At 42.8% G+C, this 144179-nt stretch overlaps 4 protein-coding genes and 2 long non-coding RNA genes across 8 annotated transcripts; 4 read left to right on the top strand and 2 right to left on the bottom strand.

The window, feature by feature from the left end:
- Positions 1-2945: 2945 nt before the first annotated feature.
- Positions 2946-6309, top strand: s100b (S100 calcium binding protein, beta (neural)). 2 transcript variants are annotated; one of them, XM_084154960.1, is made up of 3 exons: positions 2946-3091; positions 3669-3824; positions 4195-6309. In XM_084154960.1, the coding sequence occupies exons 2-3, from the start codon at positions 3687-3689 to the stop codon at positions 4342-4344; spliced, it is 288 nt and encodes a 95-aa protein (XP_084011086.1). In that variant the 5' UTR covers positions 2946-3091; positions 3669-3686; the 3' UTR covers positions 4345-6309. The 2 variants fall into 2 exon arrangements, with proteins under 2 accessions (XP_084011086.1, XP_084011087.1); XM_084154961.1 differs by having other exon boundaries at positions 2948-3091; positions 3656-3824; positions 4195-6303.
- Positions 6310-19786: 13477 nt separating this feature from the next.
- On the bottom strand, positions 19787-20193 carry LOC311112431. Its single transcript, XR_014610875.1, has 2 exons — positions 20095-20193; positions 19787-20010 (listed from the first exon to the last, which is right to left on the bottom strand). It is a non-coding gene; the product is annotated as an uncharacterized lncRNA (long non-coding RNA).
- A 4538-nt stretch (positions 20194-24731) lies between these two features.
- Positions 24732-25138, bottom strand: LOC311112430. The gene is made up of 2 exons (XR_014610874.1): positions 25040-25138; positions 24732-24955 (listed from the first exon to the last, which is right to left on the bottom strand). It is a non-coding gene; the product is annotated as an uncharacterized lncRNA (long non-coding RNA).
- A 9685-nt stretch (positions 25139-34823) lies between these two features.
- On the top strand, positions 34824-52959 carry LOC311112494 (contactin-associated protein-like 5; the record flags this gene model as incomplete). The annotated part of the gene is made up of 23 exons (XM_084155628.1): positions 34824-34902; positions 35324-35434; positions 36006-36199; positions 37908-38055; positions 41248-41451; positions 41680-41864; positions 42067-42210; positions 43827-44091; positions 44256-44399; positions 44582-44747; positions 45696-45802; positions 47569-47688; positions 48066-48266; positions 48815-48971; positions 49134-49261; positions 49484-49654; positions 49936-50154; positions 50309-50548; positions 51163-51423; positions 51529-51662; positions 51796-52093; positions 52427-52489; positions 52727-52959. 23 exons carry the CDS (start codon positions 34824-34826, stop codon positions 52957-52959), a joined length of 3972 nt encoding a protein of 1323 aa, XP_084011754.1.
- A 7345-nt stretch (positions 52960-60304) lies between these two features.
- On the top strand, positions 60305-88985 carry LOC311112407 (uncharacterized protein). Of its 2 annotated transcripts, none has more exons than XM_084155518.1 (5): positions 60305-60436; positions 60827-60970; positions 71549-71605; positions 73139-73186; positions 88808-88985. In XM_084155518.1, exons 2-5 carry the CDS (start codon positions 60844-60846, stop codon positions 88864-88866), a joined length of 291 nt encoding a protein of 96 aa, XP_084011644.1. In that variant the 5' UTR covers positions 60305-60436; positions 60827-60843; the 3' UTR covers positions 88867-88985. The 2 variants fall into 2 exon arrangements, with proteins under 2 accessions (XP_084011644.1, XP_084011643.1); XM_084155517.1 differs by lacking the exon at positions 88808-88985 and adding an exon at positions 73758-74156.
- Positions 88986-105970: 16985 nt separating this feature from the next.
- Positions 105971-134811, top strand: LOC311112493 (aryl hydrocarbon receptor-like; the record flags this gene model as incomplete). The annotated part of the gene is made up of 3 exons (XM_084155627.1): positions 105971-106387; positions 114298-114485; positions 134798-134811. The coding sequence occupies exons 1-3, from the start codon at positions 106329-106331 to the stop codon at positions 134809-134811; spliced, it is 261 nt and encodes an 86-aa protein (XP_084011753.1). The 5' UTR covers positions 105971-106328.
- Between the last annotated feature and the right edge of the window lie 9368 nt (positions 134812-144179).

Genomic DNA, 144179 nt, shown 5'->3' with positions numbered 1-144179 from the left:
AAGAGGAGAGAATGGTAGAGAAAGGGAGGGAAGGAGAGAGAAGGAGAGAGATGGAGAGAGATGAGAACATACTGTATGTCCTCAGATGATCAAACCTCAGTGTTGTTTTCTTAGTTTTACCCCTGGTTACTCCCCCAGTCATTGTCCAGACCACTAGAGCTCCTTGCACTCTGCCAGGGATGAGTCAGCCACTTGGCAAACCTTTTCAATTTAGTGAGAGGCTCTGACCTGTAGCCATGGTTACATCAAAACACAGGGAGACCACATTATCTCACACTACAAAAGGTGACATGTCTCTTTTGGAGAGTTACAGCGAGATAAAAAAATGTCTTCAACATTTTAAAGGGGGATATTTAACTTGTAAGATGTCAAATACAATTTCAAAAAAGGTAGAATCCTGAACTAGAATTTGCTATATCCATTTTGGACTTATAAATTAATGATATACCCATTGATTCTTGAAGAATATAACGTATAAATGCCTCATGAGCTTAGTTCAACTGTCGTACCCCATCAGATCCCAAAATATGAGCATGTTTTTTTACTATAATGTTTGTAAACAATTTAAAAGTAAACAAACACTTTATAGCCTCAAAACATGGTTAAAACAATGGTATCATGGATGGTCAGTCCTTGCATCCAAAGCTCTGTCTCTGAATTTCAGAGTGATTACATTTCTCCAGGCCCATCCCTCAGCTTTTTACCAAAATAGAGGCGGGGTTGGGCACTTTCTTATTGTTTCAATTAAGGACTCTTGCTTTAAGCCACAATTATAACAAATCTGTCTACCAACATCTCCAAGCCATATAATCCCGTTTTTGGGTTGGGTTAACACCAGTATCAATGGCAATATTAAAGACACTGATGGATAGCTAGCTGATGTGGCCAAGGAGTGACAGTCACACTCACATCCCGGTAATACAACTCCTGCCCTGAGATGACTAGTCAATGGGAGCACGTGATTGGTTGCTTGGCTGGTCTTTACAGAGCCCTGTCTGTTGTGTCTTCACTACTGTCCCAGCATCCCCCACCACTGTGACTCATTATATGCATCCCTTAAAGATGGGAAGTCACAAGTCCACCAGACCCATCAGAGCCATCAGACACAATACAAACACAATGCTTTATTCTCTTCATCTTGCACTGTATGAACCCTTTTACTTGATACGTGATACACTGAAATAATGATTATTTCACCATAACACCGATTTGTTTGTTCTCAAACCATCATCATTGATCGGAGAGAGAGAAAGAGAAAGAGAGAGAGAGAGAGAGAGAGAGAGAGAGAGAGAGAGAGAGAGAGAGAGAGAGAGAGAGAGAGAGAGAGAGAGAGAGAGAGAGAGAGAGAGAGATAGAGATAGAGATAGAGAAAGAGAGAGAGAGAGAGAGAGAGAGAGAGAGAGAGAGAGAGAGAGAGAGAGAGAGAGAGAGAGAGAGAGAGAGAGAGAGAGAGAGAGAGAGAGAGAGAGAGAGAGAGAGAGAGAGAGAGAGAGAGAGAGAGGAATTGATTTATTCTCAGCTCGGAGTCCCGTCGTCAACTCTTTCACCTTCTTTCACCCCCCAACAGTCCTGTCAGGACATTGGATAGAGTGTATGTGATATGATCAGATGATTGTTTGGGATTGGTGGATCTTTCTCTGAGCTCAGCTGAAATCATCTAGAAAAACTCAAGCTCAAACTCCTACCAATAATATTTTCCAGAGTGTAGTTTGTTTTATGCTTCATGAGTTATAGAGAGAAGGGGTATGGAAAATGATAGATTATGGATTTGACTGGATCTGTTTATATAGTCATCTGACTACAAAGCTGATTTCTTCACACAAGAACAACTGTTTTCACTGGACAATGGTCAACTGTTGTCCGAAGTATGTGAAATATATTTCGGAAGAGACAAAGAAACATTTATCATGCAGTAAAAAGCACTTTCTCCCAACTGCTGCCTGAGCAGAATGCAAAACAGATGCTGGCCAGAGAGTTGAGGGAGTTCGTGGGAGGGTGAAGTCAGTAGAACAGGAATTCAATGTATTCTGGAACTTGATCACTTTTTTTCAACCTCTTTTTAATTAAACAGTAAGGGATCATGTTGCTACTGTAGGTTAAGCTTTTTGTAGCTTATGCATACCTAGACTTTAGCCACCTCAAATTTGGAAGTCTTAGCTCAATAGTTCAAGTAAATAAACTAATTCTGAGCCCTCTCCATTTCTGTTCTAGTTAACTGTAACACTTATCATTCCTACAGTTCAGGCATCTATTCATAATGGTGAAACATCACAACATATTTAACTTTTGTAACATGAGTTTGACATGGATGGCTGTGCCTACTTAGTAGTCTGGGGGTGCAGAGGGCACACGTCTGGCGAACTCGACAAGTGAAAAGAAATGTGTTCATTAACATGCACAACCATCCATTTCCTCTGAAACAGGCCATTGTCTCGGACAAAATGCTGGTGGGGATTGTGGCAACCAGAAGGTCCAAAGTCTGAGAGATCAATACAAATGGCCATGCATAGAAAATCCTCTTTACAATTACAGGTAAAGTGGTTTAAGGGTGGAGGTTACGAAGACGTATAGGGGGAGAGGGTAAAAGTCTTGTTTGTTTGTTTTGCCTAATTCGGTTGGCAATACTTTAAAGGGGGTATAGAGTTCGTAACTGTAAATTGTCCAACCTTTTTAAGGACAAAATAAAAATCTATTGGCTGTACAATCATGTGAACATTAGATAGCCTATTATGATATAATGCAATCTAGTGATATCCCTTTCTTAGACATCAGCTGTAAACCTGGAAGCCCAAATCAACAAATTCAGCTCAGTCATACTGTCATTCAAAACAATGGGATTCAAACAATACTGTAAATTGACCATTATAACATGGTAAAAGACTGGCATAGCCATCAATGGTGAATTCTGTGTGAGAATACAGTGGAGTGAGAGGGTGAAACAGAGCCTATTGGTCAGTGTGCTGGACTGGCAGGGTGGTTGACCAGAGGCACTAGGCCCTCCCCACACCAACTATAAAATACTCTTTGTCCCTCCACAGCCACTACTCACTCTCATCTGCAAATAACCTTTGTTCCAGTCCGAGACACTCTGGTAAGTCAAGATATTCTACTGTATCTGCTGTTTCTTATTGCGTTGATCTTAAACTGGAGGTATTCGTTCATAGACTTTGATTTGGGGATTTGTATAGTGTAATGACAGGCTTAAAAACATTTTTTAATTTGTATGAGTATCTTGATTACTCCCCGCTAATCACTGTGCTGCGGGTTTTTTTGAGAGAGAGGTCTGAGAGATAGAATGTCATCATCCGATGTATTGTAGCTACTTGCCTGCTTACAGGTGTAGGATCTTAATGTTTTATCACCCTGTTGCAGGTTCCTTCAATGCAGGAAATGTAAAACTTGTAGTGTATTTGAGCTTTAAAAATACTTCTGAAGTTTGTTATTTCCACTTTGAAATTTCAGACTTGATTTTCCCTTATGAGAAATGTATCAAGCCCTACAAAAATGTCCATTAATTATAATCCACACAATAATTCACATTTCCTGTTGCTGCAGGATTATTTTTCCTGCTGTAGCAACCTGGCTCAAATTAAGATCCTACATCTGTACATGTTGTTTATGTCACATACTAGGCCTACAGATTAAATGTTTTTAGCTATGCTTTGTAGATCACATTACAAACCACAATGACTGATCTGGAGAATTCACTGGCCACCATCATGGAGGTGTTCCATAAGTACGCAGAGAAAGAAGGGGACAAGCACAAACTGAAGAAAAGTGAACTAAAAGACTTGATCAATGAGGAACTACCAGCCCTTACAGGGGTAAGTATATCACTATCATATTTCACTACAATATTTCATACTTTATTGTTTCAACTGAAAATTCAGTTTGAATCCAGGCTATGGTTACAGCGTAATGTACATTTATCAATAAGTCATGAATAATTCTACAGACTTTGGGGTTGCACTAATGTTGCACTAAGCTCATGAGGCATTTAAACATTATTATTCTAGAATCAATGGGTGAAATAACCATAAACCAGCCGTAAATATTGCAGAATGCACCTTTAGTCAATCAAATATAATAATATAATAATATAATAAATATAATATGCCATTTAGCAGACGCTTTTATCCAAAGCGACTTACAGTCATAAATATGACCATATCTATCTCCTGTTTTTGCCCTCAGCAAGTGAAGGACCAGGCCACTATGGACAGTTTGATGGAGAGCCTGGACACGGACGGAGACTCGGAATTGGACTTCCAAGAGTTCATGACATTTATCACCATGGTAACTGTCTGTTGCCATGATTTCTGCGAGCACCATGAGGACGAGTAGCTAGGTAACAGTTAAACAACAGAGAGAGAGAGAAAGCCAGTAAATTATAAAGTAGGAACTTTAGTTTGATAAAGAACTGAAATGTCAATGCAAACTTTGTATTTTTCCTGTTGGTCCCATTTAGTTTCAATAGGTTTCTTATACCCTGTTTGTCTACAAAGGGTTAACGCACTTTGCTTCATTGCCAGTGTTTTGTCAGAGTTGACAAAGCCAAATTGGTTTAGTCCTGAAACTTCATAGAATAGTTTTTGCCAACAAAGCATAGAGCACTTTTCTTGTTATACTGTAAAGCTAAAAACCAATGTAATAGATTCATGCATTACTGCGTCTCTAAATTGGTTAAATTGTTATCACTAACAATGCATGTATAATCAGCTACCCCACTCATTGGACATGGTTTGGCAAGTAAAACAAGTATTCTCCAGTTTGACTTTGACAAAAAAAATGTTTGTTGAATTCCAGACAATATGTTGAATTTAATTCTGTTTTTATGGAAGTGGAAGTGGTTTTCAAATTGAACTGTGCTTTGTGAGATGCTATTAAAAGTATAACATAGATAATCAATAAAGATGATCAAATTAATACAAGGACATACTCTTCACCAGTTACACCATGTCCTTTTTACTTGAGATTCATACAATTCATATTTCTGTCTCCTGTAGAAAAGTTGTGATGTGTACCCCTAGGTGGCAGTGTTGCTACATGACAAAAGCATTGGCGCCGACTGGATGTAGGTACTACGTAAAAAATATATTGAATCAGTGACACAGAGAATGTATAAATCTACCTGATGCATCTTCAGTAAACATCTCTATACTATCATAACTACATGCCGTATGTGCTACCTCTTGTTGTCTGTTGCCAATTCTGTGTTTTAACTGTATTGGTAATGAAGAGAGTGAAAGCAATAAATGGAGTGGTCTACTGAGCCAATGGCAACACTCTCCTGGGAGGCCATGTTCTCAGAAAGTATATACACAAGGGCTGACACAAGATTAGATTTTTCTCTCAGAAATCTTTCAGAAACCATCTCTCAGAGGACAACAGAGGAGGGCAGGAGGCACAAAGTACGTGAGGATAGCTGGGGGGTGGTTCGCCGGGGTGCTAGGCCCCCCGTCCGTAAGTTGGAGAATTTCACATTTTTCAAACACCTGAAACAACCTTTTCATGCAATCTAGAGCTATAATCATTATGCTTGATTCTATGTAAAAATAGTACAGTGCCTTGCAAAAGTATTCATCCCCCTTGGTGTTTTTCATATTTTGTTGCATTACAACCTGTAATTTAAATGGATTTTTATTTGGATTTCATGTAATGGACATACAAAATAGTCCAAATTGGTGAAGTGAAATGAAAAAAATAACTTGTTTCAAAAAATTATACAATATAAATCACGGAAAAGTGGTGCGTGCATATGTATTCACCCCCTTTGCTATGAAGCCCCTAAATAAGATCTGGTGCAACCAATTACCTTCAGAAGTCACATAATTAGTTAAATAAAGTCCACCTGTGTGCAATCTAAGTGTCACATGATCTGTCACATGATCTCAGTATATATACACCTGTTCTGAAAGGCCCCAGAGTCTGCAACACCACTAAGCAAGCGGCACCATGAAGACCAAGGAGCTCTCCAAACAGGTCAGGGACAAAGTTGTGGAGAAGTACAGATCAGGATCGGGTTATAAAAAAATATCAGAAACTTTGAACATCCCACGGAGCACCATTAAATACATTATTAAAAAATTGAAAGAATATGGCACCACAACAAACCTGCCAAGAGAGGGCTGCCCACCAAAACTCACGGACCAGGCAAGGAGAGCATTAATCAGAGAGGCAACAAAGAGACCAAAGATAACCCTGAAGGTATTGACTTTGGGGGGGTGATAAGTTATGCACGCTCAAGTTTTCTGTTTTTTTTTGTCTTATTACTTGTTTGTTTCACAATAAAAAATATTTTGCATCTTCAAAGTGGTAGGCATGTTGTGTAAATCAAATGATACAAACCCCCCAAAAATCTATTTTTATTCCAGGTTGTAAGGCAACAAAATAAGAAAAATTCCAAGGGGGGTGAATACTTTCGCAAGCCACTGCATGTGTTTAGTTTTCTGCATATCTAAGCATACCTCTTGAGCTGTCTGTATCCCTCTAAATTGTGGTTCTTTTTTAAAAGAAACAAAATATGCTTTTCTGCATCTCTGCTCAAATCTGAGTAAAAGATTGAAAGGAATGTAAGTCTTATTCAGTACATTTAGTTATTGCTTGCTTTTCTAAAGTCTACCAACCTTGCCAGCTAAGATAGTTAAACGAGCTAGCTACTCTAACTTGAGAGCCTGAAATTGCTTCTTGGTAGCTAGTTATGAGGTTGGTAAGATTGGGAACCTATGGCATCGCTGGGTACTGTATACTTATTTTGGATATAAAATTTATGCAAGCAGGACACAAAAGCCTCATTTCAACACAGGCTGCTGCATCTGGTACTGAACATAATATAATGGTATAGAGAGCTGCCTCAGCCCCAGTGTGAGACCAGGAAATACAGTGGATGGGCAGCGCGCCAAAACTCTGAGGGAACATTGTGAGTCTGCAAATAACTTGTTTTTACTCAATAGAGACAGACAGTAATGGCATTTGCTCAAGTCAGACATTGGACTAGGGAAAAGTTTAACTAGACTATCAATCTCTGACACATTTACTTGATGGATTTCGGGTCATTTTGACACGACTAGGCAAGATGTATATGTTTATGAGAATAAACAGCAGAATGTTATTATGCACACGGTGCATCTGTTAAAACATGCATGCACTTGTTGAGTGAGCGCGTGATCACAAAATGCATCCTTCTTATTGGTTGTAACCATCTTAATTGGCAGGTCCTCATTGGATGATGGCCTGTGGTATATCCCTGCTACCCTTTGAGGGGGCGCAGATGGAGAGATCTATGGATGTAGTCATGTCGTCTCCTCTGTCAGAGGCTTAATAAACTGCCTATTGGAGATGCTATCCTGTACACTGTCGTGTTCCTTATTCAAGAGCAAAATAACCCTTTAACCAGGGATGCAACAGTATGTGTGCGCCTACGTCGTTCAGATATTCTTGTGGTGGTCACACCAAAAAAAAACGACTGTTTGGCCATGGTGTCTAATGAATCAATACAATTTGGAAGATATTGTGCAGTATAGATGCCGATAATAACACATTATGAAGCTACTCATCAGTCCCATGATACCCCTTAACACCTCCCAAGGAGCTGCAGGTAACAGGTGGGCTTGAATATTGTATGGTGTGGAAATGACTTGTTGAGACACCAACAGATGGTCCAAAAATTACTCCAGCTGTTTCATTACCTGAGTGGACTGTAATAGACGTATTCATGTGGGATATTCCAACTGTAATTAGGTCATATATATTGGCTCCATCTCCATACACACCTCATTACCTAGAGATAGATCTCGTATCCATCCACTTAGACATTAGCTGGAAAGTAGAGCTGGGACCTCCTTTTACTCTCTTCAGTGATGATTTGCAGTCTAGATTACATTGTGCTACTGTTGGTAAACAAAGGGTTTATTAACTGTACAGGTGTTTTTGCGCTTGACAGGATCATTATACGCCTTCAATTCCTGTTCTATTCAAAAATGACAAAGGATAATAAATTATTTTTGGTTTGTTTACAATATATGAACTGCTGGTGCATTTTGTGTTTGTGTTGAGCACTGCTTTTCCTGATCCAACAAAGCACCTAGCCGGACAATATATTAAGTTTCACTGCAATTCATTCTGGGAGTTGATCTAGGAGGGCTGTGATAGGGATTCTGTGGGGTAAATTGTATGCCACTGAAATTCCCATCAACCCATCTGTTCTGTTTATTACCCCCTGTTGAAGTTTGGACATTGGACGTGACGTTTCAACGCTGAAATACTCTGGAAAACCCATCTCTGTAGAGGCTACCTGTGAATATGACAATATGACATGCTGTGGGATCAAATGATACAATGACGATATTCCCTGTGTTAATAGGTTGTTAATGGGCTATCAGCATGTCGCAGTGTCACAGTCTTCTCTCAATAGTTTCGTCCCAAAGAGCACCCTATTCCCTATTTAGTGCACTGATTTTGAACAGGGCCCATAGGGTAGGGCACAAAAGAAGTGCACTATGTTGGGACTAGGGTACCATTTGGGACGCAGGCATTGTGTCTCTGCGAAACATTGTCGTGGCATGACAGTGCATCTCCCCTGCTGGGACCAGCAAGGTCTAAAGTGGAAATGGGGAGCATTGTCACTCTGGTGGGTCGATTGCGTGTCCCTTTTCCCATAGTCACCAACTGAGGAACCATCTGTTTCATGGAACTAGATTGGTTACCACAATGGGACTCAATGGCAATTACTGACAGACTGACTGAATGGTTAAGGGCTTGTAAGTAAGTATTTCACGGTAAGGTCTACACCTGTTGTATTCGTCGCATGTGACAAATACAATTTTATCTTATTTGATTTGACTGGCTGACTGTGGGACTTTTAATGACAGTCAGGCACCAATGGTGACTTTCCTTTCACGACGTACAGTAAATGTAAACATTTTTTATAATGTTTAACCTCTCCAATGCGAGAAATGGTAACAGCAATGCTAAGGAACCAAGGGTATTTAAAAAAATTAATAATCCTCAACATCTCTATTGGGTGATGGTATTGTCAGCCAGTGGTGGTTTTCGGCTGACTATAGCCCCTGTGTGTGGTATTTATTGTCATGAATCTTGACCTGGAGGCAGCTTTGTAGAGTGGTCACTAGCTAGCACAGCCACAAAGTCATAAAATCCAATTTTAAACCTAACCCTAACCTTAAATGAAGACCAAAACGCAAATGTTTTGCTTTCATTCATTTTTGATACAGCCAATTTTGAATTTGCAGCTGGCCCATCTAGCGTAAATCGCTCAGGTCTGCCTCCAGGACAAGATTCATGACATTTAAACGTCAACCTGCCTGTGTGGCCCTTGAGGATTAGGAAATTGTCAGTGACAACGTGTTACTTTTTGACTCTGAACAAGTCCTCCCACTTTATCATCACCACAAAAGTAAAGATTTGTGTTCAGTGTGTTGCAGGTAAGCCGACTGATTAATTGAATTAATGAGTGACTGAGAGATTGAGAAAACATAGCCTCTGGGCTCCACATATGTTTCAATTATCTTTAAGATTTGTCCTAGAGGGAAAAGAACACAAATCTAAATCTATTAAATCAAGTGAACATGAACTCTGTTCCCTGTGGGCAAAACTGGTTGGAATTACATCAGTTCGACCAGGCTGGTATTAGCTTTTCAGCCACAGAAAGTGAAGCTTTTGCGAAAAGATAAGCATTACGGTTAATGACACCTAATCAATTGCATTCAATGTACAGAGCAATTGCGTCAACATCGATACGCATTTGAAAGCATTTTGATATACCCACAATAACATTGGCTAAACATGTGTATGTGACCAATAACATTTGATTTGATTTGAAATGCATCAACAGGTTTCTGGTCGTATTGAGGTTGACTAGTTTTACACACTGGTTTGGAGGAAATATTTCCCTTTCAGCCTCAATTGGTGTTTGTTTTCTAGTAGGGGAGAAAATGAAGTTTCATTCCAAAACGCTATATATCCATTTTAAGAAATGTTGGTAAATTAGCTTTTATTGTTTAAAGAAATTATGAAAGAGATTGGTGTGTTTTTTCACTATCTAGTCATGGCATGGGGCTGTTCAATGACAGACTTGATGGTTTAATTTTAGTACTGCTAGGTTTTACACAGTCAAATGTAACAAATAACTACATGATCTGGATGTAAACATTTAGCAGATGCTCTTATCCAGCGTGACTTACAGTCAGTGCATTCATTTTACGATAGCTAGGTGAGACAGAGAACATTCCATTCCAGCTAATTAATGGATATATAGCATTTTGCAAAATAAAAAATAAAAAATTAATGAATAAAACATCTGAGAACAGTAATATTTTACACACATGAAGCAATAATTTCTGATGAAAAAAACACAAATTTGAAAAATTGGTGAATATAGTGTTTAGGAAATAAACTTGGTAAATATACTATAAATCCCACTGGTCCAGTGATAAATTACCTGTATCATCTATCAGCCATGCAGATAGATATCCAGTGATCTGCAGTGGCCTTGTAAACAGTGCAGCAGATGCAGATGAGGGCCAGAGGACAGCGATAGCCCCAGGTATGTAAGCCACATGGACATGTAAATCCATAACCCTCTAAATCCCTCTATAGGGAGAGACTTCCACAGCAGGGTGGGACTCAAGGATGATCTATCTTCTTTTGTTTCCAAAGTACTAAGCCTGGCCGAGGTACAAGGATAAACATACGATAAACATACATAAGGCCGATCTGCACCAGATAAGACTACTACTGGGGTGAAAATGTTTTCTTTTGGTTCAGGGATATGCTTAATCTGGGTCTGGTAAACTCCTAACCAACATTGTTTTCCTGGTGTTTCTGGTAACATTAGTGCTGTTTTGAGAATGATGATAGCCCCTGACAGTAGAGCTATATTTATGTCATTATATGAATACCATAAAATCATGTATGTGGGTCAGGTTTGTCATCTGGGGACTATGAAGACTCTAATCATCAAGTTATCGCTACATTTACTGTAAAGCACATTTTTCTGACGATAAACCTTTGCTTAAAGGAGTCTTCATGATTTCATAGTCATTATGTTGGCATGGCCAGATGTCTCTTGGCTTCTGGAATAATCTACCTTTAACAACATTTTTGTAATGACATTTTGATTCACCCCATCCATTTACGCTGCTGCTACTCTGTTAATTATTTATGCATAGTCACTTTAACTCTGCCCACATGTACATATTACTTCAACTACCTCAACTAGCCGGTGCCCCCGCACATTGACTCTGCACCGGTACCCCCCTGTATATATAGCCTCCCTACTGTTATTTTATTTTACTTCTGCTCTTTTTTTCTCAACACTTTTTTTGTTGTTTTATTTTTACTTTTTTGTTAAAAATAAATGCACTGTTGGTTAAGGGCTGTAAGTAAGCATTTCACTGTAATGTCTGCACCTGTTGTATTCGGCGCATGTGGCCAATAAAATTTGATTTGATTTGATGACAGCTGCAGCAACATGGGTCATTGTTGTAGTTGTGGATCATTAAGATAATATCACTATCATGATGCCATTACAGGCATACACATCTACAGATCTTGGACTGTTTTTGTACAGGTGAGAATACTATATTTTATTTGTTAAACTCAGATTGTATGTCATCCTTGAACAAATATCGATCTATAATCTGAGATCTTGAATTTGAAGTGCACACTGGGAAGCTTCCAAAGTCTGTGTTTAGCCCCAGAAACACTTGCTTTAAAGTTAAAACTCTGTAGACACATCAACTAATAACTTACATATCTGAGAGCACAGTTGTACCCTTGGAATTCTAACAGCAACTACATAGAAAAACTAGGTAGACTTTACCCTTACATAATGCAATCTGCTAAAATGTTCCTGTGAAGTTTCAGAGCAGGTGGAATGTTGAGAGTTATGGGGATAGCTTGGCTTCTCTGTGACATTCTCTAATGTAACTGCCGTCCCCTGGGTTTACATCCAATCTGCAGGTACCAGCCTGAGGCAATAAAGTCAATTTACTTGACTAAAAGTAGGCTAAAGTTATCTGGACTGAAATTTCAAATTAATAAAACATTAATGACAATATGATTTATCCAAGGTTGGATGTTCAGACTTTAATCAGATAGCAGGCCATACAAAGGGTCATATTACATATTATTAATAGATTGTCTATTGAATGGCATGTGTAATGATGATATCGGGGATATGACCTGCCATGATATGATATCCATGCCTAGCATGAAATCAGGCTATTTGACATCTATAATAAAAGTTTCTTTATATCAAAAAAAATTAATTGAATGCTTGGGCAGTGAATGAAGTCACAAGTCTTTGCCACCAGTCCATCAACAGGTTCTTGTACATCTCCAATATTTGGAGCAACTGTTAGAGGGCCTGGTTTTTGGTTGTACCGTCTCATGTATAACCGACCCATTGGCACATCATGCCTGGCTGTGTTTAAAGGAAGGCAACCAAACTGAATGATCAACAGTCCAAATTAGATAACTTGGTGATTAGTCTGCTGCTGCTGCTGAGCAGGGTAGTTGTCAGCTGGGTACTGCAGCTGTCTCATGCCCAAAGCAGATGATCACTCATGGCCAGCTCCAGATTGTTTCCCCCCTTGCCTCAACGGACAGCTTTTTAGGAACCCAGCCATATTTCACATTACAGCAATGAAATAGTGAAATAGAAATGATCATCTGACATAGACATGTAGACATGTACGGGAAGCACACACACACACACACCTAAAGCTAATACCCACACCCACATTTGTTTGAGGACACAATCGTGGTGTTGCTGGAACGCTGTATCCTGCCCTCCCCTGGGCATCCCCTTCCATCATGCTCTCTCAGTCCTTGGATAAACAGACATCCGCCAGGACCGCCTGAAATTGATTGTGCGTTTGCTGAGATTAAAGTGCTGTCTGTCTGGGAACAAGACGTGAGGAGGCTATTGAAAAATGGTAATGAAATTAAATGAAGTATGAACATGCACTGTAACAGAAAACTGTAATTTATACAGTAATTTAAGGTATTATCAATAGTAAAGAACTCTTAAACGTTTTACTGTGGCATACTGTAAATGATGGTGCATTGTGGGGAATTTGCTGTATTTCGAATGGTACTGTAATTCCTCCCGAAAAAGAAAAGGAGACCCGCACACTCTAGGAGCTCAGATGCACTAAACTAATAACCAATGTTTCCATAGCCAAGCTGTCTTCATCAGGGTATAATGGCAAACACTGCGGGTCGCTAGTTTATATAGTTTCAAAGGACACACAGGTGTCTGTAATCATGGCCAGTGTGGCTTGATTTCATTGGTTAATTTACAGATATAAATAGAACATATGAAAAGCATGAGTGGATAACATACTATCATCGGTACAATTTGGCTACATAGGCCTACAAACATTTACAATGAATAGCAAAATCACAATAATCACATGAATGGCTTCAGAGCAAAGTCTACGTTGAGACCAAAGGGAGCAAGGGTCTTTAAATTAAAGATCCAGGTAGTCTCTCGTTTTAACAATAAATTGTCAAGGTCACCCCCTCTCCTAGGGAGGATGACGTGTTTAATGCCTATATAACGAAGGAACGAAATAGAGTGGTTTGCTTCCAAAAGGTGAGCCACAACTGGATACATCAAATTTTTGCACCTAATGGTGCTATGATGCTTACTTTTAATTTACGCTTCGTTTTACCCATGTAATTTTTACCACAAGGACAAGTTATAAGATAAATGACTGCCTTAGTGGAGCACGTGATAACACCTTTGATTGGGATCTGTTTCCCTGTTTGGGGGTGTTTGAAGGATCTACATTTATAAGTGCCATTGCATTGAGAACAGCCATTACACTTGTAGTTTCCATCCGGTAGAGGCGCAAATAGACGTTGTGCGGGGATATTTTGGGGTGGTAAATCAGAGTTTACCAATTGATCTCTGAGATTTCTGCCCCACGAGAATACGACCAAGGGAGGGTCCAAAAACACATTGTAGATACTGTCATCGGATCTTAGAATATGCCAATGTTTGTGAACGATTCCCTTAATTTGTTCAGGGCACTTTGAATAGCGCATAGTAACAACGCAACAATGCATATTTTTGAGAGACTGTCCTTGAAAGAGATCATGTCTCTATTTGTTTAGGATTTTCTCAATGGCAGTATTAATATGACCATTTTTGTACCCCCTCTCCATTAATTTTCTTTGCATCTCATCCATATTTCTGTCGAAATCTGATAGTTTTTTGCAAATTATTTTGATTCGAGAGAATTTGCTGTAGGGCAAACTGTTTTTCAAGGGAAGCGGGTGACAGCTATCAGCCCTCAACAAACTCTTACGATCAGTAGGTTTCCTGTAAAGATCAGTGTATAGAACATTATCCTTACACAAATCAAAAGACTATAATTCCACCCAACAGAATACAGTACCGTACCATATCTTTAGAGGGCCAAAACCTTTTGACCACTAGTGGGTGCATGGTATTGTTGAGGCATGCTTTGTAAGAGGCTATATTTGTTGCACATGTGCGTGAGAATGCTGTACCAATTTAACTCCTATGTGGTTATAGTGGACAGATTGGAGTGGCAGCAAGTCATTAAATGGTTAAGCATTATGCCATGTCCTTTTGGTCTGTAGTTGCTGCCTGTTTACATTTTAGTAATTTAGCAGACGCTCTTATCCAGAGCGATTCACAGGAGCAATTAGGGTTAAGTGCCTTGCTCAAGGGGACATCGACAGATTTTTCACCTAGTCGGCTCAGGGATAAGAACTAGAGACCTTTCGGTTACTGGCACAACGCTCTTAACCACTAAACTACCTGCCGCCCAGTTTGGAAGCCTTTGTTAAGGCCACTAGAAGTGCAAGTGATATAAAACACAAAATATTAATTAATATACTGTAATGTGTAAACACTTTACCTAGCAGCCAACCTGCTTGCACCAATCCCTTGTAATTACAGTCAAATACTGTGAAATACAAACCCCTCCCCTCAATGAATTTCATCCATCCATTCATTCATTCATTCTGATTACGGTAGCATTTACTTTTTTAGAGTATAATACAGTCAATTGTACGGTATTGTAGTGTGTCATTACACAGTCCTTGCTTTGGTACCGTATTTATAATACAGTAGGTGTACTGTAATATGAAATACAGAATTTTACTTGCCACCGAGCTGCATGTAAGTTACTTTCAAATTCATGCCAATCCCTTTACAGTGTGGGTTCAGCTTTTGTCACTAGAGAACATGAGAAATAAATGCTTTGGACTAAAGCAATTCTTGGTCAGAGAACTCACATGGTCTGTCTCTACTGAGACTATGACGTCTAATATATTAGCAAGTGTCGACTCTAATTCACTCAGAAAAGTCATGTTATATCAGTAACAAAATAGATGTAGATTGGAAATGAAGATGTGGAGCTATATGCTGATAAACTCCCATTAAATCATTTTTTATGGACAGACAAATAGGCCAATAGTCAATGGTTTCATGTATTGACATGTTGAACCATACATTGATCACTATAGACAGTCATTGCTATAAGAATAACAATCATCATTTTTGGGGCATCTTTCTTTACTAATCTGTAATGTTGGACCTGGGCTTACAGTAAATGCTTCCTATTGGCATATTCTGCTCTCCTTGAGATCTGTGGGAGGAGAGAGGGAAAGAGAGGTTGCGGAAGGATTCATTTCTCTGGTCATCATTTATACCGTATGAAGTATGGGCAGGATGCAGAGCCCTGAGGCAAGGGCAGAACACGGCTAATATGAGGAAGGAGGTGGGGAATACAAGCTGACAGTAGAGGCCGTGGGAGAATGGAGGAGTGGTGGATGGAGGCTCTCATCTGGTTCAGCGGCTGAGCCGATTCACCTACTGACTACTGACTTCCACAGGGCCAATGCCTCTTGTCAGACTCCCTGTAGTCTTGGAACGCTGAATCAAACAGTCAGTCACGAGAGACTTGGCTCCCACAAACATACATCTGTAACCTAACTGTACTGTCCTAAAGTTGACACTACACTGATAAACCTTTCAAATATCCTGTATATTTCAAAGTTAAAGACTACAGTACTGCTGGTTTAGAAATTCGGAGAGTGCTACTTCAGAGTGGCTGGGTGCACATTTCTGCTGGAGTAATTCTACGTTCTAGTGAGGGGGTTCACCATCCGAGATAGTTTCTGAACCTTGACTGAAAGGGAATATAACAATAGATTCATTCATTAATCTTTCCTGCCCTCTGCTCCCTCCTTCCACTCCTCTGTCTTGCCTTCGTCTTTCCTGATACCCAGATGTCAACAGTGTTGGAGGCTCGAAGGGAGGGGACAGGTGCCTGTCGCGGTTGGGGCTGAGAAATGAGATGACCCCCTGGATGAGATCACAAAGATGGCAATTCATCACTCCTCCAAACCGATAGATACCTTCCCCCCCTGGACACTGTCTGCCTGAGTGGAGGGAGACGGAGGCAGATATCTGTGCAGGGTTTAAGTCCTCGCTGCCTTTCTTAATTAAGGAATTCAGACCTTTGTCGTTGTTGAAAAAGATGGTTGTATAGACCCCTTTCTGTGTTTGCAAACATTGCCACACGAGGGCGATGCACGCAAGTTGGTAGCAGAACAAGGGGGAGTTCTTATAGAACGCCAGCAAAAAAAATACTATATTTACATGTTGCTTATGAGTGCATTTCACACTACTTTTAAGGCTCGTATGAATGTCCTGCTTAATATAATGTTTGTGTCATCATCGAAAATCAACTGCATTACACTTTCGCTAGCTTTTGCTGCAGTAAATGTTGTTACAGTAAATGTTGTCAGCCTATGTCAATAAATGTTAGCATTCTAGCTAACAACTGCTGCAGTTATTTTGCAAAGACCACAACCAAATATAATCTTAGCGACTGTTCAAGCAATAATCAAAACATTATTGTAAGTGTATGAGAACCCCAAAAAGTTATTTTGTAATAAAAATGTAAATCTAGATTATGTTGAATGGATGGCTTTCTTACTGCATCTGCATCTGTGCGTGACTTCAGTGTGTTGTGTACTGAAAAGGGGCCTATAGATCCTTTTTCACCTTTTTAAGGGTTTTATTTTTCAAAATAGCCTGGAGATTGTGGAGACACTCAGAGAGGGTAGGACAATGTGATAATCAGGAAGTCAGGTGCTTGGTTTCTCTTTTATCCCAAACCATTGTTTAAATGACAGTCAGAGACACATTGACAGATCTAAATAGCAAATGAGGTGCAGGACACATACCTAAACGAAGGTAATTTGTTGAAGCAGCGTTAGGCATAACCAATAATTGCGTCTGTGCACCAATGTTTACCATTAATATTAAGGTGGGACCTTACCTTACCTAACTTCAAGCATAGTCGTCCCTGGTTATATATAAGATTAAACTCTATGCAAATGGGGAATGTAAAGTTTTGATGAAAATAAACAAACTGATTGATAGGCATTAACCTTTAAAAAAAATTACATTCCAATACTATTTGCAGCTCTTGCAGCTCTTAGTTCAGTCTTTTCTTTGAGCGAAAGGGTCATCCACATTTTTTACAAGGATAACGTATTTGGTTTAAATATTTTGCAACAGTGAATTGCTGTTGGTGCTATTTAGTAGAGGCACTTATAAACATTCATACTGTATATACTGTACAAACACACTGAGAGAAAATTGCTTTTTCATCTAAGAAGCTTGATCTGCAGGAGGAACATGATCTTGTATTGGCTGGAGCACACTGAGACACAATGTCTGTCCTCAGAAAGGGATTTATTGGCCAGGGTCACAGTCCTACTGTCGCCATGTCCTCCCCACTCGTCTCTCACGACATCTGAAACTTTCATGTATCATCCTCAGAGATTTGGATCTACATGCACTATGGACCCTCTGGGACAAAATATATTCATCCAACAGAACTAATGAAGATGCATTACAAAACAGACCACCTTACTGGAAAATGTATTCTTTCTTGGAGAGTCAAGTGTCAATGCTATCCTCCCATTTCTTGCAAGTGATTATTGACCACTGTTTCAGTAAATTTTTAAATAAGGCATCATGATTCATCCAACTAAAACTAAGCTCAGGGAATGTGATACAAGCTCTCAATCTTCATGTGCATAACAGTACAACAATAGTCAATAATTAATTTTGGGGCCGTAGAGGTTTACTTTTCAGACATCCGACATCTTTTCAGATTCTAGCTGGACAACTCCCTCTGTCTCTTAGGCAGGCATGTTTTGATTTGTTAGAAGACACAGGTGACGGTATGAAATGAGAAATGCCATGGTGCTCAGACATGGGTGAATAAAGCAGAGAGAATGTGTTGGGTCAGTGGAGCAGGGAAATTATGTCTGATGGCTCCCCTCTCTTGACCCTTGTGGTGGATTGGTTAGGATACCACTGGTTCTCTTACAGCACTAAACTGGTTTGAAACAAGTGAGTTAAGTACTATTTTTATACAAGCTCAGTAACAGTGTTAGTAATCACTTAGTAATCACCTCAATAATGTGACTGTGTTGATTTGACTATGTTGCGAGGCATTCAAAGACAGTCCAGAGACAGAAACATCAGTTTATTCGCCCATCACAAAGAAAGGAGGACCAAGGCACTCTTTATATAATTAATTAAAATGCCTTTCTTTGTATGGCATGTTCAATGGAAACAAAGATTAAAAACTCTGACGTGTTTCGTCTGCATGGCCTTCGTCAGGGAGTACTTTATTCACGTAATTCTAATATTTTTCAGGATCATGTCCTTTTAACCTGAATTATTGTCCAACATTTATCCAGCGCCCTCACAAAGTACAGTCTGACTGTGGCCTCTTTATAAGGTTATCTAATTGTTCAGATCTGATGGCGTCTCGGCTTCATCGTCATATTGATATATTGAATGTGACTCTGTGGGCGGCTGTGAAACCACAGACAGTATTTGCTCCCCATAGTTAGCCTGACCGCCTTCATGTTCAATAAGGCAGCAGAACCTCAGATTCTAATTGTGCAGTGGCCTTACTAGAAGAATATCAAGCGAATATTGAGATCTAAAATTAGGCATTTACAGGATGCCTGAGCTCAGCACAGATTTTGTCCCGCCATTCTTGTGTTTCATATTCCATTACTGGCTTACTGAATTTTAACAGTTAAACTTAAAATGGAGTTTAAAAACGTCATGTTTGTCATTTTGAGAGATACAGTGGGGAGAACAAGTATTTGATACACTGCCGATTTTACAGGTTTTCCTACTTACAAAGCATTTAGAGGTCTGTAATTTTTATCATAGGTACACTTCAACTGTGAGAGACGGAATCTATAACAAAAATCCAGAAAATCATATTGTAAGATTTTTAAGTAATTCATTTGTATTTTATTGCATGACATAAGTATTTGATACATCAGAAAAGCAGAACTTAATATTTGGTACAGAAACCTTTGTTTGCAATTACAGAGATCATATGTTTCCTGTAGGTCTTGACCAGGTTTGCACACACTGCAGCAGGGATTTTGGCCCACTCCTCCAGGTTTCGGGGCTGTCGCTGGGCAATACGGACTTTCAGCTCCCTCCAAAGATTTTCTATTGGGTTCAGGTCTGGAGACTGGCTAGGCCACTCCAGGACCTTGAGATGCTTCTTACGGAGCCACTCCTTAGTTGCCCTGGCTGTGTGTTTCGGGTCGTTGTCATGCTGGAAGACCCAGCCACGACCCATCTTCAATGCTCTTACTGAGGGAAGGAGGTTGTGTCACGATTTAACTAGATATGAACCCAAATGCAGACAACTACACCGAGCCAGAGAAGGTTTAACAGGTTTATTTACAAAAGTTCAATTTGTCCAGGTTTCCAATAATAGGGGAAGAGCAAGTCCAGGTTAACAGGGAGGGTAACAGATCCAGGTTCAGAGCAGGAGTGGTACCGTAACGTCCTAGTGTCCGTGGTGAGTCCAAAAGGAAGGTCCGGTAGTGGTAAGCAGGATGGTGGTGGCAGGAGTGAAGCGGAGGCAGGAGTCAGGTTCCAATAATCTGTGGCACAGGAGAAAAGTAACTAGAACAGGCCAAAGACACAAAGGGCGAAAACAAGCAGGTTGAGTCAACAGCGAAACTAACATGGTAGTCTTGACTATGATCTGACGATGAGTGGCAAGTTTGACCGGGTCTTAAAGGCTGAGGTGATTATGGTGAATGAGCTGCAGCTGGAACCCTGACTCCCGCACACCAGACTTCACTCCTGCAATCAAGGACAGACAGAGGGGAGGGAGAGAGCAGAGAGAGAGCTACCTAGCAGCAGTAGGCCTAACAGTACCCCCCCACTCTACGGACGCCACCTGGCGGCCGACAGGGTTTATCGGGATGTAACCTATGAAATTCATGGACCAGAGCAGGATCCACAATGAAGCTCCTGGGCACCCAGGAACGTTCCTCAGGACCATAACCCTCCCAATCCACCAGGTACTGGAAACAACGACCCCGGCGGCGAACATCCAGAAGTCGCCGGACAGTGTAGACAGGACCCCCACCCACGATCCTGGGCGGAGGAGGGGGACGAGAGGGCGGGCACAGAGGGCTAACAGACACAGGCTTAATCTGTGAAACATGAAAAGTGGAATGAACCCGTAGGGAGGCAGGAAGCTGTAGCTTAACTGCGCAGGGGTTAACAATAGACAGTATCTTGAACGGTCCTATAAAACGCGGCGCCATCTTCTTAGACTCCACTTTCAATGGAAGATCACGTGACTTAAGCCATACCTCTTGACCAGGAGAGTAACCGGGAGCCTGGGACCGGTGACGGTTGGCTTGCCTCTGCATGTATGACGAAGCTCGGGACAGAGCTACCCTGGCCTTCCTCCAGACCTTGAAGCAGCGGCGCATGTGGGACTGCACCGAGGGTACCGCCAGTTCCCTCTCTTGAGAAGGGAACAGGGGAGGTTGATAACCCAGAGCACACAGAAAGGGAGACAAACCAGAGGAAGCGTTAGTCAAGGTGTTATGAGCATATTCCACCCAGGGGAGCATGGAGCTCCATGACCCAGGGTTAGACCCTGTGACACAGCGGAGAGCGGTCTCCATCTCCTGGTTCGCTCTCTCGGCTTGCCCGTTGGTCTGGGGATGATATCCCGAGGACAGGCTGGATGTGATGCCCAAAGCTTTACAGAACGCCTTCCATACCTGGGAGACAAACTGGGGACCCCTGTCAGAGACAATATCAGAGGGTAAACCATGAGAGCGGAACACATGTTCAACCAAAATATCAGCCGTCTCTCTGGCCGTGGGCAGTTTAGGTAGAGCCAAAAAATGAGCGAACTTAGAAAAACGATCAATCACAGTAAAAATGACAGTCTTTCCGGACGAGGGGGGAAGTCCAGTGACAAAATCCATGGCAATGTGCGACCAGGGCCGGCTGGGTATTTGCAGAGGTCGTAGATGACCAGCGCTGGCCTGGGTGGAGTTTTTACTTCGTGCACATATCGTACAAGCAGCAATGAAGGCTCGAGTGTCCGCCTCCATCCTGGGCCACCAGAACTTCCGTCGCACAAAGTCAAGGGTCCGCGTAACTCCAGGGTGACAGGTAAGGGGAGACGAGTGAGCCCACTGAAGTACCTGGGAGCGAACAGCCTCAGGGACAAACAACCGGTTAGGAGGACCCCTCCCAGGGTCAGCTTGATGATGTTGAGCCTGTCTAACAATCCCCTCAATGTCACATGTGATGGCCGCAATACTGCAGGTAGGAGGCAAGATGGGTTCAGGGTTACTACCAGTATCAACAGCCGAATGAACACGAGACAGGGCGTCAGGCTTGACGTTGCGTGACCCAGGACGGTAAGACAGAGAAATTGAATCTCCCAAAAAATAGTGCCCACCTGGCTTGACGGGGGTTGAGCTGCTTCGCTGACTGGATGTATACCAGATTCTTATGATCCGTCCAAACGATGAAGGGTTGTTCCGCCCCCTCCAACCAATGCCGCCACTCCTCGAGAGCCAGCTTGACGGCGAGCAGTTCACGATTGCCAACATCATAATTCCTCTCTGCCTGAGAAAGTTTCCTTGAAAGAAAAGCACAGGGATGCAGTTTGTTATCTTCAGGAGAACGTTGTGACAACACCGCACCTACCCCAGTGTCGGATGCATCCACCTCTACGACAAACTGGCGGTCGGGGTCCGGCTGCATCAGAATGGGAGCCGAGGCGAAGCGATGTTTCAGTTCTTCGAACGCTGATTCGGCCCCTTCATTCCAAGCGAACGGTCGTGAGATGGAGGTGAGAGCGGTGAGTGGCGCCGCAATGCGGCTGTAGTCGTTGATGAACCTCCTGTAGAAGTTCGCAAACCCCAGGAATCGTTGAAGTTGTTTGCGGGTGGAGGGGGCTGGCCAGTCCGTGACAGCAGAGATCTTAGCTGGGTCCATCCGCAACTCCCCCTGAGCTATTATGTAACCCAAAAAAGAGGTCTCAGACACATGAACCTCACATTTCTCCATCTTCACAAATAGCTTGTTCTCCAACAACCTTTGCAACACCTGGCGCACATGCAGTTCATGTTCCTGGGAGGACTCAGAGAAAATCAGGATATCATCCAGATAGACAAAAACAAAACGATTCAACATGTCCCGAAGGACATCGTTCACTAGTGCCTGAAACACAGCAGGGGCATTAGACAACCCAAAAGGCATGACCAGATACTCAAAATGTCCCAAGGGTGTGTTGAAGGCAGTCTTCCATTCATCACCTTTACGAATGCGCACCAGGTGATACGCATTTCGTAGATCCAGTTTGGTAAAGATAGTTGCACCATGTAGGAGGGGAAAAGCAGAATTAATTAGAGGCAGAGAATATTTGTTCTTAATGGTGATGTTGTTAAGTCCACGGAAATCAATACAGGGTCTGAGGGTCTTATCCTTCTTTCCAACAAAAAAGAATCCTGCTCCTACAGGTGACGAGGAAGGACGAATAATACCTGCCGCCAAGGAGTCCCGAATGTAGTTCTCCATAGCCTCCGTCTCCGGGCGTGAGAGATTGTACAGGCGACTGCTGGGGAGAGGGGCTCCTGGCTGGAGGTCAATGGCGCAGTCGTAAGGCCGGTGAGGAGGAAGAGAAGTAGCTCTGTGTTTGCAGAAAACGGATGCCAGGTCATGATACACGTCAGGGACAGCAGAGAGATCCATGGACTCCAGTGGAGGTTGAGGCACAGTGCTGGCAGGGGTCTGAGCAGAACACAAACAATTCACATGACAAAATGTGCTCCATGAAACAATTCTACCTGTCATCCAATCAATGTGTGGATTGTGTCTTATGAGCCAGGGGATACCAAGGACCAGGGGAGTCTGAGGGCAGTCAATGATGTGAAACTGAATGTTCTCCTGATGATTACCCGACACTCTGAGACAAACAGGCACAGTCTGATGAGTAATACGGGTCAACAATTGTCCATTTAGACCCTTAGCCTGCAGCGGATGGTCCATAGGTACGGTCTCTAAATCCATTTGTTGAGCCAACTCTCGATCCAAAAAGCTTTCATCGGCACCAGAGTCAACCAGCGCACTAACAGGGAAATCCTGGGACTGCCACTGGAGGGATGCCTGGAGCAGAATGCGGGGAGAAGAGGAAGAATCCGCTGCTCGGCTCACCAAAACTTCTCCCATTAATGATGAGCCGGCCTTTTTCCCGGACGAACTGGGCAGGAAGGAACGAAATGACCAGCTTCTCCACAATACAGGCAGACCCGAGCCTGAATACGACGTGCCCGCTCCTCTGAGGACAACCGTGCACGACCCACCTCCATGGCTTCGGATTCAGTGCTCCTAGTATCGACTCGGGAAGACTCGGCCCTCTCCTTAGGGAAGAGGCGGGGAGGAGTTGGTTGACGACAGACAGGTTGCTTGGAACTACCACTCCTCTCCCGGCGGCGCTCCCGAATCCGATTATCCAACCTGATGGTGAGTGAAATAAGATTATCCAGCGTAGGCGATTCATCATATGACACCAATTCATCCTTCAAGGTCTCAGCCAAAGCATTAATGAACACTCCTTGTAATGCCTCGTCATTCCAACCACTCACTGCCGCTAAAGTTCGAAACTCCACTGCCATCTCCGCCACACTGCGAGACCCCTGCCGAAGAGACAACAAACGTTTAGCAGCCTCCTTGCCCCGTACAGGGTGGTCGAAAACCTTCCTCATCTCAGTGGTGAAGGCAACGTAAGCGTTGCAAATGTCCGACTGGCTCTCCCAGACCGCGGATCCCCAGGAACGAGCGGAACCGCTAGTAGAGTTGATAAGGTAGGCAATACGGGCTCTTTCGGAGGCGTAGGTGAGGGGCTGTTGTTCAAACACCAACGAGCACTGAGTCAAAAAATCACCACAGGTTCCCATGTTCCCGTCATAGCGCTCTGGAGCAGGAACAAAAGGCTCTCTGATCTGGGCTGGAGGGGCAAGAAAAACAGGCGGAGCAGGAGAAGGAGCAATTTGTATGCCATGCACGAGGGGTGCATTATTAACTTGAGTAGTAAGGGCAGACACTTGATTGGTGAGTAATTGAACCTGATTAAGCAGCACCTGACTGTTCTCAGAAATAGTCTTAAACAAGGTATGATGTTGGCCAAGTAAAATGCCCTGATTGGCTATGGCAGTCCGAATCTGAGTGCACTCTGGGGTGGTATCCGAGCTACTGTCTGCTGGGTTCATGTTGGTCAGATCATACTGTCACGATTTAACTAGGTATAAACCCAAATGCAGACAACTACACCGAGCCAGAGAAGGTTTAACAGGTTTATTTACAAAAGTTCAATTTGTCCAGGTTTCCAATAATAGGGGAAGAGCAAGTCCAGGTTAACAGGGAGGGTAACAGATCCAGGTTCAGAGCAGGAGTGGTACCGTAACGTCCTAGTGTCCGTGGTGAGTCCAAAAGGAAGGTCCGGTAGTGGTAAGCAGGATGGTGGTGGCAGGAGTGAAGCGGAGGCAGGAGTCAGGTTCCAATAATCTGTGGCACAGGAGAAAAGTAACTAGAACAGGCCAAAAACACAAAGGGCGAAAACAAGCAGGTTGAGTCAACAGCGAAACTAACATGGTAGTCTTGACTATGATCTGACGATGAGTGGCAAGTTTGACCGGGTCTTAAAGGCTGAGGTGATTATGGTGAATGAGCTGCAGCTGGAACCCTGACTCCCGCACACCAGACTTCACTCCTGCAATCAAGGACAGACAGAGGGGAGGGAGAGAGCAGAGAGAGAGCTACCTAGCAGCAGTAGGCCTAACAGGTTGTTGGCCAAGATCTTGCGATACATGGCCCCATCCATCCTCCCCTCAATACGGTGCAGTCGTCCTGTCCCCTTTGCAGAAAAGCATCCCCAAAGAATGATGTTTCCACCTCCATGCTTCACGGTTGGGATGGTGTTCTTGGGGTTGTACTCATCCTTCTTCTTCCTCCAAACACGGCGAGTGGAGTTTAGACCAAAAAGCTCTATTTTTGTCTCATCAGACCACATGACCTTCTCCCATTCCTCCTCTGGATCATCCAGATAGTCATTGGCAAACTTCAGACGGGCCTGGACATGCGCTGGCTTGAGCAGGGGGACCTTGTGTGCGCTGCAGGATTTTAATCCATGACGGCGTAGTGTGTTACTAATGGTTTTCTTTGAGACTGTGGTCCCAGCTCTCTTCAGGTCATTGACCAGGTCCTGCCGTGTAGTTCTGGGCTGATCCCTCACCTTCCTCATGATCATTGATGCCCCAAGAGGTGAGATCTTGCATGGAGCCCCAGACCAAGGGTGTACTCCCGAGTGGGGCAGTGGTCTAAGGCAGTGCTAGCTGTGCCACTAGAGATCCTGGTTCAGATCCAGGCTCCGACCGGGAGACCCATGGGGCAGCGCACAATTGGCCCAGGGAAGGGCATGGATGTAGCTCAGTTGGTAGAGCATGGTGTTTGCAATGCCAGGGTTGTGGGTTTGTTTCCCATGGGGGGCCAGTATGAAATTAAAAAATAATACAAATGTATGCACTCACTAACTGTAAGTCGCTCTGGATAAGAGTGTCTGCTAAATGACTAAAGAAAAAATATATATATATATATATCTTGAACTTCTTCCATTTTCTAATAATTGTGCCAACAGTTGTTGCCTTCTCACCAAGCTGCTTGCCTATTGTCCTGTAGCCCATCCCAGCCTTGTGCAGGTCTACAATTTTATCCCTGATGTCCTTACACAGCTCTCTGGTCTTGGCCATTGTGGAGAGGTTGGAGTCTGTTTGATTGAGTGTGTGGATAGGTGTCTTTTATACAGGTAACGAGTTCAAACAGGTGCAGTTAATACAGGTAATGAGTGGAGAACAGGAGGGCTTCTTAAAGAAAAACTAACAGGTCTGTGAGAGCCGGAATTCTTACTGGTTGGTAGGTGATCAAATACTTATGTCATGCAATAAAATGCTAATTAATTACTTAAAAATCATACAATGTGATTTTCTGGATTTTTGTTTTAGATTCCGTCTCTCACAGTTGAAGTGTACCTATGATAAAAATTACAGACCTCTACATGCTTTGTAAGTAGGAAAACCTGCAAAATCGGCAGTGTATCAAATACTTGTTCTCCCCACTGTATTTGTAATTCATACAGAGGGTTTAAAAATAAGGTTTTCGTGTATGAACAAAGACGTGTTCATGGCATGTCTTATAATGCATTATAACTGCCTCACAATGCATTACATGCAGGCTTTACGTAGTGTTACCACATGTTCATAATACAAGATTTATGATAGCCTACCCCTTAATCCTTCAGCTGAATTGTTCAGATGCATCAAAGATCCCAGCAATAAGACCAGCTATAAGCTGACGAAACATGACCATATAGATAAGATGTAATGTGGAATGGCTTTCCGCTTCAGCCCGGCTCACATTTCTCCAAGCTATTACTGAGCAATCTTGTCTCTCAATTGCCTCAATATTGAGCAATCAGGCACCAGAAGGGTACAAGTCTAGCTGATGATGGCTAGCCACATTTCTAATGACAAAGAAAATGAACAGAGAGAGAGGGACAGAGGATACGTGCCAAATGGCACCCTATTCCCTATATAGTGCACTACTTTTGATCAGAGCCCTATTAGCCCTGGTCAAAAGTAGTGCACTACATAGGGAATAGAGTGCCATTTGGGATGCAGAGAGAGAATGTTTTTCTGAACCATATACATAGGATGGATCATGGAGGATATCCCACTCATCTCTACAGTGAAGCAAAAGTATCATGGATGGACATGTCACCTTATGACAGGTCTTCTGTCATGTTTACAACTGTAATGGAGGTGGTTTGTTGATCTACACTAGCATTATGGGTAGCCTTGACTCAGTAGACTGAGACCTTGTAGACTTGTTCTAGCTCCCTGAGGCTTTAGCTCAGTGGGTAATATGGTTATAAGGTACATGGGATGATCCCGGTTCCCCGTCAACCATACAACAACCACATTATTGTAAAATAAAATGTTACTGCATTGACTAGCACTACACTCTAAGAAAAAAGGGTTCCAAAAGGGTTCTTCGGCTGTCCCCATAGGAGAACCCTTTTTGGTTCCAAGTAGAAACCTTTTGGGTTCCATGTAGAACCCTCTGTAGAAATGGTTTAATCTGGAACCAAAAAGTGTTTTTCAAAGGGTTCTCCTATGTGGACAGCCAAATAAATATTTTAGGTTCTAGATAGCACCTTTTTTTTGTAAGAGTGTACTGGTCTGTGAATCTTTCCAAATGTTAGCACCAAGGGAGGGGGGGTGTCACCTTCTTTCCAGGGGCCTACTCAACCAGAGCTTATCTATTCACACTATCTAGTATACATCTGTAGAGCATCTTGGCACAAGGAATAGGATGTTTGCCACCTACATCATGGAGGCAACATCGGATGGCATAAAAACATGTGCTGGTGGTCTCAGGGCAATTCGCAGGATTTGGTACGTTAATTTGATTCTTCCATTTAGTATGATATAGTACGTTACGTTTGGTTACAATAAGAATAGAATAGCGGTTATACAATATCATACAAATTAGAGGATGTATAGTATCATATGTCTTACCCGGCGGTACAATATATACGAATTGGATAACATTACTTATCATTCATCTCGGAGGACATATACTAGTATAAAGTGCATTCGGAAAGTGTTCAGACCCCTTCACTATTTCCACATTTTGTTACATTATAGCCTTATTCTAAAATGGATTAAATTAATTTTGTTCCTCATCAATCTACACACAATACCCCATAATAACAAAGTGAAAACAGGTTGTTGTAATTTTTTGCAAATGTATTAAAAATAAAAATAAACAGAAATACCTTATTTACATAAGTATTCAGACCCTTTGCAATTATTATTACATTATAGTAATATAGCAGACACTCTTATCCAGAGCGACTTACAGTTAGTGAGTGCATAATTTTTTTTATACTGGTCCCCCGTGGGAATCAAACCCACAACCCTGGCATTGCAAGCACGATGCTCTACCAACTGAGCTACACAGGACTACCTGCAATGAGACTCAAAATTTAGCTCAGGTGCATCCTGTTTCCATTGATCATCCTTGAGATGTTTTTACAACTTGATTGGAGTCCAGCTGTGGTAAATTCAATTGATTGGACATGATTTGGAAAGGCACACACCTGTCTATATAAGGTCCCACAGTTGACAGTGCATGTCAGAGCAAAAACCAAGCCATGAGGTCGAAGGAATTGTCCGTAGAGCTCCGAGACAGGATTGTGTCGAGGCACAGATCTGGGGAAGGGTACCAAAACATTTCTGCAGCATTGAAGGTCCCTAAGAACACACTGGCCTCCATCATTCTTAAATGGAAGAAGTTTGGAACCACCAAGACTCTTAGAGCTGGCCACCTGGCCAAACTAAGCAATCGGGGGAGAAGGGCCTTGGTCAGGGAGGTGACCAAGAACACGATGGTCACTCTGACAGAGCTTCAGAGTTCCTCTGTGGAGATGGGAGAACCGTCCAGAAGGATAACCATTTCTGCAGCACTCCACCAATCAGGCCTTTATGGTAGAGTGGCCAGACAGAAACCACTCCTCAGTAAAAGGCACATGACTGCCCGCTTGGAGTTTGCATCATGCTGTGGGGATGTTTTTCAGTGGCAGGGACTGGGAGACTAGTCAGGATTGAGGGAAAGATGAACATAGCAAAGTACAGAGAGATCCTTGATGAAAACCCCAAATACAGGTGTGCCAAGCTTGTAGCGTCATACCCAAGAAGACTCAAGGCTGTAATCGCTGCCAAAGGTGCTTCAACAAACTACTGAGTAAAGAGTCTGAAAACGTATGTAAATGTACTATTTCAGTTTTTTTATTTTATACATTTGCAAACATTTCTAAAAACATATTTTTGCTTTGTCATTATGGCATATTGTGTGCAGATTGATGAGGGGAAAAAATATATTTAACACATTTTAGAATAAGGCTGTAACATAACAAAATGTGGAAAAAGTGAAGGGGTCTGTATGTCTTTCTCTGAGACCAGGCTGGTTAGGATAATTTTAGTAAAAGGTAAGGATAATTCGTTTAAGGTTAGGAAGGGGAAGGGTTAGCTAAAATTCGACAGTTGTATCCGACGCAACTCAACCTTTGGATTGCTAGACGGTTGCATTACACGCACACCCATCCTCCCCGACCAACCTCCCTACTTTCGTTTCTGTCTTAAGTAACCAGACCATTAGTACATATCATACATGTTGGAGGTGCGCACAAATACATATAATATCCGTCGTAAGGATCTGAGGCCAGCCTAAAGCAGGAGCAAGCAGGCATACACTGTATAAGGACAGCAAAAGTCATGGAAAGGCAGGAGAAGACATTTTCAGTTTTTCCTCCTTTGTGGGCTTCTTGTGACCTGGCCAATCTTGGGAGGGAATCAGACAGCTGTGAAATTGCCCTTGACCAATTACAGGCCATCAGGTGAAAGTGAACCTCACAAAACAACAATCTCTAGAAGACTTAAAACATTTTTTGTTTATGGTCTCTGTGGACAGACTGCCTCACAGCAACTAAAAGCAATGCCACTGTGACCTTCATATAAAATACTACTTATTTCCCCCTTATATTCGCACCTAATCTGATTCACAGTCGATCTTCTACAACCAGTGAGATATGTCAAGGGCATAGCATGGTAAAGTATGAATTCGACATATTGAATGCTCAGTCACCAGCCTCTTGGATACCAGTACAGATTAAGGATCTTAATTTGATCACTCTGTTGCAGGAGAACATTCCTGCAATGCAGGAATTCAAACTTGTAATGTATTTGACATTCAAAAAGGCTTCTGAAGTTTGTAATTTCTACTTTGAATTTTCAGTCTTGATTTTCCCTTACGAAAAATGTATCAAACCCTACGAAAATGTCCATGAACTATAATCCACATAATTCACATTTCTTTGTTGCAGGTTGCTTTTTAGAATAGTTTGTTTTAAAATGTATGTTTCTGCATGCACATTGATTGATTAGTTGATCTTATATTACACAAAGATAAATAAAAACATTCTTAACTAATCCAATCTGTAATTGGTTGGACTTATTTCACCCATTATTGAGATGGTTATGTCAGTTTACATGGTTTAGTCCCATTTATCAATCTTCTCTACCTTGGCAGTCATTCTAACTGCAGATTGCGGGTGATTAAAAGTTCAAATTGTTGGATTTCCTAACTCTAGTGATGGGAAACCGAGGCTCTCTGAAGGCTTCGCCGCTTTCACCAAATTGTGTCGAAAACGGTTCATTACTCGGAGCTTCATTATCTGTTCACAATACATATTAGTGACACCTGCTGGTCAGCAATAAATAGCAGCATGTGATTATCTTCTTTTTTTTCTCCACTGTTTTCATTAAAAGTTTGTGGTGCAGCGGTAAGTAATTGGCTTTAGTCGCCTTTAAATAATCAGTTGAATACCAGGTTTCCATCTTACATCATGCTTCCCTTTTTTGCCTTCAGGTTTACTACTTTTCAAAACTGAATCTATGGCATTGTTTAGAATGCTTAAGACAGAAGCTTATACTATATTAAATAAAACAAAATATTTGAACAACAGTGCAGAAAGTGTGGTTTCAACATAAAACAATTTTCAAAATATTGTGCCTTCAATAGGATTTGACCTTCTACCCTCATGTCTCTAAACGTTCCATAGTTCCCTACTCTACCTGCTAAGCTACCAGTCAGGTGAACCTTTTTGTCCAAAATCCTAACTATATTTGTTAGTACAGTGTCCAGTAGAGGTTGGTGTTTGAAAGCAGAATTGAAAAAAGCACCGGAACCTCTGCGAAATCAATGGGATCTCGCATTTTTTGCACACGGTTTGAAAAAGCACGTGATCAAATGAAGCTTCGGACATCAGTGATGACATACTTCTGATAAAGTGATACACGCATCGGCACACTGCTTCGAAGTTAACTGCTTAGCGATTTTGATGCATGCCTTGGAGCTCCAGAATCAAACGTAACATCACTACCTAACTCTGGCTGGATTCCAATAGGAATAATATAACACTTTGCAAGGCAGCATAATATGACTTGCCAAAGTGGCCTGCAAACCAGGAGTTTCAGACCACTGTGCTATGGTAAAACTAGACTGTCGAAGCATGGTATTGTCAAAAAAAGTAATGCATTGTCATATAATAAATAATTACATTTTTATCATATTAACTTAGGCACTCACTTGGTGAAGGCTACAGGACTGAGAGCCATCGAATGCAACAACCATGTCTCTGTCACTAGAAAACACAGTCATGGGTGGTACTGGTACCTCTAAAATTCACTCAATAGGCACCCTGGGAAATAAATATGCAAATAATGCTTTACATCCTACAGTGTTAAACCAACACCCCAAAACTAGTTACTGTAACACCATAGATGTTAACACTGAGAAAGTTATATTATTATTATATTATTATATTATTAAAGTGTAACAGCATCAGCTCTAATAAAGTATTCATTTAAGTCGGAATTTGCAAAACCCATGGTGTTAGTGACCCAACAGTCTTGGGGTGTAAGTTTATCAACACTTTGAAAAGTGTGAGTTTAATCCTATTTTGGTGGGGTCACATATAATAACTAAGAAAGTGCCAATGTATATTACTCATTCTATGCTGCATGCAGAATACAATTAATCCTGGACTTCTCTGACATCATGACCTCAGGGGATTCAATCTGCCATTGGTCATTGAATATCTTAAAACCTTTCACATGGACCGATTACTACTGTAATAAGATGTCTCATTGGAAAGAAGACCATCTTCTGTTATGTGTATGCATTGTATATTTTCTGTACATTTACTCATCTATTCTACATTCTTTTGGGACAGTGCATTTCTAGATGTTTCTACAGGTTTTATAGATGGTACATTATTTTTGCTGTCCCAAAAAAATATGTTCTTTTTCAGATCTGTGCACTTTTAATTGGAATGTGGGTGACAATAAGACCACGTGTCTACTGTTGTGTAACAGACCATGTAATGTCATTAAAAAGTTAATTATGCACAGGGTGAGATCCTAAGAGCTGGCTGATTCACACTCTAGTAAGTCTAATAGGAATGGCACAGGATGTGTACACATCTCCTATACAGCACAACAACATGGCATTATCAGAAGTATGTTTAGTTATCAAATTCCTAACAACTTCGATTGGCATGGCAGTAAAGTTCATATTTCACATAGAATATATATTTACCATTATTTAATTGGATCCAGTTATCTTTGTATTGAACCTGAAACTAGTCCTTCAAAGTGCCTTTAAATGACATGAAAACACAACAAATGAACAACAAAACTTTGATTATTTGGATGGATGGTATATTTGTCCTGTCCAACCTGAGTTGGTGAAAACAGAATAGGGCTTGTTTAACGTTGTTCTAAACCTTCCATCTGGCCTTCCAGGGTTAAGGCTGCATGTGTTCCCACAGAAAACAGATGTTGACAGCCAACCCAACTGAGCACTGCACTATGTTATCTATGGAACAATGCTCTTATATGAACCAGGATGCACTTCAGAGAGAGAGAGAGAGAGAGAGAGTGTGTGTGTTTGTTTGTTTAGAGGCATGACTGTATTTATTATTTTGTATTGTAGTGATTCGCTACATTGGTGTCAGAAGTGGAATGGCACCAGTGAGGCCATCAGAACGAACGGCCTGGACGTGTAAGTGGGCTAAGTAGTTGAAACACGGGGACGTGGCTTCCGGTTCGGAGGGGGGAGCATAGCTTTCCTCGCTATATGAGCCACGTTACAATTCCCACGAGGTGATTTAACCCTATTGTCGCGATGCGTAGAGTGCCTCTCCGTTCGCTACAGTACACTCAAGGGATTTTGGTCGATGTTGTAAACTGGTGGTGGTGAAGTGCCCTGTGCTTTGTATGTGAATAATCACTATCACTGTTATCAATTGCACATTGTTTGTCTATTGGTTAGGTTTACAACAAATAGTCACTTATCAAATACAATACAGTCTACAGATCATTGTAATGTCTGAACTAAACTGTAAAGTATGTTCATTTGATCAAGTCTACTGATCGTGAAAATATGGACATATGTATTGCACAATATATTTAATGAGATATTTAATGAGAGAAGAAACCAAAAGTATAAAAGTACAGAGAGCGCAGCAAGATCTGAAATATTATCGCAAATAAGTCATTTATAAATGACATGATTTATTCATGGTTTTAGAGGATCTGACCATACAATTTCAAATGGATACTGTTGTAGGATGGATAACTTCACTTTAAATCCAAATGGCCTTGCTGGATTAACGGTGCAGAGACTATATGAGAGAGATTAGGATTAGCATTAGTATATGATGACTAACACATGTTACAATGCAATAATCTATAAATTATATGCCATTTAGCAGACGCTTTTATCCAAAGCGACTTACAGTCATGCGTGCATACATTTTTGTGTATGGGTGGTCCCGGGGATCGAACCCACTACCTTGGCGTTACAAGCGCCGTGCTCTACCAGTTGAGCTACAGAGGACCACAATCTGTGATAGGCAATCACAATCAAATGCTAAACAGCGTCTAATTAAATATAGGCCTGATGAGTTTATTATGGCATCTGAACTGAACAATCTATATGCGTCAAATTTGTTGGTGTCATGATTTGAAGCTATAGTGTGAAAGCACAGCGGGATATGCAAGCCCTGGCCAACGCTACGACGCGCCTGGAGCTGCAGGTTGTGCTGAATCTCTCTCTCTCTCTCTCTCTCTCTCTCTCTCTCTCTCTCTCTCTCTCTCTCTCTCTCTCTCTCTCGCGCTCTCTCTCTCTTTCTCTCTTTCTCTCTCTCTCTCTCTCGCTCTCTCTCTCTCTCTCTTTCTCTCTTTCTATCTCTCTCTCTCTCTCTCTCTCTCTCTCTCTCTCTCGCGCTCTCTTTCTCTCTCTTTCTCTCTCTCTCTCTCTCTATCGCTATCTATTTGACAGTTACTCTCTCACACATATATACACACACACACACACACACACTTGAAAATGAAGCAGGTGAGATGCTCACTGCGTGCTCAAAATTCTGATTGATTTCCCATTGGAGTCGCGACGATGCTAGTGCGTTGGAACGCACCAGAAGTAACCACCAATCCTTGATGAAGAACGTAAAGCTATTGTCCTTATAAATAGCGACTTTTGTTGCTTTGGAAACAACATCTTTAAGATGATATTTGTGAAAGGGTCTCTACGATTTAATCACATGGCTTTTCCAAAAATATCTTGGGGGTAGAGCTGGAAAGCCACAGGAACATTCTGAGCGGCGACGCGCATACGTTTGGAGATATTTTCTGTAGACCACCGGCAGATGCTGTAACGCAACTTGGATATATTGCCTGCTGTGTTGGCGAAAATGAGCTCGAGAAGCGCCTCATGGTTCTATGCATTCAGTGTCTATGTTTTGAGTATTTGTGGATCCACACATGCAGCAAGTAAGTCAATTGCAAGTATATTTACAGTAGCCTAGCCTATTCGATATTGTTGTTTAAGGTTGCCAAATATATCTGTCACACTCCGACACTCATCCAACTCAAGTGTTATGATATTTGAGAGGTATATATCATTTTCCCATAATAACTCCGGTGGGCTATTGTTTTAACACATTAGGACACTTGTTATGTTACACATACTGTAGAATGAATTAATATTCAGTTGTCTTGTATACAATTGCATTGTGTCTTTGTTGACTTCAAGTTGACAGGTGTTAAATGCTTATTAGGCTACTCATTGTAGCTGTTTTGGAGGAGTCAGATGAAGCGGGCTTGCTGGGACACTCCCACTTTCCATCACCAGGTGGCAGTGTTTCACACTATTGTTCACGCACTGTATAAAATAACCATGATCCTCTTTCAGATAATTGCAATGGACCATTGCTATCAGTTTTGCCTGAGTCATCCTTCAAAAGCTCTTCAACATCCTCCAACAGTCAGCTGCCTCACTTTGTTAAGCTAAACAGAAGAGAGGGTAAGTATTGCCACATTCACTGTAAGCAGAATATTATCAGATCTAGTGAGGGATTTGGTTGTATTGGCCTGCATCATTAGAAGAAGAAGATCAGATTCAGATTCAGAGATTCAGTGTTTAATAGTCACATGTACAGGGTTGCAGGTGTGATTGCAGGGTACAGGGACAATCTTCGGCTCCGAGATTCAACATGCTAAGTGAAATAAAATAATGAAAATGGTAATAAACAACAACAATAGAAATAGCACTATATACATCATAACTGTAGCAGTGATGAATAAATAAAGGTCCATTGGGGTGGAGGCAGAGTAAAGACAGTTGAAGGGGTGGGGGGGAATGGCCATAGCGGGAGCAGCATGACAATTTGGGGGGGGGGGGGGGGGGGTGAGGACCAAGTGAAATAAAAACAATAACAATTATAATAAAATAAAATACATCAATAATATACATATTAACAACTGCAACAGTGATGAATGTCGTTGTTAATTGTCACAGAGACACAGACACACACACACACACACACACACAAACGCGGAGAGACACACACCCATGGTACCCTTTCCGGCTCCAGGAGAGGGTGGCTGGGCCCCGGAGCGGTCAGACAGACAGCCGTGGCTCCAGCTGGACCTCAGGGAGAAGATGGAGGTCACGGCCATCGCTACACAGGGCCGTTCAGGGAGCTCTGACTGGGTGAACAGCTATATGCTGCTGTTCAGTGACTGTGGCCTGGTGTGGAAGCAGTACGGACAGAGCGAAGACACTGGGGTGAGGCTCTGCCTGTCTGGCAGGTTGACATTTATTGTCATGAGTCTTGTCCTGGAGGCAGAAAAAGCATCTTTCGGCTAGATGGGCCAGCTGCAAAGTCAAAATTGGCTATATCGTATAAATTGTGAAAACTAAAATGAGCTTTTTGGTCTTAATATAAGGTTAGGGTTAGGCATTGGGGTTAGCAGTGTGGTTAAGGTTAGGGTTAGGTTTAAAATTGTATGAAAATGTATGCACTCACTAACTGTAAGTCGCTCTGGATAAGAGCGTCTGCTAAATGACTAAAAACGTAAAACGTATGACATTGTGGCTGTGCCAGCTACTGAACACTCTGCAGTGCTGCCTCCAGTACATGAGTTATCCCAATAAATGCCAACCTGCACCTGTCTGTATACCTGTTAAACAGTGGAATAATGAATTCCCTCTTTCTTTTCAGCAGTTTTCAGTTGCATGACAACGTGACTGCATGGAGTGGGAGGGGTGGGGGGTTGTGCTTCTTGCTGTTGACTCTGAACAATAGGAATGGTGAGGTGAGGTGAAGCGGGAAAATGTAAACATTGCAAAAGAAAATGTTTTGCTACAATCCCACTGGGCACAGACGTCAATTCAACATCTAGTTTTGATTTACATTTGGTTGAGTTGTCAACTAACATGAATTCAACGTGAAATCAACAAAAAATGTCACCATGTTATTGGATTTAGGTTAAAAGCCCAGTTTTTGCCCAGTGGGATGCTTCAGTCGTAGCATTCAAACATACCGGAAATATATGCCTGTACCTCGGTGATTGACTGAACAGCATGTCTTACATCTTTAGAGGGCATTTGAAGTTGACAAGTCCCTTCAAAAAGCATAATGAGAAAAATTGAATTTGTGTAAGCCATAAGAAGTAGGGATTAATTTCAGGTCTTAAGGGGAATCCTTCCATGGCAGATATTATAAGACATTTTAAAGCTGTAAATGACAGATTTAGAGAAAAGTATAATGCGAAAATGAAATGTTTTGCTGTTGAAAAGTGGCTAAATAATATAATAAATTGGAAAGAAAGAAAATCAGAAAGAAAGAAAATGTCACACATCTGAAAATACCAAATGTAAACTTTTGTTTACCTCAGCAACCCCCAGCTATTTTCTGCTCTCTGTACTTGAACGCTCTCACCCCAGAAGCTTCGGTTGGCCGCTTGAGAGTTACACAGAGCATAAAACAGTCAACACAGTCTTCTGGCCTCTAGGGTCCAAGCTCTGCTGCCTTCCTTTTTGCTTGACTTGAATTACTTTATTTTGGGGGGTTTGTTTTATTTGCACTTCTGAATTGATTTGTGTGGCCACTGGGCCCACCAGAGACAGAGGTCGCATTGCTTCTTCTCATGCTGAAAGGCAAAGCAAATGGGCTCAGATGGGCTTAGGCCTCCATAGAAGAATCAATACAAGTCATAAAAGAGCTTCATCATCCCCTTAAATCTAATGTTCCTGCTGGTTCTTCTAAAAAGTTGTTGGAAAGAAATAGAAAAACTGCATCTTGGCACGAAAGCAAAGCGCTCATTTGCCCTAGTTAGTATCATTGACTGGTTACTACTCGTGGCTTTTTTCACATTCTCTTTGAATGAATGATGACTTTTCATGATCTGTTACCAATTGAAAAAATAACATTGATTTGAATGTGTTTGACCAATGTAGTAAAGATCTATTCTCCCACTCCTCTTCCCAGCAGACGTTCACAGGGAACACTAACTCAGAGGGTGTAGTCCAACACAAGCTGGTCCATTCCGTCACAGCTAGGTTCCTACGCTTTGTCCCACTGGACTGGAGCACTACAGGATGGATCGGCCTCAGAGTGGAGGTCTATGGCTGTGTGTACAGTAAGTGGATCATCACATCAGGCTGTCTCTAATCAGGATATTGTTTGTGTTAGTGATGCGCGGGTCAGCTGTTTGTTCACCCGCAACTGCCCGACTATACGTGATAAAGTGAAAATCTGAGGCCCGCACCCGACCCTAACTCACAAATATAGAAAATATGCTGTACCGTCAGAGATGGCAAAAATAAATAGATAGAATCAATGCTTCAATCTAGTTGACATCACTAAAGTTTGTTTTCGCTTTCCTCTTTAATCTCTGCTTCTCTTGCGAAGCAAAGATGTTTTGGGACCGGGGAGAAAATGCAAAAAAAAAAAAAAAAAATGGAACAATTTTCAGAGCAAAACGTCCAAATGACATCAGTTTGACCGGTTTGAATGAAATTAAAACGACCCAACATGTTTTTGATAAGATTTCAATTCGGATTGGATGCATATTTTATGTGGTTGAAATACTATCAGCTTTTATGTTGCTGATAAAGATATCACCGCCACCTTTACAGACGGTCCCTAACCACGCAGTCACTCTCTCAAGATGCTGAAATAAATACATTATATTTTTCCACTCCTGTTCCTGAGTCAAAATTTACATTTGGTGTATAATTTTACTGCAAAAAATGCTTAATTCTGAAGGAGTTAATATTATAGGTTATTAGGCTATGTGAGAGGTTATAAACCTACAGTTAGTGTCCAGATTTCAGTAATGCTACTATTCCATTTAACCCATCTGAACAGTACAGTTCCCTTGACGTGCCATTTTTAAGTACCCGTCTTGTGACTGTCAAATTTGTATAGTGCCTCACAATCATCACACATAACATAGCCAGCCCGGCATTGCTATCATCCTCTTTTACCACTTCACCAAATCTTTCCCAAACATCAGACTACTGTTCACAGCTTTTATCTTACTGAATTAAACTCCGACATTGCCCTTTTTGCCTCAGTGGATCAAGTTCCCATAAGCATTTGGCAAATGGCGTGTATTTGGCTTGCTACAGTTAAGCCCTAAAGCTTAGGTTTAGGCTACGTACTAACGGCAGATAAAAATAATGAAAGAAAAACCTCAATGTAGCCTGTAGATAAGAATTGCACAAGAATGATACATTTATGGATTTTTAATGCATTGTTTCTCTTTATTCAACCTGCCTGCTGCCCACTGTTAAAATGAAGCGCCATGTAACACCCAAACTAGTGGCAACTGAGCTGCCACCAACTTGAAGGAGACGAAACCTTAACTTTGCTGGAGTATTGAAACTCATCATCCTGAGATGTTCTGAAACATTACATGGTGTGTTGGAACACCACTTAATCAAGTGTTGTGCAACACATTGCCAGGGTCTGGGAGCGCTTACAGAAAAGGTTGAAAACACTATTTTGGCGTTTTGAGACCTGTTTAGTGCAGAACTAGATGCCTTCTCTTTTGGTGCCGTTTCCTCTCTCTAAAGTTTCTAAACACAATTATAGTGTTTTGAATCCAGTCTAGTGAAGAATTAAATCCCTTTTTCTGAAGTTTCTTAACGTTTCACATTGTTTTATATATTTGCCATTTTATACCATTTTGGCAGACATTGTCAGGCACAGTGTTCAAATCACCAGCAGTAGCTGTAGGTTGACCTGTAAGAATTGAGGATTCTGTATGTGCCTCTTTTGTTGACAACCAGGTTCTTCTTCTTCTTCTTTGGTATTATGGCGGTCCGCAAATAAATGTTATAGGTGCCTGCTGCCACCTACTGTATTGGCTGTGTATCAGCCTACTATTTGGTAGTATAAATTCATTACACCTTGTGAAAAAATTGCCCTACCAACTAACCCTACACCCATTAAAACCTCACAACTATTCCACTACTTGGCCCTATCTGATCCTACACCAGGCCAGCAGCCTGGAAGGACGGGACACTATTGTTCAAAACAACTTCTTGTAACTCTTCTGCAGTAAAATCTCGTACACCCAATTACTTCTCTGCAACTGCCACCACAACATTTATCCTCTGTGATTTACGTTCCAGTCCTGCGGTACAGTTGACAACCATGAATGTGGGAATGAGTGCTGTCCTCAATGAATGTCAATTTTCCTGACGGTTTTGATATCCGTTCATCTATTACACCTCATGGCACAACAAGCTGCTTTAATACTAATATAGAAATATACTTTTCTTTCTTCAAACATGCATACAGAAAGAAAACATTTTGAATTACCCACAATCCTCTAAAAACAGAGCCAAGATACAAAATTCAAGGTGATTAAAACCAAAGACTTCCAATGAGTTCAATCACTACATTTTCTCTCAGGTTATCCTCATGAAAGATACTGTACTTGCATTTTGAACAACATATTAAGTTGGATTTATTCTGAAATTCTTTTGTTAAAATGAAATGAACAAATCATTGAAATGACTTGCATAATTTGTAAAAAAATATTTTTGGGGTATTTTGACAATTTATTGAGACTGTTATGAAATGACAGAGGGGATACAGATATGTGTGAGAGTGGAATTGAACCCCGGTCTTCGGTGGGGAGAGGGGTGACATGTCTAAGCCGGGTGCGTTAGGCCTACCGCTATACAACGGGCTCTGCACGACTTGCATTCATTTTTATTAAGTACATCATATGTTGGTTGTTTTTTTGAGTCAATTTCAATTCACCCCAGAATAATTTCTTACAGTGTGGCTGTGTGGTTGAGTGGGTAAAATTCCAACAAAACGTACCATTTTATTGCCCCTCCTGTTTCTAATCTGTCCAAATAAAGCATTGAAAAAATAAAGGTGGAATTCCACCCCCAAAAATATCCATTGGCCCTTATCATCAATCGATAAACCATTGACTGTATGATAAACACAGTTTTTGTGTTTTGATGCTGCCTTTTACATGCACTGAAACCCCCAAAAGTGTTTTCACAACACTCTGATTCTGTGTATTAAAACACTCACATTGGGTTTTTCATTCAAACACCCCCCAAACACCAGATCTCAGATTAGGAGCACTACTTTTCATGGTTATTTTTACAGTGCCCCTGCCCTTTATCCACACAATATTTGTGTGTGTGTGTGCATGTGTGTGCGTGTGTGTTTGTGTTTCTGATTATACACAGATGTATTATAAAGCGTTAGCATAAATTTGAACATTATGCCAATATTCAGTAGATGGGTAATCTGACCGTAATCTTCATGTTTATCTTCATCCACTATTGGCTCACAGAGTCAGATGTGGCAGACTTCAACGGCAGGAGTGCTCTGTTGTACCGGTTTAACCAGAAGTCCCAGAGCACGGTGAAGGATGTGATCTCCCTCAGGTTTAAGAGCAATGGGGCAGACGGGGTGCTGGTGCACGGGGAGGGACACAGAGGAGACTATCTGACATTAGAGCTGCACCACGGGACCCTGGCTCTGCACCTCAACCTGGGTAAGCACAGGCCAATGGTCTCATAGAACTACTAAAGGGAATGGTGCTATCATTATGACAAAATCAAATATACAGTATGAGATGCTGATTCTGAAGACTCCTCATTTCACCTCTCTGTGTCTTACTCTTCCTCTTCCCTCCTCCTCCTCCTCCTCCTCCTCCTCCTCCTCCTCCTCCTCCTTCTCTTCCACCTCCTCCTCCTCCTCCTCCTCCTCCTTCTCTCTCCAGACGACGCTAAGCTCTACCCCAGCAGTGGGAACGTGTCAGTGGGCCTGGGCAGTCTCCTGGATGACCAGCTCTGGCACTCCGTCCTAGTTAAACGCTCCAACAAGCAGGTCAACCTCACCATGGACGGGCACACATGTCACCTCAGCACCACAGGTGTGGATGATTCACTGGAGGTGGACTATGAGGTGCGTCATCACTCATTAATGTACTGTATTACATTATAGCCACTTCAAATTATGCCCCATAATTAATTATGTGCCATAAATTATAAATTAATTCATATTATAAGATATTTATAAGATAATTATTAAGATATTTAGATGTTTTTTAGTAGTGTAATCAGTTAGACATATTTTGTTTTGAACCCACTCTCTTTGTGTCACAAAGCTCAGCTTCGGAGGAATTCCTATACCCGGTAAACCAGGAAGCTTCCTGAGGAAGAACTTCCATGGCTGCATAGAGAACCTCTACTATAATGGAATCAACATCATCAACCTGGCCAAGCGACGCAAGCTCCAGATTCACAGTGTGGTAGGGATCTATAATATACTATACATAAAGCATACTGTATGTACATACTGCACTCCAACTGAATAAACTCCAATAAGAATAACCATTAATTAAAGTCATTCAATACCTTACAACTAAATGAACCAGTAGGGATGAATGTGGTGTGTTTCACATAAAAAAACGGGTTGTTCGAGCCCTGAATGCTGATCGTCTGAAAGCCGTGGTATATCAGACCGTATACCATTGGTATGACAACATTTTTACTTTTTGCTGGTCTAATTACGTTGGTAACCAGTTCATAATAGCAATAAGGCACCTCGGGGGTTCGTGGTATCTAGCCAATATACCACGGCTAAGGGCTGTATCCAGACAATCCGCGTTGCGTCGTGCGAAAGAACAGCCCTTAGCCGTGGTATATTGGCCATATACCACACTTTGGGACTTATTACTTAATTATAAATTCATTTTGTGTCATGAAAGTTCACACCTCTCAAAATACATTTAGAAAACTACAATGCTGGAAGATGATGAAGATATCAAATTAAATGGTGGTTAGGAGGAGGCAAAGTAGGTGCAGTTTTCTCAGTCCATTACAGAACGCCTCTGCTCTGTCTATTTTAATATAATAATGTACAGCTATCTCTAGAACCCTTTGGTGACCAATTACAGGCAGGCGCTGAGCCATAGACACCCACTCCCTCCCAACCTACGGTGAGCTCTGTCTGTGGAGGTAAATGTACGTCCCAAATGGCACCCTATTCCCTATATAGTGCACTACAAAAGTAGTGCACTATATAGGAAATAGCGTGTCATTTGGGACTCAACCAATGTGAATACATGGTAGATAGACATGTTGAAGAGGCGGCAGTAATGAGAAATGAAAGGAAGCCACTGTTGTCATTCTTTTCAGACCCAACTGTGCAGAAGGCGTACCTGGCACATTGCATAGTTGCCATGGCAAATATTCATGTGTAGATTAAACAGAAAAGTGCTCAAATGTATTAGAAGCCAATTTTGTTTTATGGACAATACTTGCCCATTATTGGCTCTCTTTATTATTCAGCTGAACTCATTACCATCCATGTGAACTACAGAAGCCAATGAAAGAGACAGTAAAGGTATTTGAGATGTTGCCTGGCAGAGAGTATGTTATCTGTCAGGGGACAGTGTCAAATAGACAGCCAGCACCTGAGTTCTGTTCTCCTCTGTGGCAGGCAGCAGTATCGATGATGTATTCACAGCTAAGCTGAGCATATGTATCGGACAAATACTGAACTCTGTATTCACTCTCACTGCTCCTTCATTCTCCCTGGGACATAAAAGCTGAATTAGTGATAACATTTGACATTTCCATTGCCTTTCCACTCAGATGACCATGAGTAACATTGTATCTGCTAGTGTGTGACGTACAGTATGTCAGTGATGCATGCACATTCATTCTGTATATGTCACAGGAAAGGACCCATGACTCAAAGGACTCCAGAACACACACGCAAAAGGAATGATTTCCCATACTGTATACAATTTCCATCTCTTTGAACAGTTGCTATTCAGCACATTTCAATAAAAGACAGTAGTAGGCCACCACTGAATGGGTATAGTATTGATCCCTACCTATCCTTTCCCCTGTTCCCCAGGGCAACGTGACCTTCTCGTGCTCCGAGACCCAGCCCCAGATGGTGTCCACCACCTTCCTGTCCTCCAGTAGTAGCTACCTGTCTCTACCCCTGGAGCCTCCTGGAGTGTGGGGGTTGGACGTACACTTCCACTTCAGGACCTGGAACCAGGAAGGACTTCTGTTCTCCACCGGCCTGGCACAGCACCTGGTGTTGCACATCAGCAGAGGCCAACTGCACCTAATGGTCCATGGAGCTGCTGAGCAGAAAACAAACATTTACATAGGTCAGCAGCTACCTAGCTAAAAAAAGCCACCTAACGGCATGTCACAGTGACTTTACTGTAGCTAATGTTTGCTAAGTTTGCTAATAACAACTGCCAGCATTATAGGACTAAAGTAAATGTAGGCTAACCCATACTGTGTTTTTCTGTGTGTTCTGTTTTACTAGACGTCAGTGTAACTGATGGACTGTGGCATTCTGTTAGTCTGAGCTACAGAGATCTGAAGGTTTCCCTGGTCTTGGACAATGAGCCAGCATCTACCATGGACGTACAAAGTCATGCAGACTCAGGCAATAGTGTAGTTTTTGGAGGTAAGACGGCAGTCTTTTAACTATTGCTTATTATTAGTGGAAAATTGGTAATGACTGTCTTAAATTATGCATGATTTTTCTTTAAGTGTGTGTTTTAATTAGATCAGTGTATCCTCAAAATGTGTTTGATTACTATTTCTGGAATGATTTAGCAATGAAAAGATTGTCATGATTTCCATCAGGTTGTCCCCAATACAGTGGTGGCTGTAAGAACCCTACTGTGGCCTTCCAGGGGTGCATGCGTCAGATCCTCCTAAACAACAAACTTATGGATCTACCCCGTGTGCAGCAAGGGCTTTTGGGTAATTACAGCAAGCTTGAGTTTGACATCTGTGGGATCCGCAACAGGTATGCTCACAAAATCTCAACAATTCATGTTTTTATATCTTATATTTAGGCTACAGTATGTCATTTGTGACACTGTTCTATGTAATATAAGGGAAAGTATCTCTGTTTCTGTCTCTTGAATCTGTCAGTATGACATGTGTATGACCTGAGATCCGATGGAAGGGCTCAACAGAGACAACAGAGAGCTTTTTCCTGGGGGTGGATCCTAAATGGCACCATAGTACACTACTTTTGACCAAAAGTAGTGTACTATATAGGGAATAAGGAGCCATTTGGGACGCAACCCTGGACTGTATGCCTGTACTGTCACACTGCCAACGCCAGAAACATCCTCGGAATAATTCGTTCCCATCCCTCTGTGGCAGCTGTGTGTGTGTGTGTGTGTGTGTGTGTGTGTGTGTGTGTGTGTGTGTGTGTGTGTGTGTGTGTGTGTGTGTGTGTGTGTGTGTGTGTGTGTGTGTGTGTGTGTGTGTGTGTGTGTGTGTGTGTGTGTGTGTGTGTGTGTGTGTGTGTGTGTGTGTGTGTGTGTGTGCGTGCGTATCTCCCATCCCTCCCTGGGCATCTATCCCTGCCACTATTGATTTGCCTGTGTGCCAGCTCTGACTATTAGGCTGAGTGAGAAATATGTTGTGGCTGTGCCAGAGCAGGCAGCAGTGATTAGGTTGACGCGCTCCAGGAGTCACGCTCTGTTTCCTCCCTAAGCCTGCTCTATGGAGGAATGGAGAGATGGAGGGGTGGAGTGATGGAGGGAACAGGCAGAGGAGACAGCACAGACAGTGGCTATATCGAGGGTTATAGACAGTGGATATGCAAGGACACAACACTATGATAGAGGAACTGCCTTCTATATCTCTTTTATCTTCTATTAATGGCTTTTCATGCTACTGTATGCAGCTCTGCTGTCTTGAGTTATGTTTGGAGTTTGAACATGTCTCTCTCTCTCCATAGATGTCTGCCTAATTTTTGTGAGCATGACGGACGATGCACCCAATCATGGGATACTTTCTACTGTGACTGCTCAGGGACAGGCTACACTGGAGAAACCTGTCACAACTGTAAGTCAACCTGTCACAACTGCAGCCCAATTGTAATGCCCGTGATACATTTGGGATGACTTTGGATATCCCTATGGTGCTAGTTAGGGACCATCAGTAAATTACACAATGAACATGGGACAATGTGTTAAAATTCCAATAGCTCCAAATTTAAAATGCTTATAAACCTCAAACCAACTATAAATTGTAGAAATTCATATACCAATATTGAAAGCATTTAATGAGAAAACTAAAAGGTGTGTAATTTGAAAATAGTTTCTCATTTACATTGTGTAATTTATTGATGTAATTTATTGATGTTCCCTAACTATACAAAGTCAAACCAATTTTGTCATGGTCGCACACCAGCCGGCTGAAGCTAATTGGCTAAATTATTTGGTTAATTCTTCCCACCGGCGAAGACACACAAGAGACACTCACATCAAACCACAACCCAACACCAAATCATGTTTGAATTCAGTCATGGCCGCTAGCATTTCTTAATGAACCAAATCTAAAACGAGGAGAAATCAGGAAGTGCAGTCACCCTTTGAACTGACTCCTTCATGATAATGAAAATATTCACCTGTGAAAATATACAGTACAAATACACTCAGATGGCGGTTTATTAGGAACACTACCCATTCACAAAACATGGTTCGCTCCTACAGACAGTGAGTCACGTTGCCGTGGCTTGCTATATAAAGCAGGCAGACAGGCATCGAGGCATTTAGTTACTGTTCGATTGAACGCTTGAATGGGCAAAACGAGTGACCTAAGCGACTTTGAGCATGGTATGATCATCTGTGCCAGGCACGCCGGTTCCATTATCTCAGAAATGGCCGGCCTCCTGGGCTTTTCACGCACGACAGTGTCTAAGGTTTACCGAGAATGGTGGGATAAATAAAAAACATCCAGTCAGTGGCAGTCCTATGGGCAAAAACAGCTCGTTGATGAGAGAGGTCGAAGGAAAATTGCAAGAATCATGCAAGCTAACAGGTGGGCCACAAACAGGCAAATAACAGTGCAGTACAACAGTGGTGTGCAGAACGGCATCTCGGAACGCACAACTTGTCGGTCCTTGTCACGGATGGGCTATTGCAGCAGACGACCACTCCGGGTTCCACTCCTATCAGCTAAAAACAAGAAGAAGCGGCTCCAGTGAGCACGCGATCACCAACACTGGACAATTGAGAAGTGTAAAAACATTGCCTGGTCCGACGAATCCCGGTTCCTGTTACGTCAGGATTTGGTGTAAGCAGCATGAGTCCAAGGCCCCATCCTGCCTGGTGTCAATGGTACAGGCTGGTGGCGGTGTAATGGTATGGGAAGTGTTTTCCTGGCACACGTTAGGTCCCTTGATACCAATTGAGCAATGTTTCCATGCCCCGAAGAATTCTGGCTGTTCTGGAGGCACAGGGGGGTCCTACCTGTTACTAGATGGTTGTTCCTAATAAACTGGCCACTGAGTGTATATTGTGTTTAATATACTGTATAGAGTGACTAAAGTTACATTAGTATTTAAACTATTTTCCATCACTGATTCTGACTCTCATTGATATTCCCACCAGGGTATCATAAATTGTGAAGTGTAGGGCACTTTACTGACTGCTGAATTATAATGTACCTCATCCCCGGTTAAAAGCTGCCGTGGCTTTGTACTTCACACCAATACCGTTCACACATTTTTCATGATTTTTTTTCCAATTAAGCTAGTGCTCTTGACATACGTTAATGCATTCACTGCAACACGCTGTAACTTCAAGTTTTGATCTTGCTTCCCACAGCTATTTATGAAGCGTCGTGTGAGGCACACAGACAAATGGGGAGTACGTCTGGCAACTTTTACATTGATCCAGACGGGAGTGGTCCTCTAAAGGCAACACTGGTCTACTGCAACATGACTGGTGAGCTCATGGCTTGGCATAGCCTGGTTAAACCAGACTGAAATGTAGTGAAACAATGGTGAGCACAGCGTTTGGTAACCAGGCTAGGGAAGCTACTAGTGCAGTTTTGGATATTCTCAATTAGATAATATGAGGCTAATGCGATTAAGTGTGTCCACCACTTTACACATCTTTGTTTATCTTTGGTGTTTTTTCCATACAGTTGACTGACCTCAATTTAATTCATAATTAGAAATGTGAAGGACACCTATCTGGGAAAACAAAACTACATACCAGAAGTCTTTCTCATGCTAATATGATAATCTGGATTATCCACTGTGCTGTTAACCTGATTATCCTGTATATAAAGTGAAATGCCTGCTCTGTCTTCCCTATAGAGGACAAGGGATGGACAGTGGTGGGCCACAACAACAGTGGGTCTGTGAATGTGACTGGAGCCACAACAAAGAAGCCGTATGTGATGCGGTTCAACTACACTGCCTCTCTGGAGCAGCTCCGCACTCTGATTGGACGGTCTGAGCACTGTCAACAGGAAGTGGTCTACAGCTGCAGGAAGTCCCGTCTCTTCAATACTTGGGGTGAGTCTTAATGGAAGCTTGGTAAGTGCAAACAGTATACAGAGAGCTCAAGTTTAATTCAAACTACATAATGGAATTGTGCAAAAAGTTGTGCAGAAATATTCAGAGTGAGTTCTAAGTATTGCCGAATCCTCTGCTCCCTTTGATTCCAGCTCCCACTGTGAAAAAAGCCTCACTGAGTTCTTCTGCTGTCTCGCCTGGGGATTTTATGTTTCTCATATGAAATATTGATGCAGACGGTCTTGTTTTGGATACAGGCAAGACAATATGTCAAGACAGGGTATTTCACCAATTTACAGTTGAATTGCCTACAAAATCAATTAGTCTCCCTAGGAAGGCGTTTGCCTCCCACAATGTGCGTAGGGTCGGGTTTACAAGACAAAAAATCAATCATGTGTTTTCTATGAAGGCAGAAGATAAACCTCTGTAGTAGGTGAACATGTTCGATGTGCCAAGCAGACCACATTGGCCAGACAAAGAGTTGATGGTGTAATATATATATTTTTTATAGAGATCACATGATGGGAATAAATGTACCTTGGTTGTAGATGGAAGGCCCCTATCATGGTGGCTGGACCGAAGTGGAGAGAAACAGACCTACTGGGGAGGCTCTGTACCTGGGGTCCAACAGTGCTCCTGCAGCCTGGAGGAAAACTGCATCGACATGAACTACTTCTGCAACTGTGATGCAGACACAAACTTATGGTACCGTGGATGCCAATGTATTTATAAGTTTTATGACCTGCATTAACAACATTTATGTGTTTTACCAATCAGTCTTTCCGTCTATAAATTGATAATTTGAGTACATCTTTAAATTGAGGAAACTGAGGTAATGTCTAAATTGATCAAAACTTTTTCCAACAGGGTAAACGACACAGGATTGCTCTCCTACAAAGATCACCTACCACTGACTGAGATTGTAATAGGAGACACCAACAGGACAGGCTCAGCAGCTGTATACAGAGTCAGCTTCCTTCACTGCAATGGTGACAGTAAGTTTAGTTCAGTTCATATAATTATCCCAAAAGTGAGTGTGCCAATATTAATCATCTTTTTTGTTCATACAGACTATGCCAACAAAAATTATGTAGCTGTCTTTTTTAACAGTAGGGAAGAGTGGAGCAAGTGCTGTATTTTTGTAACAGTAGGGGGGAGTGTGGTAAAGTTTTTACATTTTCAGTTTATTTTCTAACTGTACTTTCCTGTCTTTGCAGGGTTCCTGTGGAATGCAGCCTCTTTCTATCCAGGGTCATCGTCCCTCCACTTCCCTAAGTTCCAGGCTGAGCTCAGTGCTGACATCTCCCTGTACTTCAAGACCACAGCTTCATCTGGTGTTCTCCTGGAGAACATGGGGACCACTGACTTCATCACCCTGAAGTTGACATGTGAGTCGGTTTCTCCCTGAATCCCAAATCAACCAAACCCTACCCCCTCCCTAGGCACTTGTGTAAATGATAGATGATCACCTTAAGTTTAAACCTTTTCTGTTTCTAGATTAAAGATGACTTGGTATTTGATTAGATAGTTCTGATAACATTATGGAAAACGGTGGTTGAGTGGGGAGAATACATTGGCCCTGGAGCCAAAGACTACAAGCCAAAGACAAATCCATCTTAAACAAAAGTGGGCCACATTTTGAACTTGAATTTCTGTCTGTCACCCTCAGCTACCTCGGCTGTAACATTCAGCTTTGACGTGGGGAACGGCCCGGTGGACTTGACGGTGACGTCCCCTGTCCCCCTAAATGATAAGCAGTGGCATTACGTTAGGGCTGAACGCAACCTGAAGGAGGCCTCCCTGCAAGTGGACCAGCTGCCCCTACACACTCTGGAGGCCCCCTCTGAAGGACACTACCGCCTGCAGCTCAAAAGCTTACTGTTCATAGGTAGGCACTAGACCCAGGTCAAACCACAACAACACTTTATTTGCATATTAGCTACTGTTTAGTTCCACATAGGAAGTAGTATTCTTCTATTTTTAGAGCAGTTTAAACGTCCTACTTATACTCCCTGTGTTTCCTACTTCCTACTTCCTGTCAGGAGGATCCACCTTCAGAGAGAGCAGTTTCCTGGGCTGCATCCGTGCATTGACCCTGAACGGCGTGACCCTTGACCTGGAGGAGCGGGCCAAGTTGACCCCAGGAGTGACCCCAGGCTGCCCTGGCCACTGCAGCGGCTCAGCTAGCATCTGTCATAACAGAGGGCGGTGTATGGAGAAGAACAGTGGATACGTCTGTGACTGTACACACTCTGCCTACAATGGACCACACTGCAAGAAAGGCGAGTCACCCCAACAAACACAAATAAGCTACAAATATTGTGAGAAGCTGAGTTAACGGCTGTCTTTGTGGTTAGGAAAATGTAGCTACAATATTTGAAAGTATGAAATTAGATTTAGAAAAGTATTATCTCAAAAGATTTGGGAAGTGTATTTGATCAAAAGAGTGATCAAAGCATGTATTAAAAAGATCAGAGATACTTTATTTTCAATCCCATTGGCTTATTCATTTCCATAAATCTGAAACTAATATGATAGGCCAGGACATATTTTCTGTTGGATTGAATTCCATTCAAAAGCTGTGTACATGCTGGCCTGGCTGGCACACAACGGGACTGCTGAGACTACACCACCCATTATGGATGAATCCTGTATGAATCCACTGGCATCAAAGCAGGTTTTATCACTTCAGATATTCAGATATAACCTATTCCCAGCGTTTTTGAATGAGGTTTCTGGACAGGGTCGTGCTTTAGGGGTAGGGGTACTTGGTACCTCAGAGAATTTGTGATGCATTGTTGATCTAGTTTCTTTGAGATCAACAGCACAGTACAGCACTACTGAATAGGACCATTCTACACTAATAACGCCATCCATGTTTGTATCCCTGTAACAGCAGTGTCAATGTCCTTTGAGAGTGGCTCCTCGGTGACCCTTACCTTCCAGATGCCTTTTCCAGTCATCCACAACAGAGACAGAGGTAGCCAGTCGTCTAGCAGTCAGCCAGTCCATAGCCAGTCCTCAGCCATCTATGCCCACAACATCGAGTTCAGAGAAAACGTCGCCTTCAGCTTTCTGACAACTCACACCCCTGCCATGTTGCTCTGTGTCAGCACCTACCATCAACAGTACCTGGCTATCATCCTCGCTAACAACGGTAGCTATCTTGTGCTATCTCCATCCATTGTTCTCTCTGTCTTTATCTCTTAACAAGATTGTAAAATGAGTAGCTTTTTCAGACTTTCAGACTTAACTTTTGTAGGGAGTCTGCAGATCTGGTACCGTTTGAACAGAGAGAAGAGAGCAGAAATCTTTACTCCCAAAGCCTCCAACCTAGCCGATGGGCAGCTCCACCGTGTCCAAGTACACCGGGAGGGTAAAGACCTTTATGTCCAGGTCAGTGAAATCTATCTGAATCTATTTCATCATTCCTCTATAGCAAAGCATTATGCTTACATCATAGACGTTCATCCCACCTTGATGGCATGTTCAAGTGTATTTGGAAATGTGTGCTTTTTTCTTAAACCAGATTGACAAAGACATCGACCAAAAATACAACCTTTCTTCTGACACGAAGATGAACACACTACGATCAGTGACTTTGGGTAAAGTCACAGGTACATCAGCAGGACTTGCTGGTTTGGATGAGGAGGTGCTTAGGGCAGGATCGAAGGGTTTCATTGGCTGCCTGTCGTCTGTCCAGTTCAATCATTTGACACCACTGAAGACAGCCATTCTGAATCATGGAAGCTCATTGGTCCGTGTTCTTGGCAATCTAGTTGAATCGAACTGTGGAGCCTTGGCTGCAACTTCACAATCAGCATCTGGTGTGTTTAATAGCATTGATTTGAATCATGTTTGGTTTCACAATATGGATTTTATTTATGTAATTCTATAAGCATAAACCAAAATTATGCAACGGGTTGTAACGGCTGCAAATATCACAGAGTGGGCCTTTAATGACTCATTAACTTGACCTCTCTCTTTTAGGTTTTGACATGAAAAGTCATAATGACTAAATTACTAAACATCATTGATTGAAATGCCTTTATAAATTCCACGTAGCCTATGCCTTTCATCGTCCACAGAATATAATTGAAGGTCATGTCTGACATCTCCTTTGTTTGCTTGCTTCCTTTCTTCTGGAATAAATCATTCAGAGGGCGGCGATAGCGACGTAGATCGACTGAAGAAGACAAGGAGTGATTCAGCAGTAATTGGAGGTTAGCCAGAAGATCATCCCCAGTTATCTGTGTTTCTTCAGATTAGAAATTAAATAGCAAATTATTTAATTTCTGCCATTCTCCCTGAAACTTTGAAAAAAATACTTGTGACTTTACCACCTTTTTACATTTGGCGTAGTCGGCAGGATTGGGATAATCATATTTACCAAGTAACCCCCAGAATTATTAACTTTAAAGAAAAAGCAATGTTCTCTCTCTCTGGCTCTCTCTCCCCAGGTCTCATCACAGCTGTGTTCCTCATCACCCTCTGTGCCATGGCCGTGATGTCATGGTTCCTGTACCGCCGCTGCAGCCGCACCCACCCCCACCCACAGGAGAAGGCCTCCATCTCACAGAAGAAGGATCCCAGACACAGCCTGGAGCACAGCTACCCTGTAGACTTGGTCTTGGATCTAGACCTGGACCTGCACAGCTCTGTGAGACACAACAGAAAGGAATACTACATCTGATGCCATGGAGTCTTACTCACCATAGCCTTCTTTGCCCACCCTCCTGCCTCCTGTTCCGCACACTGTTCTGCCTGGCCTCAACTACAGAACAGGCCCCTCTGGGTAGAGCAGCCATTCGACACAAAACCCAGTGTTAGTCACCTGCCCGTCCCTGGGCTTTCTAGGAGCAGTGATCATTGGTGATTTATTCCCTGTGTGACTACAAGAATGACCCAATGGAGGATGGTAATTCTGCAGCTTTATATCTGTTTAGTGGGGCATGGGAGCTGTACCACTTTTGATGTGCAATGACAATTGGAGAAAATGTATTAAGTTGATCACATATCTACTTTATATTATATTGCTCTAAAGTCAGGAGACAAAAAGCCTCAAATTCAAAGAATCAGATCCACCCCAGTGACTTCATAAGCCCGCTTTATACAGCCTTGCATTCTGAATGTATAATTAAAGGGAATTTCTGTAGGGGTTGTTTGGGTACCGGTACTCTAACTCACTTACTTGTATTCACTTGTGGATTCTGAATGTGATAATGATGTTCGACCATCTGCCAAGGCAAGGTCTGGGCAAGCAATGCACCTGTTCTTGCTCCCTGGCTAAACCACTGATCAAATCTCACTGAAAAGCATTGTGGCTGTGTGCCAAGGACTTTGTGGCTGGCCCCTTTTGCTCTCTGAACACATCGGTTTTCTGTTTCCAATATGTTGTTTGTTGCGCCCTCACTGCAAATAACAATTTTATTATTTCTTCATCCACCATCACCGACATACTGCAACATGTTATGATTTTATGAATCACCAAAGAGTGGTACAGTAAACGCATACTAGATGTCCGAAAGTCCAAATGTAGTACAGTACAATGTTATGTGATTGTGCTAGTAACTTAATTATCTCTAGACCTTAAGAAGATAATTAGAGGGAATCTAGGGTAGAAAGGTAGGTTCATTCTCAGGAGAGCTCTTGTCCTGGTTGTTGTTGTGAGTTTTGTTTAACAGAGAAGTACAGTATTGTACAAATTTGCTACAGTCTCCTCCAGAAACCATGTTACTTGCTCTTACATTGGTAAAAAAGCAAGGCTTTATATTTTGCACATTTAGCAAACCAACAGAACAACTAAATTGGACATCAAATCTGTGTAGAAAGCTTGCTATACGAATGAAACGTATTCAGGGGATGATCTTCTGTCATGAAAGACCCACAATAAAGGATTGTTATTGCCTGGTTATATTATTTCAAGTGCATTAGGTCATTTATCTACAGTAATTTACTGTAAAAGATTTACAAACCCCACTGACACAATTATTGAATATGATTCATTGAAATATTAAATTGATTTTGAATTAGTTTTATAGAATTCTTCAGGTATATTGTAAACAAATGTATATTTAATAAAGACATTTTTACAGGTTTATGTGAATAACAGTGTATGTTGTGATTTGATATGAAATATGTTATTCTTATCTCACTTTCCCAAATCTCTTTTGCCTCTTCTATCTGAGCTTGGGTCAGTACAAAGTACACACAGTTATCTGTCATATTATCTTAAAAACATTCATTATCAAAGTCTGGCATTGTGATTTATCCACAATATAATTGACCCCAAGCTATCACACACTGTCACGCCCTGACTCAGGGGACTCTTATATGTTGAGTCAGGGTGTATATTCTTTGTTAGCTACAGTGGGGAAAAAAGTATTTAGTCAGCCACCAATTGTGCAAGTTCTCCCACTTAAAAAGATGAGAGAGGCCTGTAATTTTCATCATAGGTACACGTCAACTATAACAGACAAATTGAGAAAAAAAATCCAGAAAATCACATTGTAGGATTTTTTATGAATTTATTTGCAAATTATGGTGGAAAATAAGTATTTGGTCACCTACAAGCAAGCAAGATTTCTGGCTCTCACAGACCTATAACTTCTTCTTTAAGAGGCTCCTCTGTCCTCCACTCGTTACCTGTATTAATGGCACCTGTTTGAACTTGTTATCAGTATAAAAGACACCTGTCCACAACCTCAAACAGTCACACTCCAAACTCCACTATGGCCAAGACCAAAGAGCTGTCAAAGGACACCAGAAACAAAATTGTAGACCTGCACCAGGCTGGGAAGGCTGAATCTGCAATAGGTAAGCAGCTTGGTTTTAAGAAATCAACTGTGGGAGCAATTATTAGGAAATGGAAGACATACAAGACCACTGATAATCTCCCTCGATCTGGGGCTCCACGCAAGATCTCATCCTGTGGGGTCAAATGATCACAAGAACGGTGAGCAAAAATCCCAGAACCACACGGGGGGACCTAGTGAATGACCTGCAGAGAGCTGGGACCAAAGTAACAAATCCTACCATCATTAACACACTACGCTGCCAGGGACTCAAATCCTGCAGTGCAAGACGTGTCCCCCTGCTTAAGCCAGTGTGTCCAGGCCCGTCTGAAGTTTGCTAGAGTGCATTTGGATGATCCAGAAGAGGATTGGGAGAATGTCATATGGTCAGATGAAACCAAAATAGAACTTTTTGGTAAAAACTCAACTCGTCGTGTTTGGAGGACAAAGAATGCTGAGTTGCATCCAAAGAACACCATACCTACTGTGAAGCATGGGGGTGGAAACATCATGCTTTGGGGCTGTTTTTCTGCAAAGGGACCAGGACGACTGAATCCGTGTAAAGGAAAGAATGAATGGGGCCATGTATCGTGAGATTTTGAGTGAAAATCTCCTTCCATCAGCAAGGGCATTGAAGATGAAACGTGGCTGGGTCTTTCAGCATGACAATGATCCCAAACACACCACCCGGGCAACGAAGGAGTGGCTTCGTAAGAAGCATTTCAAGGTCCTGGAGTGGCCTAGCCAGACTCCAGATCTCAACCCCATAGAAAATCTTTGGAGGGAGTTGAAAGTCCGTGTTGCCCAGCGACAGCCCCAAAACATCACTGCTCTAGAGGAGATCTGCATGGAGGAATGGGCCAAAATACCAGCAACAGTGTGTGAAAACCTTGTGAAGAATTACAGAAAACGTTTGACCTGTGTCATTGCCAACAAAGGGTATATAACAAAGTATTGAGAAACTTTTGTTATTGACTAAATACTTATTTTCCACCATAATTTGCAAATAAATTCATTAAAACTCCTACAATGTGATTTTCTGGAGAAATAAAATCTCATTTTGTCTGTCATAGTTGACGTGTACCTATGATGAAAATTACAGGCCTCTCTCATATTTTTAAGTGGGAGAACTTGCACAATTGGTGGCTGACTAAATACTTTTTTTCCCCACTGTATATTCTATGTTGTAGGTCTATTATGTGTAGATCTATGTTGGCCGGTGTGGTTCCCAATCAGAGGCAGCTGTAGCTCGTTGTCTCTGATTGGGGACCATACTTAGGCAGCCTTTTGGCACTAGTGGGTTGTGGAATCTTGTTCCGTTTAAGGTTTGTTGTGTGTTACCTTAGGACTTCACTTGTCGTTGGTTTATTGTTTTGTCGTTGTGTTTATTCATTATAATAAACATGTATGCATATCACGCTGCGCCTTGGTCCGTCCCGTCAATCAACGAGCGTGACACACACCACCCCTCCAGAAAAAGAAAACTCCTAAAAAGTGCTGGAAGAGCATATTTATGAGTAATGCTCTTTTGCGGCCATTATTTATTTTCATTTAGCCTTCAAGGCAAGCTTTAGTTTTAGGAGACTAGGGAAAAGTGGGGTGGTTGGATGATTGAGATGACTGGTGTTATCATATATCACTGGGGAAGAAGCGGTTCTAGAGGCCCAGAGTGATGAAGTAGACCATTACCCTCTCCTCTGCCCTCAGCTAGTTAATAATACAATTACAAGCTGTGGGCTGATCCTAAAACCAAAACTGTGCTGTTATACTCTGGTCCACACCACTGCTGTTGTTCTCCCCTCTTTCCTCCTATCAAAATAAAATGGCAAGCAGTGGGAGAAGAAGGCTAGTTCAACACTCAAAAAGTGGTACTAAGCATTTGCACATAAGCAAAGTTAGCACCTCATACTAGTTCAACTTATTATCAAGCAAAAGGAAAACACTGGAAGAAATCTAGTCTGGATGTTGAGAAACAACAAAGCCAGCAACATTAGCCTCAGGTTGGTTGCAGAGGGAGAAAATAACAGAATGGTTGATTGAATACTGCTGGGACATGTCGGTAATGAGACTATATGTCTTCCTCTAGCTGTTGTGACAGCTACAGAGATAGACATGGTGAAGATGATGATGCCACATTACCTGAGAGCTTTGTCTTCCCTAGTTCTCTACCTGTGTCTGATTAGGTCATATCTAAAGAAATCATCATGACTGCAAAAAACGACTTCACATGGATTCATTTGTTTATTACATACATTTATTACAGTCAGGAACTTATTGTGTTTTTCACAGTAAAAGTTATGAATGAATAGTTTGTTAGTAGGTCATTTTCAGTCCATTGCTAGACTGAGTGAAAGAGGAGAACAGCATGGTGCTTAGTCTTTGACTGTAATGATGTATCAACCAGCATCCATTATGCAGAGTGAGATAGAGAGATAGAGAAAGAGAGAGAGAGACAGATCGAGAGCGTCGCTCCGACAGTGTCACCCTGACCTTTCCCAGCATCCCGTCATCTCTGTCCTGCTCTCCTCATCTCTACTCTACTCCCTCATTAAACCAGGTTAACCTTTCCCATAAGCTTCCAATCTATCCATCTACCTATCCACAGACTGATGAGGGTAAGGGCAAATGTGACTACTTCAATTCTACTTCCACTTGCAAACGGAATACATTGGCCTCTTTGACTAAGCGGTATTAGGGAAGGAGGAAATGTCTAACGTGGAATGTAAAGGGTGTAAAAAACGGAGAAAAAAAACTGAAAAGAGAGAAGAAAAATTGGCATTGATGAATGTGCCAACCTTGTAGATAATATATGAAACCTAAAAATAACCGGAAAACAAATAAGACATGTCTAAAGCGTTTAAGTCAAGGTGCGGGCAGCGGACAGTCGGGTCAGAGGAGTAAACAACTTGGCCAACAAAATTACCAGCTGTCACTCACAGCCTATAGGGAAACATAGACCCTCAGATCTTTCTCCAGGGACACTCGTGAAAAATATCCCTAAGATTCAGCTACTGTAGCTGTGCCACTAACGCTCCTTTCACACCAGAGCCACATGACAGCAATTTCCTAGCGAAAGACTTGTCAAATAAAAACGACAGTAACAATGATCAGTGGGACCTTTCAGGCTCCTGAGGGAGGGTTTGAGAGTCCTTCCTAGGACCAAAGGGCTAACTCTAAACCCTGAGATGGAATGTCAGAATTATCTGTGTCATCTGTGGTCCTGAAATAGCACATAGAGAACACAAATTGATAAAGAAGTACTTTGGGATTCAATGGGTCTAGCTGTTTGAACCGAGGACTATTTGCTAAAGGGAAACACAAGGAAACCTTTATTTGTAGGGTAGGCTAGGAAGTTGAGCCTCTGTGTGGGAGGATAATAATATTCTGCTCTGTCTCTCACCACTTCCATGCAGTAAATTGCTTGTCATGGCATATTTGCACTTCCAGCCAGCCACAACATTAGGAGAGGCAAGTCTACCTCAACCTGGTGTGTGGCTGTGCATGGGAGTGAAGATCCAGAAGAGATCATGAATACACCTGTTAATTATAGCTGTATGGTGTTTTTGACAACATCTAAGTAAATCTAGCAAAAATAATGACTTCATAATAAGATTCTTTAGAAGGTGGTAATCAAGAGAAATTGACTGTGAAGAGGCACATCTCATACAGTATGTTGATTACCAGGCGTGAAATTGCTCAGGTACAAAGTGGGCTAGATGTTTTTCTAACACTTAACTACCACATCACAGCCTCTTCTCTGTGCCATCATCAGTAATCAGAACATCTTGTCATTTTCAGCATGATAACAGATACTCTTCAAAGTAGGTAATACTTACTGTATAATCAATTCTGGTGAAGACCGTAGTACTCAGCCACTCTCACATGGAGGGAGCGAGCCTCCTCAATATTTTCTCAGCTGTGATGTTTACCCTCAAGACCTCAATGCTCTGGAAGCCTAGCGGTGGTCAGGCTCTCATCAAGCACAGGTCATATGAAATGACAGGCTGAGCGTTGTGGTTGAATGTCAGAAAGGCCAGAAACAACAAGGGGAACTCCACAACACAAACATCAACACACACACGCATTAATGCACACACACAAAAAACACTACACAACACACAACACTGTCCCATCCAGCCTGAACTGCACAGTCAGCCAATCAATATGTTGGCTGCTCCATTGATGTGATTATGCTACCTTTTTTTCTGCCTGCCAAATATGGAACTGGATTTTAATTCTAGTCTGTAGGCTACTTGGTAGGTAATTGATTTAGTATAAAAGTACAATTTAAACAAACTTGTGATTAAACCTGCCAAGTGGGCATTTTCATCTTTGTTAATTATATAGGCCTATTCCACAGGTAAATATCTGTCTTTGTAATTCATGGTATTTCCTATACAACTGAGCACCATCTGGCCCTGCTTAGAAACGGTTCGTTTAGCATCTGCAGACATGACAACAAACATTAGTTTCAGTTTGACTGAAAAAGGGTGGTGATTAAAAAGTAATTATGTTTACAGATCCCCTACCCTGACTGCTATAACAATACTCAACTAGCAGTCACAGAGGGAGACCATGTGTAATAACACTTAGTTGTTATATCTAGTTTAGAGGGAGAGATTCAGCTTAGTTCTAATAGTCTGTCTGGAACTCTTATCTGTCTTAACATTGCCTAGCTGTCCAGACAAGGACTGGTTCCATTTTTTACATTTAAATCATTTAGCAGATGCTCTTATCCATATCAACTAGGGTTAAGTGCCTTGCTCAAGGGCACGTCGACCAATTTTTCACCGAGTTGGCTCTGGGATCCGAACCAGACACCTTTTGGTTACTGCCCCAACTCTCTTAACTGCTAGGCTACCTGCCGCAAGGCTACCTTCCACCAGTTCCCACCCTATAGGTCTCAGTCTTCCTGTGTGTCTCAGTCTCCCTCACCTCCATAACCCTAGCCCTTACTCTAACCCTATCCATAACTCTATCCCAGGACTCTGTGTGACACTATCACTCTACACTATAGTAGGTCCCAGGCTTCCTGTGTGTACCTCTACTCCTCCCAATCTCCTAGCCCTATCCATAACCCTATCCCAGCCAGTTCTATTGTGTGAGACAATCACCCAGCAGCTGTGGTCCATTTGTAAAAGGGAGGGGCCTGCATGCTTAACTCTTGGCTACGTAAGAGCCCATGTCTACCAGGGGAATTAGCAGATCAGCTCACAGAGCAACAGATGTGGCACACACCCATTCAAGAGAGAGAGAAAAAACACATTGCGCATGGGTCTCCAACTTAACAGTACTGTCAACTTAACAGCAAAACAGTTGCAGAAATTCATAGAGGAAAGGGAGTTAAAGGAAAACTTGTTGCTTGACTTGGAATTGGTGAGTTCTGCATTTCTTGACTGTTATAGTTTCTATTAAGGAGTTTGTATTGATCTATGATAGACTTTGTAGACAAGTTGCACTGTGAGAAGGACAGAGAGAAAAAGTGAAAAGAGCTTCATGCCAATGTCCCTAATAGCTGGATTCATTCTGTCATAGCAGTGCTTTACAGATTGAGGAATAATCCTGATAATGCATGTAGTCATTGGTGTAATTTGTGTGGTTTTGAATAGTGAAATGCCACATTTTGACTGTATGAGAAAATCTCCACTCTGTTAAATGTTATCACATACTTAACCACCTGCAATACTGTATATGTAAAAGGGGGAACAGCTATGTTTCATTTAAGAAATAACACATTCACTATTTCTCTGCATTCTGTAAATCCAGTATTGACTGACATCATCATGGACGCATCAACCACAACAGTTATGTCAATACCCAAGGCAGACCCAGAAACAGATCCAGCTCAAGTGTTCACTGAGGTCGTCACACAGAGTTTTACAGAACACGTCACACAACACTTCAGAGTTGGTGAGTGTACCACATTCTTCTACACATGATACATCCATACAACTATTAGGAACTACTCTCCAGTGGTATTTAGAGAAATGCTGGACGAGACAAGAGAGGACAAACTTGGCTTGGACCAGCTGTGAAGACAAAGCTAATCCAAAGGTTTGTATCCTCTTGGACAAAACCTAAAACAAATCTTTATGTAGGGGGAAATATTTAGACTATGAGATATTCTTAGGCCAAAAGGATCCCGCACAAACCTACTACTATCCTCGTAAGTAATGTTGAATGCCTGTTCTATGAAAACCCATTAGGAAATGCAGGTATATTAATTACATCCCACATAGTTCTAAAGCAGGCTCTCAGATAGTGGGTACATCCCAAATGGCACCCTATTCCCTATATAGTGCATTACTTTTGACCAGAGCCCTATTGGCCCTGGTCAAAAGTAGTGCACTACAATGGGAATAAGGTACAATTTGGGATGCACACAGTGGTACAATTTGGGATGCACACAGAATCTACGCCAATATTCCTAGAGTGTCAGAGCCCAGAGCAGGTGACTGAGGAGGTTGGAGGTTGCCCTAGAGATGGTCCTCTGGGGATATGGTGAGAAGAACACCCCCAAAAGAGAAGACAGCCCATGCATATGAATGATAGGGCTACTGTGATCAATCTCAATGGGTATATTTCATCACATGATAAAGAATGCTACCAAATACCCCGTGGAAGTCTTTTGTATTAATCAACTGCATACAGGTTATTGAATTATAGTTTTAGTATGTGAGATGTAGAGGAGTACGATAATGAAAACAGGAAATGGAGAAGAGAGCTCTAGACAACAGAATGAACATACAGGAAATAACCTCTCAGTGGTTAGTTTCTCATCAGGAAGAAAATATGGCTTTGAAAGAGTGAAGAAGCTACGAGAGAGAGAGAGAGTCTCAAGAGAGGGTTAGAAGGGGGTATCACACTATGGACCTGCAGATTATAGGGAGTGTCTGTTTATCAGCCAGCCGCAAACCCAGAGAGGAGTCTGGGTAGGAAAGACTCTGGCACCACAGGCCTTGCTCTAGTGATAAGGACAGAGTGACTGGTAGCAGCTCAATTTCACCCTCTATCTCTCTCACTCACACACACACTCACACACACTCACTCACACACACACACACACACACACACACACGAGAGCACGCTCACATACTCTGAAAATAAAATGAGCATCTGAATACCATGTGGATGAATACAGATGTAGGATCTTAATTTGATCACCCTTTTGCAGGAGCACTTTCTTGCAATGCAGGAAATGTAAAACGTGTAGTGTTTATTATACTTAACTTGTAGTGTGAAGTATATAGGCCAATTCTCGTGGGAATTGGCCTATATGGATAGGGCTACATTTTTATGTTTCTTACGGAAGGTGTAAAAGGCTTCTGAAGTTTATAATTTCCACTGAAATTTCAGACTTGATTTTCCCTTACGAAAAATGTATCAACCACTACAAAAGTGTCCATTAATTATGATATTAAAATGATAGGAGGCCATCTGCGCTCTTTAAAGGTTACTACTAAATAGTGTTGGGTCCAGGTGCGTAGGAGTCCAAATAAGAATACTGGAGGAGATGGAGATCCAAAACTGAGGCTTGAATGCAAAATAAAGATGCTAATTTGAACATCATGGTGCCCAAAAAATCTAAACAAAAGTTTTGGCCTTAGGCCATCCTCAGTATAAATGGTCGACACACACACCTGTTTCTATTTCAAGGATAATTGCATGTCAAATTCAAATGATCAGGCAAGAAAATACATCAGGAAATCTATAATCAGTACCTAATACAATAGAATGCATGATCTACATTATACAGTATACAAAAGCGGACAGAGAAATATCATAAATGATCGGTACTATGATATTTTGGGCACCATGATGTTCAAATAAACAGCTTTCTGTGTGGCATGTAGCGTAGCGGTTAAGAGCGTTGGGCCAGTAATTGAAAGGTTGCTGGTCTGAATCCCTGAGCCGACTAGGTGAACAATCTGACAATGTGCCCTTGAGCAAGGCACTTAGCCATAATTGCTCTTGTAAGTCGCTCTGGATAAGAGTGTCTGCTAAATTACATGAAATCTTTATTTTGCATTCAAGCCTCAGTTTTAGATTTTTTAATTTTTTCAGACAGTGTGCGGGTCCCAATCTCCTCCATTAATTATATTCCACATTTCATGCAGGATTATTTTCCTGCGGCAGCAAACTGCCTCAAATTAAGATCCTACATGTGTAGTGGCGCAGAACTTGCATGATACAATTTTTTTTTCATCTATTCAAGTTACTGGCCCAACGCTCTTAACTGCTAGGCTATCTGCCGCCCTACCAATTCAATTCAAATGTGGTCTAAAATTGTTCCAAATATTTCACAAGAGAGTAACAGTCTCCCAATTAAACCAGTGTTTCCCAACTCTGGTCCTCGAGTACCCCCAACAGCACAGATTTTTGTTGTAGCACCTGATTCAACTTGTCAAGGGCTTGATGAGTAGTTGACAAGTAGAATCAGGTGTGCTTGTCCAGGGGCCATAACAAAAATATGTACTGTTGGGGGTACTTAAGGACCAGAGTTAATTGTGCTCCCATTGCATTTATAAAGGGTCGGGGGAAATATTGTGAGACAGTTTTGAAAGGAAACAAATGTGTCTTTCTGTTTCTCTCTAATTAAATCTTAGGAACAATTTTAGACCACATTTGAACTGATTTTGAACTGTTAACTGACAAAGATTCATCATTGTTAAACACAGTGTTTTGAGATGTTATCTTACAACAAGGAGAGAGTCACTTTCTCTCACTGACATACATCATGTAGGCTATCTACATGAAAACATTCCTCTGAGAATATTCTCTGCTCCTATTCCCCTCAGTTTGTTTGATAAAGAACAGCTATCACAGTGCCATCCAACACAGCATGTTTCACCAGCCAAAGTGACCGAATGAAACTCTCCCCTCTTCAGTGACGGGATCCGTGTATGTCTGCATCAAAGTGACTCCGTACTTTAGTTGTTGTTGATGAGCCAATACGACAGGCTCAACGTGATGCTGTCTGAGAGGAAGGCAATGATACCCGAATACCAAAGGGACACAGCATGCTTTGGACTGTCAGAACAGCCTTGGGAGACAGTGAAGAAGCAAAGAGATCATTCTAGAATGCACTCACTGCTTAGAGTAGAATTGTAAGGCAGTCATTTTGTATTTTTTGTGAGGGAGAGTTCATTGAGGTGAGACAATCAGATGTTGATTAGCAGGTGTGTGACCATCAGCTATTCCTTTATGCATCTGTTTCCTGTTGACTTAGATGTTACAAATGTGTCTAAAACTAAGTTATGTTGTTCCCAAGAGAGCAGTACTGAAAGTCAGCTATTAAAACATAGTTTACATTGATCAAGTTAATGGACTGAAGACAAATATAACTTTTTGCTACCAACTGTGTTCTAACTAACTAAAGTAAAAAGAAAGAAACACAACAGTTTAAAATAATATATACGCTGGTAGCAGTTCCTCAACTTAAAATACATGATAAGTTCCACATCCACTACCACTGTGGTCTATTGATCCTAACTTGCCTTCCTGTCAAAAATCTCACTATTTTATGTTACCATTCTGTGTTAATTAACCCTTTACACTTGTGGGAATTGGCCTATATGGATAGGGCTAATTTGAAATGTTTCTTACTGAAGAAATATGAAAAGCATATGCATAAGCATGGTAGCAATTAAAAGGGAACAGTTTGGAGATTATGGGAAAATGATTAGACCAAAGTTGAGGACACAACAGTTCACCTGACGAGACTCAGTCCAAACATTACACTGTTGATTTGATGTGCATTTTACATCTACTGTACTTTTAGCTACATTTGTTGATAATGAAATCTGAATATACTCTGGATACATTCAGTAACATGATAAGAATATGCTTGTAAAATTTGGGGTAGGTGCAACATAAGACCAAAAATGACAAGGGTTTGAGTGAGAGGACAAACTGGTGTCTTCAAGTGGCCTAGAGCAAGCACACACTTGTTTTGTTTGAAACACATCCCCGCCATCACACATGTATTGTTGTTGTTTATGCAATCCAAAAAAGGCTCATTATATATCGCAGTCTGGGTCAGGTGGGGATCATTTCAAAGCGTGTTCTATTGCCAACATGACTAGCTTAGTTATAAAATACGATCATACAGTGTTACGCTTTCACAGGGCAAGTCAGAGAAATCGTAATTTTGGTGCGCATAGAAAGGAGTCATGCTTGCATTCAGGTGTGTGTTCCACTGCATATTTTCTTCACAATAGACAAACAGAGGCTCATTCTGTTCAGAACAATCCAGGGTATGACACCATGTCATCTTGTAACTGTACATCAAACATAGTGATCATAAACATTGACACTGTATATTACATACGTTTTATGATGTGGAAATGTGAAGTGCACATTTGGATGGGTGTTTGGCTTGCTTGTATGATATCAAAGAGGTATTTCTTTCTAAATACATTGAGTCATCTTAATTTACAGCATTTCCCTCACTCAGACAACCAAAAATTTGCAAAAATTGCCCAATTAGCAGGAGGGATGGGGGCAACTTCTTGTCGCATGCGGTGCTCAAGTTCAGAACGGCTGTCAGTCAAAACCCATACAGAGCTGTGAAGCGCAGAGATCTGACGTCATGTATAGAATGTTATTGTATAGCCACTGTGTTCCAATGTAGGAGCTTATCAGTGCCCAAATCTGCCATTTTCAACCCGTATACAGGTACGAGTGTAAAGGGCTACTCAAACATCTCAGTATGATCATTCAGTCTCATTAGTGTCTTTCCTGCCTGTATTCTAGCTCCAGCTCAATGACTCACTGAGGTTTAAACCTGAGGAGTCAAGTCTGGGTCCACTGCCTCAAATTAGACCTGTTTCCTCTCTCGCTCTCTCTCTCTCTCTCTCTCTCTCTCTCTCCCTCTCTCCCTCTCTCTCTCTCTCTCTCTCTCTCTCTCCCTACTCTCTCTCTAGCCTCGTTTATACCTGGTGCTAACATGCGTCCTTTGTCCTGGTCTTATCCACATTCTGACTATGCCCACATTGTAGCCGTTGCATCTACAGATGGTAGTAAGATGTGTCTCTTATCCGTACACTGTGTCTGCATTGTGACCAGATATCCTGGCCCCTCCCTGTATGCAAATTATTTGACAATTGTTCAATATTAATTTATTTTAAGACACATATTGATGCAATAAGTCAATGGCGTTACCTGTCAATGATTTTAGAGGGCGGGATAATTATGAATTAAATGGTTTAACTATCCAGGTTGGTCTACACTGGTAAGATATCCAGACATAATACGTGTCTGACTACCTCCAGAGGTGGTCAAGAAGATCTGATCACCATCAGATCACAATGCGTCTTTTAATCATCTACACCTGTCTAAAAATGTGGCCACAATCAGAATGTGGACAAAATCAGGACAAAGGACGCAAGTCAGAACCAGGTATAAATGGGGCTTCTCTCTCTCCCCCACCTCTCTTTCTCTCTCCACACCACTCACAAGTTAATGAGAGGAAAGAAAGCATCTGTCAGGCATGTCAAACTGCCTGGGCCCAGTAGACCAGGCAGGGAACTCAAGGTCACCTCATTGGCTCAGAGCAGCACCGTAGTCAGGTCTTGGGAGAGTGGCGGCGACGCGGCATTCACCTCAAACTGCTGCTTTGACAGCTGGGAAATCAGAGTAGAACTACATATATAAAGCTAGAGGAGAAGGAGGAGATAGAATGAGCTGCTGCCATCTTAATCAGGACATGGATTGCTGTAAGTGTTGTAGCCTTATTAAAGAAACAGCCACACCACTATTGGTAGCTCCTTCATAAACGTTATAGGTGTTATGTTGATCCGAAATAAATAGCCAGATCCAAATGATATGGTGCATCATCCATTCACTGGAAAAACCATTGTGATGCTTTAAATGCTTTAACATTTGAACAACCTTCTCTCATGAGAAGGGCAGATACTATTGATGTTGCTGCCCTTGGGGCAGTCACTATAGGGACAGTCACCCTTGGGGCAGTCACCGTAGCAGAAGGGCAGATACTATTGATGTTGCTGCCCTTTGTGCAGTCACTATACAGACAGTCACCGTAGCAGAAGGGCAGATACTACTGATGTTGCTGCCCTTGGGGCAGTCACAATAGGGACAGTCACCCTTGGGGCAGTCACTATAGGGACAGTCACCATAGCAGAAGGGCAGATACTACTGATGTTGCTGCCCTTGGGGCAGTCACTATAGGGACAGTCACCTTTGAGGCAGTCACTATAGGGACAGTCACCCTTGGGGCAGTCACTATAGGGACAGTCACTGTAACATAAGGGCAGATACTACTGATATTGCTGCCCTTGGGGCAGTCACTATAGGGACAGTCACCGTAGCAGAAGGGCAGATACTACTGAGTAACTATAGCATAAGTGCAGTCACATTTGCCATACAGTATACTACAGCATAGCCTACTTAATGCGCTGGGCTCTGATTCTTCTATTGCATCATGGATGATGTCATTGAGGAAGAAAGGATGGGGCTGTGTGTTGAGACCAGTTCTACACTAATCCTCCTCCAGAACATCTGGCTAGTGGACGAAGTCCAAGTGGCCATCATACAGGGGACTGGGTGTGGGGAGAACATTTGCATTAGTAGAACATTTGTTTTGGAATTGTTAAATATGCTGTAGGAAACGGTTTAGGGAAAGGGTCTAAGATAATGTTGTTAACCTTAATAGAGAAGTACTACCTTAAGTGTGGCTATAGTGGATTTATCTGTAGGAACTATACAAATGGCAACCATTATTGTTTCAGCAAATCTCTCTCACTCTTTCCCTTTCTCTGACACCCACATGAATGCATAGATGTCTCTATTTTAATCAGTTGAACATTGTCTTAGCTGAACAACCCCTCAGATGCCCTCTAGCCCATATCCCCCAAGGCAATAAAATACTTCTCCAACCCCTTAAAGCCATAACAATAAGTAAATGGCCCCTGCAGCACCAGGAAGCCCATACTTACAGTACATTACACCGCTCTCCTTCATATGAGGCTCTCTGTCTGTACCTCATTAACTACAGAGCGCTGGGCCAAAGCCCCAAATGATCTCACAACAAAGCCATCTCATCTCACCCTCCTGTCCAAGGACTGCTGCTTCAAAACAAAATAAAAGTAAATTACCATCATTTTGGCCCCTGTCTGGCCTATCAACCACTCTATACCCCTGGGCGGCTGAGGGGAGGTCAGAGAGAGGAGAAACATCCGAGAGGGATATGGGGGAATGTTACAGTCAGCCATCATCCCTTTATCAAAAGACCAACCGACTGCCTGGAGTTAACTTGGGAATCTGGGACACCCTCATGAAAAGAACCCAGCTAATATCATAGCAAAGCTAGTACTGTACCTTTCCATTGCAGTGATACGAGACAATATACTCCACCATATGTCATATTTGCATCAGCCTTGTCTTGAAAATATTCAATATAACAATCTGAGGCAAACTGGGTCAAGGTACCTAAAATGTATGCACACATGACTGTAAGTCGCTTTGGATAAAAGCGTCTGCTAAATGGCATATTATTATTATTATTATTATAAGGTTTGAATCGAGAACAACAAGCGCTACAACTGTGTGTATTGTACTAGAATTTAACTACAATTGCTAAGTACTCCCCACTGTATTTAGTCTCCCCACTGTTTTGATCTTACTTTGAATAAGGTAATGGAAAGTGAAGAAGGAGACCATTTTGTTAATATTGATGAACAGGAAACTATTACCTCAAACATGTACACATCAATAACGCAACATGAGGGCTGAATCCAAAAATCTTGTTAGGTTCCAGGTTGTACGTTCATTCTAAATAAACCTATATATCCATATTCAGGAACAATTCTTGTTTCTAAAGCACTATCATCTTGTAGCCCGGCATTAAGCTGTTGGGCAGTGGGGATAGGTGATCTGATGCCTCTGACCTGGTCTAGTGGAAAGGATGTACCAGCATAGTTCAAAGCTGTGCAGGCAGCATTCAGGTAATCGATTAGCTCTCCTTTTGGAAATTAATTTTGTTCTCAGGCACATTTAGTCAGTCAGTCAGTGGGGCTGTGGAGTATATTTTGTGCCGTGCCATCAACTACTGGCTCAGTCCCTGTAGTTGTGCTCCAGTGCCACTTGTTCCCTCCCAGAGGAGACACCCTGTGGACAGGGTTCTGCTCTGTCTTGGGGAAACAGATGTTTTGGATGCAGAAACAGTAGAAGAGGCAAGCATATAGCATACTGTGGTTGTGTCCCAAATGGCCCCCTATTACCTGTTTAGTGCACTACTTTTGACCAGAGCTCTATGGGCCCTGGTCAAAAGTAGGGCACTATATAGGGAATAGCGAGCCATTTGGGACGCAGTAACTCAGCAGTAAGGGGAACCAGCAGAGTCAGACCCTTAGGGGCAGAAATAGACACTTCCCTGTTTGTTCTACTGATTAATCTTCTTAGCCCTAAGCTCTAGTGTACTGTAGCTTGCAGTGGCACTTGTTCAGTCTCAGAGCAAGAATTTGACTATGTTGTGTTTGTAACTAATGTACCTATCTTCTGCAGATATGAGTGAAACAACCCTTCTTTAAATAAGTACCAACTTGTAACCAACATCGGAGAAGGCGTGTTTGCGCAGGGGTGTGGTTTATATAGCTAGATAGCTACTCTACTGGTGGCAAAATTTGACTGTAGGGTGTCAGCGAATGTAATTAAAAGTTTACACTATTCATCTATGGCAAATATGCTTATGTCCGCTTCATCTGTGTCTGGTGTTAGCTACTTACTGGCTAGCTAGGTCTCCAGCCAGCATGGAAGAAAATGGAGGTCGTTCAAAACTCTGATGCAGTTGTCATGTCAACAGATCCGTCAGTGCTGCTGTGAACTGCGTCACATCAGACATGCAAAACTGCAGATGTATAAAAAATAAATTGACATCATTGATGCAATTTCAATGTTGTTTGAGTTGCTTTCTGTGTTACCAAATAAACTTGAGATGATTTTACTGCAACACTGCTCACTACATCCACATTTCTTGACATAGGTGTTTCAAAGAGCTGGCAGTCAATGCAAGCTCATGAATGTAAGCTCCCTGCCCACTCAGCCTCTTTTCAAATTCCAGGTAGTTAGTTATGAGAGAAAGAGTACTTTTTCTCAAATGTTGAGCATTTCTATCCCTTCAAAATATTATGGGTGATAGTTTAGTCATGCAAAAGGCTATTTTACATTGGAATCAGAATGATTGCCAGCCAAATATACGTAACTCGTAGAGTTACGTTATTTTGGGGGTTTGTTGTTTTTACATTGTTGGTTGTAAGCCTTATTTGAATATTTCCCAGCATGCCTTTCAAGTGAACGTGAGAGATACCCACCCATGACTGTGTTTGTTAGTGACAGAGACATGGTTGTTGCATTCAAAAATCTAAGTTCTACATCCTTCACCAAGTGACTGCTTACATTAAGTGAATGTATTTCAATTAAAAGTAAACCTCTTTTGACCATATATTATACATTTCATAAGGCCTTTAGTTATGGCCTAGTTATCCTCAACATTATGGTCTGAAAATATCGGTTCATGGGCCACATCCGACCTGCAAGTCACAATAAGATGGTTCATGAAGTGATTAGTAGTGATGTTACGTTTGATACCGGAGATCTGAGGCATGTGTCGAAATTGCTAAACAGCTAACTTCGAAGCAGTGTGCCGATGCGTGTATCACTTTATTAGAAGTATGTCATCAATGACGTCCGAAGCTTCGTTTGATCACGTGCTTTTTCAAACCGTTGATTTGGCCGTGGTTTCAGTGCTTTCTTCGATTCCAAACTGCTTTCAAACAGCGAACTCTACTGGACACCGTACTTCCAAATATAGTTAGGATTTTGTACATGTATTTTAACTTGACCGGTAGCTTAGCAGGTAGAGTAGGGAACTATGAAACATTCAGGGACTTGAGGGTATGAGGTCAAGTCCTGTTGAGGGCACACTATTTAGAAAATAGTTTAATTTGTTTTATATAGTATATGCTTCTGTCTTAAGCATCCTAAATAAAGCCATAGATTCCGTTTTTGAAAAAATAATCAACTTGAAGGCAAAAAAGGTAAGCATGATGTCCTGGTATTCCAACTGATAATAGGCTGCTAAAGCCAACGACTTACCGCTGAGCCATAGAGTTCTGATGAAAACAGTGGAGGAAAAAACGTCTATCTGATAATCACACGCTGCTATTTATTGCTGTTACTAAAGTGCATTGTGAACTGATAATGAAGCTCAGAGTAATTAACAATTTTTCGGCACAATTGGGTGAAAGCTCTGAAGCATTCAGAAAGCCTCGGTTTCCCATCACTAGTGATTAGTACTTCCTATCGGAATCCAGCTAGACGAAGGATATCCAACAAATTGAATATTTTTTAGGCTTGTTCAGGTGGGGTTTTGCAAAGTGCAATGGTGCTTTCTTTTGTCTCTTTCAGCAGTACAGTATTTTGTGTTTGTAGCCAATGTATCTTTTTACTATGTGCTTGCTTTCGCAGGAGTTCTGACAGAAGCTTCTGGAGATATGAGTGAAACAACCCCAGGAACTTTTACAGGTGAATATTACTGTCTTCAGAAATCCCACATTGATACAGATAGAAGGGGAAGAGAGAGAAATGCCAACATGTTGACTACTCCAAAGTGTAAAAATACCTACAGTATGTGTGAATATAAAAAGAGAGAGATATGCAAATTAAGCTATACATTATGTTCTTGTAAGAACAGGCAGGGGTATATGGATATGACAAGACTGGGTGTGAGCAGACAGAGAGTGAGTAGGAGCAATCTCTCCCTGAAGTCTCTCACTCCGTGTGTGTGTGTGTGTGTGTGTGTGTGTGTGTGTGTGTGTGTGTGTGTGTGTGAGCAGACAGAGAGAGCAGCCTTTCCCAGAAGCCTACATGCCTCAGTCTCAATTACCATCCTGTCTCTGACCTCAAACAGTGAGAGTTAATAAGCCCTGTGAACTCTCCTCTCCCTGCTCAAACATGTATCCTCTCAGTACTGACACACACACACACACACACACACACACACACACACACACACTACTGACACCTCTTACCCTCTTACACCCCCGGGTAGCTGGTCTTCTGAATACAGCAACCTCCCACTCTCAGCTCAACCTCCGTCTTGTCATCCACTACACTTGTCCATCGACGCATGTATCCATCGACGCATGTATCTTGATAATGACTTGGTGTGCATCACATTCACTATATAGTGTACTACTTTTTGACCAGAGCACCATGGGCCCTGGTCAAAAGTAGTGCACTATGAAGGGAATAGTGTGCCATTTGAGACGCAACCTTGGAAGGGGTTGCACATTTTATGATAGTGATGAATGAATCATTAATGATAGGCTAACTCCTCTGATGAAGCAGGTAATTAAGCGTTAATGAGGTATTGAAGAACTGCACACTGAAGCGTCCAAGCACACTTTTTTTTTTTACTCGGCACTTTTGAAATGTGTGACTTTTTTCCCTACACACCTGGAAGTTGTTCTGTGAAGTGTGTGTGTGTGTGATGCACTGTAAGACAGGGGGGGGGGGGGGGGGGGGGGGTGACACACATTGAGCTGATTAGAGTGTGTGTGTCCCTCAGCTAGATTAAAGTCAAGGTGGATTGGACAGCTGTTCCATTACAATAACTTATACTTAGCATCTCCTTCATCACTCTTTATTTAGTGTCCCTTCCTCTTTTGACAGGTAGAAAGGCACCTTCTACCTGTCACTGCTTTAGTGAGAGAATAACATGCAGTCAACAGGCACTGCGCTAGACTAGCGTCCTATACAGGGGGTGTACTTGTACATCAAGCTGCCTCACAGGAGAATCGGGATATAGGCTACTTAAAGTCAACAGTATAGCTGTGCTCAAAGCCATATCATATACTGTACATACAACTCTGTCAGTACTGTATAGTCTAACCCAGGGTCAATGCAAGCAAGCATCAAACAAGCTAATGTAATAAATGTATGGTGAAATCTGAAGGGAAATGTAATGATAAATCAGTAGGCTGTGTCTGTGTGTTGACGACGAGGCTCTGTCTCTCTAATGTCATTTTTGTGTTGTCTGTTCTGGTGTCATTGCAGTGGGCGCCGCCAAAGTAAACGATGGATCCTTTGAAGCCATTCTCGGAGGTGAGAACTATATCAATCACAATGTATTTATAAAGCCGTTTTTACATGAGCAGTTGTCACGAGGTGCTTTACATGAACCCGGCCTAACCCCTAAGCTTTACAGATGGGTATCTGGATGTGGAAGGATTACTGTCCTCTCTATAGTCTAAGAATGGAACTAATTCCATGAGAAGGCAAACGATGTTCTGACATCTTTTCTTTTACTCTATTAAAGAAATGTCATGAACTTTACTTACATTTGAAGTCAATTAGCAGGTGCTCTTATCCAGAGCAATTTACACATCGACAGATTTTTCACCTAGTCGGCTGAGGGATTCGAACCAGCGACCTTTCGGTTACTGGCCCAACCATCTTAAATGCTAGGCTACCTGCCGACCCACCTACCTTGAATAAATTAACTAAAACACAAAAATAGAATGTTGCTTTGATGTTCTAGTTCACGATTGCTCCTATGATAACGTGTCTTACTGTATGAAAAAAACATATTATTCTTTAAAAGAGTATTCTATATTTTCAGAGACCATTCTCCTCTCTGTCAGTCTAATTTCTACCCGGCTCTCTCCCTTCACAGGAGTCATTTTTGCGCTGCTCCTGGCGCTGCTCTGTCTGGCGTTGCTGGTCCTGCGCTACATTATCAAGCATAAGGGCACTTACCACACCAACGAGGCTGAGTGTGGTGATTCTGTCGACACGTCTAGCGGTGCCTCTCCAAGCGAGCAGGTTCAACTAGAGATTTTGGACGAGGAAGAATAGAAAGAAGAATACTTAATTTGAAACAGGACTTTTCCCGATTCTACTCAAGATGCCAGATATTTTCTATGGAATTGGAAATGCCTATGATGGTCATCTAATATCAAGGCAACATTTATATGGGGCATATAACCATCTCAGCTCTGCAGATTTTGCTACGAAGCGACAGAATCACTAGATCACTTATTTTTGTATTGCCCCTTTATACACTATACAGTGAGGGAAAAAAGTATTTGGTCCCCTGTTGATTTTGTACGTTTTCCCACTGACAAAGACATGGTCAGTCTATAATTTTAATGGTAGGTTTATTTGAACAGTGAGAGACAGAATAACAACAAAAAAATCCAGAAAAACGCATGTCAAAAATGTTATAAATTGATTTGCATTTTAATGAGGGAAATAAGTATTTGACCCCTCTGCAAAACATTACTTAGTACTTGGTGGCAAAACCCTTGTTGGCAATCACAGAGGTCAGACGTTTCTTGTAGTTGGCCACCAGGTTTGCACACATCTCAGGAGGGATTTTGTTCCACTCCTCTTTGCAGATCTTCTCGAAGTCATTAAGGTTTCGAGGCTGACGTTTGGCAACTCAAACCTTCAGCTCCCTCCACAGATTTCCTATGGGATTAAGGTCTGGAGACTGGCTAGGCCACTCCAAGACCTTAATGTGCTTCTTCTTGAGCCACTCCTTTATTGCCTTGGCCATTTGTTTTGGGTCATTGTCATGCTGGAATACCCATCCACGACCCATTTTCAATGCCCTGGCTGAGGGAAGGAGGTTCTCACCCAAGATTTGACGGTACATGGCCCCGTCCATCGTCCCTTTGATGCGGTGAAGTTGTCCTGTCCCCTTAGCAGAAAAACACCCCCAAAGCATAATGTTTCCACCTCCATGTTTGACGGTGGGGATGGTGTTCTTGGGGTCATAGGCAGCATTCCTCCTGCTCCAAACACGGCGAGTTGAGTTGATGCCAAAGAGCTCGATTTTGGTCTCATCTGACCACAACACTTTTACCCAGTTCTCCTCTGAATCATTCAGATGTTCATTGGCAAACTTCAGACGGCCTATATATGTGCTTTCTTGAGCAGGGGGACCTTGCGGGCACTGCAGGATTTCAGTCCTTCACGGCGTAGTGTGTTATCAATTCTTTTCTTGGTGACTATGGTCCCAGCTGCCTTGAGATCATTAACAAGATCCTCCCGTGTAGTTCTGGGCTGATTCCTCACCGTTCTCATGATCATTGCAACTCCACGAGGTGAGATCTTGCATGGAGCCCCAGGCTGAGGGAGATTGACAGTTCTTTTGTGTTTCTTCTATTTGCGAATGATCGCACCAACTGTTGTCACCTTCTCACCAAGCTGCTTGGCGATGGTCTTGTAGCCCATTCCAGCCTTGTGTAGGTTTACAATCTTGTCCCTGACATCCTTGGAGAGCTCTTTGGTCTTGGCCATGGTGGAGAGTTTGGAATCTGATTGATTGATTGCTTCCGTGGATAGGTGTCTTTTATGCAGGTAACAAGCAGAGATTAGGAGCACTCCCTTTAAGAGTGTGCTCCTAATCTCAGATCGTTACCTGTATAAAAGACACCTGGGAGCCAGAAATCTTTCTGATTGAGAGGGGGTCAAATACTTATTTCCCTCATTAAAATGCAAATCAATTTATAATAATACAATTTTTGACATGCGTTTTTCTGGATTATTTTGTTGTTATTCTGTCTCTCACTGTTCAAAAAACCTACCATTAAAATTATAGACTGATCCTTTCTTTGTCAGTGGGCAAACGTACAAAATCAGCAGGGGATCAAATACTTTTTTCCCTCACTGTATATACAAAAGTATGTGGACACCCTTTCAAATTAGTGGATTCGGCTATTTCAGCCACACCCGTTGCTGACAGGTTTATAAAATCGAGCACACAGCCATGTGAACATAGACACAGTTGACTGGGGCAGCTCTAGCAGGGCAGAAATGTAACAAACTGACTTGTTGGAAAGGTGGCATCCTATGACGGTGCCACGATGAAAGTCACTGAGCTCTTCACTAAGGCCTTCTACTGCCAATGTTTAAGTACTGTTATTGTGAAGTGGAAACGTCTAGGAGCAACAACGGCTCAGCCACGAAGTGGTAGGCCACACAGAACGGGACTGGCGAGTGCTAAAGCGTGAAGTGTGTAAAAATCGTCTTTCCTCGGTTGCAACACTCACTACTGAGTTCCAAACTGCCTCTCAAAGCAACGTTAGCACAATAACTGTTCGTCGGGAGCTTCATGAAATGGGTTTCCATGGCCGAACAGCCTCACACAAGCCTAAGATCACCATGCGCAATGCCAAGCGTCGGCTAGAGTGGTGTAAAGCTTGCCGCCATCGGACTCTGGAGCAGTGGAAACCCGTTCTCTTGAGTGATGAATCACGCTTCACCATCTGGTAGTCCGACGGATGAATCTGGGTTTGGCGGATGCCAGGAGAACGCTAGCTGCACCAACGCATAGTACCAACTGTAAAGTTTGGTGGAGAAGGAATAATGGTCTGGGGCTGTTTTTCATGGTTCACACTAGGCCCTTAGTTCCAGTGAAGGGAAATCTTAACGCTACAGCATACAATGACATTCTAGATGATTCTGTTCTTCCAACATTGTGGCAACAGTTTAGGGAAGGCCCTTTCCTGTTTCAGCATGACAATGCCCCGGTCAACAAAGCGAGGTCTATACAGAAATGGTTTGTCGAGATCGGTGTGGAAGAACTTGACTGGCCTGCACAGAGCCCTTACCTCAACCCCATCGAACACCTTTTGGATGAATTGGAACTCCGACTGCAAGCCAGCCCTAATCGCACAACATCCGTGCCTGACCTCACAAATGCTCTTGTGGATGAATGGAAGCAAGTCCCCGCAGCAATGTTTCAACATCTAGTGGAAAGCCTTCCCAGAAGAGCGGAGGCTGTTATAGCAGCAAAAGGGGGACCAACTCCATATTAATGCCCATGGTTTTGGAATGAGATGTTCGACCAGCAGGTGCCCACATACTTTCGGTCATGTAGTGTTGTTTGTTTCTGGTCACAGGTTCAGGAATGGCTGAAAAATCACACCATTTCATCTAAAATGAACCATAAAAATAGCACTGTTGGGAGATTTGGAAAACCATAGTCAATCAATCAACAATATAATAATACTTTAATTAAAAATATTTATCTTTAACTTACAATCTGTAGATACTATGCGATTAGACAGGTTCAGAATGTATGTGAAACATCACAGCACAGTTGAAAAATATATTGCACATGGAAATCATAAGAGGGCGGTTTACTGAGATAGGTGGGATGGACTGAGAGTAGCAGAGGGGTGGGTTTAAAAGCTCATGTTCTTTAATAGTTATGACTGAAAACACAATGTATAATGTGTAAGTAGTATCTATCTAGATGTAATGTATATCAAATTACTTTATTCTTGCTATGTAACTACTGTAAAAAATGTAATTAAAAAAGTGCCATGTGTGTAGATGGGCCCCCCAAAAAAGAAAAAAGGCAACATTTAACCCAGTAATATGACCAATCACAGTGTTCCTCTCACTGTTACTGGTAATATTCCACCAAATGTGGAATATATAGCACTAGAACACATCCAGATAAACATGGGACACAATACTTGACAATGGACCTTTCTCCCAACAGGAATTGTATACATCAAGCAGCTCCATAAAATGGATGCTGCTGTTCTTATGTGTATATACTCCCTCCCTGTGTTTTCTTTCCCATATATTACTGCCCTAGTTTGGTTATAAAGAAGCACTTTAATAAGCAGTTAACATTCATTAAATGTGACTAACTTCAAGCTTACAATTATAGTACAATAGTTAAACCAATATCAGATTGTTGAGGTTTCGGAATAGGCTATATACAGGGATACCAATTTGTCAAAGACATAAAAGCTAGAGAAATTAACAATCCTAACATATAATAACCCTTTTAAATTCATTTTTTATATGTTTGTACTCAAAAGATAGTACCTTGTTTAAATTTCAATTATGATGATGTTGAGTGGACTTGTGTGAAAATAATGTATAGCATTGCTGAATGTAATATCTGTTTTCTATTTTTTCTACATTGACGTCCAATAGTAATCTGAGCTTGTAAAATTAAATCAAGGCATCTTTCATAATGCCAAACTGGATGTTTGTTTTCTCCAAGTGACAATACTGAAAACAAATCAGTCAAAAATGTAAATTCCCCTTCTTCTTATGCAAGTCTCTGCAACTAATATATTACCATATGATTAAAGAGAACGACCTCGTTTTGCCTAATGAAAACAGTGTCTAATTAGCAATGAAACACTCATTCCAGAGAGGAAGGACTTTTTGTGTCAACAAGGTAACAACAGGGAAGTTTCAAAGGGAAACTGAAAATAGCTGAATCACAAGGGGGTTTGTTCCTTAGACACTGGCCCAGCTAGGTAGAAAGGCTTCCATGTAGTTCAGAGAGGGCATATCAACAGGAATGCCATGATATATGATTAAAGTATTAACATCCTAAAATTCTGTATCGGTGACAAAATGTGGTCAAGTTTATGTTGAAGATAAAGCATGTCTGTTGTTTTATGACATGAAAATGCCATTCGATTAGGTGTGGGTATGTATCAAGCTACACATTTGATACATTTGCATAGTCATGGACTAAATCAGCCAAACTTTTTTCCCTATTAAGAGTTTACATGTACTTGTATACCCAGTCGAAAAATATGATTATTTAACACAACATCTGGGTTCAGGAAACCACGATATAGGGGCACTTCAATAATATGTGTTAATGTGATTTAGCAAAGAAGCTTATGGGTGGTGGGGTTGGAAAGTAATAAAGGGGAATATATATATTTTTTTAAGGATATGTTGGTGTATGAATGTATATGTATGTATGTATGTATGTATGTATGTATATGTATGTATGTGTGTATATGTGTGTATGTATATATGTATATGTATGTATATATGTATGTATGTATATATATATATATATATATATATATATATATATATAAAACATGGGGGATTGGAAGGGATGCAGACAATTACATTGATGGAAGTTACATTCTATCTGCAATATTAAGCTGATCTACCCCCCAAAAAAAAATATAAAAAAGAAGCTTATGGAGGATTTTCTCTTTTCTATTTTCATCAAGCTAGAGTAGAGCGATGCTATGCCTGAGGGTGCTGCAGGGCAGTTCTGAATGTTTGAGTAGCGCCAGGCATCGCCATGTGGGTTTAATGCAATTCTAACAACCCCAGAAACGTTCCTGCAGAGCTGAGCCAGCAGACTTTCCAAAAAAACATGGTGCCTCTGGGAAATTGTTTTACTCTAATTGTGCATTATTCTTGGTTGGGATGCAAGACAATACAGCCAATCTCAAGATCATACACCACCTGATGTACGGGCTGGCAAAGAGCACTTACTTACCAATTCACAAAATAGTCTGGGATTTTGGCCATTTGATTGCAAGTTGAAAGTATTTATTTCCATTTGTCTTTCTAATCAAAGTATGGGACAATTGCTAACCTTTCTCCAAACAGATTTTTCCTTCAATTCTCTAATCAAGTCCAACTTCAAAGCCAGTGACTCAGTGTGTGTTTGAGTGAAGTAGCTTGAGTGATCTGTCTGATTGAGGTAAAGACAATAACGACATCTATCCAACTGCCGTCCTCACTGACAACATATCAAATCCTATTGATCAGGGGACCAACCGTCAGAGAGGAAAACGTTTACATAATGTGTGTCCCAAATGGCACCCTATTTCTTATTTAGTGCACTAGGTTACTTTTGACCAGGGCAATATGGGGGAATAGGGTGCCACTTGGGATCTGGTCGTGACTTCAGCAGGTCCACTGACACCTCTCAAGGAGATGGAAAAACTTTTCTAAATGCCATGGCTTGGCCTAGACAGCTATATACAAGCACAAGGAGCTTGAAAGGCAATAATCAGGAAGTCAGTCTTGAAACCAGCAACTAGCCGCACTTCCCATTCAATGTTTTTTTATTATTAGAAATCAAATGACAGTTCAAAAGGCACCCATCATGTTCTCTTACAATTGTATCCCAGCTTTCCTCCTGGCCTTGGTGTGCAGAGAACATAATTTTATATTGCGACAATAAGCCATACTTTGATATGGCCCTGAAGGCATCAACATGAATTAATTTCATTTCAACTGCTCTGTGAAGCTTGAACAATGGTAAACTCAAAGCTGGTGACTTTTCCATCTCTTATCCTACTGTCTACAAAATGGCATAAAATAAAAATAAATGCTATCATTATCCATGGATGAATGTGGCATGCGACTGTATTCACCTAAAGACATCAACGATGAAAGGTGCAATGTATTGAAAATGCATTGAATTACTTTTGAATAATGTAGCTACCTCACTCTCTTTGAGTTGTAGCTACTGTAATTCCAGTCAAAGAGGATACAGTACATGGATTAATGAATGACTTGACTTGGAAACCCATGGTACTGTGGTCTGAGTTGTGTGGATTATCTCCCTTGTTAGACAATATGCTAAATCATGGGTATGTCCCAAACAGCACCCAAGAGCTCTAGTCAAAAGTAGTGCACTACAGTATGTACAGGAAATAGGGTGCCATTTGGGATGCAGCGCTGGATGTGGTCAGACAAATGGAAGAAGAATGGGAACAGGAAACTCATTGAATCATCTTGTTAGAATATCCCTATGGCTTAGGCTGTGTCCCAAATGCAACCCTCTTCCCTATTGACCCTGGTCAAAAGTAGTGCACTGTGTAGGGATTAGGGTGCCATTTGGAATGGACAATTTGGAATTCACACTTAAGGTTCTGGGGCTCTTGAGAAAGGAGAGTTTTATGTCATACAGCCGTTATAAAACAAAGAAAAGCTAAACTCCAGCTCGTCCGAGTGTTGTCCTATTCTATTCTTCAGCGAATATCCTACAAGCTATAATGAAGATATAATGTGACTTAGCCCCTGACATGGTAAGCTTCCTAGGAGAAAGGACTTCCATTCCAGAATCAATTACTATTTTCCGCTATGGATATTGAATATTGCAAGATAAGCAGTTCTCGCAAAATTGCGAGCACAAAGTCTGCACCGGGGTATATGTAAAGGCTTTTTATGCTTCTGTTCAGAGGTGCATTGGGAAGGTTATGAAGTTAAAAAAATTGGGGCCAGGGTTACAGGAATAAATAATACAGTACCTGCCTGTGAAGATGGATGCTACATTGTTACAGCCAGGAATAGTTCCTGCACTCAGCACTTCCCCAAAGAGTTGTGAATGTCAAGCCTGCAGAGAGAGGGGATCCCCAACAGAACAGCGTTAGAGAACTGTTAAACCAACTCAGTGTTAAAGCTCAAATCCGCATAAGGTGAAACAGCGCCACTGTTCGCCCCCCAGTGCAGTTGTCATTATTTATGTTGTGTTGATGAAACGGAGGAGAGGAGCATTCAGCATCGTGGTAAAAAAATATACTCCAGTACATACTCTGTGTTCTATCGCGCATGCAATGATGAGCAATGATATCAGCGGGAGAAAAAACTGTGTTCGTTGTTTGAAGTAACTTCTTTGTTGTTGTAATATCGCAAACGGTCGTGTAGTTTCACCAAGTACGAATTCCAGCTTTAAAACAGTGTTAAACCAATGCAGTGTTAAAACAGTTTTTTTAAAGAATTCACAAGCTTGTAATTGCAAAACTAGGCAGAAATGAAGAAGAAAAGTGATTCAGAAAAGAGGGAACAAATGGTGTTATTCTTTGAACTGCGTTTAATTAAGTCTGTTCCTTTCTGTTCACTTTGATGAATCATTGTTTCCCTATTAGGCTCACTGTACCAAAGAGAGCTGCATCTCCATAAAACTAAAGGGGACATCATCCCCATTAACAACTGTTGCTAATTTATATACCTAAAGTTTGGTTTTGAAAGATTCATACAACACAGAAACAGTACACTGCCCTCTGATCCCAGAGATCATAATCACCATGTGTCTCACTCCCACTATCCTCCGTGCATTTACCCTCCCTGAGGCAGCTGCCTGCCTGCCTGTTTTCCTGCCTGCATACCTGCCTTCTTGCCTTGCTGCCTGTGTGGCTGGCTGCCTGTACAGATAGCCCAGCAGGAGAGGAGCCAAAGAGTCCATCATTGGAAATAGCCCTGGCTCCTTGCCCCCCTCCCTGCCTGCCTCTCTGCCTGCCTGCCTGGTGCGCTCAGCAGTAAGAGGTGATATAGGCCTAATCATTATTACTCTATGATAACTGATAAATCATCCTCATATGAACGGTCACTAGGGGAAATTGGCTTTTGTTATTTCACATTTAACTGCATTGCACCTGCAGAAACCCCATCAGCACAGCAAGTCAGCCAGCACTGAATCATCTGCAGGTAGTCTGCTAGGCTATATTGTCATTAACAAACGACTGGAGTTGTGTTTGCGTGTATATGGATGGGTTACTTTGGGTCCTAGAGTATGTTAACTTTTTTCATGTACTGTAGTTCATCCTATTTTTGTATTTTTTTATCACTGTTTTTTGAATGCAGGTCTCTGTACTTTTATTTTTTTTCGCTGTGTGAGAAGCCAGTTCCGAGTTCCATTATAGTTGTCTTTCCAGACTTAGTTGTTGTGACAAACTTTCGACCAGATAATTCAGTTCCCTGGGTGTAATTACTCAGTTGACTGCAGGCCCATTTAGATTTAATTAAAAGTGAGAGCCCAGTATCACTTGTCATTGCACCTGACACCCTGTCGTTAACTTTGCAGCTTTGCATTCATTAGAGCAGGCAGTCATTTTGTTACATCTCCTTTGGAATTGCCTAAAGTTGTATCTTATTTACAGCATAATCCTGCCAGACAAATATAGTGCTGTAAATTGTACATCCTTAGGCATGAAAATAACAAAACTGAGGTGTGTGTGTGTGTTGGCGGAGGCCTTCCAGGTTCCCCGCAGTCATAACACAGTAGGAGCATGGCTGTGTCTTTGCACTGCCAATTATCACTCCGGAAATTCACTAAACAGACTAACTACATCCCTCACACACACACACACACACCCACACACAGTGTGTGGGGTGATTGACGTGAGAAATCTGCTATAAAGCTTTGTCTCTAATTAGATGAAACAGGAACAATAGATCTCACAAAACATCTTGCTCACCTTACATGGCCTCTGCCATGTTTTGCTTGAAAGGCATCTTCAGCATCTAGTCTACACTCTCTTTGAAGACCAGATACATTTCCACTGTCATTTCCGCTGTGGACTGACTCAATGTTACCGGATTGTCAAAATTAAATTGAATTCTTTAGGAGAGATAGCTACAACTCTTCAGGGAAATAGCCAGAGACATTACACTGTCTATAATCTGTAAAAGCCTACAACAGCAATGAATCCAAATTAATAAAGATAGTGCTAAAGTAACTATTCCTTATATTGAGTACATTCCAGTGCTTAATGGTAGACACAGCGCCTTGATGTGTGATCTGCCTTTTTATGAACACTATTTTCCTGTGGACAAAGGGAATTAGGCCACTGACTGGACCAATAGCCTTGTTTGGTATGCATGTCCACCGGAGGCCCCAAACATAACAATTAATTGGCTCTAGTTCTCCTTTGTGTCAGATCCCACATTTCAACACAATTAAACCCCATTTTATTAAAGAGCTGCATCTGCGGCATGAGTGAGACTAATTGAAAAGTGGATGAACAAGGAAAGCTATTTTCTCACCTAGAAATGACTACTTTTCATCACACAACAATGCCTTTTTTTCCAATCGAACAAATGGTTCAAGCCTCTGCTCAAACTTCTTAGGAACAGTGAGCCCCATTATCACGTTGGAAGGGTGGATGAATGATGCCTATTTATCCATCATAACATATCATAGGGCTTTCTCTCTTTGTGCTCATTTGCTATTAGATGAGAAAATAATAATTACATAATTTCACACAGACAGGACAAATACAGTATATTTACATTTTAGTCATTTAGCAGACGCTCTTATCCAGAGCGACTTACAGTTAGTGAATACATTTTTTTTTTTTTATACTGGCCCCCCGTGGGAAACGAACCCACAACCCTGGCGTTGCAAACACCATGCTCTATCAACATCCCTGCCGGCCATTCCCTCCCCTACCCTGGACCAATTGTGTGCCGCCCATGAGTCTCCCGGTCGCGGCCGGCTGCGACAGAGCCTGGATTCGAACCAGGATCTCTAGTGGCACAGTTAGCACTGCGATGCAATGCCTTAGACCACTGCGCCACTGAGGAGCACAAAGAGAGTATATTGTTAAAGTTTTATTGTTAAAGCCTCTTAATCCTAAAACCTAAGAGTGATTAACATTATTCATACCATAAGATTTAACAATGGAATAAATTCTGTCATGTTAATTACAAGACATTCTTATAAAACTGGGAGAATTTGTTATTTTATGTAATGGTTAGCACCAATCAGTGCTGAAAGCCCTGCACTCTCCTGGATAAGGTCTTGAAATGTAAGTCCATTCATAAAAGCAAATCTATTTTTACTTTGCCTTTGACTCAATCCAATGGTCCACCTTCACTACAGGATTAGCAATGAGTTTTATAACTAACCCAAGATTGACCAGAGTTTGTCGTTTCCAATGGGAGCAAATTAATCATAGTGGGCAGAACAAGCAAGGAGGTGGGCAGAGCCAAGCACGAGCTAGTGAGATCTTATTGGCGCCTTCTAGCAATTATTTGCATATTTCAGTTAGGGAACGCCTACTCTGTGAGGTGCGCGTGTGCACTCTGAACAACGCCATTATTTTTGAAACTTTGGCAAAGGGTAAAGTCTACAAAATGCAGTCCACTCTGTTTGTTACAGATTTTAGTTTTGAAACTGAAACCTGTATGGAGATCAAATGTTTCATCGATAAGAAAATTAGCAGAATGTCGGCCAAAGTCCATCTCGCTCGATCTTCTCCCACTGCCGGCCACTGGGCTTCCTTCCTCTCATCACCATACTTGGTGTTGAGTGGAAACGCCAACCGGATGCTTCACATTTATACATCCAGTTTAATATCTGCCTCATTGTTCTGTGGTATTAGATTTGCTGTGATAGTGAGACACTTCCCTCTTGTGGTGAAAAGGATACAGTAGCGGTATGGAAGTCAAATGTTGTGACTGCGCCACCCTGTTGTAAATTCTAAGTACTGCAATGAGAATACTGGAACACTACTGATCAACATTCATTCAATACAATCACTCCTTATGAAAGTAACGTGTGTTCAACAGAGACGTGACAGTTGGTGATAGGAGTGGTGAAATTACTAGTAAGGAGCATCCTTTTCAGTCAACCTTGACGTTCAGTTTGCATTTTGATGTGCTGTACAGAGGTTAGGTTTAGAGTTGAGGTTAGGGAATGTGTTAAGGTTAGGGTTGGAGGGGTTAACATAGACTCTGGCCATGGGAACCTCTGTACATTTGAACTGTAAATTGTCCCTGTATGAAAAATGTATGCACTCACTAACTGTAAGTCGCTCTGGATAAGAACGTCTGCTAAATGACAAAAATGTAAATGTAATGACCGTACAGTGAGGGAAAAAAGTATTTGATCCCCTGCTGATTTTGTATGTTTTCCCACTGACAAAGAAATGACCAGTCTATAATTTTAATGGTAGGTTTATTTGAACAGTGAGAGACAGAATAACAACAAAACAATCCAGAAAAACGCATGTCAAAAATGTTATAAATTGATTTGCATTTTAATGAGGGAAATAAGTATTTGACCCCTCTGCAAAACATAACTTAGTACTTGGTGGAAAAACCCTTGTTGGCAATCACAGAGGTCAGACGTTTCTTGTAGTTGGCCACCAGGTTTGCACACATCTCAGGAGGGATTTTGTTCCACTCCTCTTTGCAGATCTTCTCCAAGTCATTAAGGTTTCGAGGCTGACGTTTGGCAACTCGAACCTTCAGCTCCCTCCACAGATTTTCTATGGGATTAAGGTCTGGAGACTGGCTAGGCCACTCCAGGACCTTGATGTGCTTCTTCTTGAGCCACTCCTTTGTTGCCTTGGCCATGTGTTTTGGGTCATTGTCATGCTGGAATACCATCCACGACCCATTTTCAATGCCCTAGCTGAGGGAAGGAGGTTCTCACCCAAGATTTGACGGTACATGGCCCCGTCCATCGTCCCTTTTATGCAGTGAAGTTGTCCTGTCCCCTTAGCAGAAAAACACCCCCAAAGCATAATGTTTCCACCTCCATGTTTGACGGTGGGGATGGTGTTCTTGTGGTCATAAGCATCATTCCTACTCCTCCAAACACGGCCGGTTGAGTTGATGCCAAAGAGCTCGATTTTGGTCTCATCTGACCACAACACTTTCACCGAGTTCTCCTCTGAATCATTCAGATGTTCATTGGCAAACTTCAGACGGGCCTGTATATGTGCTTTCTTGAGCAGGGGGACCTTGCGGGCGCTGCAGGATTTCAGTCCTTCACGGCGTAGTGTGTTACCAATTGTTTTCTTGGTGTCTATGGTTCCAGCTGCCTTGAGATCATTGACAAGATCCTCCCGTGTAGTTCTGGGGTGATTCCTCACCGTTCTCATGATCATTGCAACTCCACAAGGTGAGATCTTGCATGGAGCCCCAGGCCAAGGGAGATTGACAGTTATTTTGTGTTTCTTCCATTTGCGAATAATCGCACCAACTGTTGTCACCTTCTCACCAAGCTGCTTGGCGATGGTCTTGTAGCCCATTCCAGCCTTATGTAGGTCTACAATCTTGTCCCTGACATCCTTGGAGAGCTCTTTGGTCTTGGCCATGGTGGAGAGTTTGGAATCTGATTGATTGATTGCTTCTGTGGACAGGTGTCTTTTATGCAGGTAACAAGCTGAGATTAGGAGCACTCCCTTTAAGAGTGTGCTCCTAATCTCAGATCGTTACCTGTATAAAAGACACCTGGGAGCCAGAAATCTTTCTGATTGAGAGGGGGTCAAATACTTATTTCCCTCTTTTAAATGCAAATCAATGTATAACATTTTTGACATGCGTTTTTCTGGATTTTTTTGTTGTTATTCTGTCTCTCACTGTTCAAATAAACCTACCATTAAAATTATAGACCGATCATTTATTTGTCAGTGGGCAAACGTACAAAATCAGCAGGGGATCAAATACTTTCTTCCCTCACTGTATATGACCATGTTGAGTATCACTCCCTGACCAAATGTTATAAAGTGCCTGGGGAAGTGAGGGCCTCCACTGTGGGAGATTTATGATATGGATTTATTTTATTATCAAGTAATAAAAGTGGTCTGAACATCTGTTTGATTACTTTTATAAAACAGGGGTGCCAATACTGATGGAGAATTACGAGGCGATAGACTGATTTACTGGATATCAGGATTTACAGCTGACTTGTTGTGAAGGTTGTACACTGGGTGACATACTTCAAAATTCCAAGCATGGCAGTACCAAGTACCTCTAGTAAGCAATGCATAATGGATACCATGCCAAACAAGCAAAAGCAAAAGGCTGTTGTAGGCTCAGAAAAAAGTGTTGGCAGCAAAATACAAAGGACGCTTTATGTTGCTGTTTACCATTGAGCAAAACACAGCAGACCAGTCTAGCCCAATTGAAATCTTACCCTGAATTCAGAGGTATACTCTGCCAATAACAGAGTGGACTAGACTGGCATAGACGGAGAGTTTGTTTCTAGAAATAAGGGTGTTTTGGGTGGGCACATTCTGCTAGTATTGATGAGCAGGGCTGTTGGCAGGCGACTGGTGTGGGCAGGGCCGAAGAGACAGCCAGGGGTTTGAGTTAGCTCAGACGCTCAGACGCTCAGACCGTTCTGTTGGAAGGACGCCAGTGAAATTCTCTGGCCTGCTAGAGGCAAACTATTATGTGAAGAAGAAGAGGGGTCCGGGCCTGCCAAGAGCATAACTTCCCGTTAGAATGGGAGTTAGAGGACCACACACTTAGTTCAATCCCATCAGTCACTAGGAAAACGGATCGATGAAGGAAGAATGGACGATGTGCAGATGTGCTGAGTCACAGGCCATTGTGACATCCCATCCTCTGTCTCAAAACAACAAAGATCCATCTATGTGGTCCAAGCCAAGACAAAGGAAGATTTAAGAGAAGAGGGCAGAGGGGGTACTGTCCGTGGGATGGAAAAGTGAGGACAGGGTGGAGGACTGGAGGTGTTGGGATGAGGTCAAAAATTCCCTCACTCTGTCTGGACCTAATAAGACAGTTATTGATAACACATTACACACACACACACCAATGGAGGCTCCTCAGAGGAGGAAGGGGAGGACCATCCTTCTCAGTGAATTTCATAAAAATACAAATAGTGAAACAATAATAAAATGTAATCCTTTTTAGATAAAACTATAGTAAATATATTCAAACGTCACCAAATACCTAATTAAAACACACTGTTTTGCAATGGTATACAGTAATCTCAACAGCACCCTCTAGGGTAGCACCATGGTGTAGTCGGAGGACAGCTATTTTCCATCCTCCTCTGGCTACATTGACTTCAATACAAAACCTAGAAGGCACGTGCTCCACACCCCCTTCCATAGACCTTCCGGAGGACGTCCTCCAACCAATCAAAGCTTTTGCAGTATGAACTAACATGTTGTCCACTCAATCAAAGGATCAGAGAACTAACCTAGTACTACACATGTGTGATTTAGAAGCTTGGTGAGTTGGTGACATTGTTGGATAGATTGAAAGATTGAGATATTGAATAGTGATAGATGAGCATTTTTAGGATATTATTCAATTCAAATGAGTTTCTTCAAACTACAGGAGACGGAGGAGGTAGATTAATCCTTGCTTGGACTAACACATTCTTAGCACTTCTGTCTAACTGTGTTGTGTTATTGTTTTTTGTCTTCCCAGTCAAATCCTGTCCTACCCTCAGTGGAAGAGTTGAGCTCTCCAACCGCATCCATCCATGATGAGCATGTCCTGCACTGAAACCTAGCCACTGAACACCTCAACCCCTGTCCTGCACTGAAGCCTCTGAACACCTCAACTCATGTCTTATAACCTCATTCAGTCACTGCTATGATCCCTTCCCAACACTGTGTAAGTAGCCCTTTCATTCCCATTCCCCATACTATTTAACAAAAACTGTCTTTATTAAATCTTTGGGTTAAAATAATTAGTCTTTGACGATTTTTTAAACACGCTTTGTCGTCTCCGTGCGGTCTGCGCTTATACTGTGGGTCTCCCATACTCCTACATTTTCAAGTCACCAGCCTCAACTGACACACAGAATCATATTAAACCCCTATACAACCAGAGCCTCCCAGCCTCTGAGGCAGAATAGTTCAGATGTGTTAAATAGCAAATAAAAAGGAGGATTAAAAACGAGTTAATGAAAACATCCAATGAGTTTACTGACCTCTCTCTGTCTGCCCCAATCCCTGCAATCCCCTCTCCACAGGAGCAAAGAACAGCTTTATGAATACCTCCACACACACACACACCGCCAAGTCTTGAGTGAACTGAAACAGTACAGGCCAGCTTTACGAATGCCACCAGAAAAAAAGTAGCTAAGTAGCTTAGAATGCAGAAAGCCGTTTAGTGCTCATTGTTATTTCTGGATATTGTGAGAAAAAGTGCCAGAGGCAATTAAGGCCATTGCCCTTGAGTGGCTGTGTGGTCGCTTGTTTTTATGACAAGTCTGAAGCAGTGAAATAGTACATAATGATGTCTGGTTTGAGTAACAAACACACACACACGCACGCACACACACACACACACACACACACACACACACACACACACACACACACACACACACACAAGTCCTGAGTGAAGTGAAGTGAAACACTACTACTGGACGTCTGATCAGAGGAACGGACCTCACCTGGGTTTGAAAACCTACCAAGTCTGCCAACGCCTATTCCTGTTCAAACAACTTCTCTCTCATTTTCCACCCAGATCATCTTGTCCCAATTTTACACATTACTTGTGATTTCACTTTGAGGTTGGTCCCAGACTGGCAGTTGGAAGTAGGCTGCATGCCAAGTTCATCTGGGCTAACCCAAATAGCTAGCTACACTCTTAGAAAAAAGGGTTCCAAAAGGGTTCTTCGGCTGTCCCCATATGATAACCTTTTTGGTTCCAGGTAGAACCCTTTTTGGTTCCAAGTAGAACTCTTTTGAGTTTCATGTAGAACCCTCTCAGAAAAAGGGTTCTACCTGGAACCAAAAAGGGTTCTTCAAAGGGTTCTCCTATGGAGACATCCAAAGAACCCTTTTAGGTTCTAGATAGCACCTTTTTTTGTATAATAGCTTGTTAAATAAGAGGCCAAACATTTCATGAAACGTTGTTACATAAAGCATTTCATATTTCTTCTCCATTTTACCAATATTTTGGGATCTGTTTTTTTTTCTTGCTCTTACCAGTTAGAGGTTGGCCTCTCCTTGTAAACTTCAGTCAGGTTTTGGGTGATTTCAAATTTGAATTCAGTGATGTCACACAACATCCGGGAATGACCGTCTTTGGCTTTACCTTGAAGACCAGCTCCTAGACGTTGAACTGATGTGCCCAGTGGGTAGCTAGCTCAGCTTGCTAGCTGTGTTGATGGACGTATACAGAAAGTAAACAAAAAACTGTAAAGTAAGTTAAGGACAGATAAACATTAAACACACAAAGAAATGATTGAAAACATGGTACGAAAAAGTATATGCTTTTGGCTCAGTATATGGAGGGCCAAAACGTATTTCCTCTCAAACATGATCAATATTATGAAATGACCATCAGCCCTTTTAAGAGTAGAGGGTTTTTGTTAAACTGCTATGCAGCTAATCTAGTAGTTCCCCTTTCCTCCTTTTTTTCAGCCCAAATAGTTTCAAAATGCTCATTCTTGGCTAAGTCTATTGCAACCATTATTCAGTATATCTTGCCTCTTAATCTAATATATCCAACCCTTTGAACATTTGAATAAATTGTTGAATGTCCTTTTAAATCACAAGAAGACATATTTCCCATATAGTAAGAGTAGTGAGAGAATGTGGGATATCCTAAATCCATTTGTAAATTGACCTCAGAATTTGTTTTGTAATTTAGGCCCACACTGTGCCTCTCTACACATACCCAGCTGGCTTACATGCCTCTAAGAGGAAAGAGGGAAAAGATTGCCAAGAAAAGCACGGCCTTACCATAATTTGCCTTGAACAATGTGATGGTTGATTAACATTTGACTTTTACAAGTCTGTGTGTTGAACAGCGGTCCTATGCGTGTGAGTTTTGGGAAAATATTGACATGAGCAAGTGTTCAGTGATGCAGAGGAGCGAAGGGCCAATGGGAAAGGAACCTGTCATGTTCCCAGGAAAAATATTTCCCAGTCAGCGACCAAATGCATGGATGAAGCCAATAGGCATGGAGAGAGAGCGAGAGAGTGCAGGCCTGTAGTGGGGAATTTGCACTTTAACTCACACACCTTATCAGATCAATTTATGCAACTAAAGTAATAATGACGTCCACTGACTAATAGTGAGAATTGAACTTTACATAACGTCGCTGTCTGATAACCGCGTAACTCAATTTTTGCCAATTTTAACTTTTGTATACTTATTGAAAGCATCAACACCCCTCAATGTACTCCGAACATTTCATAACTAGGACCAAGATGTAAAATGTATTCAAAATAGCTTCTGAAGTTTTATAATGATATGTTCGTTAATGGGAAAATATGGTCATTTCTTATTTCCTGAAAGCATTCTGTTTTGGAGATAAGAAGTTTTCATCAGACAGTTACTTGATGAAAACCAAGGTTAAACACCCAAAGGAAACCAAATGTGACATTCTAAGTTGCCTAAGGAAAAAAATAAACATAAAAGGACTAGGCTATATTTCCACATAGGTATAATGTATTTACTGTAAAATATTTTCTACAAGGATGCTGTTATTGTATGCAATAGGAAGTGTCAGCTCCTTGCTTGTCCCGTTGTGTTTTTTGACAGGTACTCAAAGCCACATGGTATAGTGTAGCAGAAAGACTTGCTATGGCATAGTACCACATGCTTGCTACTGTAACACAACCTCAGTTATCAAATCCATCCCCTATCAAACCAACACCAATAATGACAAACTACATCAACAAATATGACAGACAGCCTCGTATACAACAACATTAACATTAATAGGGATCTTTTATCACTCTCTGTTCTGCTTGAAGTGAGTGTTAACTGTTAGGTCTAAAGTGTTTAATTTTTCATTCAGTACAAGGGTATGCATGAGTTCATGGGAAGTCGTCATGTTTATCGTTGTGAGTGTAGCCTGGGCCTCGCTAGGCCCATACTTCATGTCAGCGCTGGGGAACCAGGGAGAAACCAACCGACCGACCGGGGCTCTAATCAACTACAGATGAGTGGAGGGACGGAGCCCGGCCAAAAGCAGAGGAGGCCCCACTCTTCAATAACACTGGAAATAACAGACTGGGGCTGGGAGGCTGTGGATGGCGGGTCCCAATGGGCCAGAGAGGCCTGGCCCATGCTCAGTTCTTCAGCTCCAGCTTCACAGTCTTCTCCTGAAGTCACCAGCTGAGAATGCTGGGACATGGGGCCCCTCGCGTGCGAACACAGTTTTCCGAGGGAAGGGGCTCACTCTACCCACTTAGAGTCAGGCAGCCCGAGCCGAGACAGCCTCAACACCAGGCACTGCTGTTGACTCAACGCAATCACCTCTCCTCTCATGTCCAAGCATGGCTACAGTAGGCCACCATGCAGTGAGGCACTGCAGCACACTCTTATATGAAAATGCAAAGCCGCGGAGGTTAGGGACTTTGACTTTGTGCTGGTCACATATAATACAACCACATGTTTGTGTATACTACTATCCTAACTCAAAAAGAGACAGAATTATTCTGAGCATTTTCTCAAAACAGGTTTTTTTGACATGCAAGTAGAACCATTAGAAATAAGTACCGTAGGACTAATGTCCCTCAGATTGCAGATTGCATGCAATACCACATATACACGTATAGACATTAGTCCCACAGAATCAAAACGTTATTGACTTACTGTACAAAAAGGGTATTGATCTGAGTTTTTGTAGATGTGTTACTAAACACACTTAATCACCACACATGTCCATTAAAATGCATGAGGTAAACCCACATAATAGATCCTAAAGTAGTCGGGGAGGAAAGTGTGGAGTGCAGAAAGCACCCAAACACAAGTGTTCCCCTTTGGAGTGTTCCCATCTGTTGGTCGGGCTGAGGGGGAGATCATTCCTTCATACGAATTTATTTGTGCTGGCTTTTCCAACTTCTGATTATCCATACTGATTACTGGGCTTATGCGAATGAAAAACGAGGCCCTGTTTCTACTGTAGCTGCCAGCGATGAACAGTAGTCCTACTCTTCAATGGCACTGCTGCTGCTGTATGCTAAGGGAACACGCATCGTAAGTGACATTTGTAATTTTTTCTCTCTGTAAATATATTTTATGTAGTTACTGTTGATCCTTAGGGGCCTCCTTAATTGCATTCTTCGTTAGAAACATTTACATGATTCTGTAAGGTGGTGTCCATGCCTTTTGTGCGACCACAACATACAGTATCTGTGTCTATGCTACTTGTCCAGAGTGAGTGGTGGTCATCAGTTGGGAAAACCCAAAGGTTGGGGATCTAGGCCAGACCCAGGTGTCATAAACCCAATGCCCTAGGACCAAAGGTGAGCTGTTTGTCTCCCTCCAAGATCACTGTAGTGCCCCTCCTTCTGGATGCCACAGTTAACAGACGGTCAGGTAGAGGAAAGTAGATGTCTGAAGACTGCTGTCATGGATTATATATTATTCTGTTATTTAAATTCCAACTCTGATCTTGAAAACACTTCCAGTCAGATAAACATGAGAGAAGAACATTCCTCATAAATCATATTATCCTATCTCTCAAAGTTGTGCCAGCCAGGTAGACGTGATATTCAATATAATGATACATTACACAGCTGAGCTTGGCAGTAAGATCAAGAGGACGGGCAGGGTGGGAGTTTATTCTTTTGGGAACTGGGAAAATAAGATATGCCTATCCCACTGGGCACACACTGGTTGAATCAATTTTGTTTCCATGTAATTTCAATGAAATAGACGTGGAATAGACGTTGAATTGACGTCTGTGCCCAGTGGAATGTTGTTGCCATGAAATTCTGACAGTGATGAAAACTATGCATCTCTTCTTCATAATTCATGCTGTTTGGTCCATGTCAGTCCACCAGAACTTTTATGGAGTTGAGTGAAGGAAGAAAGGGGACTTACAAATCAAATCAAATTGTATTGGTCACGTACACATATTTTGCAGATGTTATCATGGGTGCAGCGAAATGCTTCTAGCTCCACCAGTGCAGTAATATATAACAATACAAAACAATACACCAACTCCCCAAATAAAAAAGAAAGGAATAAGTTAAGAAATATATAAATATTAGAACGAGCAATGTCAGAGTCTGGAATATAAATATATATATATATATTATATGATGGTGTGTATAGACAGTATGGACAGTATATGAATAGAAAAGGTGTGTACAGCAGTAGTTATGATGAGCCTCGACTAGAATACAGTATATACATAGTGGGTAAAACAGTATGTAAACATTATTAAAGTGACCAGTGTTTAATGACTATGTACATAGGGCAGCAGTCTCTAAGGTTCAGGGTAGAGTACCGGGTGCTAGCCGGCTAGTAACAGTGACTAAAGTTCAAGGCAGGGTACTGGGTGGAGGCCGGCTAGTGGTGACTATTTAAAAGTCTGATTGCCTGGAGATAAGGTGAGTCTACTGCCCAGTCTGCACTCCATCAGGTACAAAAAAAAATGGTGGTAATGTTTTTCAATCTGAAAAGCATGATTACATTCATGTGTTATGTTATGTTACATATCATCACTAGGAATTCTGTGGTTGCCAAGGTGCCGATATGGCAGCCTTGGATGATTACTCCTGTACATGTATCATGTATTAGTTATTCACTGTTTTAAGTGTTTTTTATTTTAAAAAAGTGTTTGATTTAGGAAGCTGATTAAGAATAGATTACTTTGATCTAGACAATCTGAGAATATATCAGTCTGATTCATGTCATGTTTTGATTCGAATTCTCTCAACAATGACAACCTGCACCTAAATGATTACCAAGGCAAGTTGGATCAATTATAACCTATGTGGTATATTCCCCCCCTCAATCCAATTCAGAAGATCAACTTATCCAACATGGTGATTTTAACCATGTTGATGTGTCTGGACTATGCTCAGATTACAACAACTTGTTAATATTCCAACTAGACAGAATGCCATCCTTGACTTTGTCATTATCAACCTAGAGGACTTTTATAGTAATCCTTCAACAATGTCACCTTTGGGTCTCAGTGATCATAATATTGTAGTTATCACACCCAAGTCTCATTCTGTCACTAACACAACCAGGAAAGAAGTTATTAAACCAATGAAAGAGTCAAGCATCAGAGCATGTGGTCAGTGGCTTTCCCTCCATAAATGTCCGGAAGTAATAAATGTGGAGAACACACAGGAGAAAACAGACAACTTTCATAACACCCTGAATCACACCATTGCAGCTTACGTCCCAAAATGGGTGGTTAGGATGCATGCACAGGATGAGGATTGGATTTCACCCAGAATCAATGAGCTGATTAAAAGCAGACAAAAAGCCTTCAGTGAAAAAGACTGGCCTTCATGGCACACACTGAGGAACACAACCCAGAGAGTGATCAAGGCAGTAAGATCAACATTCTACCACACCAAAATCCAGAAAAACAAGAGGGAGAACCCAGCCACAGCAGTAAAAAGACGGGCTGGACCCAGACAACCCTTCTGCCATTGCCAATGCTATAAATGACAAGTTTTCCTCTTTCATCACATCATTACCACCACTAAACCTGTCAGACCTACCTGGATTCTTGCCAGCTATGCCACTCCCTACTGTTGAACCATGGGAAATGCATAGGAAACTACTTGCCGTTCCAACCAGAAAAGCCCCAGGTCCTAGCCTCATCAGTGGCAGATAAATCAGGGAATTTGCTGTTGAAATATCCATCCCCCTGACTGACATCTTCAACACCTCCCTGCGTGAAAGAGTGGTTCCACATCAATGGAAGGAGGCAATAGTGATCCCCCTGCTGAAGAGTAATCCACCGAGCATTGACCAGCTACGGTCTGTATCGCTCACGCCACTTCTGGCAAACGTGTGTGATGGTTTTGTTGCTGAATGGGTAACAGGATATCCAAAAGAACATCTCCAACCAACAGTTTGGCTGCCTCAAGTGACACTCAACCACCCACTGCCTTATAAACATGGCAGACCAGCTGTACAGAACAGACACCAGAGGCACCTCCAGCACATGGGTCCTGACAGACTACAGCAAGGCCTTTGGTCTAGTGCATGGCTGCCCAACCCTCTTCCTGGAGATCTACTGTCCTGCAGGTTTTCAGTCCAACCCTAATTTAGCATATCTGATTCAGCTAGTTAAGGTCTTGTTGAGCAGCTAATAAGTAGAATCAGGTGTGTTAAATTAGGGTTGGACTGAAAACCCACAGGACGGTAGATCTCCAGGAAGAGGGTTGGGCAGCCCTGGTCTAGTTGATCACACCATTGCAATGAAACACCTTTTGAGATGATCTGTCCGACCAGAGATCATGCTATGGATTTGTAACTTCCATTCCGACCGTAGCCAGGTGACAAGATACTATTAGACTCTATCCCAGGCCCAAAAACTCTCCTGTGGCTTCCCCCAGGGCACACGGCTTGGTCCAATTGTATTTGTACACGTCAACGGTGCATCAGAGGGTACCCTATCCAACTCCTGGCCTTTGTGGATGACCTGAACCTCATTAAATCAAGACACTTCCACCATACAGCAGGGCCTCAACCAACTAGCCGACTGGTAAGAACAAAACAAGATGAAGCTCAACCTAACAAACTGCAAAGTCATGTACACCTGTTTCAGCCACAATCCTGACTCACCTCTGCAATGATCCATCTCCGGCCACACACTTGAGGTGGTGTCCAGTGCCAAAGCGCTCAGTGTGACATTCCAAGCCAACCTAAAATGGGACACACACATCACCGATATTAACACCAAAGGGAACCGAAGGCTCTTCATGATGAACCATCTTCGCCACTTCAACCTTCCGACCGAAGACCTTCTGACAGTCTATACCTGCTTTGAAGAGACCAGTGCTCGAGTACACCACTCCAGTATGGCACCCAGGTCTCACAGCCCACCAACACCACCAACTTGAGAAGATCCAACTACGTACAACCAAAATCATCATGGGCCCCACCTACACCTCCTACGACTCTGTATGCAATGACCTGGGCTTGCCGTCCTTGGAGTCCCGCCGCACCCACCTCTGCAGATCCTTTGCCCAGAAACGTAAAGAAATTCCAGGATTACAACAAATGGCTGCTTCAGACGGAAGGCCATCTCAGTGGCAGATCTACACGATCCAGTTACAAACTGAACCTTCCCCCTACTCTGACTGACAGATACTACAACAGTCCGATGCCTTACTTTGTGAGACTGCTTAATGCTGCTTAACTGTAATATTGTATACTACATCTGATCTTTTTTATTTACTTACTTACGTAGGCCTATGTATGCTGCAATTCAGTTTTTAGCTGCAAATGTTTATAATTCAAAATAAACATTATATATATACATCGCCAAAAGAGTGGATTCGGCTATTTCAGCCACATCCATTGCTGACAGGTGTATAAAATCGAGCACACAGCCATGCAATCTCCATAGACAAAAATTGGCAGTAGAATGGCCCATACTGAAGAGCTAAGCTAAATTTTTGCCCTGCTAGAGCTGCCCCGGTCAACTGTAAGTGTTGTTATTGTGAATTGGAAAAGTCTAGGAGCAACAACGGCTCAGCCGTGAAGTGGTAGGCCACACAAGCTCACAAAACGGGACCGCTGAAGCGCATAGCACGTAAAAATCATCTGTCCTCGGTTGCAACACTCCCTACCGAGTTCCAAAATACCTCTGGAAGCTACAGTTGAAGTCAGAAGTTTACATACACTTAGGTTGGAGTCATTAAAACTTGTTTTTCAACCACTCCACACATTTCTTGTTAACAAACTATAGTTTTGGCAAGTCGGTTAGGACGTCTACTTTGTGCATGACACAAGTAATTTTTCCAACAATTGTTTACAGACAGATTATTTCACTTATAATTCACTGTATCACAATTCCAGTGGGTCAGAAGTTTACATACACTAAGTTGACTGTGCCTTTAAACAGCTTGGAAAATTCCAGAAAATGATGTCATGGCTTTAGAAGCTTCTGATAGGCGAATTGACATCATTTGAGTCAATTGGAGGTGTACCTGTGGATGTATTTCAAGGCCTACCTTCAAACTCAGTGCCTCTTTGCTTGACATCATGGGAAAATCTAAAGAAATCAGCCAAGACCTCAGCAAAATAATTGTAGCCCTCCACAAGTCTGGTTCATCCTTGGGAGTAATTTCCAAACGCCTGAAGGTACCACGTTCATCTGTACAAATAATAGTACGCAAGTATAAACACCATGGGACCATGCAGCCGTCATACCGCTCAGGAAGGAGACGCGTTCTGTCTCCTAGAGATGAACGTACTTTGGTGCGAAAAGTGCAAATCAATCACAGAACAACAGCAAAGGACCTTGTGAAGATGCTGGAGGAAACAGGTATAAAAGTATCTATATCCACAGTAAAACGAGTCCTATATCGACATAACCTGAAAGGCCGCTCAGAAAGGAAGAAGCCACTGCTCCAAAACCGCCATAAAAAAGCCAGACTACGGTTTGCAACTGCACATGGGGACAAAGATCGTACTTTTTGGAGAAATGTCCTCTGGTCTGATGAAACAAAAATAGAACTGTTAATGACCATTGCTATGTTTGGAGGAAAAACGGGAAGGCTTACAAGCCGAAGAAAACCATCCCAACCGTGAAGCACAGGGGTGGCAGCATCATGCTGTGGAGGTTCTTTGCTGCAGGAGGGACTGGTGCACTTCACAAAATAGATGGCATCATGAGGACAATGACCCCAAGCATACTTCCAAAGTTGTGGCAAAATGGCTTAAGGACAACAAAGTCAAGGTATTGGAGTGGCCATCACAAAGCCCTGACCTCAATCCTATAGAAAATGTGTGGACAGAACTGAAAAAGCATGTGCGAGCAAGGAGGCCTGCAAACCTGACTCAGTTACACCAGCTCTGTCAGGAGGAATGGGCCAAAATTCACCCAACTTATAGTTGGAGCTTGTGGAAGGCTACTCGAAATGTTTGACCCAAGTTAAACAATTTAAAGGCAATGCTACCAAATACTAATTGAGTGTATGTAAACTTCTGACCCACTGGGAATGTGATGAAAGAAATAAAAGCTGAAAGAAATAATTATCTCTACTATTATTCGGACATTTCACATTCTTAAAATAAAGTGGTGTTCCTAACTAACCTAAGACAGGGAATTTTTACTAGGATTAAATGTCAGGAATTGTGAAAAACTGAGTTTAAATGTATTTGGCTAAGGTGTATGTAAACTTCCGACTTCAACTGTACATCGGGAGTTTCATGAAATGGGTTTCCATGGCTGAGCCTAAGATCAGCATGCATAATGCCAAGCGTCGGCTGGAGTGGTGTAAAGCTCGCCGCCATTGGACTCTGGAGCAGTGGAAATGCTTTCTCTGGAGTGGTGAATCACGCTTCACCATCTGGCAGATTCGACGGCCGAATCTGGTTTTGGCGGCTGCCAGGAAAACTCTACCTGCCCGAATGCATAGTGCCAACTGTACAGTTTGGCGGAGGAGGAATAATGGTCTGGGGCTGTTTTTCAGTATTTGGGCTAGGCCCCTTAGTTCCAGTGAAAGGAAATCTTAATGCTACAGCATACAATGACATTCTAGACGATTATGTGCTTCCAACTTGGGGAAGGCCCCTTCCTGTTTCAGCATGACAATGCCCCTGTGCAGAAAGTGAGGTCTATACAGAAATGGTTTGTCGAGATCGGTGTGGAAGAACATGACTGGCCTGCACAAAGCCCTGACCTCAACCCTATCGAACACCTTTGGGATGAATTGGAACGTCGCCTACGATCCAGGCCTAATTGCCCAACATCAGTGCCCGACCTCACTAATGCTCTTGTGGCTGAATGGAAGCAAGTCCCCGCAGCAATGTTCCAACATCTAGTTGAAAGCCTTCCCAGAAGAGTGGAGGCTGTTATAGCAGCAAAGGGGCGACCAACTCCATATTAATGCCCATGATTTTGGAATGAGATATTTGACGAGCAGTGTAGTGTATATGGCCATGTGTATATACACTACCGTTCAAAAGTTTGGTGTCACTTAGAAATGTCCTTGTTTTCGAAAGAAAAGCAAATTTTTTGTCCATTAAAATAACATCAAATTGATCAGAAATACAGTGTAGAGATTATTAATGTTGTAAATGGCTGTGAAGGGAGTAGTACACAGCGTTGTATGAGATCTTCAGTTTCTTGGTAATTTCTCGCATGTAATAGCCTTCATTTCTCAGAACAAGAATAGACCGACGAGTTTCAGAAGAACGTTATTGTTTCTGGCCATTTTGAGCCTGTAATCGAACCCACAATTGCTGATGCTCCAGATACTCAACTAGTCTCAAGAAGGCCAGTTTTATTGCTTCTTTAATCAGCACAACAGTTTTCAGCTGTGCTAACATAATTGCAAAAGGGTTTTCTAATGATCAATTAGCCTTTTAAAATGATAAACTTGGATTAGCAAACACAACGTGCCATTGGAACACAGGACTAATGGTTGCTGATAATGGGCCTCTGTACGCCTATGTAGATATTCCATTAAAAATCTGCCGTTTCCAGCTACAATAGCCATTTTCAACATTCACAATGTCTACACTGTATTTCTGATTAATTTGATGTTATTTTAATGGACAAAAAAATTGCTTTTCTTTTGAAAACAAGGACATTTCTATGTGACCCCAAACTTTTGAACGGTAGTGTATATTCTGTATACATAAATATTTTCCTATTCACTCGTCATTCCAAAGCATCCATAGTGGACGTCAATAGTGGGAGCCTATGAGGTGACCCACGAAAGAGCCTGAACGTGCCACAGCCTTATATCAGTTACCAATGGGGCTTTGTCAGACCTGAGCCTCCCAATCCCCTTCCCAACTCAAAGCACATGTGGAGCTGGCCTCATTCAGTGTGCAGCTCCACTCATCATTAACATGTTTATTTTCTCACACTTGGAGAAAATTGGGCATTAGGAGTGGTGTGGCCCCGGTGGGAGAAGGCTAGCCTGGGCGTCAGCAGTCAACCTGTTATCTACACTCAAACCCAAACTATAAGGTACCCAAACTTACCACTGGCCTTATACCTGTAGGGTACAGACTGGAGTTTACAGTTAAGTTGGCCCGCCATTTCCCAGTAGGTTGGGCAGCAGAGATATCCCTTAAATCCCAAATCCTATCTCCTATCTCCTTGGCACTGATCTGAGATGACTGGATCCGTGTCCACTTCTACCTACAGGAGACCCAGTGTGTGTAGCCATGATCTACTCACAGGAGTGAAACGTACTGTAGAGCCCTTCCATCTGCAATCTGCACTGTAGAGGACAAATAGCACACTCTGGCCTTACTATTCAAAACATGTCAGCTAGGTAGGCACTTAGGAGTACTCTACCTCACACTGTTTGAATAAATGGTGGTCTTCAGTTTCTGTTGAAAGTATAGAGGCAAGGCTAAAGTGAAGGCTGACTTCAGTGTTTGACGCAAACAAATAGTTTCCTGAGTAGGAATGTACTGGCAAGACTACAGTCCTAAAGCCCACTCAGTACTCTGTATGACAGCGAGCATAACTCACTACCCTCGCCTCCTTTAAAAAGTTCACAGCTAATAATCTCTCATCATAAGAAAACAAGATGAGAAATGGGACCAATTTGTCTTCCAAAAGGCCAACCGAACGCCCACAAGGGTTAAGTCCCTTCCAATAAACCCAGTTGTGATTCATTGGGCTGGAGAGAGAGAGAGTTAGAGCTGCCATGGAAAAAGCCATGACCAGACGGTAAGGTAAAGTTTATACAATGGCCGGACCGACCAACTCTCCCCCACCCTCCACCCTGTTTTTCACACACACTATGTCGACTACGCCAACATCTGTCCGCAATTACGGGTCTCTCAGAAGACAATCACATTCAGGATGACTATAAGACCGAAAGAGTGTGTGTGTGTGTGCGTGTGTGTGTGTGTGTGTGTGTGTGTGTGTGTGTGTGTGTGTGTGTGTGTGTGTGTGTGTGTGTGTGTGTGTGTGTGTGTGTGTGTGTGTGTGTGTGTGTGTGTGTGTGTGTGTGTGTGTGTGTGTGTGTGTGCGCGTATGCATGTGTCGGTCCAGGGTCCAGATCTGGACTGAGTCTCTCTCAGGTTTGGTACTTTAAGGTGGAGATAATGTGTCCTTCATTTTCAGCATGTTTCATACATCTATACAAGACTGTATAAGCTATTCATTGAGAGGAACACTGCAAGGTCCACCACCGAGCTGAGTGCAGAGAGAGTGCAATACTTTATGATTTACAGCACCAGAATGATGACAGATATCCTCTAAGAATTTACTCATAATATATTCAATATTATGTACAATGATACATTACTGTACCCATAAATATAATGATGAGAGTGCAGAGAGACGAAAGAACTTCACTGGAGAGAAGACTTGTATTTCCTTGTAGACTCTTAATTTTCCTCTTCCGCAGATCAAGTGCTTGGCTAGATATGGCTACTCAGATCTGAGTAAAGGGTAAGGGCCACTTCTGGATTTAACAATGGATTTAATCCCTTCCTTTCTCTGGGAACCAGACAACCCCGGACTTCCCCTCTCTGCTTCAAGGAGAGGTAAACACAAACAACTTGTAGCCAATGAAACGATGCCAAATCACAACCTTCTGCAGCCATTTTGATTAGAGGTAAGCTCCTGTAACTGTTCCCAGACCTATGTGATAGTATCAGATTTAGCTAGGTTGTTGTTGTTTTTCCACTAGTGCTGCACCCTTATAAGTACAGCACAAGTTGATGGCTGGACAGAGCGGCCATCCAACAGCTTGAGTTTTGAACTTCGAGCCAGTTCAGTCTTTTGAAGAACCAGTGCTTCATTCAGTGTTTCGTAAAGTGAAGGGCGAGGGCAGAGAAAGACATTATGCTCATTTCAAAACAACGTCATCCACATCAACTCGTCAGACTAAACTCTAACACTGTCAGAAGGTATCAGTATCAGGAAAACAGCAATGCTGTGAATATGAATAACCATGGTCAGTGATTTTCAGATACACATATAAATGGATTGTGTGGAATGGTCATGGTGCCAAATTCCTCTGCCTCTCTTCTTATAAATTGCCAACCTATCCTACAAGGGTTCTGGTTTTCACCTCTAGGGGCAGAATTCCTTGCGGTAATAAGCCTGTAATGATGGATGTCAGTCAGTAACTGCAGGGTGAGCAGAGGTGACCAGAGGGGGTAGAGAAGCCTCAAATCTATAAAATCGTAGTATTTTTGTTTACTTTTCCGTTTGTGCAACCTAAACTGTCCTTAGTTATGACACTCACAAACAAGTATATCTTAGTCCCTTTATCCCAACAAATACTTTGCAAAGGCAGGTGACATATAAATTGCATTTTATTTTTCCTTAAAGCACATCAGTTTTCTGAAGCGCTATATCATGGATGCAGGTGCAGAAAGATGTCATAATTGAGAAGAATCCAAAATGACACAGCACTCATTTCACTTTATGAAGCTGGTTATAGAACTAAATGCTACCCAGTAAAAGTTCAGTGAGTAACATTTAAAACTGTTTTCAACAGATTTACTAGTGTATTAAAATCACCTCTGCGTGTCTTTTTAAACACTATGGTAGCAATCTTTGATTTGCCATCTAGAACTGGAAACTAACCACAGTTTCACCCTGTCCCCGCCAAACAATATACATTTCTCTGAATTGTATAACTCTAAATACAGTGTAATTCTTTAATTAGCTCATGTTAAGAGTGCAGTTTTGTTAATGTTGCATGTATATTTCTTGACATGTCAGATAGAGCTTCTCTTCTGGTTGCATAAACTGATGTGATAATTCTACCTTGATGATAACCATCTAATTTTATCATACTGCAGCTATTTTAAGAGCATTTTATGAATAATATTTCAGATTGAAGTAGAATTTCAGATCTAAACTCCATCATTTCAATAATAGCGCCGTGCTTCAAATGAATGTCAAAACAGAGAGGGTTCTATAAACTACCTTTGTTCTCACTACAAACAGTAGTTTCTTCATTTTAATTCATACAATTTACACTCCCTCTGCAATCTACATAATTACAGTGCAACCAAGACAACTTCACTAACTAAGGTCTGTGTGTCAGTTTCCTGTATGTTACCGGCCAGATTTTCTTTATTTCAAGTCAAACTTTGATTTAATTGGATGTGTTTTCAACCGTAAAAGTAATTTAATGGTGCCAGATGGTGGCATATCATAAATAGCTACTTACTTGTAACTGGTTTGTTTATCAGCACCAACAACAGTGGCTCTATGGTAACGAAATAGGTTTTCCCATGTGTTAATTTGTTCTTCACTATGGCAGAGACTTTCCCTCCAGTGGCTATGATGGTGATCTCCAACACTTGCTTGGATAGATTACCTTAATTGGCAGCTATGCCAAATGACTTCTGGTGAGTGTTGTTAATAGGGGAAAAACAGACGCAAAAAAACAAGCACAAAATAACCAACTGGTGTTAGTTCTAGAATTGCACTCAATTTAGGCTCTGTGTTTCCATCACTGTATTTCTCAACATACATTTGTCACAATTTTTGTTCAATTAAGCTTCAGTGCTACAGTAATGTTGACTGATTTCATGTGTTAAGTTTCCATTATAGTGTAAACCCCAATACGTTGCTTCAATTGACAATTGGTCAAATACTTTGTTGATATGTGGATCCACACATAAACAGTGGTTATGAAATATGTTGGAATGCTATGTCATGGCCAGCAGCTGAATATATGAAGCCAAAATACATTGTGATCGACTGATTAATCACCTTGAACAAGAACAGAGAGACCTTTTCAACCCCAATCCTCTATTCAGTGTTTACTGACAGGGAGTAGGAGTAAAGGATGACAGATTAGACAATAATGAAGGGTGTAGAAGTTCACTTGTAACCATGGGGACCTACTTTGTGGAGTGTTGAGTAAGTTGATTTGACACATTACATATCACTCCTCTCTGCCAGCCAAGTCAAAGCTGTCAGCTATTCTGTGGTGTGCTTTACTGTCCTTTCTGTGACTGTTTGTTTTTACTGACACTGGTTCAATATGTGTGCTGCAGCTAGTTCATGCTCTGTGGTGAATATGGTCGGTCAGAGGTTGTGTGTGTTTTTCCACTACCTGCCAGACAGCAAGGCCTGGGCGACCCGACCAAACCAATCACAGTCTGGAGTGTCAATGCCACGTGTCAATAAACATTGGCCTCCCTGGCCCAGTCCACATGATTGGTAGTAACACAGTCATGATGCAGTGAGGGGATCTATTTTATTCTATCCTATTCTGTTAGTTTCTATTCTGTGTGATTCTAATCCTGTCTACTGTGTCACCTTGAAGTGGTTGAATCTTTACCAGTAAGTCCCTATTGTCAGTGTTAATCATTCACTTCAGTTTCTCCCAAAAATATAATTATCCAATATTATCATGTACTGGAAATACTGTCCTGCTACTAGGATCCACTGGCCAAGCCAAGCCATCACAGAGAAAGAGGAGACTGAATTTCAGAGTGCATACATTTCTCCAGCTACATCCCTCAGCTGTTTACCAAAACAGTGGCGGGGTCGCTGCTTTATTATTGTTTGAATCGCAGATTGCCCTTTTAAATGTATATCTCTCTCTTCTGTGTTATATTTCCTGAAAGCGCTGTGCACCAATAGCGAGCAGCCCCACTGTAACTGCTGCGCGAGCTACAGTGAACCAGCGCTCTGGATTGGTTTGAGTAGCAGAAAAAGCAGCCATTGCGTTCGCGCAACTGGTGTACAGTATGTGAATGCAGTAGGAATGACAGCTTGAAAAAAATGAAAAAAGGACGGAGTCAAATGTGTTCCGATCACGCACGCCACTTCTAGCTGCTGTCTGCTGTGTAGTGTGAAAGGTTTCCCTAAACTTTTATATCAAAAAGCAATTTTGGATGTATCGGTCTGGTCTACCAAGAGGAATAGTTTCTACGCATATTTGGAGCTTCGACTTATGAGACGTTCTGTGCATCGGCGGACTCTGGATATTGACATTATACAGAGCTTTATCTTGTCGTGTTTCTTCGAAATATATCTGCAAGAATAAGAGGGAAACGTATAGGATAGTCTTATTCTATAGACTTTCTTAGTGAGAGATACATCATGTTGGGGAGTACGGCGCAGTACGCAGCTAAGAAACGGAAGAAGCCTGTTCAGAAAATGTAAGCAACTCTGAATATAATTTTCAAGTTAAAAGATACGGCTACGTTGTGTAAGTTATCTTACAGGTCAACCAATACTACTAAAACCGTTTATAACGACATAAAACAATAAACTAAATGTTTAATTTGAAGGCTATTCTACTATTATGTGTATAGTAGACTTGTGTAGCCTATCGTGTGGCACTTATTTTCAGTATAGGCTATGGGGTCTGAGCTTCACTAAATCAAGTTACGCAAATAAGACCGATGTGCATGTTCACTACCTTTTGTCATAATTGTATGGGTGAATGCATGACTGCATTTTTACGTTACACATTGTTTGGAGTGTTATGTATCAATCTATAATTGATCATATTAAATTAATAATATTCATATTATGATACTGGTTTTGCGTTAAAGTTGTGCATAATGTTGGTATAGCTCTGGGTATCTGCAGTGATTCTGCACATTGTCTCGTTCCAAACCATTTTCATTAGATTTTTTATCTATACAATCTCCTCTATTTAAATTCCCTGTATTTGCCACAGCAGCCTACTATAAATGCTTCCTCAAGTCTTTAGGGTTACCTTAAGATTGTGTTTTGGTGTGTAGTTATGGGCTGGCATGGAAATGGTCGTCTTGCATTAGTCTTAATCAAGTTGAAAATTGGCTGCGCTCTCACGCAATGCTTACATGGGGAGGGAGAGCAGGGGAAGCTGGGCCGAAATGTTGTAATATGATAGTCCTGCGTTTTTTTAATCAACTTTTTTGTATTTCTTAATTTTTTTCCTCTGCAAATTAACATATTTCTAACTCATGCAAAGTTACACAGTTGTATTCTCTGGAGAAAAAAATTACTTGAACAAATCGTTTTTTAAAATGTTTAAATGTATCGCAGTATTCAGAACTGTTTGGTCCCGTTGGTCCCAACATTCCAGTAAAAATCGTCTTTTAGCATATCTGACTTTCATTTATCTGCATGGCCAGCCCTTATATGTACATAAACAGTTGCATTCATGAGTTGTATTGACACATTTCAATACAAAAATAAGGTCAGCCTAAGCAAAATCCTGATAAAAAAATGAATGCTGTATGTACAGAAATTATTTGCTCACTGGGAAATGAATATCGAACTAGTCAGTGACAACTGTGTTGAGTTTGGAGTTTGTGACAGCAACTATGTGAGCATATTACAGTATTATAGACACATGTCCTAGGATTTCCTATGATCTTCTATATAGAAGAACCCCTTACCTTCTAACGACTCTTGTGTAGCTCGTGAGCATCATAAAGCAAACAATATGTGCGTGTTTGTGAGAGTCTCAGCGTTTCATAGAAAACTTTGAATAGTTTGTAGATCAAACCATTGGTGCTCTACAGACGTTTTTGTATAAAATACCTGCCCCAGGCCCCTTCGGGTTCCACCCTTGTCTCACAAATACCGCTCTAGCTCAGCCCCCGGTAATGAAACAGACGATTCCAATGGTACAAGAAGACTGTAGCTCAAACACACAATGTTTAAAAGGGGTTAGAAGTCCGAAACGCACCAGCGATACGGTGGGACTCATTGAGTTAATAAGTATGAGTAATTACTTTATTATTACCTACTCATAACCTTACGACCCTATTAGCAAGTATTTTGCTCAACTTTTTACAAGTATTTTCTTTCTCCACTCTCCACACTTTCTACCAGCCCTATATGTAAACATTCTCTTTTCATTGCTCTCTCCCTCTATCACATTTCCAGAAGGTTGGAACAATGGCACAGGGTAACCTGTTGGCCTTTTAAAAATAGAAGATTGATGACATAACCTACAGCGTCTACAGTGTGAGCTTTTTCTACCTCTACAATGATATCATTGTGTGACTGCTGTGTGCAGACCAGGCCTAGGTTGCGACTCAAACGGCACTCTATTCCGTATATAGTGCACTACTTTTGACCAGGGCTCATAGGGCTCTCTGGTCAAATGTAGTGCACTATATAGGGAATAAGATGACATTTGGGATGCATCGCTAGTGTTTTAGTAGACAACCCTCTGCATATCTTTTTTAAGCATTTTTAGTCATTTAGCAGACGCTCTTATCCAGAGCAACTTACAGTTAGTGCATACATACTTTTTTTCTTTTTCATACCCCCCTGGGAATCGAAACCACAACCCTGGCGTTGCAAACACCATGCTCTACCAACTGAGCTACATCCCCACCAGCCATTCCCTCCCATGGACGACGCTGGGCCAATTGTGCACCACCCCATGGGTCTCCCAGTAGCGGCCGGCTACGACAGAGCCTGGATTCGAACCAGGATCTCTAGTGGCACAGCTAGCACTGCGATGCAGTGCCTTAGACCACTGCGCCACTCGGGCGTATGATGCTCAGTCAGCCACTCTCACTAGGTCACTGACTTTTAGTTGTGAGTTTTCCGCCAGGAAGAATCCCTTTTAGAACAGAAAATCCATGACTCTTTGTGATTCCTTTGTAAATCAAATGAGAGTGATCCAACAATTCAACAAACATTTCACTTTATCTAAGATACTTATAGACAGACAGACACACAAAGACAGACACACAGACAGATACACAAAGACAGACACAAAGACAGACACAAAGACAGACACACAGACAGACAGACAGACAGGTTAGACCCTGGCTCTCCAGTCCACACCAGACCCTCTGCCACCCCTCCACCCCTGGCCTGCCACTTGTCAGTGATGTCACATGGCTACATTAACTGTAACGGACCTCACCAGAAGCTCATTACGGGAACACTTGACCCAATGAGCTAGAAGTGACTGGGCTATTTTTGGCAGCAAGGACGTCAATGGATTAATATGACTTCGATGGTGATGACCATGGAGGGTCATGCGTTCACATTCCCACATTTGAAAGCTTTACGTTAAGGGACCCCTATTCCCCATCCACAGGTGTGACTACTACCTTCACCATTACTTCACAGACAGTGTCCTGACTGTTTGGAAAGAATGTTAGACTGTTTTTTACCTTGTCTTTTTTTTCCTTACCAAACAGTTTGGAAAGAATGTTAGACAGTTTTGATGTACTTATTATTTTAGACATAAAACCTAATCTTATTCAGGGGTTGTTGTTACACTGACTCAGACAAAGTACCTTTGTTTGGGAGTCTGGGAAAGCAGTCTTGCAATAAGATGGTAATACTCTGCCAAAATAGATAACACTACACATCCATTGTTTTAAGAATTTGCCTTATGAGTAGGCCTCCTGTAGCTCAGTTGGTAGAGCATGGCGTTTGCAACGCCAGGGTTGTGGGTTCGATTCCCACGGGGGGCCAGTATGAAAAATGTATGCACTCACTAAAAAAACTGTAAGTCGCTCTGGAAAAGAGCGTCTGCTAAAAGACTTAAATGTAAAATGGTGAGAGAGCCAGCGAGGTGGGCAACACGAATGCTGCAGGTTGAGCCATCTGAGTTTAATTCCAGTCTTGTTTTGTTGAGGTGGACCAGAAACAGATGTTCATAGAGTTCTACTGGAGGTTATCAGGGTGGGAATGACCTTACCAGAGCCGGGCTCAAATAGTATTTGTGCACTTTCAAATACTTTAGCTGCCCTTGGTTGAGCTTGCCTGGCGCAAAATAACCAATGGAATAGGCCCAAAAGGGCAAAACCCTGCCCACCTGGCACTCTATGCAGGCTAAGCCAAATGTTGAAAGTATCTGATGGGAAACAAATACTATTTGAATCCAGGCATGGGCCCTGCTGTTTCCAAACGTGCACAGGCCTCTCTTGTCATGTGTCGGTTATAACACTGAAAATCAGATTACCTAGATCTGGTTCCTCTATCGCTCCTCCTCTGTTCAGCCATTAGGTTGACCTTTGGAAGACTGGCCTGTTTTCTATTTTGGTTCAGATCTAGGCCATTTGGTTTGAACTGTTTATGGAAAGGTTGGACATTTTAATTATGTAAGCCAAAATGCTACAAGAAGCTAGCACTTATCTTATTATAAATACATAAATATGTAAACATCACTGTGTGGTCCTTGCAGTGACTAAGAATACACTAATGTAACATTGAACTACATGCACCCGTATCAAAACATGCTAATGTCACTTGGAATTTGTTATTAACTTGTGATATCACCTGTGCTACAACAATGAAGTTACCTCTGTCTGTGTGAGGAATCCAAGATGGAGTCCAACTGACGGTGGACGGACAGAGATGGTCTGAATGAAGCGCCTATTGTCCCCAAGGCCAGTCTCTGGTGTCGTCACTTTCCCTTGTTTTCGGGGAATGTGTAATTTGGGTCCAAACCTCTGGCTTGAGTTACCGTTGAAATCCCTTCGGGTAAGCCCTTGGTGGTGAAAATACAGTGTTGGGTTACAACAGACCTCCATTTGACAACAATGGCTTGGTTTCTCAAGACAAGGTTCTCCCAAACATTGAACCAGGAAATTCTGAAGTGGGAGAGCTTGTTGGTTTATTAGGACTGGTAAGAGTAGACAATGACACACTATGTTAAAAACATTATAATGTTTAGGGTTTGAAATGTCATCTATTTCTATGAAAATTAATTTCCAAGAAAATGTTTCACACAGTTTTTCTTGGAATAGGTGATTAAATATGATGTACAGTATACTTGACACACAAAGCTAATATTGCCTTGCTTAACAAATGGCTAAAACAACTCTGACCAGCCTAATATAAGCTCTTTGACTTAAGGCCTTTTGTAGTTAGTTGAACATTATAATGGATTAATTATGCTATTTGACAGTTTACAAAGAGAGTTAAGTACATTTCTAAGAATATGCCAGAGAGAGTGTAGTAGCTGTGACCCAAAGGCGCTTGGTGAGACTTACTCTAAGACAAACACCTGGGACACAGAGGCCAGTATTTGTGAGGAATCAAGATGACGTCATACTGCACCAATGACCTGGTTCTTTACTTGAGGTTGAGGATCACATCTGGCTTCAGCTACTCTTCACCATATTCCCTATAGTACGCTACTTTTGATGCTATAGGGCCGGGTTGTCAAACACATTTTCCACACGGGCCATATTTGATCTTCACCGAGATCCCAAATGTTTTTCACAAAAAGCTTATTTCTCTCAAATGTTGTGCACAAATTTGTTTATATCCCTGTTAGTGAGCATTTCTCCTTTGCCAAGATAATCCATCCATCTGACAGGTGTGGCATATCAAGAAGCTGACAGGTGTGGCATATCAAGGGGACAATAAAAGGCCACTCTAAAATGTGCAGTTTTGTCACACAACACAATGCCACAGATGTCTCAAGTTTTGAGGGAGCATGCAATTGGCATGCTGACTACAGGAATGTCCACCAGAGCTGTTAACAGAGAATGTAATGTTAATTTCTCTACCATAAGCCGACCTCCCAACATTTTGTAAAAATAATTTGGCAGTACGTCCAACCGGCCTTACAACGGGCCTTACAACCACAGACCACGTGTAACCACGCCAAACCCAGACCTCCACATCCGGCTTCTTCACCTGCGGGATCGTCTGAGACCAGACACCCGGACAGCTGATGAAACTGAGGAGTATTTACAGTATGTCTGTCATAAAGCCCTTTTGTGGGAAAAAACTCATTCTGATTAGCTGGACCTGGCTCCCCAGTGGGTGGGCCTATACCCTCCCAGGCCCAGCCATGGCTGCGCTCCTGCCCAGTCATGTGAAATCCATATATTAGGGCCTAATTTATTTATTTAAATTGACTGATTTCCTTATATGAACTGTAACTCAGTAAAATCGTTGAAATTGCTGCATGTTGCGTTATTTTTGTTCAGTACATTACCGGTCAAAAGTTTTAGAACACCTACTCATTCAACAGTTCTTCTTTATTTTTTACTATATTCTACATTGTAGAATAATAGTGAAGACATCAAAACTATGAAATAACACATATGGAATCATGTAGTAACCAAAAAGGTGTTAAACAAATTAAAATATATTTTATATTTGAGATTCTTCAAATAGCCACCCTTTGCCTTGACGGCAGCTTTGCACACTCTTGACATTCTCTCAACCAGCTTCACCTGCAATGCTTTTCCAACATTCTTGAAGGAGTTCCCACATATGCTGAGCACTTGTTGGCTGCTTTTCCTTCACTCTGCAGTCCGACTCATCCCAAACCATCTTAATTTGGTTGAGGTCGGGTGATTGTGGAGGCCAGGTCATCTGATGCAGCACTCCATCACTCTCCGTCTTGGTCAAATAGCCCTTAAACAGCCTAGAGGTGTGTTGGGTCAATATCCTGTTGAAAAACAAATGATAGTCCCACTAAGCCCAAACCAGATGGGATGGCGTATCGCTGCAGAATGGTGTGGTAGCCATGCTGGTTAAGTGTGCCTTGAATTCTAAATAAATCACAGACAGTGTCACCAGTAAAGTACCCCCACACCATAACACCATCTCCTCCATGCTTTACAGTGGGAAATACACATGCAGAGATCATCCGTTCACCCACACCGCGTCTCGCAAAGACACGGCGGTTGGAACCAAAAATCTTGTACTCCAGACCAAAGGACATATTTCCACCGGTCTAATGTCCATTGCTCGTGTTTCTTGGCCCAAGCAAGTCTCTTCTTCTTATTGGTGTCCTTTAGTAGTGGTTTCTTTGCAGCAATTCAACCATGAAGGCCTGATTCACACAGTCTCCTCTGAACAGTTGATGTTGAGATGTGTCTGTTACTTGAACTCTGTGAAGCATTTATTTGGGCTGAAATTTTGGAGGCTGGTAACTAATGAACTTATCCTCTGCAGCAGAGGTAACTCTGGGTCTTCCATTCCTGTGGCGGTCCTCATGAGAGCCAGGTTCATCATAGCGCTTGATGTTTTTTGCGACTGCACTTGAAGAAACTTTCAAAGTTCTTGAAATGTTCCGTATTGGAGCTGTTCTTGCCATAATATGGACTTGGTCTTTTACCATATAAGGCTATCTGCTGTATACCCCACCCCCTACCTTGTCACAACACAACTGATTGTCTCAAACGCATTATGAAGGAAAGAAATTCCACAAATTAACGTTTAAGAAGGCACACCTGTTAATTGAAATGCATTCAAGGTGACTACCTCATGAAGCTGGTTGAGAGAATGCCAAGAGTGTGCAAAGCTGTCATCAAGGCAAATGGTGGCTATTTGAAGAATCTCAAATATAAAATATATTTTGGTTACTACATGATTCCATATGTGTTATTCCATAGTTTTGATGTCTTCACTATTATTCTACAATGTAGAAAATAGTAAAAAATAAAGAAAAACCCTTGAATGAGTAGGTGTTCTAAAACGTTTGACCGGTAGTGTATATATATTTATTTACTCAAACCGCCAGCGGGCCTTGAGTTTGACACGTGCTATAGGGAATAGGGTGCCATTTTGCACATTTGCAAACTTGAGACATCTCTCTAAAAGACAATTTACTGGGAGGTTTTTGGGTCTGGATCACATTTCATTTTCTGAAGTGGCCCTTTGTTTGATTTTCAACAGCTTTAGAGTCTTCTTTAGTGCCAGAATTTACTTCAACAGCAACCCAACAGTGGACAGGGGAATAACCTAAACCAAATAGCACATAGCTAAAATCATAGAGTGGATCCAACTTCATTAAGGACTAAATTGATCAGGCATTTTCACATTACAGTAAAAGGAAACCGGATTCCATGTAAGATATACCAGCACTACTATTCCATTGTCTCCTTTACCAAAGTATTTCTTGCAAGGTGGTTTCATAATCACCAGAGAAACCAGGCTGTGTAGGAGAGACTTGGGCTGCTTGTCACACTTTCTACTCTTGTGTGTATTTCTCAGCACCAGTATATCTCAGAAGAGTCTTTTCAACATTAATAGAAAGATCAAGGTCTTGGGTTGAAACGGAGACCATGAACAACCCTGCATCAATTTCAAACCCTCATCATTGAACCTTAACTTATTTTTCTCTCTTTTTCAGTCCTAAACCCCCTTCTACAGATGGCATCAAGTCGAACCCGTCAAAGCGACACAGGGATCGGCTGAACGGAGAGCTGGACAAGTTGACCAGCCTTTTGCCGTTCTCAGAGGATGTACGTGCGAGGCTGGACAAGCTGTCTGTGCTTCGGCTCAGTGTGGGATACCTCAAGGTCAAGAGCTTCTTCAATGGTGAGTGGCACATACTCTGACTTATAGATAAACCAACACTTTAGCTGCCTCATAGGCCACATTGTGGCTAACTCTTACTGCAGAGGCTTCTTTTTTTTCCCCTTATATTCGCCTCGGTTCTCAACTCTCACTACTAGTCTTCCACTCGCTGTCTCTTTCTGCATCTCTCTCTCTCTCTCTCTCTCTCTCTCTCTCTCGCTCTTCCTCTCTATTTCTCTCAGGAAACGGTCTATATCTGTGTTACCGTGTTAATGTCACTTTGAGTCTCTGAGGTCGAGTGTTGAGTAGAGGACAGACAGAAATATGGTACCTCAGAGTGTCACATGGCCAGACGCAAGCTTCCTTTTCCTGTCGAGTGGCAACACATTGTTCTAAATATCATCACACACCCCTGTCTCCCCACCGCCCGCCCCTCTTAACTGTTCTCCCAAAACAGCAGAGGATGTTATTTTGGTCGGAGATGTTAGCTAGCACTGCACACACACGCGTGCGCGCACACACACCAGGCAGGATTGACTGTCCTTGCTAGTGTTTCTGCCCCACACAACATTTCCTCACATTGTTCCCGCTCTGTCCAAAATAGCGTTAATTAGAAGCAGACTGCAGCCTCGTTGCAGGCCAGGCCATGACGAGAGCTCACCAACAGATCAGTTAGCTATAAACACTCTGCAACAACAACAAAGGCAAATCAGACAGGGTCCTTTGCATATTGTATGTTTTGGACATAACTTCCTTGGCAACCAGAGGTGTTAATTGTAACGAATGGAGACATGCGTTTATTGCGTTACTAAGTAAACGTCGCCAGGGCGATGGTCATACACAGTGTGAGTAGTCATGAGCTGCAAGCCCCAAAGCGGTTCAGAGATCCCGTTTTGTTTCCATTCTCTTTTGGCACCACAACAACACACACAACAGCAACAGCAGCAGCAGAGCCTCTCACCCTCTCTCTTTCTCCCTCCCTCTCTCTCTCTCTATCTCTATCTCTCTCTCTCTCTCTCTCTCTCTCTCTCTCTCTCTCTCTCTCATGGAGCAACAGAGAGGGTCAGAAGGACAGAGAGGGTGTGTGGAGGGAGTTGGAAGTCAGGCCTTGACCTCTGACTCCACCCACACTCTACTTCCTGTGCAACCCCTTACCCCCCTTTCCTCCTTCTGTTCCCTCCTTTCCTCCTTCCTCCTCAGCCTGTCTGAAGTTCAAGTTCACAAGCTCCTCCTCCCCTCAAACAAACGCAACAGGATCCTATAGTGGTGTATTGTGCTTGCACGGCATGGTCAGAAAATTGATTGTCATGTACAGTATATTAACTTAGACGGAAAATTATTTTGACATTATTAGTTGCTATTAAAGATACTAGAACTTTAGTTCAACTTTATTTTATTCACACATTTCTTAATGATGCAATTTTGGTCATCCTTAAACATGCTGTGGCAGTCACCTCCTCTTGCCCTTTTTGAATTCATGATCATAAAATGCTTTGGTCATGCCTGAGCTATGTGGATATATGGAGGGCTCAGAGTAGGTTGAAGTGGCTGGATGTTTGGCTCATGATAAGGAGAAAGAGAGCTCTGTACTCTGAAGTCCAAGCTGGACCTGCTCTCTTGCGTCTCGCCTCAATCATAGGCCACTAAAGGATGATGGGAAGGAGGCCGGCCTAGAGCCGTAAGGCGTCGCAGTTGATGAGAAAAGCCCTAGGGTTGGGTCCCACGCCTCCCATGGCGCTCCACATAAGCAGCACATTGTGCGTTCCCCATGATCGTCAGCCTACTGGCCCACCAGACCACAGTTTGCTCTCTCTCCCTGTCTACTGAAAGTACTGTGTTTTATGCCCCCCGGGTGTCTGCTCTCTGCATGGCCCCACTGCTACACAATCTATCTGTTGTCTCATCATAGTGGTGATCTTTAGTGTGTGACCACAGTTCAGAGTAGAAGTGTCAAACAACCATTTCCACACTTGATATCTCTCAAATATCTTCTGATGGAGAATGAATCTGAATATGCAAAACAGCAATATCTACACACCACACGGTGAATAACAGTGAATGTTAATAGATTTGTCTGGCAGAGCTCACCATGCATTCACCGCTGCAATAATAACAGTGGTCTTTCAAGGCCTTCTTCGGACCATGTGATTCCTATCTCTGTGTTTGACTTGGCTGACACTGTGAAGTAAGGGAGTGTCAGTGATAGTGTGGGAATGGAGGTTTGACACTGTACGACTCTGACCTGGGGTCAGTAAAGTTTTAAGATCACCACCATGCGTCCATGTGACTATGGTGAGACAACAGACAGACTCTGTAGCAGTGGGGCCCATGCAGAGTGCAGACACCCGGGCGAGATAAATACTGTGTGTGTGTGTCCGTGTCCGTGTGTACTGTCAGCAGACTGGGATCTAGATGGCCAGTAATGCTGATCATGTAGGATCATTAGATCTATGGTTCCTAACAGTGGTCTGTATTGATGACGATCAACACTTCATTCAGAAAAGAACTCAGAGATAGTCATGACTGTCGACAAAAAATATACTGAAGCACCGCTTTAACTTTATCTGTCACTATAGGCTTGTGTGAGCTCCATCGGTCATCCACCCCACAACACACACAACACACACATCCATCAATCCCTCTGCACCTCCACCCCTGTGCGTTGTCTCCCTGCCTAGCTCTGGCCTTTGTTTCTGTGAAGCCTGTTTATCGTCTCTGGGATCTGAGGCTGCCTGCCTGCTGGGCGTGGAGGGGCAGGTTTGGGGAGGGGATCTCTGGAGCATTGCTGACTGGCTGCACAACCACAACATGAGGGACTGCTGTCGGAGTCAGCTGGCTTTGCCTAGTAATGGATCTGACATATAGATTATTGGTAGGCTCGACCCCTGTCACATTATAGCTCTACATATTAGAGCAGTGTTTAAAAAACGATGAATAGGCCATGTCCCATTATAGCTGTGATATACCTGTAGTGTTCTTCATGTTCCTATGGACCTGCAAGGTGTGCAGGTTTCTGTCCTTGCATAGAACTACTAACATGTCAGATTCAACTCATAATGAGGAGCCTGATCAGTTCCAATTTAGTTGAATTTGTGTTGGATGCTGGGCTAGAAGAAAAGCCTGCACACCTTGTGGGTTCCGAGGAAACAGGATTGAAGAACACTCCTCCATTATGTACAGTCCATTATGTACAGTCCTATGTGGTCCTCAGTAGCTCAGCTGGTAGAGCAAGGCGCTTGTAACGCCAAGGTAGTGGGTTCGATCCCCGGGACCACCCATACACAAAAATGTATGCACGCATGACTGTAAGTCGCTTTGGATAAAAGCGTCTGCTAAATGGCATATTATTATTATTATAAATAAAGCTTGGGCCATGCCTCCCAACCTAATCCCCGCTAGTGATGACATGACCCCTACCCCTCCCCATCCCCCCCTCGCTGTATCCTGTCTTGGGCCTCTGTGGGGATTTCACACAACGTTCATGGCTTTCGCAGATGTTTTTCCAGCATTGGGATTTTGCTTTGGGGAATTGGGAATAGTGCAGGTCGGGTCGCTAGCATGCCCCAACAGAGAGAGGCTGTAAAACAGGCTAAACAAGCTACTGAGACAGTCACCTTTGACCCCTCCATGCTAACCAATCACACATTCTCCTGGGGTCATGGTAAGGTTGCACTGAGGTTGTACTGAGGTTGTACTGATCTTGTAATGAGGTTGTACTGAGGTTGTACTGACGTTGTAATGAGGTTGTAATAAGGTTGGACAATGGCAACTATGTTTCATTTCACTTCCCGTGTGACATACCTTTGGTCTTATTTGTTGTTATGAACTGAAACCTCCTTTGAATGGATCTCTTTCAGGTGCTGTTGTTTGTTTTACGAAGTGTTGACAGAGTGACATGGAGCAGCTTGGCACTCAGGGAGGGTGTTGAGTGTTGTGGGTGTTGCTGTTGGTGAGACAGCTACAACACAAGGTTGGACTCAACATTAGTGCATGTATAGGTCAAGCAAAAGGTAGAGTGACAGGGCTGCCATTTTGCTGAAAAACAAATGCTCCCGCTGAGACTAAACACACACTAAACACAAAGTCCTGAAACCAAACAGAACATAATTGACCAATGTTGGGATAATACAGCTTTTCTTAATCAGTACATGGGACAGATTCGGTATTTACACAGTTATGATGTCACAGACCCAGGTTAGAGAAATGTACGTTTACATGTTCATACACTCAAATGACTGTAATGCATGTCATCTCAACATTTACCGTTTCCCTTTGTTGATTTTGAAGTCCAGTCAAAGATAGCTGCCTGAAGGATGGATGCAATTTGTAAAGTGCATGATCACACACCAGATCAATTTGCATTGTTATTGCCATTCTTTTAGTCTGTCTATGTGACGCCATTGTAACTACAGTGAGTAAGTAGGGTTAGTGAGCGGGATGGCGTCTGGACATGTTCAGTTGGGTAGTGTTTGACATTGTAGACACATTGAGGGCTACGCACACACACACACACACACACACAAGTACACACACTGCTCTAGGACATAACATGATGAAATGGAGTAAGGAGAAGTCACAGACACAGAGAGGAATGTTCCCTGTCACCATTACCAGTGACCTCTAACCTCTGACCTCCCAGAACAACCTCACAGGCTCAGACAGGCTCAAGGCTTTGACATGTTGTTGTTGACTACCTAGACACCAGGGTTTCCCAAACTCGGTCCTGGGCCTCACTGGGTGCACGTTTAGTTTTTTGCCCTAACACTACCCAGCTGATTCAAATAACCAACTCATCATCAAGCTTTGATTATTTGAATCAGCTGTGTAGTGCTAGGGCAAAAAACAAAACGTGTTAGGGAAACCCTGACCTAGGACAGGTGCAGTCAATACAAAGCTTTAGTTCAAATACCTGTTTGAGAGGGATAACAGTCACTGCTAGTCTAACTCTATGACCAAATGAGGCCCCAGTCTTAGGACTGACGGTGTGTTTGGATGAGTCTTTGTGCTGAGTTTTACCTTAGATGACTAGTACTCTCTCTGTTGCGCCCTCCTACTTCTCTCTTTCTCATTGATTTTCTCCCCCTTTTTTCTTCCCCTCACCCTCTCAACCAGTTCTTTACTGAGCAAAGTATGAAAGCAGACCAATACCTGAAGTATCATAATGTGATTTCTGTAACCGATTCAGGCAACAGGAAGACACACCGTCCTTTTTCAGATGAGTAAATATCATAAAGCTATTGTGTGACTCACACTAATAGTGGTTTATGAGCCTATAATATCACAACCTGACTAAAACATTAGTCACTCTGTAACAGCAAACAGTTTAAATCTGTTTTTGAAGAACTAGTCCAGTCACATTAGTTATTTCACTATGATGCATAGTTATAGTGCCGTAGGAATGTCCCTTGGGCACCGCAATAAGAATAACAACAATAGTGATCATATAACCACAGTGATATTACCATCCAACACCCATTTAACACAACGATGTCAAGCCCGGCTTATGATTTACAGCACAATACACACTGAGTAAACAAAGAAAGACATCATGCCAAACTACAACTAGAACGACATGCTCTTTTCCTTTTCTACTACAGGCGTTTCCTTCTCTCTGTTTTCTTCTCTCTGTTTCCTTCTCTCCGTTTTCTTGGGGCACAGTGGGTCTTTAGCGGGTGCTTGGGCATGTTCCTACTTGAGCAGCTAGCTGCTTGCTGCTGTGTTTTGACTGGGGTTGTGCTTCAGAGGGTAGGCCAAGAGTCAGGGCCCTATGCTAGCTGAGATGGCTAAGATGGAGTCCTGCATTGGGTGGGTTTGGAGGACCCGGAAAGAGTGCAGGAGTGGAGTTCAGTGGCTGCCACAGACCAAGTGCCCTGTAAATTTACTCCAGTGTTGCTTCATGACCATCTTGATCATCTCACTGGCTTGCTTAGATTGTGCACAGGTTATACAGGCCCCACTCCACCCCTGCCATTTTATTTTGTTTTATTTTAAGTTCCAACTTATTGAGCAGCGCCCTCTCTGTAATGGCTATCAAACACAAGGCCAAACAGTTCGTACATGGACAATATCTGTGTCTGGTTAGCGTGAGCTCCTCTAGTTTCCAGATGGTGTCAAGGTCCTGTGTTTGAGTTAAGATCAAGTTACATTGCAGGCAAAGTGCCAAGACTGAGGAATCTGCCCCATGCCTACTACACCATATCACAAACCCAGCAGATTCCTCCAGTTAAACCAACTGCTAGCTAGCTCTGAAATACTAGCCCTGTACTGTATTTGAACTAAAAGGACACTGGGGTCTCTACCCATAGTTGACAAGAGATTTCTATCTTAAAATGCCCATAATAAAGAGTTATGCATTGTAAGGCATTGCCACGATCTTAAAATGCCCAAAATAAAGAGGTATGCATTGTAGGGCATTGATTGCCACAATGTCCACATATGACATTTTTTAGTAAAAGGTGGTCAGAGATGAGTAAAGGAAGGGATACTGTTAGGGTTAAGGTGTGCATTGAACCAATCACAGAGGTTTAGAGGTTTGTAGAACCAATCGCAGGATGACCACAGGGGTCATAAGGTCAGACAGAGGTCAGCAGCAGTCGAGAAAGGCTGTCTCAATCAGGCCAGGTTAAAGGTCACCATGCAGGACTGGCCCTAATGACCTAGAGCTTTTAATCACATGTTCCTCGTAGAGTTCAAGCCCTGGCCCTTTTCTTTTTTGTGTGCGTGCATGCGTGTGCGTGCATGCGTGTGTGTGTGTGATTGTGTGAGAATGGAATTTCCTTTTCACTTAAGAAATTACTGTTTGAACTTTACAAAGACCATATATGCATCCCAAATAGCACCCTATTCCCTACATAGTGCACTACTTTTGACCAGCCCTGGTCAAAGTAGTGCACTATGTAGGGAATAGGGTGCCATTTGGGACGTGGACCATTACGTTAGAATGAATAACTCCAGCCAAAACAAATATTGATGTTCTGACTCCCTCTGAAACAAACTGCCTCTTTTTTCCTATCAACAATGGAGAAGCCGGAGAACTCTCTCTATGGAAGAATAAAATGGGTGAAAAAACATAGGACCAGGAAAATCAATGCTCGAGGAAGACAATGTCAAAAGTTGCTATTGTAAGTAAAAGAAAAAGGGTATTTCGTAATAGCTCCCACACTAGTTGAAAAGGAGTCGTCAGTTGAGAGTGAAAGTCGAAAGGGGTTCTCATGGAGCAAGCCATGATGACACGACAGGGACAAAGGAATGAAAGTCCCCAAAGAGACTTGTGGGCCTAATCCTGTTTCTTTCTGTAGGTCTACTCCTGTTTCTTTCTGTAGGCCTACTCCTGTTTCTTTCTGTAGGTCTACTCCTGTTTCTTTCTGTAGGCCTACTCCTGTTTCTTTCTGTAGGCCTACTCCTGTTTCTTTCTGTAGGCCTAATCCTGTTTCTTTCTGTAGGCCTAATCCTGTTTCTTTCTGTAGGTCTACTCCTGTTTCTTTCTGTAGGTCTACTCCTGTTTCTTTCTGTAGGTCTACTCCTGTTTCTTTCTGTAGGCCTAGTCCTGTTTCTTTCTGTAGGCCTACTCCTGTTTCTTTCTGTAGGCCTACTCCTGTTTCTTTCTGTAGGTCTACTCCTGTTTCTTTGTGTAGGTCTACTCCTGTTTCTTTCTGTAGGCCTACTCCTGTTTCTTTCTGTAGGTCTACTCCTGTTTCTTTCTGTAGGTCTACTCCTGTTTCTTTCTGTAGGTCTACTCCTGTTTCTTTGTGTAGGTCTACTCCTGTTTCTTTCTGTAGGCCTACTCCTGTTTCTTTCTGTAGGTCTACTCCTGTTTCTTTCTGTAGGTCTAATCCTGGCTGCATGATAAGTACAAGAAAAGAGAAGCAGGCAATAGGACACTTTGGCCTCCGATTATTTAGTGCTCTCTAGCAGACCTACACCAACCTGAAAGGTATCAGCTGGTCCATTACGTCCAATTGAGTTGTTTTAGGGGGGATATACATCTTACCCAGCAAATTAGGCAAAATAATGCACTTGATGCTTTTCCTTATTATTGAGAGATAAGATCGAGATTGATGGGAACAGAGGGAATTAGGGGTTGTGGGGTTTTATAAGGGGAGGGGGAGGAGGGACTTGGTGAATCATCGCTTCTCATTTCTGATGCATGAGTTCAACTTTTGGCAAGACGAGCCGAAACGGAGAGAAACTTCATCGCTCTGAAGGACAGCTGTTATGTTTTCGCCCTTTCTTATAAACCTCCAGTGTTATTCAGCTGTCACTGAGTCACACACTCAGATACTAACAACCCCACAACAGAAGAGATAGTCAAGGAGGGGAAAAAAACTATTCCTTTATTTTCAATGAATGAAACATCTTCCAGAGAATACACAGGGGATGTATAATAGACTTCTCCTTTTACAATGTGTCGTGTGAACGGTGCGAGTTAACATTATAAAGACCTCGAAGGACCCCCCTTCAAGACAAAACTAGTCATTTTGACTCCAACGTTCTAACAGTCTAATAAATACATTTCATATATGCTATCGAAAAAATACTCATTTGGTTGTGTTTATGAAGGTCTTGGGTATCATTAGAATACGAAACATTTTTATTTCAAAGAACACTATAGCATTTTGTTTATGTTACTGTAGGCTATCTGTTGCCGCATGCTCAAGTGTGGAGCTCATGGAACAGTGATTATTCTTGGAAGAAGTGATATTGTGAAATACAGCTCATCTCTTAAATTTTTAGAGTTATTTGGCAATGGTAAGTGTTATGGAAACCTCAGAATCTGTTCTTTCTGATACTATATAGAAATCAAAATGTCTTACCAGCATGTGACTCTGTAGGAGGATTTGAAAAAGTAACTTCCTCTTAAAACTGGTTATAACACAAATTCTGTTTGTGATATCGAAATGCTGTCACGCCCTGGCTCTAGGGACTCTTTTATGTTGAGCCAGGGTGTGTAGTGTTTATGTTTTGTGTTCTATGTTCACGATCTAGTTTATGTGTTTCTATGTTGGCCGGGGTGGTTCTCAATCAGAGGCAACGTGAATCAGCTGTTGCTTGTTGTCTCTGATTGGGAACCATACTTAGGCAGCCTATTGTGCACTTGTCTTTTGTGGGATCTTGTTCCGGAGAGGTTTGTGTTTGTTAACCTTAGGACTTCACGTATCGTTTTGTTGTTTTGTGATTGTTATAAAGTACTCATTAAAAGATGTACGCATATCGCGCTGCGCCTTGGTCCGTTGCTTACGACGATCGTGACAAATGCTGTGTGTGTGGGCTTGTATTACTGTCCTTGTGGATACCGGAAATCCACAAAAGTCCCCACAAGGATAGTAAAACAAAGAAAATCCTCCCTTGTGGGACATTTCCCCTGTGTGCGTTTGCACATGCGTCTGTGCTAGTTTATTCGTGCATGTGTGTGTGTGTGTGTGTGTGTGCGCTCCTCAGTCAGTTATCAGGGGAAACCTGGTGAACATGTTGAGTAATCCCCTTTATGTATACAGGATGCTCTCTTTGTTCAGACTGAGTGGCTCATAGGAAGTCAGGCTGAATAGGAACGCCTCACTGTGGCCTGTTGCCTGGTGTCTCAGAGCAGCAAGGTGCCTGCTAACCTCTGCTCTAGCCCTTCACCCCTGGCTATGATCTAGCTCTGGCTTTCTCCCTGCTCCTCTGGCTGCCAGGGAGAGATGTGGGTTAGATGCAGGATGTTGTATCGTTGTTCAGGGCTGGGCTGGACAAGACTGGATAGGACTGGACTGTGACTTTATCGTTCGGTTAGCGGCAGTTCTAATTGTATCCCTTAGGTGATGACATGCCTCAGGAAAGGAATATCAATTTCCAACCGTCTACTTCCCTGAGTTTGTACAAACAGGGTTAGGGTTAAGGTTAACCCTAACCCTAACCCTAACCCTAACCCTAACAGTGTGTTCCTATGCACAAGACTGTTGAATAAGAATGTGCATTCGGGTACAGACCTGCCATGATGATTCATAAGAGCAACGATGATCTAGCGTTTTCTCAGTTCCTTCCATGAAGGAAACTCAGGTCATCCTTTATTTGAGATTTAAAGGCCTAATATTTGACAATGTGTCAAGAGCAAACATGAGCCTCGAGCCTGTATGTTCTTCCAATGACACAAAATGGCGGAACAGTTTCACCCACTGTCATGGCACAGATCATTAAACATGTTGCACCAGACTGCACGTATCGCCTGAGTTACTGTATACAGTACACTTCGAGCTCACCTGACATCACATCAAGACACAAGGAAGTGATTTGGTTTAACATCATGGCGGTGGAAAATTACTGGCAGGCATTCCCCGCCCCAAGAGTTATGAATGAACGTTTACATAGGCAGAGCCCCGTGTGGGTTATTAGAATAAAGAGGTGGAGAAGTGGTTATCTGTCTCTCTCTCTTCCATTCTTGCTCTCTCTTTTTCTGTCTTTCTTTCTCTCCCTCATCAAATATTTGCACCTCTTTCACCCTCTTCTGCTTGGCATAAATAACATCTTTGAAGTGAACACACTGAACACTGAAAAACCTGTTGGAGCAGATTACAGAATTCCCTAGTGGAGTGTGCTAGCTGTTTCCTGACATATCCTTAATCTGTGGATTCAAAGTCATAATTCATAGGGAAATGTACTTCTGTGGAAATAAGACAGTATGGTTTTGTTGGGCAAAGATAATAGTTTATATTTCACTACCAAGCTTGTGTAAATGTATTGCAGTTACCTGGCCTTGTTACATTACTACAGTTGAAGTCGGAAGTTTACATACACCTTAGCCAAATACATTTAAACTCAGTTTTTCACAATTCCTAACATTTAATCCTAGTAAAAATTCCCTGTCTTAGGTCAGTTAGGATCACCATTTTATTTTAAGAATGTGAAATATCAGAATAATAGTAGACCCAGTGGGTCAGAAGTTTACGTGCACTCAATTAGTATTTGGTAGTATTGCCTTTAAATTGTTTAACTTGGGTCAAACGTTCCGGGTAGCCTTCCACAAGCTTCCCACAATAAGTTGGGTGAATTTTGGCCTATTCCTCCTGACAGAGCTGGTGTAACTGAGTCAGGTTTGTAGGCCTCCTTGCTCGCACACGCTTTTTCAGTTCTGCCCACACATTTTCTATAGGATTAAGGTCAGGGCTTTGTGATGGCCACTCCAATACCTTGACTTTGTTGTCCTTAAGCCATTTTGCCACTACTTTGGAAGTATGCTTGGGGTCATTGTCCATTTGGAAGACCCATTTGCGACCAAGCTTTAACTTCCTGACTGATATCTTGAGATTTTGCTTCAATATATCCACATAACTTTCCTTCCTCATGATGCCATCTATTTTGTGAAGTGCACCAGTCCCTCCTGCAGCAAAGCACCCCCACAGCATGATGCTGCCACCCCTGTGCTTCACCGTTGGGATGGTGTTCTTCGGCTTGCAAGCATCCCCCTTTTTTCTCCAAACATAACGATGGTCATTATGGCCAAACAGTTCTATTTTTGTTTCATCAGACCAGAGGACATTTCACCAAAAAGTACGATCTTTGTCCCCATGTGCAGTTGCATACTGTAGTCTGGTTTTTTATGGCGGTTTTGGAGCAGTGGCTTCTTCCTTGCTGAGCGGCCTTTCAGGTAATGTCGAAATAGGACTCGTTTTACTGTGGATATAGATACTTTTATACCTGTTTCCTCCAGCATCTTCACAAGGTCCTTTGCTGTTGTTCTGGGATTGATTTGCACTTTTAGTAACCAAAGTACGTTCATCTCTAGGAGACAGAACCCGTCTCCTTCGTGAGAGGTATGATGGCTGCGTGGTCCCATGGTGTTTATACTTGCGTACTTGTCACACCCTGGTTCTGGGACTCGTTATGTTGAGCCAGGGTGTGTGCATTCTATGTGTTTATTTCAATGTTGGTAGTTCTGTTGTGTCTATTTCTAGGTTGTTGTATGTTTGTATTGAGTGACTCCCAATCGGAGGTAACGAGTGTCAGCTGTCGGCTCGTTATCTCTGATTGGGAGCCATATTTATACTGTGTGTTTTCACCTTGGGGTTGTGGGTTTTTGTTCCTTAGTCGGTCAGTGTAACCGTTGGACTTTACGTATCGTGTTTTGTTTGTTATTTAGATACTTTAACTAAATAAAGTCATGTTCATTTCACACGCTGCGCCTTGGTCTACTCTCCTTTACGACGATCGTGACAGAAAAACCCACCACAAAAGGACCAAGCAGCGTATACAGGAACACCCGCAGGAGAGAACGCTGGTGGATGTCCTCCTCGGCTGGGGACATATTACGCAGGAGGAGGCCGTCCGGTACCGGAGGGCGATGAAGGGGGAGAACCTGGCAGGAGAGGAGCAACGGCGTCAGCAGGGCCATCGTCGGATGGACGAGAGGCAACCCCAAAAAGTTTTTTGGGGGGGGCACATGGCTTGGGCGGCTGGGCAGCAGGAGGCTGCCACAGGGAGACGTGGAGAGAAGGCTACCGGATTACGGGAGCCATTGGCGAGTAGAGGGAGGGAAGTAGTTGAGGCACGGCGTAAGAGACTGAGGTGTGTTACCAGTCCGGCCCGGCCCGTTCCTGATCCCCGGTTAAGGCCAGTGGTGTGTGTTCCCAGTACGGACCGGCCTGTTCCTACTCCACGCATCAAGCCCACGGTGTGCGTCGCCAGTCCAGCCCGGCCGGTTCCTGCTCCACGTAGGAAGCCTACGGTGAACGTCGCCAGCCCGGCCTGTTCCTGCTCAACGCACAAAGCCTACGGTGTGCGTCGCCCGCCCAGCCCGGCCTGTTCCTGCTCCACGTACGAAGCCTACGGTGTGCGTGGCCAGCCCAGCCCGACCTGTTCCTGCTCCACGTACCAGACCCACGGTGTACGTCGCCAGCCCGACCCGGCCTGTTCCTGCCACTCGCACCAAACCTACGGTGCGCGTCGCCAGCCCGGTCCGGCCTGTTCCTGCCACCCGCACCAAGTCTACGGTGCGCGTCGCCAGCCCGACCCGGCCTGTTCCTGCCACTCGCACCAAACCTACGGTGCGCGTCGCCAGCCCGGTCCGGCCTGTTCCTGCTCCCCGCACTAGCCCTGAGATGCGTGTCATCAGCCCGGGACCACCAGTTCCGGCACCACGCACTAGGCCTTATGTGCGTCCCCAGGGTCCAGCATGCCCTGTTCCTTCTCCCCGCACTAGCCCTGAGATGCGTGTCCTCAGCCCGGGACCACCAGTTCCGGCACCACGCACCAGGCCTATAGTGCGTCTCGGCCGGCCAGAGTCTGCCGTCTGCCCAACGGCGCCTGAACTGCCCGTCTGCCCAAAGGCGCCTGAACTGCCTGTCTGCCCAACGCCGTCCGAACTGTCCGTCTGCCAAGCGCTGCATGAACTGCCCGTCTGTACTGAGCCTGCAAAGCCGCCCGTCTGCCATGAGCCTTCAGAGCCGTCCGCCAGACCGGAGCCGCTAAAGCCTTCCGCCAGACAGGAGCCGCTAGAGCCTTCCGCCAGACAGGAGCAGCCAGAGCCTTCCGCCAGACAGGATCAGCCAGAGCCTTCCGCCAGACAGGATCAGCCAGAGCCTTCCGCCAGACAGGATCAGCCAGAGCCTTCCGCCAGACAGGATCAGCCAGAGCCTTCCGCCAGACAGGATCAGCCAGAGCCTTCCGCCAGACTGGATCAGCCAGAGCCTTCCGCCAGACAGGATCAGCCAGAGCCTTCCGCCAGCCATGAGCAGCCAGATCCGTCAGCCAGCCATGAGCAGCCAGATCCGTCAGCCTGCCATGAGCAGCCAGATCCGTCAGCCAGCCATGAGCAGCCAGATCCGTCAGCCAGCCATGAGCAGCCAGATCCGTCAGCCAGCCATGAGCAGCCAGATCCGTCAGCCAGCCATGAGCCGTCCAGCCAGGATCCGCCAGAGCCGTCCAGCCAGGATCTGCCATTCAGTCCGGTGCTGCCCCTTAGTCCGGTGCTGCCCCTTAGTCCGGTGCTGCCCCTTAGTCCGGTGCTGCCTCTTAGTCCGGTGCTGCCCCTTAATCCGGTGGGGTTAAGTTGGAGGGTGGTCAGTTGGAGGAGGCTACGGAAGCGGGTAGTGACTATGGTGGGGTGGGGACCACGACCAGAGCCAGAACCACCGCCGAAGAGGTATGCCCACCCAGCCCTCCCTTGGTTAGCCCTAGTTGAGGCGCGGTCGCAGTCCGCGCCTTTAGGGGGGGGTACTGTCACACCCTGGTTCTGGGACTCGTTATGTTGAGCCAGGGTGTGTGCATTCTATGTGTTTATTTCAATGTTGGTAGTTCTGTTGTGTCTATTTCTAGGTTGTTGTATGTTTGTATTGAGTGACTCCCAATCGGAGGTAACGAGTGTCAGCTGTCGGCTCGTTATCTCTGATTGGGAGCCATATTTATACTGTGTGTTTTCACCTTGGGGTTGTGGGTTTTTGTTCCTTAGTCGGTCAGTGTAACCGTTGGACTTTACGTGTCGTGTTTTGTTTGTTATTTAGATACTTTAACTAAATAAAGTCATGTTCATTTCACACGCTGCGCCTTGGTCTACTCTCCTTTACGACGATCGTGACAGTACTATTGTTTGTATAGATGAACGTGGTACCTTCAGGCGTTTGGAAATTGCTCCCAAGGATGAACCAGACTTGTGGAATTCTACAAATTATTTTCTGAGGTCTTGGCTGATTTCTTTTGATTTTCACATGATGTCAAGCAAAGAGGCACTGAGTTTGAAGGTAGGCCTTGAAATACATCCACAGGTACACCTCCAATTGTCTGAAATGATGTCAATTAGCCTATCAGAAGCTTCTAAAGCCATGACATCATTTTCTGGAATTTTCCAAGCTGTTTAAAGGCACAGTCAACTTAGTGTATGTAAACTTCTGACCCACTGGAATTGTGATACAGTGAATTATAAGTGAAAGAATCTGTCTGTAAACAGTTGTTGGAAAATTACTTGTGTCATGCACAAAGTAGATGTCCTAACCAACTTGCCAAAACTATATTTTGTTAACAAGAAATTTGTCCAGCCCAGCCCAAGTTTTAATGACTCCAACCTAAGTGTATGTAAACTTCCGACTTCAACTGTATATCTCTTTTAAAAAGCAGAAATGAGAATTTTGGCTACAATGAGATTTTGAACTGAAAACAACATTTCCCCTTGCAAGAGTTGTGTAAAGCAAGCAAACTTGAGGAAGTAGAGAAAATAACTCCAGCAGCTACAATTTGTGCAATATATCAAGTGACAGACAGATACTTAGAATGTCCGTTCTGCCAGAGACGTTTGCTTTGGCTCTGGCCATTGCTTCCTCCCTGCTCGGACAGCAGAATCACTCTGGACACCCGGTCATGTCCGCTCTCCACTCTTCCCTTCCTGTCTTTTGCAAACTCTCCCTCTCTCTCCCCCCCGACCTCCTCAATTTAATGTTCCCTTGAGACCTGGTCATAGTCGTAATGTGTCGTAGTGTTGTGGGGTGGGTTTTATCGGCGCTGCAGTGAGCGAGGCACACAGGAAGAGATAGGGCTCTCTTTCCTCTTGGCAGCCGTGGGTCCCCAGTGGAGGCAGGCTTGCGTGAGAGCAGGGCCCGGGATCTGTCAGCGGAGCTGGGGCTGGGGCTGGAGCTGGGAGGGGGCGAGGAGGGGGGTGGGGTCTCTCAGTCAGTTCTCTTTGCCTCTCAAGGTCTCCTGTATTAGCACTGGGGACACACAGACGAGGTGCCCTTGTCTGTCAGCGAACCTCAAGAACAAGCACACACACACACACACACAGTGCAACACAGGGTGTTGATGTCAGAAATCCAGGAGGCCCTTTTCAGCATGGGTTGTTGGTGTTGCTGGGATGTGGCGGCAGGGAGGGTGGAGGAGGGGGGGGGGGGGGGGGGTGTTCATTTCCAGGGCCCCCTTTTTCTTCTTCCTCATGGACCTGTTGGCTCTCACTGGAGGACGAGGGGTAGAAGTGTACGCCCCCAGAGAGAGATATTACAAGTGCCTGCTGAACCAACTCTTCATTATGCCAGTTGTTCTTCTCTCCTATGGGCCTGCAGGATCCAGGACAGACAGACAGACCTTATTTTAGCTGCTGCGTCGTCGCTCGGCTTGACGCACTGAGCACCACCGCCACCGCCTTATCAAATGACAGGGGTCTGGAAGGACAGATCCAGTGGCGGAGAATGAGGCAGGAGTGTCCATGGGCCTGGATGCCTGGCCTTGATGTTGAGACAAACTGTCGGCAACATTTTTTTGCTCACTTACTTTAGCCACTGTTGATTGGTGCAGGCATCCACTTGCTGTCGTTATGGGATGGGACGGTGTGTGTGTGTGGCTGTGGTTACGGGATGATATGTGGATCCAAAAGATTACTCAGGACATCTCCTATAACGAGGCCATTACATTACCCAGTTGCATATCCGATTTATTCTGCGTTTCAAATGACACCCTATTCCCTATGTAGTGCACTTTGTTTTAGTTTATTGGAGATGATTCATCCTTTTCTTTCTCTTTTGATATGAAGAAAAAACACGTTTAAACCTTTACACTCATGGGAATCAGCCTATATAGATAGGGCTAAATTGAAAGGTTTCTTACAGAAATATGCATACGCATGGTAGCTATTATAAGGGACCAGTGTGGAGATTATGGGGAAATTATTATCATACGTTTTATGATATGAAATGTGATGTTGACATTTGGACGGTTGTTTGGTTTGCTTGTATGACATCAAAGCGGTATTTATTATAATCCTTAACGTCTCATCTTTCAAAATACATAGAGTCCTCTTAATTTACAGCATGTCCCTTACTCATACAGCAAAACATTAGCAAAAGTTGCCCAATTAGCAGGCGGGATGGGGGCAACTTCCTATCGCATGCGGTGCTCAAGTTCACAGTGGCTGTCAGTCAAAAACCCATACAGAGCTGTGAAGTACAGAGCTCTGACTTATCAGTGCCCAAATCTGCAATTTACCACCCGTATATGGGTAGGAGTGTAAAGGGCTACGACAAGTTGGACAAGAATGAGTGGTACAGGCAGAGAACATGAAGATGTAATGACACATAAGCAGCCAGAGCCATGCCTAGGTGGGCCTGCAGACATGGCATTAGTGTGTGTGTGTGTGTGTGTGTGTGTGTGTGTGTGTGTGTGTGTGTGTGTGTGTGTGTGTGTGTGTGTGTGTGTGTGTGTGTGTGTGTGTGTGTGTGTGTGTGTGTGTGTGTGTGTGTGTGTGTGTGTGTGTGTGTGTGTGTTTCTGCATAACCACTCAAGGTTAACCATTAACCAGGCTAAACCAAAACCCAAACCTTAAACCCTAACCAACAACCATAGCCTCATCTCAACTTCTCTCTCACCCCAGTGGTGAACACCAATCGTCTGTGGTCCCGTGTAGCTCAGTTGGTCGAGCATGACGCTTGTAACACCAGGGTTGTGGAATCAATTCCTGCGGGGGACCAGTATGAAAACTTGCTCTGGATAAGAGCATCTGCTAAATAGTGACTCAGCAATAATGTAAATGTCTTCATTTGCAGATTTCCTGCATTGATTAAGACTCCCTACATACAGGATATGTGGTTCTCTCTAACTGATATGATATTTTGAACAAAGACATACACTTACTGTGAACATCTGCCACAGGCTAACTTACAAACACACACACACACACACACACACACACACACACACACTCCGTGCAGGTGCCTTACAGTCAAGCCTACCCTATCATACTGTAACCAGACAGTACGGGGTTAAAGGTGCTTTGCTCCGTTGTGTAGTGATTACACAAACCCTCCATTTTGTAAATGTTTTTGCCTGCGGCGGGCTGGCGGGCGGGCGCGTAGAAGGGCTAGTGCGAACAGTTCTCCAACATGTCTGTGCGGGGAAGGCGCAGGCCCCGCTTTCAAGTACATTCCCAAGTATGTAAACAGGATACCCTGCGCTGCCGGAGAAGAAAGGCATGGAATCATTAAAAGTTAAAAGACAAAACTGGGGCCTAGAAAGATGCAGCATCTCTTCTCTACCTCCCCTCCTATCCTCCCTCATTGTCTCTTCTGTATTACTACAGTATATTGCAACAGAGTGAAGCTTATTGCTGGTTTTAATTACATTCTTAGTGTATCCCAAATGGCACCCTATTCCCTATATAGTACACTACTTTTGACCAGGGCCCATAGGGCTCTGATCAAAAGTAGTGTACTATATAGGGAATAGGGTGACATTTTGGATGTATCACTGTCTTTTTTTTACTACTAATTCATGCCGCATTTGAGAGTGGCTGAATCTTCTTGAATCAATAAACGAACAGCTGTTCCACAATTCTAAGCCAGAGTAGAAATATATTTAGACGCGTGTTTATTTTTAGGGAGAGCAATTTAGAAATACCAAATAAAACCTTTTGGGAATGTGTTATGTGTTGCATTCTTAAAGCAACATAAATAGATTGCGGACTGGTCCTTGAATACATTTTACTGTACGTCTAAATTGGTGTGAATAGTTGTTATATGCATATGACATGTTGTTAAATATACTGTATGTATGTAATTCATGGATTGGTTAGCATACTGTTTACTTGGTTAGCATACTTTTACTGTATGTCTAGTTTTCTGCTTACACTACGTGTGCATATAGTAAAAATAGGTTCTCTTTTATGCAATGGGCAGCAGTTCCTGGTGAAATGAAACTGGTGTGGTTATCTCTACCCGTGCTGTTGAACACAGTCAATCAGTCACCTCCATAATGTATGGTTTGTTTTCTCTCCAGTCACTTTCTGTATGCAAAAACAAACAGTGCACAGACACAAAGGCGCTGGTAGATATAGATCAGGTCTGTCCTGGATCCTGCAGGCCCATAGGAGAGAAGAACAACTGACATAATGAAGAGTTGGTTCAGCAGGCACTTGTAATCTCTCTCTCTCTCTCTCTCTCTCTCTCTCTCTCTCTCTCTCCCTCTCCCTCTCCCTCTCCCTCTCCCTCTCCCTCTCCCTCTCCCTCTCCCTCTCCCTCTCCCTCTCCCTCTCCCTCTCCCTCTCCCTCTCCCTCTCCCTCTCTCTCTCTCTCTCTCTCTCTCTCTCTCTTTCTCTCTCACTCAATTCAATTCAAAGGGCTTTATTGGCATGGGAAACATATGTTTACATTGCCAAAGTAAGTGAAATAGATAATAAACATAAGTGAAATAAACAATTAGAAATTAACAGTAAACATTACACTCAGAAAAGTTTCAAAAGAATAGAGGGAGGGAAGGAGAGAGAGAAAAGTGAGGGAGGGAGGCAGGGGAAGTGGTTAGGGGGAGTCAGGGTACCTTTCTCTGGCTGTGTTGTGAGTGCATTGTCCCCCAAATCCCCATCTCCCCCAACCAATTGGTTCCTTTATCTCTGACTGCACATTGTATACTCTACTTCCCAAGACCCTGCGTGCAAGGAAAAATCTGTAGTCTGGCTCTAGTGGAACTAAATGTTTTCAGATGAAGATCATTTCTCTACTGTATATCTGGCGCGTTTTAATTTCTACTCTCTCCCCTCCCCCTCACCTGTCGCTTCACCCTTCGTTCCTCTATTACTCTTTTTCATTCTTCCTTCTTTTCACCTCACTCCTCAACCCACTTCTCTCTTCACTCTCGCTCCTCTCTCTCTCCTTTCTCACTTCCTCTCTCTGCCTCTCTCTCTTCTTCCCTCTAAGCAAAAACAAACATGACTCTTTGGCACAGCCTTGACTGTGGAGGCAAGGCTGTGTCAGAGTAATCTTCCACTTCCAGATGTGCACTCACTGCTCGTTGGGGTTTTATTTCAGTTTACGATCCAAGCGGTTTCCTCACTGTGTAGTATTTCTCCTCTTATTTTATTTTCCTCTGTTTCGTTTAAAAGTGCTGAATGAATAGAAAGGAACTGCTAGCTATTTCTTATGCTTGGAGACCATACCATCCCATAGAGTAGTCATGTGATCCACTGCCTTATGTAATGTCTCTCCAAGTGATTTAGACTTGTGCAAGTAATGTATTACCACATGTATTTATCCCAATGTAAGGAGGAAAGGCCATTGTGGTCTGACCAAAGACTCTAGTTAATGAGGTACATGTGTGTCCATGGAGACATGGGAGAGTTTCTGTGATCTATGTCTGTTTAACATAGCGGCCTGTAATGCATCATCCTTTGATACGTAACATAACATACAACTTTTTATTGTTTGTCGAATCGGAAATGGATACATGTGGTCTGTTTCATCATCAACCCATTGAGGCGGTTAGAAAATAGAGTAACATTTGATGATATGAATGTAATATTGTTCTCCCAAGTCTTTTGATGAACTAATTGTATATTTTCCTCTTTTTTTATGTCCTTGGTGCTCTCCTTTGGTTCCTTCCATTCTCTGCAACATCAGGTAAGCCTTTGTAAACTAATAACACACACATGCACACACACTGTCATAGGAGAGGAGAGGAGAGGAGAGGAGAGGAGAGGAGAGGAGAGGAGAGGAGAGGAGAGGAGAGGAGAGGAGAGGAGAGGAGAGGAGAGGAGAGGAGAGGAGAGGAGAGGAGAGGAGGAAGGGGTGAGGCCAGTCATCCAGAAACGTAATAAACATCCCAGCAGCTGCTTCATTAGTCAATAGCCAACGATAATTTTCCATGGCTCCCTCCGCCACCATGGCAACATGTTGTGTGGCGAACACACACACACACACACCCATGCACGCACACGTGCACACACACACACACACACAGTGTAGTCAGACACGTGGACGCACATCCCCTCTAGTCGCATGCAAAAGCAGTCGGCCACTCAGGTTAAATCTCTATTTGTCTCTCACTCGCTCTCTCTTCTTCTCTCTTTCTCTCGCGTTCCCTTCATATTCCTCTCTCTCTCTCCATCTCTCTGTCTCTCTCTTCCTCTCTCTCGTCCTCTTCCTCTGCTTTCGATTGGATTCATCACTTCAAGGCATCACTTCTTATTTCCATGTTATTGAACTCTGCTCCAACAAGACAAGTATGGGTGGATGGGAGGGTGATTAGGGCCTAGCTGCTAAAACCAGATCACATTCACTTCCTTCTTCCCTGAGAGGAGACCTGGGGGGGAGGTGGGAGGGAGAAAGAACGGGGGAGGAAGAGGAGTATGTGCAGTATGTAGACGACTATTTGCATTCCCACACTGTATTTAAAGCAGGCTGGATTTGAATGTCTGGGAATCTGGAGCAAGAAGTCCTTACGGAGTCCTGTGTGGCTCAGTTGGTAGAGCATGGTGCTTGCAATGTTGTGGGTTCGATTCCTGCTGCGGCCGCTCATATGTGAAACGTGTGCATGCATGACTTTTAAATCGGTTTGGATAGAAGTGTCTGCTAAATGGCGTACATTATTATTATATGAACGTCTTTCGAAAGGAGAGGAGTGAGATGCCTACACTTGTTTTATGTAAACACCTCTACAAACCAGGAAACACGTAGCATTTATCATGATTTATGTCATGGTATACTACAGTCGTGGTCAAAAGTTTTGAGAACGACACAAATACTAATTTTCACAAAGTCTGCTGCCTCAGTTTTGATAATGGCAATTTGCATATACTCCATAATGTCATGAAGAGTGATCAGATGAATTGCAATTAATTGCAAAGTCCCTCTTTGCCATGAAAATGAACTTAATCCCAAAAAAACATATCCACTGCATTTCAGCCCTGCCACAAAAGGACCAGCTGCCATCATGTCAGTGATTCCTTATCTTGGCCAGGTCACAGTTGTAAATGAGAACTTGTTCTCAACTGGCTTACCTGGTTAAATAAAGGTTAAATAAAAAAATAAAAAAATAAAACATATATATCTCGTTAACACAGGTGAGAGTGTTGATGAGGACAAGGCTGGAGATCACTCTGTCATGCTGATTGAGTTAGAATAACAGACTGGAAGCTTTAAAAGGAGGGTGGTGCTGGAAATCATTGTTCTTCCTCTGTTTACCATGGTTACCTGCAAGGAAACACGTGCCGTTATCATTGCTTTGCACAAAAAGGGCTTCACAGGCAAGGATATTTCTGCTAGTAAGATTGCACCTAAATCAACCATTTATCGGATCATCAAGAACTTCAAGGAGAGAGGTTCAATTGTTGTGAAGAAGGCGTCAGGGCGCCCAAGAAAGTCCAGCAAGCACCAGGACCGTCTCCTAAAGTTGATTCAGCTGCGGGATCGGGGCACCACCAGTGCAGAGCTTGCTCAGGAATGGCAGCAGGCAGGTGTGAGTGCATCTGCACGCACAGTGAAGCGAATACTTTTGGAGGATGGCCTGGTGTCAAGAAAGGCAGCAAAGAAGCCACTTCTCTCCAGGAAAAACATCAGGGACAGACTGATATTCTGCAAAAGGTACAGGGATTGGATTGCTGAGGATGGGGGTCAAGTCATTTTCTCTGATGAATCCCCTTTCCGATTGTTTTGGGCATCCGGAAAACACCTTGTCCGGAGAAGACAAGGTGAGCGCTACCATCAGTCCTGTGTCATGCCAATAGTAAAGCATCCTGAGACCATTCCTGTGTGGGGTTGCTTCTCAGCCAAGGGAGTGGGCTCACTCACAATTTTGCCTAAGAACACAGCCATGAATAAAGAATGGTACCAACACATCCTCTGAGAGCAACTTCTCCCAACTATCCAAGAACAGTTTGGTGACTACCAATGCCTTTTCCAGCATGATGGAGCACCCTGCCATAAGGCAAAAGTGATAACTAAGTGGCTCGGGGAACAAAACATCGACATTTTGGGTCCATGGCCAGGAAACTCCCCAGACCTTAATCCCATTGAGAACTTGTGGTCGATCCTCAAGAGGCGGGTGGACAAACAAAAACCCACAAATTCTGACAAACGCCAAGCACTGATTATGCAAGAATGGGCTGCCATCAGTCAGGATGTGGCCCAGAAGTTAATTGACAGCATGCCAGGGCAGATTGCAGAGGTCTTGAAAAAGAAGGGTCAACACTGCAAATATTGACTCTTTGCATAAACTTAATGTAATTGTCAATAAAAAGCCTTTGACACTTAGGAAATGCTTGTAATTATACTTCAGTATACCATAGTAACATCTGACAAAACTATCTCATAACACTGAAGCAGCGAACTTTGTGAAGACCAATACTTGTGTCATTCTCAAAACGTTTGACCACGTTTTGTACATGTACTGTGTGTGAGAAAATAAGTACTGGTAAGCATGCTGCTTTTGGAAGATGGAATGTTGTTGGAATAGATTTGGCAAGACCGTTAGCTGTGATTAATGTGTTGTGTACACACACACACACACACAATGTGTTGTCACAGTCTGTCTTGTGGTGTTCTTTTACTTTCTCTCACTCCTTCACTCTGCCCTGTAATTAGGCCTGTCGGTGAAGTCGTTAAAGAAAGGCTGCTGATTGGACAACTCAGAGGCAGCTGCTGATCTCCCACTCACTCACCTGTGCATGTGTGTGCGTTACGGCTGGGAATTGACAGGGACCTCACGATATGATATAATCATGATATTTAGGGGCCGACATGTATTGCGATTCTCACGATTTTCACGATTCTATATGTATTATGCGATTCGATACTGCGATTTGATGTTCCAAACATATTGCTCACTGTATGTGGGCTCCCGAGTGGCGCAGTGGTCTAAGGCACTGCATCTCAGTGCTTGAGGCGTCACTACAGACCCTGGTTAGATTCCAGGCTGTATCACAACCGGCCGTGATTGGGAGTCCCATAGGGTGGCGCACAATTGGCCCAGCGTTGTCCGGGTTTGGCCGGTGTAGGCCGTCATTGTAAATAAGAATTTTTTCATAACTGACTTGCCTAGTTAAATAAATGTAAAATTTAAAAAATATGTCTGCTGCAGAGAGACGCGAGAGCATGAGAAAATGAGTTTTGTTCAGTCAGGGAAATAAATCATTAGAGTACTGTATAAGAAAGAGTATGGCACATCATTAGAGTACTGAATAAGAAAGAGTATGGCACATCATTAGAGTACTGTATAAGAAAGAGTATGGCACATCATTAGAGTATTGTATAAGAAAGAGTATGGCACATCATTAGAGTATTGTATAAGAAAGAGTATGGCACATCATTAGAGTATTGTATAAGAAAGAGTATGGCACATCATTAGAGTATTGTATAAGAAAGAGTATGGCACATCATTAGAGTATTGTATAAGAAAATGTGGCATGGGCTGAGGTCTAGAGCATTTCTGATGCAGTGTGATAGGTGTGTAGGTTGGAACATAGTCAGGTGTATGAGTCACTACATCACCAGGGAAAGTCCCTCAGAAGCCCACATGCAGCCACTTCTACCCAGCAGTGTCACTAGAGAGAGTGTCATGCTTACCACAGGGCCAGGCAGTCCCTCTACCCAGCAGTGTCACTAGAGAGAGTGTCATGCTTACCACAGGGCCAGGCAGTCCCTCTACCCAGCAGTATCACTAGAGAGAGTGGAATGCTTACCACAGGCCCAGCCTGGTACCACATCTTTACCCATCTGCCCCCGCAGCACTTGGCAATACAGCTGAGCACTATGCCCTACTATTACCCTGTCTATTTTCTCTGTTTCACATCCTATTTTTGTGTAATGACCATTTCTGAGAATCCAAATCAGTGACTTCATTGTTTCAGACTTGCAGAGTTGCAAATTGGAAATTGTGCTACTCTGTCTGTGGGAGGTAGGTAGCTTAGTGTTTGACGTGTATGGATTTTCCTCTATGCTGATCAAGGTCTGAAATCACCTACTGACTCACGTCACAGTAAGCACTGTTATCTACACCCACCGCACTGATGGGGACTTTACTTGAACTTTACCCATGGCAAAAATTAGATAAAGAGTATAACAAATATTTAGAAACTCGCCTGTGAGTGCTAATTTGAAATGCAGTTAGCATGCCCTGAGGTTTACAGTATATGAGCGTACATTTCGGAATGAACCATAGGAGCACAATCTCAATTGGGAAAGCAATAATACCTCACACCTTTTTTATATATAATAACAAACTAGCCACACCTTTTCCTTACTTAACTGTCATGATACAATAACAAAAGTCTCGTCAGCCATGAAAGCCTCTTACAATGAGCTTCAGTGACTTCAAAATGGCCGAAGCTTAAGAAGAGGAAGTACAGTATGTGATGAACTGCTTTGTCAGATAAGCATGGGTGACACTGTCCTACACACGCTGCTGCTGCTATATAAACCAAGAGCAGATGGCTATCAAACACGGAAGTGTTGGCACTGCGCAGAGCAGAACCGGTGCAGTTCAGTTAGATCAGTCATTGTGTACTCTTGTTCTCGATTTCACAATCTCCGGAGTAGCTCTGTTGTCCTCAGGGTTTATTAAGGGCTTTTCAATCTCTCTTTCTCTCACGCCCTCACTGTCTAACTCTACTTTCTCTCTTTATCTCTCCCTTTCTCTCTCACTCCCCCTCACCCCCCTCTCACAGTCTCATGAGGACGTGAAATGCGTATTTTGCACACACCTCTCTCTCTCGTCTCAGCCACACAGTGACCTGAAATGTATTTTGCATACTTTGTTTTCATAGCACCAGCGTCCTTCCTGGTCGCGACGCTGAGTGAAACTTCCTGGCACTCTATCAGATGCCAGCTCAAACTCACACCTGGCTGGTGCAGACCTGGGTTCAAAAACGATTCAGTCCTTCTAATACTTTGAGCGTTTGCTCTAGCATGCCTGGAGCATGTCTGGAGTTCCAGATGGAAGGGGTTTGCAGTTTGGGACTACTCTATTTGTCCATTAAGCCAGGCAAGCTGAATCAAGCACAGATAAAGTACATGAAATAATTTCCAATAGTAGTTGAACCCAGGTCTGCTGGTGTACATTGCATACTAGAGTTGAGCTGGGTTATTTGGGGTAGGTTCGGGACAGGAGAAGTACAGTAAAACACACTAAATCTCTGCTCGACCCGCACTCCTGTCCAAACAAGGAAATTATTAAGTATATTTATTTACCCTAATAGATTGGCATTTGCATTATTATATGTTCTGTTGCCTGTAACAACCCAGAAAACAAATATACTATTCAAACTAATAGTTTTTAATTTGTGCTGTCCTTTGTGCTGTAGACATGAGGTGAGAGAACCAGTCGTTGGAGCAGGAGAAGGAAGTTGTTGTTGTTGTTGTTGTTACTGTTGTTGTTTATGTCTCAGCCTGAGACGAAGCAGACTGTTTTGTGCGTGGCTCCAAGGAGGTTTGTAGTCAGTCATGGCAGCAAGAATCAGGCAGAGGCCTCACGACAGACAGGGGGTTAGAGGGATGGAGGGTTGGCGGTTTGGAGGGTTACCAGACGGTTCGGGGAGCTGAACCAGTGGCAGGCAGGGCAGGGCGTTGAGGTGGGAGAGAGAGAAGGAGAGAAGGAGGGAGGGAGTCAACCGAGGTTCCATGTTGCATTCTGGGAACGTCCGTATCATATTAATGGTCTATTCAGTCCCTCCAGCTCCAGAGGCCCAGTAGCTCTCCCAGTCCAAACCACCGGCCCCTAAAGGCCCCAACCACTCGTAACAAACCTCCCCAACCCTTCCCTCCAATCTGTTATTTTCCTTCCACTCTCTGGTTGTGTCCCAAATAGCACCCTGTTTCCTATACAGAGCACTACCGATATGGATCTTGTCAAAATAAGTGCACTAAATGGGAATAGGGTGCCATTTGGGATGCAGCATCTCTCTCTCTCTGTCACTGCCTTTCTCTCACATAGTTTTTGCAATATCCAATTTTAGCTGACCACTTCGCCCTCCTTTCCTGACCACTTGGGTCTCCTTTCCTCCTCATTCGCCTTCTCCTGGCCTCTCCCCTCCCCTCATGTCCCCCTTGACTCATAGGAAATAGTAGAGGTTTTAAAAAGGGCGGCAGTATTTTGGCTGGGCCAGCCCACCCGGCGGTTGGCCTGCTCGAGCCCTGCTTTATTCCAAAAAGGCCAATTGGAGCTGTTGACTGACAGTAATTGGCAGATGCAGTGGCGTTGCGTGTAAAGAGTTTATTTAGCGAGCGAGAGAGAGAGAGTGAGAAAGAAAGAGAAGGTGGGGTGGGGTGGAAAGAGAGGATAGGGTATAGAAAGAGAGTGGTACTGCAGTAGTAGAGAGAGATAATGTAATGTCACATACACCAAATAGGTGAAGTGAAATGTGTTGTTTTACAGGGTCAGCCATAGTAGTATGGCAACCCTGGAGCAAATGAGGGTGAAGTGCCTTGCTCAAGGGCATATCGAGTTGTTTCACCGTGTCAGCTCGGGTATTCAAACCAGCAACCTTTCGATTACTGTTCTAACCGCTAGGCTACATGACCTGCCTATGGTGTCAGTAAATCAATGTTGATTCTTATCCAGACATAGTCTATACTCTTGACAAACAGCATTTCGACTGTAATCCCTCTAGTCTGCTCCACACTATCATTAACTCATGTGACCTACAGTACCCTCGGGTGCACAACTTGTTGTACTCCAGATCAGATCAGATGGCTGGCATGCCCTGCCCTGCCTGGCGCGACGTTGTTTTGTCATCCTCATCATACCAGTGTCTCAGTGGGCATGAGAGCATAGCTAACAGCCTTCATTAATGGGCTCTGCCCTGATTAATTCAAGTCACCGCAGAATGGACGGCTTGTTCAGACTCACTGCATCCCTTATGTAAACCATGCTGTACTTTTGGCAAGCACAGCCATTATTGAAGCATTCAACTACCTTTTAAGTGCCTGGCTGGCTGGCACCGTGGCAGAGGCAGAATAGGTGTAGTGGGTGAAGAGGCAAAATAAGGGTGTGGGTGTACAGTTGGGCTCTCTCTCTCTCGCGCGCGCTCGTGTGTGGACACTTTTTACTATACTTGTCCTCACAAGAATTATAAACCAACAAAAATCGGACATTTTGCCAGTCCTCACTTGTAAAAAGGCTATTTTAGGCTTAGGGGTTAGGGTTCAAATTAGGGTTCGAATTAGGGTTAGGTTTAGAGTTCGGTTTAGGGTTAGGGGTTAAGGTTTCAAGTTTTATTAGTCGTACGGGATACGAAGCGCTTACTTGTAGGTTCCTCCTCGACAATGCAACAACAATAAGAAATAATTGTCACGGTCGCCAATGAAGTAGGACCAAAGCGCAGCGTTGGGAGTGAACATGATGACTTTAATGTTGAATACACGACAAAACAAAACACGATCCGTAAAGTCCTCAGTACACCGACTGAACATAGAACACGAACACCTAGACACTACACACAGTACAAAACACACGGAAATCTACACACCCTGACTAAACATAAAAAGTCCCAGAGCCAGAGTGTGACAGTACCCCCCCCCTAAAGGCGCGGACTGCGACCGCGCCTAAATACAAGCAAACAGGGGAGGGCTGGGTGGGCATTCCTCCTCGGCGGCGGCTCCGGCTCCGGGCTTCCTCCCCACTTCCTCTCCAACCCCCCAAAGTACCCCTGGTCCTGTCTAGCCCCGCTGTCCGGAACCGGACTGACGACACGCGCCCCTGGCTTGGTGCGTGGAACAGGAACGGACCGGGCCGGGCTGACGATACACACCCCTGGCTTGGTGCGTGGAGCAGGAACGGACCGGAATGGGCTGGCAACGCGCACCACAGACTTGGTGCGGAGAGCAGGAACGAGCCGGACAGGGCTGACGAAAACGCACCCTTGGCTTGGTGCGTGGAGCAGGAACAGGCCGGACAGGGCTGACAAGACGCACCACAGACTTGAGCCGGGGAGCAGGAACAGGCCGAACCGGGCTGGCGACACGTACCACAGCCTTGGTGCGGAGAGCAGGCACGGGCCGGACAGGGCTGACGAAACGCACCACAGACTTGGTGCGGGGAGCAGGAACAGGCCGGGCCGGGCTGGCGACGCGCATCATTGGCTTGGTGCGGGGAGCAGGCACGGGGCCGGACAGGGCTGACGAAACGCACCACAGACTTGGTGCGGGGAGCAGGAACAGACAGGACCGCACTGGGGACACACACCCCTGGCCCTCCACGGGGATCAGGAACGGGCCGGACCGGACTGGTAACACACCCCAGTACCTTTCGCCCTGCCTCCACACCTTCCTTCCCCTTCGTGACCAGTGGCCCCCTTAACCTGGCGGCCTCCTCTGCCAACCTTCTGCACTCCTCAATCCCGTACTCCTGCTGCCCCGACGTCGTGAGCCCCCCCCTAAAAATTTTCTGGGGGTCTCTCCTCCCCGTGGACCAGGCCTCTAATGTCCTCTCCCAACCTTCGCTCTTCTGGCTCCACCACTCGTCATCCAACTGCTGCTTGGTCTGGTTGTGGTGGGTTTTTCTGTCACGGTCGCCAATGAAGTAGGACCAAAGCGCAGCGTTGGGAGTGAACATGATGACTTTAATGTTGAATACACGACAAAACAAAACACGATCCGTAAAGTCCTCAGTACACCGACTGAACATAGAACACGAACACCTAGACACTACACACAGTACAAAACACACGGAAATCTACACACCCTGACTAAACATAAAAAGTCCCAGAGCCAGAGTGTGACAATAATAAAAGATAAGAATACGAACTTAATGTAAATGGGGGTAGAATAGAATAAACATTTTATTCAAATATAATACAATTTATATTCAAATATTTACATGTGTATTGGGGAAGGGGGGATAGCATATAAACTGAGCAGTATAATTATAGTCTGGTAGCAGCAGTTGTGATGTGTGTGTCTGTAAATGTGGGCGTGTGCATGAGTGAGTGCATGTGTGCTAAGGTGCCGGAGAATCAGAGCAGGTGGTCAGTCCAGTTCAAGTGTTCAGCAGTCTGATGGCTTGTAGATA

The sequence above is a fragment of the Coregonus lavaretus genome (genome assembly GCF_964263955.1).
Source record: "Coregonus lavaretus genome assembly, chromosome: 38".
NCBI lineage: Eukaryota > Metazoa > Chordata > Actinopteri > Salmoniformes > Salmonidae > Coregonus > Coregonus lavaretus.
The sequence above is the reverse complement of the archived record's forward strand: the minus strand, read 5'-3'. Positions and strand labels throughout refer to the sequence as shown.

Coding starts and splice junctions, on each gene's coding strand:
- s100b (XM_084154960.1), top strand. CDS start 3,687: ATGACTGATCTGGAGAATTCACTGGCCACCATCATGGAGGTGTTCCAT. Junction 3,825..4,194: donor AACTACCAGCCCTTACAGGG/GTAAGTATATCA, acceptor TTTTGCCCTCAG/CAAGTGAAGGACCAGGCCAC.
- LOC311112407 (XM_084155517.1), top strand. CDS start 60,844: ATGGACGCATCAACCACAACAGTTATGTCAATACCCAAGGCAGACCCA. Junction 60,971..71,548: donor CACACAACACTTCAGAGTTG/GTGAGTGTACCA, acceptor TTGCTTTCGCAG/GAGTTCTGACAGAAGCTTCT. Junction 71,606..73,138: donor AACCCCAGGAACTTTTACAG/GTGAATATTACT, acceptor GTGTCATTGCAG/TGGGCGCCGCCAAAGTAAAC.